Source organism: Xenopus tropicalis, chromosome 8 (genome assembly GCF_000004195.4).
Source record: "Xenopus tropicalis strain Nigerian chromosome 8, UCB_Xtro_10.0, whole genome shotgun sequence".
NCBI lineage: Eukaryota > Metazoa > Chordata > Amphibia > Anura > Pipidae > Xenopus > Xenopus tropicalis.
Genome location: NC_030684.2, coordinates 146,526,851 through 146,649,247, shown reverse-complemented (window position 1 = coordinate 146,649,247; position 122,397 = coordinate 146,526,851). Strand labels below are relative to the sequence as shown.

The window sequence follows — 122,397 nt, the reverse complement described above, 5'->3', positions numbered from 1 at the left end:
CCTCTGACACTGATCACGTTCCCTCTCCTTCCTACTGAATGATAAGTTCCCTCTCCTTCCCTACTGACACTGATAGTTCCCTCTCCTTCCCCTACTGACACTGATAGTTCCCTCTCCTTCCCATACTGACACTGATAGTTCCCTCTCCTTCCCCTACTGACACTGATAGTTCCCTCCCCTTCATACTGACACTGATAGTTCCTCTCCTTCCCCTACTGACACTGATAGTTCCCTCTCCTTGCCCCTACTGACACTGATAGTTCCCTCTCCTTCCCCTACTGACACTGATAGTTCCCTCTCCTTCCCTACTGACACTGATAGTTCCCTCTCCTTCCCCTCTGACACTGATAGTTCCCTCTCCTTCTACTGACACTGATAGTTCCCTCTCCTTCCCTACTGACACTGATAGTTCCCTCTCCTTCCCCTACTGACACTGATAGTTCCCTCTCCTTCCCCTACTGACACTGATAGTTCCCTCTCCTTCCCCTACTGACACTGATAGTTCCCTCTCCTTCCCTACTGACACTGATAGTTCCCTCTCCCCCTACCGACACTGATAGTTCCCTCTCCTTCCCCTACCGACACTGATAGTTCCTCCTCCTTCCCTACTGACACTGATAGTTCCCTCTCCTTCCCCTACTGACACTGATAGTTCCCTCTCCTTCCCTACTGACACTGATAGTTCCTCTTCACCTACTGACACTGATAGTTCCCTTATTCCCCTACTGACACTGATAGTTCCTCTCTTCCCCTACTGACACTGATAGTTCCCTCTCCTTCCCTACTGACACTGATAGTTCCCTCTCCTTCCCTACTGACACTGATAGTTCCCTCTCCTTCCCCTACCGACACTGATAGTTCCCTCTCCTTCCCTACTGACACTGATAGTTCCCTCTCCTTCCCCTACCGACACTGATAGTTCCCTCTCCTTCCCCTACTGACACTGATAGTTCCCTCTCCTTCCCCTACTGACACTGATAGTTCCCTCTCCTTCCCCTACTGACACTGATAGTTCCCTCTCCTTCCCTACTGACACTGATAGTTCCCTCTCCTTCCCTACTGACACTGATAGTTCCCTCTCCTTCCCTACTGACACTGATAGTTCCCTCTCCTTCCCCTACTGACACTGATAGTTCCCTCTCCTTCCCCTACTGACACTGATAGTTCCCTCTCCTTCCCACTACTGACACTGATAGTTCCCTCTCCTTCCCTACTGACACTGATAGTTCCCTCTCCTTCCCTACTGACACTGATAGTTCCCTCTCCTTCCCCTACCGACACTGATAGTTCCCTCTCCTTCCCCTAGCCGAACTTGATAGTTCCCTCTCCTTCCCCCTATCCCCGTAGCACTGATAGTTCCCTCTCCTCTCCTGACACTGATAGTTCCCTCTCCTTCCCTACTGACACTGATAGTTCCCTCTCCTCCTACGACACTGATAGTTCCCTCTCCTCCCTAACCGACACTGATAGTTCCCTCTCCTCCCCTAATCCTCCGACTGATAGTTCCCTCTCCTTCCCACTACTGACACTGATAGTTCCCTCTCTCTTCCCTACTGACACTGATAGTTCCCTCTCCTTCCCCTTAACTGACACTGATAGTTCCCTCTCCTTCCCCTACTGACACTGATAGTTCCTCTCCCTTCCCCTACTGACACTGATAGTTCCCTCTCCTTCCCTACTGACACTGATAGTTCCCTCTCCTTCCCCTACTGACACTGATAGTTCCCTCTCCTTCCCTACTGACACTGATAGTTCCCTCTCCTTCCCCTACTGACACTGATAGTTCCCTCTCCTTCCCTACTGACACTGATAGTTCCCTCTCCTTCCTACCCCGACACTGATAGTTCCCTCTCCTTCCCCTACTGACACTGATAGTTCCCTCTCCTTCCCTACTGACACTGATAGTTCCCTCTCCTTCCCTACTGACACTGATAGTTCCCTCTTCCTCTACCCCTACTGACACTGATAGTTCCCTCTCCTTCCCCTACTGACACTGATAGTTCCCTCTCCTTCCTACTGACACTGATAGTTCCCTCTCCTTCCCTATTGACACTGATAGTTCCCTCTCCTTCCCTACTGACACTGATAGTTCCCTCTCCTTCCCCTACCGACACTGATAGTTCCCTCTCCTCCCTACTGACACTGATAGTTCCCTCTCCTTCCCTACTGACACTGATAGTTCCCTCTCCTTCCCCTACTGACACTGATAGTTCCCTCTCCTTCCCTACCGACACTGATAGTTCCCTCTCCTTCCCTACTGAATAGTTCCCTCTCCTTCCCTACCGACACTGATAGTTCCCTCTCCTTGCCCTACCGACACTGATAGTTCCCTCTCCTTCCCCTACTGACACTGATAGTTCCCTCTCCTTCCCCTACTGACACTGATAGTTCCCTCTCCTTCCCCTACTGACACTGATAGTTCCCTCTCCTTCCCCTACTGACACTGATAGTTCCCTCTCCTTCCCCTGACTGACACTGATAGTTCCCTCTCTTCCCCTACTGACACTGATAGTTCCCTCTCCTCCCCCTACTGACACTGATAGTTCCCTCTCCTTCCCCCTTACTGACACTGATAGTTCCCTCTCCTTCCTCTACTGACACTGATAGTTCCCTCTCCTTCCCCTACTGACACTGATAGTTCCCTCTCCTTCCCTAACTGACACTGATAGTTCCCTCTCCTTCCCCTACTGACACTGATAGTTCCCTCTCCTTCCCCTACTGACACTGATAGTTCCCTCTCCTTCCCTACTGACACTGATAGTTCCCTCTCCTTCCCCTACTGACACTGATAGTTCCCTCTCCTTCCCCTACTGACACTGATAGTTCCCTCTCCTTCCCCTACTGACACTGATAGTTCCCTCTCCTTCCCCTACCCGCGACACTGATAGTTCCTCTCCTTCCCTACTGACACTGATAGTTCCCTCTCCTTCCCTACTGACACTGATAGTTCCCTCTCCTTGCCCCTACTGACACTGATAGTTCCCTCTCCTTCCCTACTGACACTGATAGTTCCCTCTCCTTCCCTACTGACACTGATAGTTCCCTCTCCTTCCTACTGACACTGATAGTTCCCTCTCCTTCCCTACTGACACTGATAGTTCCCTCTCCTTCCTACCGACACTGATAGTTCCCTCTCCTTCCCTACCGACACTGATAGTTCCCTCTCCTTCCCCTACGACACTGATAGTTCCCTCTCCTTCCCATACCGACACTGATAGTTCCCTCTCTTCCCCTACTGACACTGATAGTTCCCTCTCCTTCCCTACTGACACTGATAGTTCCCTCTCCTTCCCTACCGACACTGATAGTTCCCTCTCCTTCCCTACCGACACTGATAGTTCCCTCTCCTTCCCCTACCGACACTGATAGTTCCCTCTCCTTCCCTACTGACACTGATAGTTCCCTCTCCTTCCCTACCGACACTGATAGTTCCCTCTCCTTCCCCTACTGACACTGATAGTTCCCTCTCCTTCCCTACTGACACTGATAGTTCCCTCTCCTTCCCCTACTGACACTGATAGTTCCCTCTCCTTCCCCTACCGACACTGATAGTTCCCTCTCCTTCCCTACTGACACTGATAGTTCCCTCTCCTTCCCCTACTGACACTGATAGTTCCCTCTCTTCCCTACTGACACTGATAGTTCCCTCTCCTTCCCTACTGGAACTGATAGTTCCCTCTCCTTCCCCTACTGACACTGATAGTTCCTCTCCTTCCCCTACTGACACTGATAGTTCCCTCTCCTTCCCTACTGACACTGATAGTTCCCTCTCCTTCCCCTACTTGACACTGATAGTTCCCTCTCCTTCCCTACTGACACTGATAGTTCCCTCTCCTTCCCTAAACACTGATAGTTCCCTCTCCTCCCTCGACACTGATAGTTCCCTCTCCTTCCCTACTGACACTGATAGTTCCCTCTCCTTCCCTACTGACACTGATAGTTCCACTGCTACCGGACATGAATAGTTCCCTCTCCTTCCCTACCGACACTGATAGTGCTCTCCTTCTCTACCGACACTGATAGTTCCCTCTCCTTGCCCCTACCGACACTGATAGTTCCCTCTCCTTCCCGTGAGCCAGCGACACTGATAGTTCCCTCTCCTTCCCTACTGACACTGATAGTTCCCTCTCCTTGGTACCCCCTACTGACACTGATAGTTCCCTCTCCTTCCCCTACTGACACTGATAGTTCCCTCTCTTCCCCTACTGACACTGATAGTTCCCTCTCCTTCCCCTACTGACACTGATAGTTCCCTCTCCTTCCCCTACTGACACTGATAGTTCCCTCTCCTTCCCTACTGACACTGATAGTTCCCTCTCCTTCCCTACTGACACTGATAGTTCCCTCTCCTTCCCCTACTGACACTGATAGTTCCCTCTCCTTCTCCTATGAACACTGATAGTTCCCTCTCCATTCCCTACTGACACTGATAGTTCCCTCTCCTTCCCCTACTGACACTGATAGTTCCCTCTCCTTCCCTATTGACACTGATAGTTCCCTCTCATTCCCTACTGACACTGATAGTTCCCTCTCCTTCCCCTACCGACACTGATAGTTCCCTCTCCTTCCCTACTGACACTGATAGTTCCCTCTCCTTCCCTACTGACACTGATAGTTCCCTCTCCTTCCCTACTGACACTGATAGTTCCCTCTCCTTCCCCTACTGACACTGATAGTTCCCTCTCCTTCCACCCTACTGACACTGATAGTTCCTTCCCCTACTGACACTGATAGTTCCCTCTCCTTCCCTAACTGACACTGATAGTTCCCTCTCCTTCCCTACTGACACTGATAGTTCCCTCTCCTTCCCTAACTGACACTGATAGTTCCCTCTCCTTCCCGTACTGACACTGATAGTTCCCTCTCCTTCCCCTACTGACACTGATAGTCCCTCTCCTTCCCTACTGACACTGACTCACGCTAGTTCCCTCTCCTTCCCCACTGACACTGATAGTTCCCTCTCCTTCCCCCTACTGACACTGATAGTTCCCTCTCCTCCCCTACTGACACTGATAGTTCCCTCTCCTTCCCCTACTGACACTGATAGTTCCCTCTCCTTCCCCGTACTGACACTGATAGTTCCCTCTCCTTCCCCTACTGACACTGATAGTTCCCTCTCCTTCCCCTACTGACACTGATAGTTCCCTCTCCTTCCCCTACTGACACTGATAGTTCCCTCTCCTTCCCCTACTGACACTGATAGTTCCCTCTCCTTCCCTACTGACACTGATAGTTCCCTCTCCTTCCCCTACTGACACTGATAGTTCCCTCTCCTTCCCTACTGACACTGATAGTTCCCTCTCCTTCCCCTACTGACACTGATAGTTCCCTCTCCTTCCCTACTGACACTGATAGTTCCCTCTCCTTCCCTACTGACACTGATAGTTCCCTCTCCTTCCCCTACTGACACTGATAGTTCCCTCTCCTTTATCGACACTGATAGTTCCCTCTCCTTCCCTACTGACACTGATAGTTCCCTCTCCTTCCCTACTGACACTGATAGTTCCCTCTCCTTCCCTACTGACACTGATAGTTCCCTCTCCTTCCCCTACTGACACTGAAGTTCCCTCTCCTTCCCCTACTGACACTGATAGTTCCCTCTCCTTCCCTACTGACACTGATAGTTCCCTCTCCTTCCCTACCGACACTGATAGTTCCCTCTCCTTCCCTACCGACACTGATAGTTCCCTCTCCTTCCCCTACCGACACTGAGTTCCCTCTCCTATCCCTACTGACACTGATAGTTCCCTCTCCTTCCCTACTGACACTGATAGTTCCCTCTCCTTCCCTCTGACACTGATAGTTCCCTCTCCTTCCCCTACTGACACTGATAGTTCCCTCTCCTTCCCCTACTGACACTGATAGTTCCCTCTCCTTCCCCTACTGACACTGATAGTTCCCTCTCCTTCCCTACTGACACTGATAGTTCCCTCTCCTTCCCTACTGACACTGATAGTTCCCTCTCCTTCCTCCACCCGATACTGATAGTTCCCTCTCCTTCCCCTGAATTGACACTGATAGTTCCCTCTCCTTCCCTACTGACACTGATAGTTCCCTCCTCTTCCCCTACTGACACTGATAGTTCCTCCCTGTCCCCTACTGACACTGATAGTTCCCTCTCCTTCCCTACTGACACTGATAGTTCCCTCTCCTTCCCCTACTGACACTGATAGTTCCCTCTCCTTCCCCTACTGACACTGATAGTTCCCTCTCCTTTCCGTACCGAACCTCCAGCAAGAAACGTCCTGGAAACTATCGTTATATTCTACTATTTACTGACCCACTCGGTACTGACCCAGCTCCTTCCCATCAACTCACTGTACTGACACATTCTCTTTCCCTTATGGTACTGACCCAGCTCCTTCCTATCCACTCACTGTACTGACACATTCTCTTTCCCTTATGGTACTGACCCAGCTCCTTCCTATCCACTCACTGTACTGACACATTCTCTTTCCCTTATGGTACTGACCCAGCTCCTTCCTATCCACACTGTACTGACACATTCTCTTTCCCTTATGGTACTGGCCCAGCTCCTTCCTATCCACTCACTGTACTGACACATTGTCTCTTTCCCTTATGGTACTGACCCAGCTCCTTCCTATCCACTCACTGTACTGACACATTCTCTTTCCCTTATGGTACTGACCCAGCTCCTTCCCATCAACTCACTGTACTGACACATTCTCTTGCCCTTATGGTACTGACCCAGCTCCTTCCTATCCACTCACTGTACTGACACATTCTCTTGCCCTTATGGTACTGACCCAGCTCCTTCCTATCCACTCACTGTACTGACACATTCTCTTGCCCTTATGGTACTGACCCAGCTCCTTCCTATCCACTCACTGTACTGACACATAATCTTTCCCTTATGGTACTGACCCAGCTCCTTCCTATCCACTCACTGTACTGACACATAATCTTTCCCTTATGGTACTGACCCAGCTCCTTCCTATCCACTCACTGTACTGACACATTCTCTTTCCCTTATGGTACTGACCCAGCTCCTTCCTATCCACTCACTGTACTGACACATTCTCTTTCCCTTATGGTACTGACCCAGCTCCTTCCTATCAACTCACTGTACTGACACATTCTCTTTCCCTTATGGTACTGACCCAGCTCCTTCCTATCCACTCACTGTACTGACACATTCTCTTTCCCTTATGGTACTGACCCAGCTCCTTCCTATCCACTCACTGTACTGACACATTCTCTTTCCCTTATGGTACTGACCCAGCTCCTTCCTATCCACTCACTGTACTGACACATTCTCTTGCCCTTATGGTACTGACCCAGCTCCTTCCTATCCACTCACTGTACTGACACATTCTCTTGCCCTTATGGTACTGACCCAGCTCCTTCCCATCAACTCACTGTACTGACACATTCTCTTTCCCTTATGGTACTGACCCAGCTCCTTCCTATCCACTCACTGTACTGACACATTCTCTTTCCCTTATGGTACTGACCCAGCTCCTTCCTATCCACTCACTGTACTGACACTTTCTCTTTCCCTTATGGTATTGACCCAGCTCCTTCCTATCCACTCACTGTACTGACACATTCTCTTTCCCTTATGGTACTGACCCAGCTCCTTCCTATCCACTCACTGTACTGACACATTCTCTTTCCCACTCGGTACTGACCCAGCTCCTTCCTATCCACTCACTGTACTGACACATTCTCTTTCCCTTATGGTACTGACCCAGCTCCTTCCTATCCACTCACTGTACTGACACATTCTCTTTCCCACTCCGTACTGACCCAGCTCCTTCCTATCCACTCACTGTACTGACACATTCTCTTTCCCTTATGGTACTGACCCAGCTCCTTCCTATCCACTCACTGTACTGACACTTTCTCTTTCCCTTATGGTATTGACCCAGCTCCTTCCTATCTACTCACTGTACTGACACATTCTCTTTCCCTTATGGTACTGACCCAGCTTCTTCCTATCCACTCACTGTACTGACACATTCTCTTTCCCACTCGGTACTGACCCAGCTCCTTCATATCCACTCACTGTACTGACACATTCTCTTTCCCTTATGGTACTGACCCAGCTCCTTCCTATCCACTCACTGTACTGACACATTCTCTTTCCCTTATGGTATTGACCCAGCTCCTTCCTATCTACTCACTGTACTGACACATTCTCTTTCCCACTCGGTACTGACCCAGCTCCTTCATATCCACTCACTGTACTGACACATTCTCTTTCCCTTATGGTACTGACCCAGCTTCTTCCCATCAACTCACTGTACTGACACATTCTCTTTCCCTTATGGTACTGACCCAGCTCCTTCCCATCAACTCACTGTACTGACACATTCTCTTTCCCTTATGGTACTGACCCAGCTCCTTCCTATCCACTCACTGTACTGACACATTCTCTTTCCCACTCGGTACTGACCCAGCTCCTTCCTATCCACTCACTGTACTGACACATTCTCTTTCCCTTATGGTACTGACCCAGCTCCTTCCTATCCACTCACTGTACTGACACATTCTCTTTCCCTTATGGTACTGACCCAGCTCCTTCCTATCCACTCATTGTACTGACACTTTCTCTTGTTGGCAGCAGAGGGACCTGCCCAGCACCACCCAGGAAGTCCATATCCAATACGGAATACTGATCCACTTTTCACCAAACCGGTACCTTCACAGCTGAGATTGGCCGGTACCATCCCTTGTGGGCCTGACACAGGAGGTCCGAGTGCTGAAGGCAGAATTTTGAGTTCGGGGTGAGTGAGACTCGGGGAAAGGGTCCAAAGTGGGTATTTGTAGAACTTACTGTATGGTTCTGTACCTGTGGTACCTACTGTGGCTGATATTGTTCTGACTGGCGCCTCGTGATGTCACATTGTGCCGCATGTAAGTGATAAGGGGATCCGCACTGCCCCCCAGCCTCACCCAGTCGTGCCCCCCAGCCTCACCCAGTCGTGCCCCCCAGCCTCACCCAGTCGTGCACTCCACAGCCTCACCCAGTCGGCCCCCTCAGCCTCACCCAGTCGTGCCCAGCCCAGCCTCACCCAGTCGTGCCCCCCGCCTCACCCAGACGTCGTGCCCCCACAGCCTCACCCAGTCGTGCCCCCCAGCCTCACCCAGTCGTGCCCCCCAGCCTCACCCAGTCGTGCCCCCCAGCCTCACCCAGTCGTGCCCCCAGCCCTCACCCAGTCGTGCCCCCCAGCCTCACCCAGTCGTGCCCCCCAGCCTCACCACGTCGTGCCACCCAGCCTCACCCAGTCGTGCCCCCAGCCTCACCCAGTCGTGCCCCCAGCCTCACCCAGTCGTGCCCCCAGACCTCACCCAGTCCGTGCCCCCAGCCTCACCCAGTCGTGCCCCCAGCCTCACCCAGTCGTGCCCCCCAGCCTCACCCAGTCGTGCCCCGCCCAGCCTCACCCAGTCGTGCCCCCCAGCCTCACCCAGTCGTGCCCCCGCGAAGCCTCACCCAGTCGTGCCCCCCAGCCTCACCGGCAGTTCGTGCCAGCCTCACCATACAGATCGTGCCCCGCTCCAGCCATCGACCGCCATCGTGCACCCGGCCCACCCTCAACCAGTCGTCGCGCCCCACAGCCTCCACCTACGTCGTGCCCCCAGCCATCACGGGCGGCATGTCGTGCGCCGTGCCCAGACCGCTCACCGAACAGGTCTGTCACGGTAGGGCCCCCCTCACAGCCTCACCTTGTTTTCAGAAGATGCAGCGGCTAACAGATGGCCGATGCTAACCGCCTGGTGCTAAAGGGCAGATCAGGGTGCCAAGCTAGTTATGTAGAGGTAGGTGGCGCAGAGTGTGGCATGAGGCATAGAGAGCACGTGGGGCAGGCTTATAGTGGTGTCGTCGCAAACAGTGTGAGTCAGCGACATCCATAGCGATGCAGAGCGGTGTGGTAGAGGGTGCGTGTCAGGCTCGTACGCCCGCGACAGCCAGTCCTCAACCCAGTCGTGCCGCGTGCGCTGTGCGCTAGACCTACATCACCGGCGAGGGCGTCGTGCCCCGCCGCGTCAGTCGACCGCTTAGACCGATGTCCCCTCCGTCAGCCTCTCACGCCAGTCTCCTGCCACTCCTCAGCCTCTAAACCCAGTCGTGCCCTCCAGCTGCACCAAAGTCGTATGGCCCCCCAGCTCACCGCAGTCGTGCCCGCGGAGAGCAGCGCCACGTCCGTGCGCCCGGCCAGGACCGAGCCCTCCCTACACCAGTCGTGCCCCGCCCGGCTAGCCTCCAGGAAGAAACCGACAGCTTCAGATGAGAGCCCGGGCTGCGAGCAGCCTGCACCGCTAGATTGTGCCCCGGCCTCAGGCCTCACCGGTAGCATGATCGAGAGCTCGTCGCCCCCCAGCCTCACCGCCAGTCGTGCCGCTCCAGCCTCACCTACAGTGGATCGTGCCGGTCCAGCCACAGCGTTCGCAGTCGTGCCCCCCGCAGACCTCACCGGTTGAGGTCGCAGTCGTCGCCCATCACCTCACCGCAGTCGTGCCCCCCCAGCCTCACCCAGTCGTGCCCCCAGCCTCACCCAGTCGTGCCCCCCAGCCTCACCCAGTCGTGCCCCCCAGCCTCACCCAGTCGTGCCCCCCAGCCTCACCCAGTCGTGCCCCCAGCCTCACCCAGTCGTGCCCCCCAGCCTCACCAGTCGTCCCCCCAGCCTCACCCAGTCGTGCCCCCCAGCCTCACCCAGTCGTGCCCCCCAGCCTCACCCAGTCGTGCCCCCCAGCCTCACAATTTCCCATCTACCCCGCTTCCCTGTCACCTTCATCCGCTCACCCACTAATGTTCCTTTTTGCTTGGGCCCCAGGTGGGTCAGAGATGGCGCTGCATGTGACCTCAGAATGATTGGGCCGGACTGGGGCCCTGAGGGTAGGTAGTTCTGTACTGGGTGGGTCCAACTCCCGGCCGGAAAGCACAGCACGGGGACAACATACCGACGTCTCACTGAGTACTTACAGGTAGAGCTCTTCCTGTGATATTGGGTAATACACCCCCAACCACCTGTGCCCTCTAGCCTCACCTAATATCCTTATCATTTACAGTAGGGGGTACATTATCCCTTATAATACATGAGTGATACTCAGAGTTCCCTGTATAACTCAGCCTGCAGCCTTGTGCCTTTATATGGGGGGCACAGAACCCCTCAGTGACTGCTAATATCCTTATCATTTACAGTAGGGGGTACATATCCCTTATAATAACATGAGTGATACTCAGAGTTCCCTGTATAACTCAGCCTGCAGCCTTGTGCCTTTATATGGGGGGCACAGAACCCCTCAGTGACTGCTAATATCCTTATCATTTACAGTAGGGGGTACATTATCCCTTATAATACATGAGTGATACTCAGAGTTCCCTGTATAACTCAGCCTGCAGCCCTGTGCCTTTATATGGGCACAGAACCCCTCAGTGACTGCTAATATCCTTATCATTTACAGTAGGGGGTACATTATCCCGTATAACACATGAGTGATACTCTGCGGCAGTAGGAGACAGTGCTGCGGTTGCTACGGGCCTCGGGTAGTTAAGTGGAAAGAATGAGCTAATTGGGCCCCTGGGTCAGCGCTTTCCCAGCATGCAGCAGCAGCAGCAGGATGACATCAGCCCAGGGCTATTAACCCCGCAGAGGCAGGAGTCGGAGTGAATGTTTATTGGTTAGTGACAAATCCAATACAGAATAGCGTTACAGACAGAGCACAGCGCTTGCACAGGTTGCACACACTCTAGATTGAAAGGGCTCTCGTTACATATTATTGTCTGTTACTCATAGAAATTACCCCCCCCCCGGGGTGAGGAGAAAAGAAGGAATAGGCCCCTCCCCTTATGAACAGCAAGGCACTGCCAGATATAGTACATAGCCCCACCCACAAACAGGCAGATGGGAGAGCAAGGGGCGGAACCTCTAGCACTGGGGCAGTCAGTATACGGGGGACCATCTGTGGGTTGGTGGGGGCTCCTGTATGGAGGAATCCTACCATTCACTACTAACTGCCAACCCGGTTAGTGACTGTCATTGCACCAAACCCCAAGGCAACTGTGTGTAGAAGTGGCCCCGGGCGCAGTCGGAGTTAATCATGGCCCGATAAAGCTGCAGCCGGAATCTTCTTACTACCCTCCCCAGGGGGGGGGAATTATTCAGGGAACCCAAGCTCCGCCTCCCTCTCGGCCTCCCCATTCTACCTAATGGCCGGCACAGGAGAGGCAGGGAGGGGGCAGCACATTGGGGCATGTGGAGGGACAGGGGGTTGTTTGTTATGGGGTGAGCTACAATGCGCACAAATTGCCCACTTGAGGCACTCTTTGCTATGTTTTTGCAGGCATTAAAGAAGCAGGGGCAGAAAGGTGCCCCCCCCCCCCAACCTAATGAAGAGTGGGTGAAGCCGATACTTCTCATGCGATTAACTGTCATCTCTGGAAGTGCCAGTCTAACGAGTGTCTGTTATTCTTATTCACTTTATTTCCTGTTTTATATCTTACCGAGCCCTAGCCCCCCATCACTTGCATAGTAGCTTGAACCCATCGGGGGGACTCAGCCACCCCCCACTTACAAATGGTTTGGACCTTGCGCTGCCAGAGCCACATACCCCTGCCCCCGTATCAGCCAATTAGAAAGACTCACAGACATAAAGCATGGACTTTTTCTACTTTCTATCCACTGACGGAAACACCTACCCCATGATCCCCTCCATCTTGTTCTATGGCACCTACTACGGCTGGGGTCCCAATGCTACCCCCGACAATGAAGTGCTTTGTGGAAAAGGAGAAGGACTTGGTGAATGAATGAAAGAAAGAGAGGGAGACTGCTAAGGGAATGGGAGACTGCTAAGGGAATGGGAGACTGCTAAGGGAATGGGAGACTGCTAAGGGAATGGGAGACTGCTAAGGGAATGGGAGACGGCCAGGGGAATGGGAGACGGCCAGGGGAATGGGAGACGGCTAAGGGAATGGGAGACGGCTAAGGGAATGGGAGACTGCTAAGGGAATGGGAGACGGCCAGGGGAATGGGAGACGGCCAGGGGAATGGGAGACGGCCAGGGGAATGGGAGTGCTTGGCCATGCAGCACTGAAAGAATAACAGCAAGTACAGAGAGAATAAAGTTAAGTCATAAAGGGCTGAGAGAATAAAGGTAAGTCATAAAGGGCTGAGAGAATAAAGGTAAGTCATAAAGGGCTGAGAGAATAAAGGTAAGTCATAAAGGGCTGAGAGGATAAAGGTAAGTCATAAAGGGCTGAGAGAATAAAGGTAAGTCATAAAGGGCTGAGAGAATAAAGGTAAGTCATAAAGGGCTGAGTGAATAAAGGTAAGTCATAAAGGGCTGAGTGAATAAAGGTAAGTCATAAAGGGCTGAGAGAATAAAGGTAAGTCATAAAGGGCTGAGAGAATAAAGGTAAGTCATAAAGGGCTGAGAGAATAAAGGTAAGTCATAAAGGGCTGAGAGGATAAAACTATTCATGGACCAAGCATGAAAAACAAAATGGCACACATACAAACTCAATCACGGTGCATAAAGCACAGATACCAACTCGACAATGGTGCATGGAGCACACAGACAGAAGCTCGGCCATGGAGCACACAGACACAAGCTCGGCCATGGAGCACACAGACACAAGCTCGGCCATGGAGCACACAGACAGAAGCTCGGCCATGGAGCACACAGACACAAGCTCGGCCATGGAGCACACAGACAGAAGCTCGGCCATGGAGCACACAGACAGAAGCTCGGCCATGGAGCACACAGACACAAGCTCGGCCATGGAGCACACAGACACAAGCTCGGCCATGGAGCACACAGACACAAGCTCGGCCATGGAGCAGCACACAGACAGAAGCTCGGCCATGGAGCACACAGACACAGCTCGCCATGGAGCACACAGACAGAAGCTCGGCCATGGAGCACACAGTTGGCCATGGAGCACACAGACACAAGCTCGGCCATGGAGCACACAGACACAAGCTCGGCCATGGAGCACACAGACACAAGCTCGGCCATGGAGCACACAGACAGAAGCTCGGCCATGGAGCACACAGACACAAGCTCGGCCATGGAGCACACAGACACAAGCTCGGCCATGGAGCACACAGACACAAGCTCGGCCATGGAGCACACAGACAGAAGCTCGGCCATGGAGCACACAGACAGAAGCTCGGCCATGGAGCACACAGACACAAGCTCGGCCATGGAGCACACGACAGAAGCTCGGCCATGGAGCACACAGACAGAAGCTCGGCCATGGAGCACACAGACAGAAGCTCGGCCATGGAGCACACAGACACAAGCTCGGCCATGGAGACAACAGACACAAGCTCGGCCATGGAGCACACAGACAGAAGCTCGGCCATGGAGCACACAGACGCAAGCTCGGCCATGGAGCCACACAGACGCAAGCTCGGCCATGGAGCACACAGACGCAAGCTCGGCCATGGAGCACATGGCCATGGAGCACACAGACGCAAGCTCGGCCATGGAGCACACAGACAGAAGCTCGGCCATGGAGCACACAGACAGAAGCTCGGCCATGGAGCACACAGACAGAAGCTCGGCCATGGAGCACACAGACAGAAGCTCGGCCATGGAGCACACAGACAGAAGCTCGGCCATGGAGCACACAGACAGAAGCTCGGCCATGGAGCACACAGACAGAAGCTCGGCCATGGAGCACACAGACAGAAGCTCGGCCATGGAAGACACACAGCACACAGACAGAAGCTCGGCCATGGAGCACACAGACAGAAGCTCGGCCATGGAGCACACAGACACAAGCTCGGCCATGGAGCACACAGACAGAAGCTCGGCCATGGAGCACACAGACACAAGCTCGGCCATGGAGCACACAGACACAAGCTCGGCCATGGAGCACACAGACACAAGCTCGGCCATGGAGCACACAGACAGAAGCTCGGCCATGGAGCACACAGACACAAGCTCGGCCATGGAGCACACAGGTACAAGCAAGCTCACATAATGGTCGAAGACTGCAATGAAAACAAAGCTCAGCCACAGAGCACAAAGAGACCAATCGTGGCCAGGAGAGAACAAGGTTTGACCACATAGAGAAGAAAGTTCAGCTCCCAAAGCAACACCAAGTGGCAGAACAGAGAGAGAATGAAGGGGAGCGCTGGAGCCGCCAGTCAGAGAGCCCAGCGAGGTCTAAATGTTCATTATATCATAAAAGTGCAGATATTAGTAAGGAACTGATGGAACATGGTTAGTCATAGACCACAAAGAATCAAAGCGTGGCCACAAAGCCCAGAGACACCATTAGCCACGCAGCACAGAGCCACCGAAGCTTAGCCATACAGCACAGAGACACCATTAGCCACGCAGCACAGAGCCACCATTAGCCACGCAGCACAGAGCCACCATTAGCCACGCAGCACAGAGCCACCATTAGCCACGCAGCACAGAAGCCACCATTAGCCACGCAGCACAGAGCCACCATTAGCCACGCAGCACAGAGCCACCATTAGCCACGCAGCACAGAGCCACCATTAGCCACGCAGCACAGAGACACCATTACCCACGCAGCACAGAGACACCATTACCCACGCAGCACAGAGCCACCATTAGCCACACAGCACAGAGCCACCGAAGCTTAGCCATACAGCACAGAGACACCATTACCCACGCAGCACAGAGCCACCATTAGCCACGCAGCACAGAGACACCGAAGCTTAGCCATACAGCACAGAGACACCATTAGCCACGCAGCACAGAGCCACCGAAGCTTAGCCATACAGCACAGAGACACCATTACCCACGCAGCACAGAGCCACCATTACCCACGCAGCACAGAGCCACCATTAGCCACGCAGCACAGAGCCACCGAAGCTTAGCCATACAGCACAGAGACCATTACCCACGCAGCACAGAGCCACCATTAGCCACGCAGCACAGAGCCACCATTAGCCACGCAGCACAGAGACACCATTAGCCACGCAGCACAGAGACACCGAAGCTTAGCCATACGCACAGAAGACCCATTACCACGCAGCCAGAAGCCACCATTACCACTGCAGCACAAGAGACAACAATTAGGCCTACAGCAAGAGACACCCATTGACCACGCAAGCACAGAGACACATTACAACGCAGGCCAGGACATCCGAAGCTTAGCATACAGCCGAGACATGAAGACAGATGCATTACCCGCAGCACAGAGACACATTGACAGCAGAACAGAGCACCGGAAGCTTTAGCCATAAACGCCAGAGCACCATTTAGCCATGCAGCAGCAGGACACATTAGCCACATAATACAGGACACCATTAGCCATGCATGCAGAGAACATTGCATTAGCCACAATTATCAGAGACAGCATTTAGCCATGCGCCAGAGCACCATTATTCCCATGGCATAGCAAGAGACCATTAGCCACATAAATACAGAGACACCATTAGCACGCAGCACAGAGACACCCATTAGCCAGCAGCACAGAGACGCTTAGCCCGCAGCACAGAGACACATTAGCGATTGCGCACAGAGACACCGCAGCTAGTCCCATAAGACAGAGACACATTTACCACAAAGCCAGAAGACACCATTACCAATATACAGAGACATCCATTAGGCCAAAGCCAGAGGCCCATTAGCACATATACAGAGACAAACATTAGGACGCAGCAAAGAGACACATTAGCCAATTTAATACAGAGACACCATTAAGCACACAAGCCAGAGACACATTAGCCATAATACATGAGACCACGATTAGCCCAAAGCCCAGGACACGCATAGCCTACATAATACAGAGAAACGTTAGCCGAAGGCAGAAGAGACCATTAGCCACAGGCCAGAGACATTAGCCATAAGGCAAGAGACAATGTATTGCACCAAAAAAGTCAAAGAGGGGCACATTAGCACATAATAAGGACACATTGGGCAGCATCAGAGACAGTCATTAGCCTACAGCAAAGAGGACACCATTAGGCAAAAGCCCAGAACAGCATTAGCTCAGCACAGAGACACATTAGTATAAAGCCCCAGAGACCATTAGCACATAATAAGAGACACATTAGCACATTATACATGGGAGACACATTAGCACATTATAAGAGACAATTAAGCCAACATTATCAGAGACACAATTAAGCCACGCAGCAAAGAGACACATTAGCACGCAGCAAGAGACACATTAAAGCCATTAGAGAGACACATTAGCCAATAATAGAGGCACATTAGCCACACAGCAAGAGACACCATTAGCCGAGAACAGAGAACATAGCATATAAGGACACCGACATTAGCCACACAGCACAGAGACACCATTAGCCACGCAGCACAGAGACACCATTAGCCACATAATACAGAGACACATTAGCCACGCAGCACAGAGACACCATTAGCCACGCAGCACAGAGACACCATTAGCCACACAGCACAACACAGAATCAAGGTATAGAACATAACAGCTAGGAGGAAAGGCTGGCCCAGTTGGGATTGGTTACACTGGGGAAGGGGCAGTTAAGGGGGGGGTCACTATATATAAATATATAAGGGGGGGCAGTAATGAAAATAGAGAAAGTACAGGGAAGAGCGACTAAGCTGATAAAGGGAATGGGCTCAGTTATGGGGAAAGGCTGGCCCAGTTGGGATTGGTTTACAACTGGGGGGGGGGGGGGGGGGCGGCAGTTAAGGGGGGGGGTCACTATATATAAATATATAGGGGGGGCAAGTAATGAAATAGAGAAAGTACAGGGAAGAGCGACGCTAGCTGATAAAGGGAATGGGCTCAGTTATGGGGAAAGGCTGGCCCAGTTGGGATTGGTTACACTGGGGGGGGGGGGCAGTTAAGGGGGGGTCACTATATATAAATATATAAGGGGGGGCAGTAATGAAATAGAGAAAGTACAGGGAAGAGCGACTAAGCTGATAAAGGGAATGGGCTCAGTTATGGGAAAGGCTGGCCCAGTTGGGATTTGGTTACACTGGGGGGGGGGGGGGGGGGGGGGGGGCAGTTAAGGGGGGGGGGGTCACTATATATAAATATATAGGGGGGCAGTAATGAAATAGAGAAAGTACAGGGAAGAGCGACTAAGCTGATAAAGGGAATGGGCTCAGTTATGGGGAAAGGCTGGCCAGTTGGGATTGGTTACACTGGGGGGGGGGGGGGCAGTTAAGGGGGGGTCACTATATATAAATATATAAGGGGGGCAGTAATGAAATAGAGAAAGTACAGGGAAGAGCGACTAAGCTGATAAAGGGAATGGGCTCAGTTATGGGGGAAAGGCTGGCCCAGTTGGGATTGGTTACACTGGGGGGGGGGGGGGGCAGTTAAGGGGGGGTCACTATATATAAATATATAAGGGGGGGCAGTAATGAAATAGAGAAAGTACAGGAAGAGCGACTAAGCTGATAAAGGGAATGGGCTCAGTTATGGGGAAAGGCTGGCCCAGTTGGGATTGGTTACACTGGGGGGGGGGGAGCAGTTAAGGGGGGGCACTATATATAAATATATAAGGGGGGGCAGTAATGAAATAGAGAAAGTACAGGGAAGAGCGACTAAGCTGATAAAGGGATGGGCTCAGTTATGGGGAAAGGCTGGCCCAGTTGGGATTGGTTACACTGGGGGGGCAGTTAAGGGGGGTCACTATATATAAATATTAAGGGGGGGCAGTAATGAAATAGAGAAAGTACAGGGAAGAGCGACTAAGCTGATAAAGGGAATGGGCTCAGTTATGGGAAAGGCTGGCCCAGTTGGGATGGTTACACTGGGGGGGGCAGTTAAGGGGGGGCACTATATATAAATATATAAGGGGGGGCAGTAATGAAATAGAGAAAGTACAGGGAAGAGCGACTAAGCTGATAAAGGGAATGGGCTCAGTTATGGGGAAAGGCTGGCCCAGTGGGATTGGTTACACTGGGGGGGGGCAGTTAAGGGGGGGCACTATATATAAATATTATAAGGGGGGGCAGTAATGAAATAGAGAAAGTACAGGGAAGAGCGACTAAGCTGATAAAGGGAATGGGCTCAGTTATGGGGAAAGGCTGGCCCAGTTGGGATTGGTTACACTGGGGGGGGGCAGTTAAGGGGGGGGCACTATATATAAATATATAAGGGGGGGCAGTAATGAAATAGAGAAAGTACAGGGAAGAGCGACTAAGCTGATAAAGGGAATGGGCTCAGTTATGGGGAAAGGCTGGCCCAGTTGGGATTGGTTACACTGGGGAAGGGGCAGTTAAGGGGGGGGTCACTATATATATAGTCAGTAGGTACTTACCTCACAGGACCCAATAGATTTATAACCTAATTATGAGTTCAGAATGACTAATAAGCCTTAATATAATTATTGTAGGGAAATATTGTATTAAAAGCCCATTTGTGGGTCCCGACACAAAGGTAAGTATACAGTGCGTGAGTAAATGGTTTCTGGCACGCGATGCATTGCTGATGGGGGCGCAATATTCAGCATCGCTACAGGGGGGGCAAATAGTCTTCCCATGGCTGCAGGGTAAAGTTCAGTGCATAATAGTGTTGCTCAGGGCTACCTACAGCACAATGGCAGTGAATGAGGGGCCACACACAGTCGGGGGGGTCGTGCCTGTAGCCAGTTGAAAGATAGACATGGGGCTGTTAGACATTAGTAAAAGCCCCTCTAAGCTTGTATTCCCTGTAGACTCACAGTCTGACCATCTACAGGGGGCTGCTAAGGACTTCATGGGGGGTACAATATGGGGTTACAAGTATTGCTATGGGCTGACTGAAGGGAAAATGATCCGTTTCCAAGCTCCCCTTTGCTACAGAGAGATGCAGATCATGCCTGACGGCAAGGGCTATAATGTCTACGTGGGGCAACAGTAATGTCTGACCTGCCCAGTCTTTGGTCACCTTACTGGTCTCCACAGGTTACTGCCTCATACATATTGAATGAACTGGTCCGAGGCAGAACGGAGCACAAGCACATACAAGGCTGTGGAATATCCCGGGTTGATAAGTACCTACCCCGCCCTGTACATCAGTGAGAAGCTTCCGTATCGCCTCTCAGCGGCCCTAGGAACGCGCTGAGCTCTCTTCCAACCCACGCGGTAGCAAGGTGTGCCTGACATGCACAGGGCTAACAAGGAGTTTGGCCACAGGGTCAACATGGAGTTCTAGAAAGGGTTCAGAAATCCAAGTGTGTCGTAAACATGCAATCAAGTGAGTACAGTCCTGAATAGGAATACATACGTAGAGATTTCTTATGCTCTCGTTAGTAAATATTTAGGGTTAGAATGTTCTGCGTGTCGTTGTAAGAGCCAACTGCCTATAAAAAGTTTCATCTACCACTAATACGAGGTGAACACCATCTGCAATGGGCCGACCTCCAGTAGGTGCCCTGGTCACTGGTGGGGTTATACAAGGATACACAAAATGGATCTTTCCTGCCACTGCACGGCTTCAGCCCTTCTAGCCCCCTCCTGATACGTGTTCAACCTTACACCCAAACGGTCCCAACGGTTAGTACTCGCTCAGGCAGTGCCACTTGGCCACCGGCTTCCGTGGGTTCTCGCAGACCTCCCGCCAGTGTTCAACTCCGTTGGCGGTAACGCTGTGAGCGCCTAAAATGACCCGACCTATCACCTGATTCTTAACGGTGCGGTCAAAGTCGATGACGAGGAACTCGATGCTGATGTCTGGAAGAAGGTCGGTGGGAATGTCATAGATGAAGGACTCGTTAAAGACCGGATTCAGCGTACACTTCTTAACGTGAGTCTTCTTCTTGGCAATGCGCTTCCTGCTGTAGTACACGTTCACCTTGACGTATGGGTCTGTCAGGGAAGAAGAGAAACTCCCTAATTAAACTACTCAGGGTTTTCTACTGGGGCAATAATTACCCATGAGCAAGATAAAAACCATAAGAGCGGTCTCAATACGTCATTGGATGGAGTGTAATGCAATATATGCAGCAACTCATCAGTAAGGGGCGCTACTTAGTCATTTGTTGGGGGGACAGAAGATTTCACCATCATCAGAAGAAGGGGTTATGTATTCTAAGGCAGGGTAAAGAACTTTCTGCCACCATGGGGGAAATAAGTGGTTCATTCATGGGGTTCAAACAAACCTAGAACGTAATATAAAAGGCCTCAGGAACAAGGGATATTAAGAGGAACAAAACTGTACCCCTTTGTGGTACACAGAAGTGGGGCAGAATTAGTAGGTGCAAGGCAGCCCTGACCTGCACCCAACGATGCCCCTGCCCCTCATAAATACAGCACTGCCAAACGCTGCTAGTAATGTATTGTCAGGGGGGTGCAAACAATGTCCCCCACGTTCTGTGCTCGGAGCAAGCGTGCAAACATGGCGGTAATTTTGCACATTGCTCCCTGCCCTGCGCTTTGTCAATTACCCCTCATTTCTAGCCCAATTATCTGTGAAGCTTTAGTTGCCCATTAACTACATTTTTCAAATCACAAACTTGAATTTTCAAAATACAAATTTTCGAAAAAGGCAAATGAAAAACTTTGGCATCTAAACGCTGAGTGAGTTCATGAAGAAACGCGTCAATCCCCTGTAATTATATCACACAAACAGCCCATATATATAACAATGTTACATCCAAATAAACCATTTCCAAAAACTTCTACTCGTTTAGTCGTATTTTGGAAATTTGGAAAAAAACTCAAAACTCAAAAATACTTAAATTTGATTTTTGATAAATGTGCCTCCCCTTGGGGCAGAACCTGCACACAGATATATGTGTTTTATTCATGGGGGAGGCCAGAGAAATAGCTGCTACCTGAGAGGCCGGTGATGTCCATCCTGGGCAGGTGTTTGGCTTTCAGCACCACCACGGTCATTCTCTGCGCCACCGGATGGTAGGAGAGCGACACCTGCAGCTCCCCTCGACTCATGCATTTCTGTGGGGGGAGAAGAGATACCAGGAGCTACATTGATACTCTACTTATTATTATACTTTTATATAATCAGTCCCTGGCCCACAGGAGCTCAGAGAGTCGGGACATACGTGGTGCTGTACAACAGGAGTCGGGACATACGTGGTGCTGTACAACAGGAGTCGGGACATACGTGGTGCTGTACAACAGGAGTCGGGACATACGTGGTGCTGTACGACAGGAGTCGGGACATACGTGGTGCTGTACGACAGGAGTCGGGACATACGTGGTGCTGTACGACAGGAGTCGGGACATACGTGGTGCTGTACGACAGGAGTCGGGACATACGTGGTGCTGTACGACAGGAGTCGGGACATACGTGGTGCTGTACGACAGGGTCGGACAACGTGGTGCTGTACGAAGGAGTCGGGACATACGTGGTCTGTACGACAGGAGTCGGGAACATACGTGGTGCTGTACGACAGGAGTCGGGACATACGTGGTGCTGTACGACAGGTAGTCGGGACATACGTGGTGCCTGTACGACAGGAGTCGGACATTACGTGGTGCTGTACGACAGGAGTCGGGACATACGTGGTGCTGTACAACAGAGTCGGGACATACGTGGTGCTGTACAACAGGAGTCGGGACATACGTGGTGCTGTACAACAGGAGTCGGGACATACGTGGTGCTGTACAACAGGAGTCGGGACATACGTGGTGCTGGTACAACAGGAGTCGGGACATACGTGGTGCTGTACAACAGGAGTCGGGACATACGTGGTGCTGTACGACAGGAGTCGGGACATACGTGGTGCTGTACGACAGGAGTCGGGACATACGTGGTGCTGTACAACAGGAGTCGGGACATACGTGGTGCTGTACAACAGGAGTCGGGACATACGTGGTGCTGTACAACAGGAGTCGGGACATACGTGGTGCTGTACAACAGGAGTCGGGACATACGTGGTGCTGTACAACAAGAGTCGGGACATACGTGGTGCTGTACAACAGGAGTCGGGACATACGTGGTGCTGTACAACAGGAGTCGGGACATACGTGGTGCTGTAGAATGACAGCGACACAAAGTACACAGTCTGGCCAATCACATCTCATTGTTCTTACATTTCCCTCGAGCTTCACTCGGGGAGCTCATTATTGTCTCATCCCATAATTAGCTGCTTCTTGGTACTTACAGGCAGAAGTGGCGCTGAACAGGAGGAAAGGGTTTCCATAATGGAAATTATTTAGTTGGAAGGAAACAAAGGCCTGATGTCTGCCTGGAAAATATTCTGGCTGGAGCTACTGCTATCATGGAGTAAAGGGTGGGCCCTGCAGAACCTTATGGGGGGGCGAGGAGTGCCGTCGGTGCAATTGTGCCCAGTAATGTCTATGAGGATGCACTTTAGGATCACCTGGTGGTACATAAGTGGAATGGCCTCCAGCTAAAGGGATGTCTATGTGAGATGATGCACTTTAGGAGCACCTGGTGGTACATCAGTGGAATGGCCTCCAGCTAAAGGGATGTCTATGTGAGATGATGCACTTTAGGAGCACCTGGTGGTACATCAGTGGAATGGCCTCCAGCTAAAGGGATGTCTATGTGAGATGATGCACTTTAGGAGCACCTGGTGGTACATCAGTGGAATGGCCTCCAGCTAAAGGGATGTCTATGTGAGATGATGCACTTTAGGAGCACCTGGTGGTACATCAGTGGAATGGCCTCCAGCTAAAGGGATGTCTATGTGAGAGGATGCACTTTAGGAGCACCTGGTGGTACATCAGTGGAATGGCCTCCAGCTAAAGGGATGTCTATGTGAGAGGATGCACTTTAGGAGCACCTGGTGGTACATCAGTGGAATGGCCTCCAGCTAAAGGGATGTCTATGTGAGAGGATGCACTTTAGGAGCACCTGGTGGTACATCAGTGGAATGGCCTCCAGCTAAAGGGATGTCTATGTGAGAGGATGCACTTTAGGAGCACCTGGTGGTACATCAGTGGAATGGCCTCCAGCTAAAGGGATGTCTATGTGAGAGGATGCACTTTAGGAGCACCTGGTGGTACATCAGTGGAATGGCCTCCAGCTAAAGGGATGTGAGATGATGTAATTAGAAGGGGTTGGGCAATGGGGCACCCAATATACCATCAGTGCTATGAGAAGCCTTAGCGCCCCCATCAGGCTGAAGCTACGTCTGTGCATAACCTAAATAAGCAGAGCCCTGAGACCAACTGGTGTTACAATGTAAATGACACCATTTTGTCTCCTTAGGGAGGTACTACGGAACCTGACCCGAGCTCCACTGGCCTCTTGTACCCTTTATCCATAACAGCAGAGTTTTGGATTCTAAGCAGAATTAGTTGATTTAGAAAACACATATCATACATGGAAATGCTCTTGGACTCATCAGACTAGTAAAAGAGAAGAAAAGGTGAAATCACTGGGGGTGCCCTCCCCCCACTGATTATACCCACTTACCCGGGCCAGTGCGCCAGTTGGTAGAAAACTGCTCTGGCCCGGGGCACCACAGATCGGTCAGTGAAAAGCTGACATTTCATTTAAGTGCACATGTGCCAGCCTGGGGCCACTGAGAGATGGAGAAGCCAATCAACCGCTGTACCGCAGGCTGGTGCAGTTTACTGCTCACAGTAATACTCCCCTGGGGTATCAGGTAAGTGATTATTATCACGGGGGGGAGGGGAACATTTGGTACCAGCCCAGTGATCTCTTCCTTCCTCCTTCTAAATCTGTGCCTTCCTAGAATCAGATATTTCCTGCTATTTATATTTATTTATTTTTTGATATTTATATATATATATCACTTGGATCGGATATTTTCCTGATATTTATCTGTGTTTTACTGAGAAATACCAAATTCCAGAGAGGGAGAAACACCAGGAAATACCAAATTCCAGAGAGGGAGAAGCACCAGGAAATACCAAATTCCAGAGAGGGAGAAGCACCAGGACATACCCAATTCCCGAGAGGAGGAGAAACACCAGAACATGCCCAATTCCAGAGAGGAGGAGAAAAACCAGGAAACACCCAATTCAAGAGAGGGAGAAACACCAGGACATACCCAATTCCCGAGAGGAGGAGAAACACCAGAACATACCCAATTCCAGAGAGGAGGAGAAACACCAGAACATACCCAATTCCAGAGAGGAGGAGAAACACCAGAACATGCCCAATTCCAGAGAGGAGGAGAAAAACCAGGAAACACCCAATTCAAGAGAGGGAGAAACACCAGGACATACCCAATTCCAGAGAGGAGGAGAAACACCAGAACATGCCCAATTCCAGAGAAAAGGAGAAACACCAGAACATACCCAATTCCAGAGAGGAGGAGAAAAACCAGGAAACACCCAATTCAAGAGAGGGAGAAACACCAGGACATACCCAATTCCAGAGAGGGAGAAACACCAGGAAATACCCAATTCCAGAGAGGAGGAGAAAAACCAGGAAATGCCCAATTCCAGAAAGGGAGAAACACCAGAATATACCCAATTCCAGAGAGGAGAAGAAACACCAGGAAACACCCAATTCCAGAAAGGGAGAAACACCAGAATATACCCAATTCCAGAGAGGAGAAGAAACACCAGGAAACACCCAATTCCAGAGAGGAAGAAATACCAGGAAATACCAATTCTAGAGAGAAGAAACACCAGGATGTACCCAATTCCAGAGAGGGAGAAACACCAAAACGTACCCAATTCCAGGGAGGAGAAGAAATACCAGAACATACCCAATTCCAGACAGGAGGAGAAACACCAGGAAATACCCAATTCCAGAGAGGAGAAGAAACACCAGGAAACGCCCAATTCCAGAGAGGGAGAAATACCAAAACATACCCAATTCCAGAGAGGAGAAGAAACGCCAGGAAATACCCAATTCCAGAGAGGAGGAGAAACACCAGGATATACCCAATTCCAGAGATGGAGAAACACCAGGAAATAACCAATTCCAGAGATGCAGAAAAACCAGGAAATACCCAATTCCAGAGAGGAAGAAACACCAGAACATCCCCAATTCCATAGTGAGAAACACCCCAGGAAATACCCAATTCCAGAGAGGAGGAGAAACACCAGGACATACCCAGTTCCAAAGAGGAGGAGAAACACCAGAATATACCCAATTCCAGAGAGGGAGAAACACCAAAACGTACCCAATTCCAGGGAGGAGAAGAAATACCAGGACATACCCAATTCCAGACAGGAGGAGAAACACCAGGAAATACCCAATTCCAGAGAGGGAGAAACACCAGAAAATACCAAATTCCAGAGAGGAGAAGAAACACCAGGAAACACCCAATTCCAGAGAGGGAGAAATACCAAAACATACCCAATTCCAGAGAGGAGAAGAAACGCCAGGAAATACCCAATTCCAGAGAGGAGGAGAAACACCAGGATATACCCAATTCCAGAGATGGAGAAACACCAGGAAATACCCAATTCCAGAGATGGAGAAACACCAGGAAATAACCAATTCCAGAGAGGGAGAAACACCAGGAAATACCCAATTCCAGAGAGGAAAAAACACCAGAACATCCCCAATTCCAGAGTGAGAAACACCCCAGGAAATACCCAATTCCAGAGATGAGGAGAAACACCAGGACATACCCAATTCCAAAGAGGAGGAGAAACACCAGAATATACCCAATTCCAGAGAGGGAGAAACAACAGGAAATACCCAATTCCAGAGAGGGAGAAACACCAGGAAATACCAAATTCCAGAGAAGGAGAAACACCAGGAAATACCCAATTCCAGAGAAGGAGAAACACCAGGAAATACCCAATTCCAGAGAAGGAGAAACACCAGGAAATACCCAATTCCAGAGAGGGAGAAACACCAGGAAATACCCAATTCCAGAGAGGAGGAGAAACACCAGGAAATACCCAATTCCAGAGAGGAGAAGAAACACCAGGAAACACCCAATTCCAGAGAGGGAGAAATACCAAAACATACCCAATTCCAGAGAGGAGAAGAAACGCCAGGAAATACCCAATTCCAGAGAGGAGGAGAAACACCAGGATATACCCAATTCCAGAGATGGAGAAACACCAGGATATACCCAATTCCAGAGATGGAGAAACACCAGGAAATAACCAATTCCAGAGAGGGAGAAACACCAGGAAATACCCAATTCCAGAGAGGAAGAAACACCAGAACATCCCCAATTCCAGAGTGAGAAACACCCCAGGAAATACCCAATTCCAGAGAGGAGGAGAAACACCAGGACATACCCAATTCCAAAGAGGAGGAGAAACACCAGAATATACCCAATTCCAAAGAGGAGGAGAAACACCAGAATATACCCAATTCCAGAGAGGGAGAAACACCAGGAAATACCCAATTCCAGAGAGGGAGAAACACCAGGAAATACCCAATTCCAGAGAAGGAGAAGCACCAGGAAATACCCAATTCCAGAGAGGAAGAAACACCAGAACATCCCCAATTCCAGAGTGAGAAACACCCCAGGAAATACCCAATTCCAGAGAGGAGGAGAAACACCAGGACATACCCAATTCCAAAGAGGAGGAGAAACACCAGAATATACCCAATTCCAAAGAGGAGGAGAAACACCAGAATATACCCAATTCCAGAGAGGGAGAAACACCAGGAAATACCCAATTCCAGAGAGGGAGAAACACCAGGAAATACCCAATTCCAGAGAAGGAGAAACACCAGGAAATACCCAATTCCAGAGAGGGAGAAACACCAGGAAATACCCAATTCCAGAGAGGAGGAGAAACACCAGGAAATACCCAATTCCAGAGAAGAAAATACCCAATTCCAGAAAGGGAGAAACACCAGGAAATACCAATTCTAGAGAGAAGAAACACCAGGATGTACCCAATTCCAGAGAGGGAGAAACACCAAAACGTACCCAATTCCAGGGAGGAGAAGAAATACCAGAACATACCCAATTCCAGACAGGAGGAGAAACACCAGAAAATACCCAATTCCAGAGAGGAAGAAGCACCAGGAAATAACCAATTCCAGAGAGGGAGAAACACCAGGAAATACCCAATTCCAGAGAGGAAAAAACACCAGAACATCCCCAATTCCAGAGTGAGAAACACCCCAGGAAATACCCAATTCCAGAGATGAGGAGAAACACCAGGACATACCCAATTCCAAAGAGGAGGAGAAACACCAGAATATACCCAATTCCAGAGAGGGAGAAACAACAGGAAATACCCAATTCCAGAGAGGGAGAAACACCAGGAAATACCAAATTCCAGAGAAGGAGAAACACCAGGAAATACCCAATTCCAGAGAAGGAGAAACACCAGGAAATACCCAATTCCAGAGAAGGAGAAACACCAGGAAATACCCAATTCCAGAGAGGGAGAAACACCAGGAAATACCCAATTCCAGAGAGGAGGAGAAACACCAGGAAATACCCAATTCCAGAGAGGAGAAGAAACACCAGGAAACACCCAATTCCAGAGAGGGAGAAATACCAAAACATACCCAATTCCAGAGAGGAGAAGAAACGCCAGGAAATACCCAATTCCAGAGAGGAGGAGAAACACCAGGATATACCCAATTCCAGAGATGGAGAAACACCAGGATATACCCAATTCCAGAGATGGAGAAACACCAGGAAATAACCAATTCCAGAGAGGGAGAAACACCAGGAAATACCCAATTCCAGAGAGGAAGAAACACCAGAACATCCCCAATTCCAGAGTGAGAAACACCCCAGGAAATACCCAATTCCAGAGAGGAGGAGAAACACCAGGACATACCCAATTCCAAAGAGGAGGAGAAACACCAGAATATACCCCAATTCCAAAGAGGAGGAGAAACACCAGAATATACCCAATTCCAGAGAGGGAGAAACACCAGGAAATACCCAATTCCAGAGAGGGAGAAACACCAGGAAATACCCAATTCCAGAGAAGGAGAAGCACCAGGAAATACCCAATTCCAGAGAGGAAGAAACACCAGAACATCCCCAATTCCAGAGTGAGAAACACCCCAGGAAATACCCAATTCCAGAGAGGAGGAGAAACACCAGGACATACCCAATTCCAAAGAGGAGGAGAAACACCAGAATATACCCAATTCCAAAGAGGAGGAGAAACACCAGAATATACCCAATTCCAGAGAGGGAGAAACACCAGGAAATACCCAATTCCAGAGAGGGAGAAACACCAGGAAATACCCAATTCCAGAGAAGGAGAAACACCAGGAAATACCCAATTCCAGAGAGGGAGAAACACCAGGAAATACCCAATTCCAGAGAGGAGGAGAAACACCAGGAAATACCCAATTCCAGAGAAGAAAATACCCAATTCCAGAAAGGGAGAAACACCAGGAAATACCAATTCTAGAGAGAAGAAACACCAGGATGTACCCAATTCCAGAGAGGGAGAAACACCAAAACGTACCCAATTCCAGGGAGGAGAAGAAATACCAGAACATACCCAATTCCAGACAGGAGGAGAAACACCAGAAAATACCCAATTCCAGAGAGGAAGAAGCACCAGGAAATACCCAATTCCAGAGAGTGAGAGACACCAGAATATACCCAATTCCAGAGAGTGAGAAACACCAGGAAATACCCCATTCCAGAGAGGAGGAGAAACGCCAGGACATACCCAATTCCAGAGAGTGAGAAACACCAGGAAATACCCCATTCCAGAGAGGAGGAGAAACGCCAGGACATACCCAATTCCAGAGATGGAGAAACACCAGGAAATAACCAATTCCAGAGAGGGAGAAATACCAAAGCATACCTAATTCCGGAGAAGAAGAAACACCAGAACATACCCAATTCCAGAGATGGAGAAACACCAGGAAATAACCAATTCAAGAGAGGAGGAGAAACACCAGAATATACTCAATTCCAAAGAGGGGGAGAAACACCAGAATATACCCAATTCCAGAGAGGGAGAAACACCAGGAAATACCCAATTCCAAAAAGGAGGAGAAACACCAAGAAATACCCAATTCCAGAGAAGGAAATACCGAATTCCAGAGAGTAGAAACACCAGAAAATGTTTCTAGCTCTGGTCTGTTCCCCCTGGGTTGTTACTTGGTCCCTTGTCTGGTTCTATGTTGTAGCTTTAGTCTGCCCCCCCTGGGTTGGCACCTGGTCCCTTGTCTGATTCTATTTTGTAGCTCTGGTCTGTTCCCCCTGGGTTGTTACTTGGTCCCTTGTCTGGTTCTATGTTGTAGCTTTAGTCTGTCCCCCCTGGGTTGGTACCTGGTCCCTTGTCTGGTTCTATGTTGTAGCTTTAGTCTGTCCCCCCTGGGTTGGTACCTGGTCCCTTGTCTGATTCTATTTTGTAGCTCTGGTCTGTTCCCCCTGGGTTGGTACCTGGTCCCTTGTCTGATTCTATTTTGTAGCTCTGGTCTGTTCCCCCTGGGTTGGTACCTGGTCCCTTGTCTGATTCTATGTTGTAGCTCTAGTCTGTCCCCCCTGGGTTGGTACCTGGTCCCTTGTCTGATTCTATGTTGTAGCTCTGGTCTGTTCCCCCTGGGTTGGTACCTGGTCCCTTGTCTGGTTCTATGTTGTAGCTCTGGTCTGTTCCCCCTGGGTTGGTACCTGGTCCCTTGTCTGATTCTATGTTGTAGCTCTGGTCTGTTCCCCCTGGGTTGGTACCTGGTCCCTTGTCTGATTCTATGTTGTAGCTTTACTCTGTTCCCCCTGGGTTGGTACCTGGTCCCTTGTCTGATTCTATGTTGTAGCTCTGGTCTGTTCCCCCTGGGTTGGTACCTGGTCCCTTGTCTGATTCTATGTTGTAGCTCTGGTCTGTTCCCCCTGGGTTGGTACCTGGTCCCTTGTCTGATTCTATTTTGTAGCTCTGGTCTGTTCCCCCTGGGTTGGTACCTGGTCCCTTGTCTGATTCTATGTTGTAGCTCTAGTCTGTCCCCCCTGGGTTGGTACCTGGTCCCTTGTCTGATTCTATGTTGTAGCTCTGGTCTGTTCCCCCTGGGTTGGTACCTGGTCCCTTGTCTGATTCTATGTTGTAGCTTTACTCTGTACCCCCTGGGTTGGTACCCCTAGTTCCCAGTGTTTGTACCCATCTCCAACTCTTTTTCTTAACCATCTCATTGAGTACACAAGCCCACAATTCACAAGGCCCCAGTAAGTAGGTTCTAGAACAATCTATATTTCCCCAGTGAGTTTGGCTAGATGTAGAACCTACCTGAAAGTTCCTCTTGATGATATCTCTGGTAATTTGTACTTTGCCAGTGCTGGGGTCCACCCCTGCAAGAGGAACCAATACCTCCCCAATGACATCATCACGAGAAAAGCGATCAAAGCTCAGAACCAGAAAGTGAAGTACCAGGTCCTGGAGCTGACTGTATGGAATCCCATAAAAAGTGAAGGTCTCGTCGAACACTGGGTCGAGGGTCTTGCGAAGCACCCGGGTCTTGACGCGATGCTTCTTGTCTGGCAGTATGGTCATCTTGATGAATGGGTCGGAGCACTGAGAGTGCTCATCCATAACAGGGAGGCCATGAGCCTCTTGGATAGTGACCACCAAGGCTTTCTTGGGAAAGTTATAATCCACAGAGAGACTGAGGGTGCCAAGGGTGGTGTCGGCATCTGGAGATGATGGGGATGAAGATTTGCTGCCGCTAGAAGTCAGGCTCTGCCCTGGACTGAATTCATCACCATAACTGGAATGAACAGGCAGCTGGTCTGTGCAGGTTGCAGTGGCCAGCCCGTTAGGACCCTTCTCAGAACTCATCAAACCAAGCTCTCCATGGTTCCCCATAAGGGTATTGTGGGCAGGATCGCTCTCCGGAGGGGGCTTGTCTCGCCGGATGTTGACGGTTTTCTTTTTGTTGGTCAGTGACTCGGGATAGATACTGATACCCTTCAGCATATGTATGAACTTGTACGGAGGGTTCTTCAGTTTCTTTTGTGCCCGGTGATGGCAACAAGTCCAGATAAAAACCGTCACCGAGACGGAGATCACCAGAACAGCTGCTCCCACAAAGCCCGCTGCTACTGGAGACATATCTGTGAAACAGAGAGGGTATCAACAGAGAGAGAGATTGGCCAGCACATACACGAGCCTGGCATGGGGCGCCCAACCATTCAAATGCATCAATTTACAGGCTTCATTTATGGGGGATGTTGGGTAGGGGGTTCCTCACGGTGAGGGCAGTGAGGAGGTTGAGGAATTCCCTGCTGGGGGATGTTGGGTAGGGGGTTCCTCACCGTGAGGGCAGTGAGGGGGTTGGGGAATGCCCTGCCGGGGGATGTTGGGTAGGGGGTTCCTCACGGTGAGGGCAGTGAGGGGGTTGGGGAATGCCCTGCCGGGGGATGTTGGGTAGGGGGTTCCTCACGGTGAGGGCAGTGAGGGGGTTGGGGAATGCCCTGCCGGGGGATGTTGGGTAGGGGGTTCCTCACGGTGAGGGCAGTGAGGAGGTTGGGGAATTCCCTGCTGGGGGATGTTGGGTAGGGGGTTCCTCACAGTGAGGGCAGTGAGGAGGTTGAGGAATGCCCTGCCGGGGGATGTTGGGTAGGGGATTCCTCACGGTGAGGGCAGTGAGGAGGTTGAGGAATTCCCTGTTGGGGGATGTTGGGTAGGGGGTTCCTCACGGTGAGGGCAGTGAGGGGGTTGGGGAATGCCCTGCCGGGGGATGTTGGGTAGGGGGTTCCTCACGGTGAGGGCAGTGAGGAGGTTGAGGAATTCCCTGCTGGGGGATGTTGGGTAGGGGGTTCCTCACAGTGAGGGCAGTGAGGAGGTTGAGGAATGCCCTGCCGGGGGATGTTGGGTAGGGGGTTCCTCACGGTGAGGGCAGTGAGGGAGTTGAGGAATTCCCTGCTGGGGGATGTTGGATAGGGGGTTCCTCACGGTGAGAGCAGTGAGGGGGTTGGGGAATGCCCTGCCGGGGGATTTTGGGTAGGGGGTTCCTCACAGTGAGGGCAGTGAGGAGGTTGGGGAATGCCCTGCCGGGGGATTTTGGGTAGGGGGTTCCTCACAGTGAGGGCAGTGAGGGGGTTGGGGAATGCCCTGCCGGGGGATGTTGGGTAGGGGGTTCTTCACGGTGAGGGCAGTGAGGGGGTTGGGGAATGCCCTGCCGGGGGATGTTGGGTAGGGGGTTCCTCACGGTGAGGGGGTTGGGGAATGCCCTGCCGGGGGATGTTGGGTAGGGGGTTCCTCAAGGTGAGGGCAGTGAGGGGGTTGGGGAATGCCCTGCCGGGGGATGTTGGGTAGGGGGTTCTTCACGGTGAGAGCAGTGAGGTTGGGGAATGCCCTGCCGGGGGATGTTGGGTAGGGGGTTCCTCACGGTGAGGGCAGTGAGGGGGTTGGGGAATGCCCTGCTGGGGGATGTTGGGTAGGGGGTTCCTCACAGTGAGGGCAGTGAGGAGGTTGAGGAATTCCCTGCTGGGGGATGTTGGATAGGGGGTTCCTCACAGTGAGGGCAGTGAGGAGGTTGAGGAATTCCCTGCTGGGGGATGTTGGGTAGGGGGTTCCTCACAGTGAGGGCAGTGAGGAGGTTGAGGAATTCCCTGCTGGGGGATTTTGGGTAGGGGGTTCCTCACGGGGAGGGCAGTGAGGAGGTTGAGGAATTCCCTGCTGGGGGATGTTGGGTAGGGGGTTCCTCACAGTGAGGGCAGTGAGGAGGTTGGGGAATGCCCTGCCGGGGGATGTTGGGTAGGGGGTTCCTCACAGTGAGTGCAGTGAGGAGGTTGGGGAATGCCCTGCCGGGGGATGTTGGGTAGGGGGTTCCTCACGGTGAGGGCAGTGAGGGGGTTGGGGAATGCCCTGCCGGGGGATGTTGGGTAGGGGGTTCCTCACGGTGAGGGCAGTGAGGGGGTTGGGGAATGCCCTGCCGGGGGATGTTGGGTAGGGGGTTCCTCACGGTGAGGGCAGTGAGGGGGTTGGGGAATGCCCTGCCGGGGGATGTTGGGTAGGGGGTTCCTCACGGTGAGGGCAGTGAGGAGGTTGGGGAATGCCCTGCCGGGGGATGTTGGGTAGGGGGTTCTTCACAGTGAGGGCAGTGAGGGGGTTGGGGAATGCCCTGCCGGGGGATGATGGGTAGGGGGTTCCTCACAGTGAGGGCAGTGAGGGGGTTGGGGAATGCCCTGCCGGGGATGTTGGGTAGGGGGTTCCTCATGGTGAGGGCAGTGAGGGGGTTGGGGAATGCCCTGCCGGGGGATGTTGGGTAGGGGGTTCCTCACGGTGAGGGCAGTGAGGGGGTTGGGGAATGCCCTGCCGGGGGATGTTGGGTAGGGGGTTCCTCACGGTGAGGGCAGTGAGGGGGTTGGGGAATGCCCTGCCGGGGGATGTTGGGTAGGGGGTTCCTCACGGTGAGGGCAGTGAGGGGGTTGGGGAATGCCCTGCCGGGGGATGTTGGGTAGGGGGTTCCTCACAGTGAGTGCAGTGAGGAGGTTGGGGAATGCCCTGCCGGGGGATGTTGGGTAGGGGGTTCCTCACGGTGAGGGCAGTGAGGAGGTTGAGGAATTCCCTGCCGGGGGATGTTGGGTAGGGGGTTCCTCACGGTGAGGGGGTTGGGGAATGCCCTGCCGGGGGATGTTGGGTAGGGGGTTCCTCAAGGTGAGGGCAGTGAGGGGGTTGGGGAATGCCCTGCCGGGGGATGTTGGGTAGGGGGTTCCTCACGGTGAGGGCAGTGAGGGGGTTGGAGAATGCCCTGCCGGGGGATGTTGGGTAGGGGGTTCCTCACGGTGAGGGCAGTGAGGGGGTTGGGGAATGCCCTGCCGGGGGATGTTGGGTAGGGGGTTCCTCACGGTGAGGGCAGTGAGGGGGTTGGGGAATGCCCTGCCGGGGGGTGTTGGGTAGGGGGTTCCTCACGGTGAGGGCAGTGAGGGGGTTGGGGAATGCCCTGCCGGGGGATGTTGGGTAGGGGGTTCCTCACGGTGAGGGCAGTGAGGGGGTTGGGGAATGCCCTGCCGGGGGATGTTGGGTAGGGGGTTCCTCACAGTGAGGGCAGTGAGGGGGTTGGGGAATGCCCTGCCGGGGGGTGTTGGGTAGGGGGTTCCTCAAGGTGAGGGCAGTGAGGGGGTTGGGGAATGCCCTGCCGGGGGATGTTGGGTAGGGGGTTCCTCACGGTGAGGGCAGTGAGGGGGTTGGGGAATGCCCTGCCGGGGGGTGTTGGGTAGGGGGTTCCTCAAGGTGAGGGCAGTGAGGGGGTTGGGGAATGCCCTGCTGGGGGATGTTGGGTAGGGGGTTCTTCACGGTGAGAGCAGTGAGGTTGGGGAATGCCCTGCCGGGGGATGTTGGGTAGGGGATTCCTCACGGTGAGGGCAGTGAGGGGGTTGGGGAATGCCCTGCCGGGGGATGCTGGGTATGGGGTTCCTCACGGTGAGGGCAGTGAGGTTGGGGAATGCCCTGCTGGGGGATGCTGGGTATGGGGTGCCAGACTAGGCAAGGCTTTGGTACCAGACCAGAATACCAGGATAAACTTGGGTGCCATACTAGGCAAGACTTTGGTACTAGATCAGAATAAGCTTGGGTGCCACACCAGGTGAGGCTTGGGTGCCAGACCAGAATAAGCTTTGGAGCTAGACCAGGATAAGCTTGGGTGGCAGATTAGACAAGGCTTTGGTGCCAGACCAGAATAATCTTGGGTGCCAGACCAGGATAAACGTGAGTGCCAGACTAGTCAAGGCATTGGTACCAGACCAGAATAAGCTTGGGTGCCAGACCAGGAGAAGCTTGGGTGGCAGACCAGGAGAAGCTTGGGTGGCAGACCAGGAGAAGCTTGGGTATCAGACCAGAATAAGCTTGGGTGCCAGTCCAGATGAGGCTTTGGTACCAGATCAGGCGAGGCTTGGGTGCCAGACCAGGTGAGGCTTGGGTACCAGATAAGGTGAGGCTTGGATGCCAGACCAGGTGAGGCTTGGGTACCAGATAAGGTGAGGCTTGGATGCCAGACCAGGTGAGGCTTGGATGCCAGATCAGGTGAGGCTTGGGTACCAGTTCAGGTGAGGCTTGGGTACCAGACCAGGAGAGACTGGGGTGCTAGACTAGGCAAGGCTTTGGTGCCAGACCACGTGAGGCTTGGGTACCAGTTCAGGTGAGGCTTGGGTACCAGTTCAGGTGAGACTGGGGTGCTAGACTAGGCAAGGCTTTGGTGCCAGACCACGTGAGGCTTGGATGCTAGACTAGACGAGGCTTGGGTGCAAGACTGGGTGAGGCTTGGGTGCTAGACTAGGTGAGGCTTGGGTGCTAGACAAGGCAAGACTTGGGTGCTAGACTAAGTGATCCTTGGGTGCTAGACTAGGCAAGGCTTGGGTGCTATACAAGGTGAGGCTTGGGTGCCAGACCAGGAGAGACTTGGGTGCTAGGATAGGCAAGGCTTGGGTGCCAGAGCAGGAGGGACTTGGGTGCTAGACTAAGCAACGCTTGCGTGCTAGACTAGGTGAAACTTGGGTTCTAGACTAGACAAGGCTTGGGCATCTACCCGCTCAGTACATTGAGATGACATCACAGTGGGTGTGGCCTATATTGGCACGTGGCACTACCCACGGCACCCCTAGCTAACCCACCTCTTTTTCAACCCCAATTCACTGCATGTGCCGTATCGGTATCAATGCACTGACAGAAGCCGGGGGTGATGTGCCCCAACCCAGTTTCCCTCATTACCCATAATGCACTGACAGAAGCCGGGGGAGATGTGCCCCAACCCAGTTTCCCTCATTACCCATAATGCACTGACAGAAGCCGGGGGTGATGTGCCCCAACCCAGTTTCCCTCATTACCCATAATGCACTGACAGAAGCCGGGGGTGATGTGCCCCAACCCAGTTTCCCTCATTACCCATAATGCACTGACAGAAGCCGGGGGTGATGTGCCCCAACCCAGTTTCCCTCATTACCCATAATGCACTGACAGAAGCCGGGGGTGATGTGCCCCAACCCAGTTTCCCTCATTACCCATAATGCACTGACAGAAGCCGGGGGTGATGCCGCCCAACCCAGTTTCCCTCATTACCCATAATGCACTGACAGAAGCCGGGGGTGATGTGCCCCAACCCAGTTTCCCTCATTACCCATAATGCACTGACAGAAGCCGGGGGTGATGCCGCCCCAACCCAGTTTCCCTCATTACCCATAATGCACTGACAGAAGCCGGGGGTGATGTGCCCCAACCCAGTTTCCCTCATTACCCATAATGCACTGACAGAAGCCGGGGGTGATGTGCCCCAACCCAGTTTCCCTCATTACCCATAATGCACTGACAGAAGCCGGGGGTGATGTGCCCCAACCCAGTTTCCCTCATTACCCATAAATGCACTGACAGAAGCCGGGGGTGATGTGCCCCAACCCAGTGTCCCTCATTACCCATAATGCACTGACAGAAGCCGGGGGTGATGTGCCCCAACCCAGTGTCCCTCATTACCCATAATGCACTGACAGAAGCCGGGGGTGATGCGCCCCAACCAGTTTCCCTCATTACCCATAATGCACTGACAGAAGCCGGGGGTGATGTGCCCCAACCCAGTTTCCCTCATTACCCATAATGCACTGACAGAAGCCGGGGGTGATGTGCCCCAACCCAGTTTCCCTCATTACCCATAATGCACTGACAGAAGCCGGGGGTGATGTGCCCCAACCCAGTTTCCCTCATTACCCATAATGCACTGACAGAAGCCGGGGGTGATGTGCCCCAACCCAGTTTCCCTCATTACCCATAATGCACTGACAGAAGCCGGGGGTGATGCCGCGCCAACCCAGTTTCCCTCATTACCCATAATGCACTGACAGAAGCCGGGGGTGATGTGCCCCAACCCAGTTTCCCTCATTACCCATAATGCACTGACCGAAGCCGGGGGTGATGTGCCCCAACCCAGTTTCCCTCATTACCCATAATGCACTGACAGAAGCCGGGGGAGATGTGCCCCAACCCAGTTTCCCTCATTACCCATAATGCACTGACAGAAGCCGGGGGTGATGTGCCCCAACCCAGTTTCCCTCATTACCCATAATGCACTGACAGAAGCCGGGGGTGATGTGCCCCAACCCAGTTTCCCTCATTACCCATAATGCACTGACAGAAGCCGGGGTGATGCCGCCCAACCCAGTTTCCCTCATTACCCATAATGCACTGACAGAAGCCGGGGGTGATGCCGCCCCAACCCAGTTTCCCTCATTACCCATAATGCACTGACAGAAGCCGGGGGTGATGTGCCCCAACCCAGTTTCCCTCATTACCCATAATGCACTGACAGAAGCCGGGGGTGATGCCGCCCCAACCCAGTTTCCCTCATTACCCATAATGCACTGACAGAAGCCGGGGGAGATGTGCCCCAACCCAGTTTCCCTCATTACCCATAATGCACTGACAGAAGCCGGGGGTGATGTGCCCCTACCCAGTTTCCCTCATTACCCATAATGCACTGACAGAAGCCGGGGGAGATGTGCCCCAACCCAGTTTCCCTCATTACCCATAATGCACTGACAGAAGCCGGGGGTGATGTGCCCCAACCCGGTTTCCCTCATTACCCATAATGCACTGACAGAAGCCGGGGGTGATGTGCCCCAACCCAGTTTCCCTCATTACCCATAATGCACTGACAGAAGCCGGGGGGTGATGTGCCCCTACCCAGTTTCCCTCATTACCCATATGCACTGACAGAAGCCGGGGGTGATGTGCCCCTACCCAGTTCCCTCATTACCCATAATGCACTGACAGAAGCCGGGGGTGATGTGCCCCAACCCAGTTCCCCTCATTACCCATAATGCACTGACAGAAGCCGGGGGTGATGTGCCCCAACCCAGTTTCCCTCATTACCCATAATGCACTGACAGAAGCCGGGGGTGATGCCGCCCCAACCCAGTTTCCCTCATTACCCATAATGCACTGACAGAAGCCGGGGGTGATGCCGCCCCAACCCAGTTTCCCTCATTACCCATAATGCACTGACAGAAGCCGGGGGTGATGCCGCCCAACCCAGTTTCCCTCATTACCCATAATGCACTGACAGAAGCCGGGGGTGATGTGCCCCAACCCAGTTTCCCTCATTACCCATAATGCACTGACAGAAGCCGGGGGTGATGCCGCCCAACCCAGTTTCCCTCATTACCCATAATGCACTGACAGAAGCCGGGGGTGATGCCCCCCAACCCAGTTTCCCTCATTACCCATAATGCACTGACAGAAGCCGGGGGTGATGTGCCCCAACCCAGTTTCCCTCATTACCCATAATGCACTGACAGAAGCCGGGGGTGATGCCGCCCCAACCCAGTTTCCCTCATTACCCATAATGCACTTACCGAAGCTGGGGGTGATGTGCCCCAACCCAGTTTCCCTCATTACCCATAATGCACTGACAGAAGCCGGGGGTGATGCCGCCCCAACCCAGTTTCCCTCATTACCCATAATGCACTGACAGAAGCCGGGGGTGATGTGCCCCAACCCAGTTTCCCTCATTACCCATAATGCACTGACAGAAGCCGGGGGTGATGTGCCCCAACCCAGTTTCCCTCATTACCCATAATGCACTGACAGAAGCCGGGGGTGATGTGCCCCAACCCAGTGTCCCTCATTACCCATAATGCACTGACAGAAGCCGGGGGTGATGTGCCCCAACCCAGTTTCCCTCATTACCCATAATGCACTGACAGAAGCCGGGGGAGATGTGCCCCAACCCAGTTTCCCTCATTACCCATAATGCACTGACAGAAGCCGGGGGTGATGTGCCCCAACCCAGTTCCCCTCATTACCCATAATGCACTGACAGAAGCCGGGGGAGATGTGCCCCAACCCAGTTTCCCTCATTACCCATAATGCACTGACAGAAGCCGGGGGAGATGTGCCCCAACCCAGTTTCCCTCATTACCCATAATGCACTGACAGAAGCCGGGGGTGATGTGCCCCAACCCAGTTCCCCTCATTACCCATAATGCACTGACAGAAGCCGGGGGTGATGTGCCCCAACCCAGTTTCCCTCATTACCCATAATGCACTGACAGAAGCCGGGGGTGATGTGCCCCAACCCAGTTTCCCTCATTACCCATAATGCACTGACAGAAGCCGGGGGTGATGCCGCCCAACCCAGTTTCCCTCATTACCCATAATGCACTGACAGAAGCCGGGGGTGATGCCGCCCCAACCCAGTTTCCCTCATTACCCATAATGCACTGACAGAAGCCGGGGGTGATGTGCCCCAACCCAATTTCCCTCATTACCCATAATGCACTGACAGAAGCCGGGGGTGATGTGCCCCAACCCAGTTTCCCTCATTACCCATAATGCACTGACAGAAGCCGGGGGTGATGTGCCCCAACCCAGTTTCCCTCATTACCCATAATGCACTGACAGAAGCCGGGGGTGATGCCGCCCCAACCCAGTTTCCCTCATTACCCATAATGCACTGACAGAAGCCGGGGGTGATGTGCCCCAACCCAGTTTCCCTCATTACCCATAATGCACTGACAGAAGCCGGGGGTTGATGCGCCCCAACCCAGTTTCCCTCATTACCCATAATGCACTGACAGAAGCCGGGGGTGATGTGCCCCTACCCAGTTTCCCTCATTACCCATAATGCACTGACAGAAGCCGGGGGAGATGTGCCCCAACCCAGTTTCCCTCATTACCCATAATGCACTGACAGAAGCCGGGGGTGATGTGCCCCAACCCAGTTTCCCTCATTACCCATAATGCACTGACAGAAGCCGGGGGTGATGCCGCCCCAACCCAGTTTCCCTCATTACCCATAATGCACTGACAGAAGCCGGGGGTGATGCCGCCCCAACCCAGTTTCCCTCATTACCCATAATGCACTGACAGAAGCCGGGGGTGATGCCGCCCAACCCAGTTTCCCTCATTACCCATAATGCACTGACAGAAGCCGGGGGTGATGTGCCCCAACCCAGTTTCCCTCATTACCCATAATGCACTGACAGAAGCCGGGGGTGATGCCGCCCAACCCAGTTTCCCTCATTACCCATAATGCACTGACAGAAGCCGGGGGTGATGCCCCCCAACCCAGTTTCCCTCATTACCCATAATGCACTGACAGAAGCCGGGGGTGATGTGCCCCAACCCAGTTTCCCTCATTACCCATAATGCACTGACAGAAGCCGGGGGTGATGCCGCCCCAACCCAGTTTCCCTCATTACCCATAATGCACTTACCGAAGCTGGGGGGTGATGTGCCCCAACCCAGTTTCCCTCATTACCCATAATGCACTGACAGAAGCCGGGGGTGATGTGCCCCAACCCAGTGTCCCTCATTACCCATAATGCACTGACAGAAGCCGGGGGTGATGTGCCCCAACCCAGTTTCCCTCATTACCCATAATGCACTGACAGAAGCCGGGGGTGATGTGCCCCAACCCAGTTTCCCTCATTACCCATAATGCACTGACAGAAGCCGGGGGTGATGTGCCCCAACCCAGTTTCCCTCATTACCCATAATGCACTGACAGAAGCCGGGGGTGATGTGCCCCAACCCAGTTTCCCTCATTACCCATAATGCACTGACAGAAGCCGGGGGTGATGTGCCCCAACCCAGTTTCCCTCATTACCCATAATGCACTGACAGAAGCCGGGGGTGATGTGCCCCAACCCAGTTTCCCTCATTACCCATAATGCACTGACAGAAGCCGGGGGTGATGTGCCCCTACCCAGTTTCCCTCATTACCCATAATGCACTGACAGAAGCCGGGGGAGATGTGCCCCAACCCAGTTTCCCTCATTACCCATAATGCACTGACAGAAGCCGGGGGTGATGTGCCCCAACCCAGTTTCCCTCATTACCCATAATGCACTGACAGAAGCCGGGGGTGATGTGCCCCAACCCAGTTTCCCTCATTACCCATAATGCACTGACAGAAGCCGGGGGTGATGTGCCCCAACCCAGTTTCCCTCATTACCCATAATGCACTGACAGAAGCCGGGGGTGATGTGCCCCAACCCAGTGTCCCTCATTACCCATAATGCACTGACAGAAGCCGGGGGTGATGTGCCCCAACCCAGTTTCCCTCATTACCCATAATGCACTGACAGAAGCCGGGGGTGATGTGCCCCAACCCAGTTTCCCTCATTACCCATAATGCACTGACAGAAGCCGGGGGTGATGTGCCCCAACCCAGTTTCCCTCATTACCCATAATGCACTGACAGAAGCCGGGGGTGATGTGCCCCAACCCAGTTTCCCTCATTACCCATAATGCACTGACAGAAGCCGGGGGTGATGTGCCCCTACCCAGTTTCCCTCATTACCCATAATGCACTGACAGAAGCCGGGGGAGATGTGCCCCAACCCAGTTTCCCTCATTACCCATAATGCACTGACAGAAGCCGGGGGTGATGTGCCCCAACCCAGTTTCCCTCATTACCCATAATGCACTGACAGAAGCCGGGGTGATGCCGCCCCAACCCAGTTTCCCTCATTACCCATAATGCACTGACAGAAGCCGGGGGTGATGCCGCCCCAACCCAGTTTCCCTCATTACCCATAATGCACTGACAGAAGCCGGGGGTGATGCCGCCCAACCCAGTTTCCCTCATTACCCATAATGCACTGACAGAAGCCGGGGGTGATGTGCCCCAACCCAGTTTCCCTCATTACCCATAATGCACTGACAGAAGCCGGGGGTGATGCCGCCCAACCCAGTTTCCCTCATTACCCATAATGCACTGACAGAAGCCGGGGGTGATGCCCCCCCAACCCAGTTTCCCTCATTACCCATAATGCACTGACAGAAGCCGGGGGTGATGTGCCCCAACCCAGTTTCCCTCATTACCCCATAATGCACTGACAGAAGCCGGGGTGATGCCGCCCCAACCCAGTTTCCCTCATTACCCATAATGCACTTACCGAAGCTGGGGTGATGTGCCCCAACCCAGTTTCCCTCATTACCCATAATGCACTGACAGAAGCCGGGGGTGATGTGCCCCAACCCAGTGTCCCTCATTACCCATAATGCACTGACAGAAGCCGGGGGGTGATGTGCCCCAACCCAGTTTCCCTCATTACCCATAATGCACTGACAGAAGCCGGGGGTGATGTGCCCCAACCCAGTTTCCCTCATTACCCATAATGCACTGACAGAAGCCGCGGGGTGATGTGCCCCAACCCAGTTTCCCTCATTACCCATAATGCACTGACAGAAGCCGGGGTGATGTGCCCCAACCCAGTTCCCTCATTACCCATAATGCACTGACAGAAGCCGGGGGTGATGTGCCCCAACCCAGTTTCCCTCATTACCCATAATGCACTGACAGAAGCCGGGGTGATGGCCCACCAGTTTCCCTCATTACCCATAATGCACTGACAGAAGCCGGGGGGAGATGTGCCCCAACCCAGTTTCCCTCATTACCCATAATGCACTGACAGAAGCCGGGGGTGATGTGCCCCAACCCAGTTTCCCTCATTACCCATAATGCACTGACAGAAGCCGGGGGAGATGTGCCCCAACCCAGTTTCCCTCATTACCCATAATGCACTGACAGAAGCCGGGGGTGATGTGCCCCAACCCAGTTTCCCTCATTACCCATAATGCACTGACAGAAGCCGGGGGTGATGTGCCCCAACCCAGTTTCCCTCATTACCCATAATGCACTGACAGAAGCCGGGGGTGATGTGCCCCAACCCAGTTTCCCTCATTACCCATAATGCACTGACAGAAGCCGGGGGTGATGTGCCCCAACCCAGTTTCCCTCATTACCCATAATGCACTGACAGAAGCCGGGGGTTGATGTGCCCCTACCCAGTTTCCCTCATTACCCATAATGCACTGACAGAAGCCGGGGGAGATGTGCCCCAACCCAGTTTCCCTCATTACCCATAATGCACTGACAGAAAGCCGGGGTGATGTGCCCCAACCCAGTTTCCCTCATTACCCATAATGCACTGACAGAAGCCGGGGTGATGTGCCCCAACCCAGTTTCCCTCATTACCCATAATGCACTGACAGAAGCCGGGGGGTTGATGCCGCCCCAACCCAGTTTCCCTCATTACCCATAATGCACTGACAGAAGCCGGGGGTGATGCCGCCCAACCCAGTTTCCCTCATTACCCATAATGCACTGACAGAAGCCGGGGGTGATGTTGCCCCAACCCAGTTTCCCTCATTACCATAATGCACTGACAGAAGCCGGGGGTGATGCCGCCCAACCCAGTTTCCCTCATACCCATAATGCACTGACAGAAGCCGGGGGTGATGTGCCCCAACCCAGTTTCCCTCATTACCCATAATGCACTGACAGAAGCCGGGGTGATGCCGCCCCAACCCAGTTTCCTCATTACCCATAATGCACTGACAGAAGCCGGGGGTGATGCCGCCCCAACCCAGTTTCCCTCATACCCATAATGCACTGACAGAAGCCGGGGGTGATGTGCCCCAACCCAGTTTCCCTCATTACCCATAATGCACTGACAGAAGCCGGGGGTGATGCCGCCCCAACCCAGTTCCCTCATTACCCATAATGCACTTACCGAAGCTGGGGGTGATGTGCCCCAACCCAGTTTCCCTCATACCCATAATGCACTGACAGAAGCCGGGGGTGATGTTGCCCCAACCCAGTGTCCCTCATTACCCATAATGCACTGACAGAAGCCGGGGTGATGTGCCCCAACCCAGTTTCCCTCATTACCCATAATGCACTGACAGAAGCCGGCGGGTGATGTGCCCCAACCCAGTGTCCCTCATTACCCATAATGCACTGACAGAAAGGCCGGGGGTGATGTGCCCCAACCCAGTTTCCCTCATTACCCATAATGCACTGACAGAAGCCGGGGGTGATGTGCCCCAACCCAGTTTCCCTCATTACCCATAATGCACTGACAGAAGCCGGGGGTGATGTGCCCCAACCCAGTGTCCCTCATTACCCATAATGCACTGACAGAAGCCGGGGGTGATGTGCCCCAACCCAGTTTCCCTCATTACCCATAATGCACTGACAGAAGCCGGGGGTGATGTGCCCCAACCCAGTTTCCCTCATTACCCAAAATGCACTGACAGAAGCCGGGGGAGATGTGCCCCAACCCAGTTTCCCTCATTACCCATAATGCACTGACAGAAGCCGGGGGTGATGCCCCCCAACCCAGTTTCCCTCATTACCCATAATGCACTGACAGAAGCCGGGGGAGATGTGCCCCAACCCAGTTTCCCTCATTACCCATAATGCACTGACAGAAGCCGGGGGAGATGTGCCCCAACCCAGTTTCCCTCATTACCCATAATGCACTGACAGAAGCCGGGGGTGATGCCGCCCCAACCCAGTTTCCCTCATTACCCATAATGCACTGACAGAAGCCGGGGGTGATGCCGCCCCAACCCAGTTTCCCTCATTACCCCATAATGCACTTACCGAAGCTGGGGGTGATGTGCCCCAACCCAGTTTCCCTCATTACCCATAATGCACTGACAGAAGCCGGGGGAGATGTGCCCCAACCCAGTTTCCCTCATTACCATAATGCACTGACAGAAGCCGGGGGTGATGTGCCCCAACCCAGTTTCCCTCATTACCCATAATGCACTGACAGAAGCCGGGGGAGATGTGCCCCAACCCAGTTTCCCTCATTACCCATAATGCACTGACAGAAGCCGGGGGTGATGTGCCCCAACCCAGTTTCCCTCATTACCCCATAATGCACTGACAGAAGCCGGGGGTGATGCCGCCCAACCCAGTTTCCCTCATTACCCATAATGCACTGACAGAAGCCGGGGGTGATGCCGCCCAACCCAGTTTCCCTCATTACCCATAATGCACTGACAGAAGCCGGGGGTGATGCCGCCCAACCCAGTTTCCCTCATTACCCATAATGCACTGACAGAAGCCGGGGGTGATGCCCCCCAACCCAGTTTCCCTCATTACCCATAATGCACTGACAGAAGCCGGGGGTGATGTGCCCCAACCCAGTTTCCCTCATTACCCATAATGCACTGACAGAAGCCGGGGGTGATGCCGCCCCAACCCAGTTTCCCTCATTACCCATAATGCACTGACAGAAGCCGGGGGTGATGCCGCCCCAACCCAGTTTCCCTCATTACCCATAATGCACTTACCGAAGCTGGGGGTGATGTGCCCCAACCCAGTTTCCCTCATTACCCATAATGCACTGACAGAAGCCGGGGGTGATGTGCCCCAACCCAGTGTCCCTCATTACCCATAATGCACTGACAGAAGCCGGGGGTGATGTGCCCCAACCCAGTTTCCCTCATTACCCATAATGCACTGACAGAAGCCGGGGGTGATGCGCCCCAACCCAGTTTCCCTCATTACCCATAATGCACTGACAGAAGCCGGGGGTGATGCCGCCCCAACCCAGTTTCCCTCATTACCCATAATGGCACTGACAGAAGCCGGGGGAGATGTGCCCCAACCCAGTTTCCCTCATTACCCATAATGCACTGACAGAAGCCGGGGGTGATGTGCCCCAACCCAGTTTCCCTCATTACCCATAATGCACTGACAGAAGCCGGGGGTGATGTGCCCCAACCCAGTTTCCCTCATTACCCATAATGCACTGACAGAAGCCGGGGGTGATGCGCCCCAACCCAGTTTCCCTCATTACCCATAATGCACTGACAGAAGCCGGAGGTGATGTGCCCCAACCCAGTTTCCCTCATTACCCATAATGCACTGACAGAAGCCGGGGGTGATGTGCCCCCAACCCAGTTTCCCTCATTACCCATAATGCACTGACAGAAGCCGGGGTGATGTGCCCCAACCCAGTTTCCCTCATTACCCATAATGCACTGACAGAAGCCGGGGGTGATGCGCCCCAACCCAGTTTCCCTCATTACCCATAATGCACTGACAGAAGCCGGGGGTGATGTGCCCCAACCCAGTTTCCCTCATTACCCATAATGCACTGACAGAAGCCGGGGTGATGTGCCCCAACCCAGTTTCCCTCATTACCCATAATGCACTGACAGAAGCCGGGGGTGATGCCGCCCAACCCAGTTTCCCTCATTACCCATAATGCACTGACAGAAGCCGGGGGTGATGTGCCCCAACCCAGTTTCCCTCATTACCCATAATGCACTGACAGAAGCCGGGGGTGATGTGCCCCTACCCAGTTTCCCTCATTACCCATAATGCACTGACAGAAGCCGGGGGTGATGTGCCCCAACCCAGTTTCCCTCATTACCCATAATGCACTGACAGAAGCCGGGGGTGATGTGCCCCAACCCAGTTTCCCTCATTACCCATAATGCACTGACAGAAAGCCGGGGTGATGTGCCCCAACCCAGTTTCCCTCATTACCCATAATGCACTGACAGAAGCCGGGGGTGATGTGCCCCAACCCAGTTTCCCTCATTACCCATAATGCACTGACAGAAGCCGGGGGTGATGTGCCCCAACCCAGTTTTCCCCATTACCCATAATGCACTTACCGAAGCCGGGGGTGATGTGCCCCAACCCAGTGTCCCTCATTACCCATAATGCACTGACAGAAGCCGGGGGAGATGTGCCCCAACCCAGTTCCCCTCATTACCCATAATGCACTTACCGAAGCCGGGGGTGATGCTGCTGATCTCCGCCATGTTTCTCGCTTTCTCTCGGGCGAAGCTTCTGGTGCTGATGAGAGTCCAGGCCACTCCCACCTACTCCTGCTCATGGGGAGGGGCAAGAATGCTGGGTGGGGGAGAGTGATGCTCTTGGTCACATGACGCAGCCGCTGCAGAAAGAAAAGGAGGCCCCGCCTATTATCTTAGTACGCCAAACGTTCGTGGTGACGTAATGACGCTGACGTGCAGCTACAGACTGCGGCAGCCATGATGCTTGTGGGGAGTTGTTTGGCGCGCTGTTATTCTATGGTTGGGGAACGGGAACCTGGAGGCGGGACCGTCTGACTGGCTCCTCCGTACCCACCGGCGGCATGTCCCGGCCTGGTAACTACTACTACTGGGGATAGGGGGCGGGGCTCTGTGTGTGTCCCCTTACTCCCCCCCAGTCTCCCCTGACTGATCCCCCCTACCTACATATTATCCTGTGTCTCACCCCCAGTCTCCCCTGACTGACCCCCCTACCTACATATTATCCTGTGTCTCACCCCCAGTCTCCCCTGACTGACCCCCCTACCTACATATTATCCTGTGTCTCACCCCCAGTCTCCCCTGACTGACCCCCCTACCTACATATTATCCTGTGTCTCACCCCCAGTCTCTCCCCTGACTGACCCCCCTACCTACATATTATCCTGTGTCTCACCCCCAGTCTCCCCTGACTGACCCCCCTACCTACATATTATCCTGTGTCTCACCCCCAGTCTCTCCCCTGACTGACCCCCCTACCTACATATTATCCTGTGTCTCACCCCCAGTCTCCCCTGGACTTGACCCCCCCTACCTACATATTATTCTGTGTCTCACCCCCAGTCTCCCCCCTGACTGACCCCCCTACCTACATATTATCCTGGTCTCACCCCCAGTCTCCCCTGACTGACCCCCTACCTACATATTATCCTGTCTCACCCCCAGTCTCTCCCCTGACTGACCCCCCTACCTACATATTATCCTGTCTCACCCCCAGTCTCCCCTGACTGACCCCCCTACCTACATATTATCCTGTGTCTCACCCCCAGTCTCTCCTGGACTGACCCCCCTACCTACATATTATCCTGTGTCTCAACCCCCAGTCTCCCTGACTGACCCCCCTACCTACATATTATCCTGTGTCTCACCCCCAGTCCTCCCCTGACTGACCCCCCTACCTACATATTATCCTGTGTCTCACCCCCAGTCTCTCCTGACTGACCCCCCTACCTACATATTATCCTGTGTCTCACCCCCAGTCTCCCCTGACTGACCCCCCTACCTACATATTATCCTGTGTCTCACCCCCAGTCCTCCCCTGACTGACCCCCCTACCTACATATTATCCTGTGTCTCACCCCCAGTCTCCCCTGACTGACCCCCCTACCTACATATTATCCTGTGTCTCACCCCAGTCTCTCCTGACTGACCCTCCCGCCTACCTACAATATTATCCTGTGTCTCACCCCCAGTCTCCCTGACTGACCCCCCTACCTACATATTATCCCGTGTCTCACCCCCAGTCTCCCCTGACTGACCCCCCTACCTACATATTATCCTGTGTCTCACCCCCCAGTCTCTCCTGACTGACCCCCCTACCTACATATTATCCTGTGTCTCACCCCAGTCTCCCCTGACTGACCCCCCTACCTACATATTATCCTGTGTCTCACCCCCAGTCTCCCCTGACTGACCCCCCCTACCTACATATTATCCTGTGTCTCACCCCCCAGTCTCCCCCTGACTGACCCCCTACTACATATTATCCTGTGTCTCACCCCCAGTCTCCCTGACTGACCCCCCCTACCTACATATTATCCTGTGTCTCACCCCCAGTCTCCCCTGACTGACCCCCCTACCTACATATTATCCTGTGTCTCACCCCCAGTCTCTTCCCTGACTGACCCCCCTACCTACATATTTCTGTGTCTCACGCCCAGTCTCCCCTGACTGACCCCCCTACCTACATATTATCCTGTGTCTCACCCCCAGTCTCCCCCTGACTGACCCCCTACCTACATATTATCCTGTGTCTCACCCCCAGTCTCTCCCCTGACTGACCCCCCTACCTACATATTATCCTGTGTCTTCACCCCCAGTCTCCCCTGACTGACCCCCCTACCTACATATTATCCTGTGTCTCACCCCAGTCTTCCCCTGACTGACCCCCCTACCTACATATTATCCTGTGTCTCACCCCCAGTCTCCCCTGACTGACCCCGCCTACCTACATATTATCCTGTGTCTCACCCCCAGTCTCCCCCTGACTGACCCCCCTACCTACATATTATCCTGTGTCTCACCCCAGTCTCTCCTGACTGACCCCCTAACCTACATATTATCCTGTGTCTCACCCCCAGTCTCCCCCTGACTGACCCCCCCTACCTACCCATACATATTTCCTGTGGTCTCACCCCCAGTCTCCCCTGACTGTACCCCCCTATCCTACATATTATCCTGTGTCTCACCCCAGTCTCCCCCTGGACTGGACCCCCCTATCTACATATTATCCTGTTGTCTCACCCCAGTCTCTCCCTGCTGACCCCCCTACCCTACATGATATCCTGTGTCTCACCCCCAGTCTCTCCCTGACTGACCCCGCGTGGAGCCTATCTTATTATATCTGTGTCTCACCCCCAGTCTCTCCTGGACTGACCCCCTCCTACATATATCCTGTGTCTCACCCCCAGTCTCTCCCCTGACTGACCCCTACATACCTAACATATTATCCTGTGTCTCACCCCCAGTCTCCCCTGACTGACCCCCCTACCTACATATTATCCTGTGTCTCACCCCCAGTCTCTCCTGACTGACCCCCCCTACCTACATATATCCTGTGTCTCACCCCCCAGTCTCTCCCCTGACTGACCCCCCTACCTACATATTATCCTGTGTCTCACCCCCAGTCTCCCCTGACTGACCCCCCTACCTACATATTATCCTGTGTCTCACCCCCAGTCTCTCCCCTGACTGACCCCCCTACCTACATATTATCCTGTGTCTCACCCCCAGTCTCCCCTGACTGACCCCCCTACCTACATATTATCCTGTGTCTCACCCCAGTCTCCCCTGACTGACCCCCCTACCTACATATTATCCTGTGTCTCACCCCCAGTCTCTCCCCTGACTGACCCCCCTACCTACATATTATCCTGTGTCTCACCCCCAGTCTCCCCTGACTGACCCCCCTACCTACATATTATCCTGTGTCTCACCCCCAGTCTCCCCTGACTGACCCCCCTACCTACATATTATCCTGTGTCTCACCCCCAGTCTCTCCTGACTGACCCCCCTACCTACATATTATCCTGTGTCTCACCCCCAGTCTCCCCTGACTGACCCCCCTACCTACATATTATCCTGTGTCTCACCCCCAGTCTCCCCTGACTGACCCCCCTACCTACATATTATCCTGTGTCTCACCCCCAGTCTCCCCTGACTGACCCCCCTACCTACATATTATCCTGTGTCTCACCCCCAGTCTCCCCTGGACTGACCCCCCTACCTACATATTATCCTGTGTCTCACCCCCAGTCTCCCCTGACTGACCCCCCTACCTAACATATTATCCTGTGTCTCACCCCCAGTCTCTCCCCTGACTGACCCCCCTACCTACATATTATCCTGTGGTCTCACCCCCAGTCTCTCCCCTGACTGACCCCCCTACCTACATATTATCCTGTGTCTCACCCCCAGTCTCTCCCCTGACTGACCCCCCTACCTACATATTATCCTGTGTCTCACCCCCAGTCTCTCCCCTGACTGACCCCCTACCTACATATTATCCTGTGTCTCACCCCCAGTCTCTCCCCTGACTGACCCCCCCTACCTACATATTATCCTGTGTCTCACCCCCAGTCTCTCCCCTGACTGACCCCCCTACCTACATATTATCCTGTGTCTCACCCCCAGTCTCCCCTGACTGACCCCCCTACCTACATATTATCCTGTGTCTCACCCCCAGTCTCTCCTGACTGACCCCCCTACCTACATATTATCCTGTGTCTCACCCCCAGTCTCTCCCCTGACTGACCCCCCTACCCTACATATTATCCTGTGTCTCACCCCCAGTCTCCCCTGACTGACCCCCCTACCTACATATTATCCTGTGTCTCACCCCCAGTCTCTCCCCTGACTGACCCCCCTACCTACATATTATCCTGTGTCTCACCCCCAGTCTCCCCTGACTGACCCCCCTACCTACATATTATCCTGTGTCTCACCCCCAGTCTCCCCTGACTGACCCCCCTACCTACATATTATCCTGTGTCTCACCCCCAGTCTCTCCCCTGACTGACCCCCCTACCTACATATTATCCTGTGTCTCACCCCCAGTCTCCCCTGACTGACCCCCTACCTACATATTATCCTGTGTCTCACCCCCAGTCTCCCCTGACTGACCCCCCTACCTACATATTATCCTGTGTCTCACCCCCAGTCTCTCCTGACTGACCCCCCTACCTACATATTATCCTGTGTCTCACCCCCAGTCTCCCCTGACTGACCCCCCTACCTACATATTATCCTGTGTCTCACCCCCAGTCTCCCCTGACTGACCCCCTACCTACATATTATCCTGTGTCTCACCCCCAGTCTCCCCTGACTGACCCCCCTACCTACATATTATCCTGTGTCTCACCCCCAGTCTCCCCTGACTGACCCCCCTACCTACATATTATCCTGTGTCTCACCCCCAGTCTCCCCTGACTGACCCCCCTACCTACATATTATCCTGTGTCTCACCCCCAGTCTCTCCCCTGACTGACCCCCCTACCTACATATTATCCTGTGTCTCACCCCCAGTCTCTCCCCTGACTGACCCCCTACCTACATATTATCCTGTGTCTCACCCCCAGTCTCTCCCCTGACTGACCCCCCTACCTACATATTATCCTGTGTCTCACCCCCAGTCTCTCCCCTGACTGACCCCCCTACCTACATATTATCCTGTGTCTCACCCCCAGTCTCTCCCCTGACTGACCCCCCTACCTACATATTATCCTGTGTCTCACCCCCAGTCTCCCCCTGACTGACCCCCCTACCTACATATTATCCTGTCTCACCCCCAGTCTCCCCCTGACTGACCCCCCTACCTACATATTATCCTGTGTCTCACCCCCAGTCTCTCCCCTGACTGACCCCCCTACCTACATATTATCCTGTGTCTCACCCCCAGTCTCTCCCCTGACTGACCCCCCTACCTACATATTATCCTGTGTCTCACCCCCAGTCTCCCCTGACTGACCCCCCTACCTACATATTATCCTGTGTCTCACCCCCAGTCTCTCCCCTGACTGACCCCCCTACCTACATATTATCCTGTGTCTCACCCCCAGTCTCCCCCCTGACTGACCCCCCTACCTACATATTATCCTGTGTCTCACCCCCAGTCTCTCCCCTGACTGACCCCCCTACCTACATATTATCCTGTGTCTCACCCCAGTCTCTCCCCCTGACTGACCCCCCTACCTACATATTATCCTGTGTCTCACCCCCAGTCTCTCCCCCTGACTGACCCCCCTACCTACATATTATCCTGTGTCTCACCCCCAGTCTCTCCCCTGACTGACCCCCCTACCTACATATTATCCTGTGTCTCACCCCCAGTCTCTCCCCTGACTGACCCCCCTACCTACATATTATCCTGTGTCTCACCCCCAGTCTCTCCTGACTGACCCCCCTACCTACATATTATCCTGTGTCTCACCCCCAGTCTCTCCCCTGACTGACCCCCCTACCTACATATTATCCTGTGTCTCACCCCCAGTCTCTCCCCTGACTGACCCCCCTACCTACATATTATCCTGTGTCTCACCCCCAGTCTCCCCCCTGACTGACCCCCCTACCTACATATTATCCTGTGTCTCACCCCCAGTCTCTCCCCTGACTGACCCCCCTACCTACATATTATCCTGTGTCTCACCCCCAGTCTCCCCTGACTGACCCCCCTACCTACATATTATCCTGTGTCTCACCCCCAGTCTCTCCCCTGACTGACCCCCCTACCTACATATTATCCTGTGTCTCACCCCCAGTCTCTCCCCTGACTGACCCCCCTACCTACATATTATCCTGTGTCTCACCCCCAGTCTCTCCCCTGACTGACCCCCCTACCTACATATTATCCTGTGTCTCACCCCCAGTCTCCCCTGACTGACCCCCTACCTACATATTATCCTGTGTCTCACCCCCAGTCTCTCCTGACTGACCCCCCTACCTACATATTATCCTGTGTCTCACCCCCAGTCTCTCCCCTGACTGACCCCCCTACCTACATATTATCCTGTGTCTCACCCCCAGTCTCTCCCCTGACTGACCCCCCTACCTACATATTATCCTGTGTCTCACCCCCAGTCTCCCCTGACTGACCCCCCTACCTACATATTATCCTGTGTCTCACCCCCAGTCTCTCCCCTGACTGACCCCCTTACCTACATATTATCCTGTCTCACCCCCAGTCTCCCCTGACTGACCCCCCTACCTACATATTATCCTGTGTCTCACCCCCAGTCTCCCCTGACTGACCCCCCTACCTACATATTATCCTGTGTCTCACCCCCAGTCTCTCCTGACTGACCCCCCTACCTACATATTATCCTGTGTCTCACCCCCAGTCTCCCCTGACTGACCCCCTACCTACATATTATCCTGTGTCTCACCCCCAGTCTCCCCTGACTGACCCCCCTACCTACATATTATCCTGTGTCTCACCCCCAGTCTCTCCCCTGACTGACCCCCCTACCTACATATTATCCCGTGTCTCACCCCCAGTCTCCCCCTGACTGACCCCCCTACCTACATATTATCCTGTGTCTCACCCCCAGTCTCCCCTGACTGACCCCCCTACCTACATATTATCCTGTGTCTCACCCCCAGTCTCTCCCCTGACTGACCCCCCTACCTACATATTATCCTGTGTCTCACCCCCAGTCTCTCCCCTGACTGACCCCCCTACCTACATATTATCCTGTGTCTCACCCCCAGTCTCCCCTGACTGACCCCCCTACCTACATATTATCCTGTGTCTCACCCCCAGTCTCCCCTGACTGACCCCCCTACCTACATATTATCCTGTGTCTCACCCCCAGTCTCCCCTGACTGACCCCCCTACCTACATATTATCCTGTGTCTCACCCCCAGTCTCTCCCCTGACTGACCCCCCTACCTACATATTATCCTGTGTCTCACCCCCAGTCTCCCCTGACTGACCCCCCTACCTACATATTATCCTGTGTCTCACCCCCAGTCTCCCCTGACTGACCCCCCTACCTACATATTATCCTGTGTCTCACCCCCAGTCTCTCCCCTGACTGACCCCCCTACCTACATATTATCCTGTGTCTCACCCCCAGTCTCCCCTGACTGACCCCCCTACCTACATATTATCCTGTGTCTCACCCCCAGTCTCCCTGACTGACCCCCCTACCTACATATTATCCTGTGTCTCACCCCCAGTCTCCCCTGACTGACCCCCTACCTACATATTATCCTGTGTCTCACCCCCAGTCTCCCCTGACTGACCCCCTACCTACATATTATCCTGTGTCTCACCCCCAGTCTCCCCTGACTGACCCCCCTACCTACATATTATCCTGTGTCTCACCCCCAGTCTCCCCTGACTGACCCCCCCTACCTACATATTATCCTGTGTCTCACCCCCAGTCTCTCCTGACTGACCCCCCTACCTACATATTATCCTGTGTCTCACCCCCAGTCTCCCCTGACTGACCCCCCTACCTACATATTATCCTGTGTCTCACCCCCAGTCTCTCCCCTGACTGACCCCCCTACCTACATATTATCCTGTGTCTCACCCCCAGTCTCTCCCCTGACTGACCCCCTACCCACATATTATCCTGTGACTCACCCCCTTTCTCTTCCCTGACTTATACCCCCATATTTATATTGTCCCCTTGACTGACCCCCAACTCCCCCCCCCCCCCCCCGCAGTCAGTATAACCTCATTTGCTTTCTGCTTTATTGTAGAGAAATTCCGCCTCACGTCGGGGATTGGGGTGCAGCCCCCAGAGTCTCTAGTCAGACCCCAACGGGAACAGGACCCCAATGAAAGTGAGGATGACGTGGAGCTGTGTATCACTTTGGGTAGGTAGAGACCTGCCGGCTTTAGTGCTGCTGGGGAGCTTTAGGGCACAGAGCTGGGGAGCAAGCTTGGGGCACAGAGGTGGGGGGCAGGCTTGGGGCACAGAGGTGAGGGGCAGGCTTGGGGCACAGAGGAGGGGGGCAAAGAAGATGCTCTCTTATAGGTCAGGGTTCCCCTGTGCTGTACCACTGGGAACAGGGGAATGTTCCCAGTGGTACAGTGCTCAGGTTACTGCAGTGCTACAGAGAGGGGTTCTGAGAGGTACCACAATGGAGTATTTGTTGGGGGACATGCTGTGCTGGAGAGAGGGGTTCTGAGGGGTACCCCGGTGGAGTACATGTAGGGGGACATGCTTTGCTAGGGAAGGGGTCTCTGGCGAGAGGGCTTTTGAGGGGTACCCCAGTGGAGTACATGTTGGGGGGGACATTGCCTGTAGGGCAGGGCTGATGGGAGTTGTAGTTCAGACTGCATATCTCAGGGAGACAAGGCTGAATCTGATTGGTTAGAGATGCTAATTAGAGAGACTCTTGCTGACCATTGGTTGGCCGTTAAACAGACGATCAGGATTGCAAGGGGGAGGAGCACAGGAGGAAGAGGAAGCGTGGGAAGGAAGATGAGGAAGAGCAGAAGGAAGCGGTGTGTGATTTTGACGAGACATTGGACCAGGCGCTGGAGGATCGGGCCAAGCAGCACAACTTAACCGCCGTCAATGTGCGCAACATAATCCATGTGAGTGGCCCCTGGGAGCCCCTAAAGCAGCACCTTCCCACTCCCTTCACTGGGCTCTATGCGCGGAACTAGGGCCCAATGGGGTGCTGACATCTGGGCATAGCTTGGCCAATCTGCTCTGTAGTGCCAGAGTTTAATCATAGATCATATGGTTGAAAGGTGAACTTACCCTTTAACTCTTTATGGCTCCCTCTTTAACCTCCCAACCCCGCCATTACTAGCCCATTACTAGCCCCCCCCCCCCCCCTCCATTACTGGGCTGAAGCAGTTTTAATTACAGTGTGACGCCATGTTTCTGCAGGAAGTGATCACCAATGAGCACGTGGTGGCCATGATGAAAGCGGCTATAACTGAGACTGAGGACATGCCCATGTTTGTAAGTAGCCTTGTGTGCCCAGCCTGGGTACCTACCCCTTATATTAGGCCCCGCCTCCCCAGCCTGTGTTCCTTACCATGTTTTTCTTCTACAGGAGCCCAAAATGACCCGCTCCAAGCTGAAGGAGGTGGTAGAGAAAGGGGTGGTAAGTGTGTGATTGGGGGGCTCTTCTATACCAGTGTGTATTGGCTGGTTCTGATCAGGTGACTGTTTGCCCCCAGGTCATCCCTACGTGGAATTTGTCTCCCATCAAGAAAGTTTCGGAGGTCAAAGTGAGTATCTCAGTAATTTCCCCCCTTCGCGTCCTCCAGTGCCTGCCCTGCCCAGTCGGGGTGGGGGAATTTGCAGCTTGGAGGAGGGGGTTTGTTTCTTTTGTGCCAGTATTTATACAGATATCGGCCAGTTACTATAAGGGGGTGGAGCAACTCTATCTGCCCCCCATTATGTCCCGTAGAACTCATTGGTGGGGGGACATTGAGTGTATATGACTCCATGGGCCCACTGTTTCTCTCTGCAGGCCCCCCAGTTTGTGGACATTCCCCTGGAGGAGGACGACTCCTCGGATGAAGAGTATCGGCCTGAGGAGGGAGAGGAAGATGAAACTGCAGAAGAGGTGAGTGCAATTGCCCCTTTCTGCCTCCTTGCCCCGTCCTGGTACAAGGGCCGGGGTCTTCACTGCCACTTTATTACTTCAGAGCCTGCTGGAAAGCGACGTGGAGAGTACGGCTTCCTCACCTCGGGGCCACAAGCGCCCAAAGGTGTGCCACCTACCTGAGGCTGTAGGAATGGAGGAGGAGGATGAGAGTGTAGAAGGGCCGCAGGTAGGTGTGTTGCCTTTTTGCTGGGGCGGGTAGGGTTGGGGCAACCTCTGGGAGAATGTGGTCCCATTGTAGATGCTCATCCCTCTGTTGCTCTGACAGGAGCCCCCGGATACCCCTGGCTTTGCCAGGTATGTCAGTGCAGATGTGGTCCCCATGGGGCCGCCGCCACCCCCAAAGTCCAAGCCCACACAGGACAGCACGTTCATGGAGAAGCTACACGCTGTAGATGCAGAGTTGGCCTTCAGCCCTATGTGCATGGATTCCTACCAGGTGAGGGGGCTCAGCCGCTAGTGGCACCCAGTAGGGTGGGGCTGTTTGGGGACTGCAGATCTGCTAGTTGCACTCTCTTGGCTGCCCTGGCCTAATGCTCTCTTATTTCTCCCTGGCAGTCACTGGATGAGAGCCTCATTGCTTTCCGCACGCGCTCTAAGAGACCCTTGAAGGATGTTCCCATTGGTCAGCTAGAGGCCAAGCTGAAGGCCCCCGACATCACCCCCGATATGTACGAACAGAACACCGCCGATGATGATGAATGGAAGAAGTGGCTGCGCAGCCTGATGGAAGATGATATGGGGAATGAAGGTGAGTGGCACTGCTTCTCTTGTGGTACCTGCTGGGAGTGGCACTGCTCTCGTGGTGCCGCTACTGGGTGGTACCACTGGGCTTGTTGCTAGTGTGCCACGCTGTGTTCCTGCTGGAATTCTTAGCATTTCTCCAACCATGTGGCTGCCTGGCTATCTGCCATCCTGAGGGGCTGCCCCCTGGCACTCGGTACTCACCCCTGTTTATTTCAGATGAAGGTGATGATGAGGACGACCCAGAGTACAACATCCTGGAGGATCTGGATGAACCTGACACTGAAGATCTACGGAATGACCGGGCCGTTAGGATAACAAGTAAGTGTTTGTGGGGGTATGGAGGTGGGGCTTCACAAGGCCAGTGCGAATAAAAGGGTGCAGGGATAGTATAGTGGGGGGGGGCTTCACAGGGCCAGTGGGAATAAAATGGTGCAGGGATAGTATAGTGGGGGGGGGTTTCACAGGCTCAATGGGAATAAAGGGGGTGCTGGAGTGGGTTGGTAGGTGGGATTGGTGAGGGTGCATTTGCCTGTGAGTAATGGTGCCCATTGTGCCATTTGCCCCTCCTAGAGAAAGAAGTCAGTGAGCTAATGGAGGAGCTGTTTGAAACGGTGAGTCTCAGAGTTTATTTCTCTTTATTGAGTACTAAGTCCACACACAGCTGATAGGGCATTAGTAACTGCGCATGCTAGTGGTTGTTAGTCACTAAGTCCCGCCCACACACAGCTGATGGGGCATTAGTAAAGGCGCATGCTAGTGGTTGTGTCAGTCACTAAGTCCCGCCCACACAGCTGATAGGGCATTAGTAAAGGCGCATGCTAGTGGTTGTGTCAGTCACTAAGTCCCGCCCACACACAGCTGATAGGGCATTAGTAAAGGCGCATGCTAGTGGTTGTGTCTGTCACTAAGTTCCGCCCACACACAGCTGATAGGGCATTAGTAAAGGCGCATGCTAGTGGGTGTGTCGGTCACTAAGTCCCGCCCACACACAGCTGATAGGGCATTAGTAAAGGCGCATGCTAGTGGTTGTGTCAGTCACTAAGTCCCGCCCACACACAGCTGATAGGGCATTAGTAAAGGCGCATGCTAGTGGTTGTGTCGGTCACTAAGTCCCGCCCACACACAGCTGATAGGGCATTAGTAAAGGCGCATGCTAGTGGTTGTGTCAGTCACTAAGTCCCGCCCACACACAGCTGATAGGGCATTGGTAATTGTGCATGCAAGTTAGGTTGAAAGTAGACACGCCCATGTAGTCCCGCCCCCCGCGCAGGCCAGAGTGTGTTACTGGGGGTAGAAATGGATTTGCTGTGTTCAGTTTCAGGATGAGATGGGCTTCTCCCACGTGGAGGAGGAGGGGCCGGACGAGGACAGTAACCAGGAAGCGCTGCCCAATTTCAATACACCCCAAGCAATCAGGTAAGGGTGGGCGGGCCTCCTGCTATGCCGCTTACAGTGGCCAAATCAGAGCAGAGTGTTGTGTGTGAGTGGGCGTGGCCTGATTTTTGCCCATTACATTGCACAGAGCCTGGGTTGCACCTTCTGTAGAACCTCCTACACTTAGGGGCAGGGCAGCCAGAGAGAATGCTGTTCCTGTTTGGGAAGGGAGGCAGAGTAATGTCTGAGCCTAGGGATCCCCCCTTCCGCTGGAGATTCATTGGTTGGGGGATCCCCTGAGCGCTCCACAGTATCCCGTTGCACCCAGTAACCCCTGCACCTTAGGGATCCCCCCTTCAGCTGGAGATTTATTGGCTGGGGGATCCCTTGAGTGCTCCACAATATCCCGTTGCACCCAGTAACTCCTGCACCTTAGGGATCCCCCCTTCAGCTGGAGATTTATTGGCTGGGGGATCCCTTGAGTGCTCCACAATATCCCCTTTGCACCCAGTAACCCCTGCACCCTAGGGATCCCCCCTTCAGCTGGAGATTTATTGGCTGGGGGATCCCCTGAGTGCTCCACAATATCCCGTTGCACCCAGTAACTCCTGCACCTTAGGGATCCCCCCTTCAGCTGGAGATTTATTGGCTGGGGGATCCCCTGAGCCTTAATTATTACTTGTATATATTCCGTACAGATTTGAGGAGCCCCTTGCCAACCTACTGAATGAGCAGCACCGCACAGTAAAGGCACAGCTTGAGTCTCTGAGGTTGAGAAAATCCTTGATGAAGCCCCAGTGCCAGGGTGCAGATGAGTCCACACCCGCCCCTGAGGAACCCAAAGCCCCTCCCCCTGCCAAGGCTGCCCCAGTTATGTTCCTCGATGAGACACAGAGGCGGAGACTGCAGCAGCAGATGCAGCAGGTGAGTCAGTGTTAGCGTGGTTATGGGGGGCGGGGCAGGGTTGGTCACGTGTGAAACGCATTAACTCAGGTTTCAAGCCCGCCCCAGAGAAACTCAAAGCTCCTCCCCCTGCCAAGGCGGGGATTGCCTATTCAGCAAGTTAGTGTTGGGTGTATGAGGGGAATGGGCAGCAGTTGTGGGCGGGGCTGGTTGTGTGAAAGATGTACATATTCGGGGTACAAACCCGCCCCAGAGGGACCCAAAGCTCCTCCCCCTGCCAGGGCCGAGATTGCCTATTCAGTAGGTGAGTGTTGGGTGTATGAGGGGAATGGGGGCAGCTGTGGGCGGGGTGTGAAACTTGTATTTGCGCAGGGTACATACCTGCTGGCGCTTACACTGTTTCTAGAGCAGTGCCGAGTACCCAATCTAGCCCCAAGCCCACTGTAACCAATAAGCATCTGCTAATGGTGCCTCTAACCCTGACCCTTACATACGGGTCATCTCTCTGGGCCCTACACTTGGCTCCCACTATGTTCATGGGGTGTGGGAGCCCCGCTTTTGGGCAGAGTTCCCCACAGTGGTACTGCCCTGTCATTGCCCTCTGTAATAGCAGTTACCCCCTGCCTTTCACCCCTTCCTCCTGCATCCCCTGCCCCCCCCCCACGGTGCCCCTGCCCGCACACAGTACAGTACAATTAAGTTCTGTCTTTTCCATCCCTTATGTGCAGCATGTCCAGCTTCTGACCCAGATGCACCTTCTGACCTGCCAGAACCACCAGCTGAGCCAGCAAGCGGACCTGTCACGTATGTTTCTGGTAAGGAGGCTTTTGCCCCGTCTGTCAGGGTCCGATAAATCACTGGCATTTGGTTCCCCTCAGGCAGCGTCCAATAGAAAGGATACTTTGTATACATATCTAGGGGTAGCACAGGGGCCCAAAGGGTTAGTGGCATTTGGTTCCCCTCAGGCAGCAGCCAATAGAAAGGATACTTTGTATACATATCTAGGGGTAGCACAGGGGCCCAAAGGGTTAGTGGCATTCGGTTCCCCTCAGGCAGCAGCCAATAGAAAGGATACTTTGTATACATATCTAGGGGTAGCACAGGGGCCCAAAGGGTTAGTGGCATTCGGTTCCCCTCAGGCAGCAGCCAATAGAAAGGATACTTTGTATACATATCTAGGGGTAGGGCACAAGAATAAAGGATCCCCAGTATTTTCTCTAGTGGCCCCCCCATCACTGCAGCCAGTATGGTTTTGTCTTCATTCATTCAGAGCTGGAGGTTCCTGGCCCCTCCCCTTGGGGAATAGCTCCACTTTATCCCCCCCCCCCCCCCCCCCCCAATTCTTTTGGGAAACCCATGTGACGGATACCTGGGCACCAAGTATAACTGTACAAGGTTACAGAATGCCCCCCCCCCCCCATTTCCCCAGCAAGGAGAATAGTTCCTTAGTTCCTCCAATGAGCAGTCAACACACAACCCCAAGAAGTCTGCTTTTGACTGTAATTAATCATTGTTCTTTCCTGCCTTATGCTGTTTCTCCTCCACCGTTCTTTTCTGCTCTCTGGTTGGATAATGCCCCTTGTCATTTATTGGCCTTTCCTCACTCTACAGGTGGAACTTTCCAGTTTTGCCGAGAAGTCCACCATGCTCCGTCAGATGGCCAACCCTGAGTTCCAGAGTGCCTTCCAACCCTGGAACCTTAAGGAAGCTCTGCAGCTGCTCCATGACTTTCACCAGCAGCTCCCGGAAGAGGGGGCCCTGCCCAAGCCCCTCAAAAAGAATGGTATGTACCAGCTTGCTTCCTGTGCCAGGCTGGAGTTACATAGCCTGCCAGATACCTGGCGTGTTTGTGCCATCTCTTACTCTGCTTCCTGTTCCCTTTAGCCAGTGAGGCTGCCAGCTTACCCACGCACATGGCATGGATCATGGCTACCCGTCCTCTCTTTATGTACCCTGAGCTGCTGCCCATCTGTGCCCTGAAGGCTAAAGGACCTCGGGACAGGGTCTACTTCACTAAGGCTGAGGATAAGTAGGTTCCAGACCATTCTTTTATTTTGTTTATGGTGGGGCATGATTGGGATATCTTGTGTACTGGGGACACACGTTCTGCCCTCAGCAACCCCACTAGGAAGTAACTTTGCATTTCTTGAGCTGTGAGGTTTGTAAGTGGGCTATTGCCCATTGCTTCTATTCCCACTGGCAGTGATATATTGGGGGAGGCTGTAGGGTGGTCTTGCCATGGGGCCTTCTCTCTCCTTCCCACCCTGTTGTGGTCTTCTCTCTCCTTCCCATCCTTCTGACTACCCTGTTGGGCCCTTCTCTCTCCTTCCCATCCTTCTGACTACCCTGTTGGGCCCTTCTCTCTCTCCTTCCCATCCTTCTGACTACCCTGTTGGGCCCTTCTCTCTCCCCATCCTTCTGACTACCCTGTTGGGCCCTTCTCTCTCCTTCCCATCCTTCTGACTACCCTGTTGGGCCCTTCTCTCTCCTTCCCATCCTTCTGACTACCCTGTTGGGCCCTTCTCTCTCCTTCCCATCCTTCTGACTACCCTGTTGGGCCCTTCTCTCTCTCCTTCCCATCCTTCTGACTACCCTGTTGGGCCCTTCTCTCTCTCCTTCCCATCCTTCTGACTACCCTGTTGGGCCCTTCTCTCTCCTTCCCATCCTTCTGACTACCCTGTTGGGCCCTTCTCTCTCCTTCCCATCCTTCTGACTACCCTGTTGGGCCCTTCTCTCTCCTTCCCATCCTTCTGACCCCCCTGTTGGGCCCTTCTCTCCCCTTCCCATCCTTCTGACTACCCTGTTGGGCCCTTCTCTCCCCTTCCCATCCTTCTGACCACCCTGCTGGTGTCTTCTTTCTCCTTCCCATCCTTCTGACCACCCTGCTGGTGTCTTCTTTCTCCTTCCCATCATTCTGACACTCCTTCTGGGGTCTTTGCTCTCCTTCCCACCCTGTTGGGCCCTTCTCTCCCCTTCCCATCCTTCTGACCACCCTGCTGGTGTCTTCTTTCTCCTTCCCATCATTCTGACACTCCTTCTGGGGTCTTTGCTCTCCTTCCCACCCTGTTGGGCCCTTCTCTCCCCTTCCCATCCTTCTGACCACCCTGCTGGTGTCTTCTTTCTCCTTCCCATCATTCTGACACTCCTTCTGGGGTCTTTGCTCTCCTTCCCACCCTGTTGGGCCCTTCTCTCCCCTTCCCATCCTTCTGACCACCCTGCTGGTGTCTTCTTTCTCCTTCCCATCATTCTGACACTCCTTCTGGGGTCTTTGCTCTCCTTCCCACCCTGTTGGGCCCTTCTCTCTCCTTCCCATCCTTCTAACCACCCTGTTGGGCCCTTCTCTCTCTCCTTCCCATCCTTCTGACTACCCTGTTGGGCCCTTCTCTCTTCCCATCCTTCTGACCCCCCCTGTTGGGCCCTTCTCTCTCCTTCCCATCCTTCTGACCCCCCTGCTGGTGTCTTCTTTCTCCTTCCCATCCTTCTGACACTCCTTCTGGGGTCTTTGCTCTCCTTCCCACCATGTTGGGGTCTTCTCTCTCCTTCCCATCCTTCTGACCCACCCTGTTGGGGTCTCTGTTTGTCCTGTAGTTTGTTGGCCTTGGGTCTGAAGCATTTTGAGGGGACGGACTATTACAAACCCCTCATCAGCAAGTACCTGGTAACGGGCAAGTCTGCCCAGCAGCTGACGGTGCGCATAAAGAACCTGACCATGAAGAAGACTCCAGAGAATATCATTAAGGTGAGTAAGTGGCTCTTTGCAGGGCAGTTTTTGGGTGCATTGTGGGCGGAGGGTTGCCAGCGACCAATCCCAGGCTGAATATGCTGCCCCTTATCATTCCCTTTGGTCTGCCCCTCCTCATACCCATTGACATTTTCTCTCTGCCAGTTTTACAAGAGGACAAAGCTGCTCCCAGTAATGTTGAAGTTCTGTGATGATGCCCAGTCCCCGGGAGCCAAAGCCCCAGTGGAGAGGGAGAAACACCGGTTGCCATTTTGGCTCAAGGTAATTGTCCTGCATGATTGACAGGTTGGTCAGTGCCCATTGGCAGGAGTCACTCTTGTGATTGGTCCAACAAGCAGCCGTTCTATGCCCATGCTGTGGGGCATAGGGTTCCGGGGTCCCAGGTTGGTTATCATTTCATACCTGTTATTCTCTCCGGACAGGCCAACCTGAGCAGCATTGAGGAAGAGTTTGGCAAGTACAAAAAGGGGGCGCAGACGTACCCTTTAACCCCGCCTCCAGGCCTGCAGCTTAACATGAAGCCCCTCCCTCAGCGCTTTCTCCACCGGTCCTGGCGCCAGAAGAGGTCATCCATTCTTAAGCCCCTCCTTATCCGGCCCACCAGCAACATCGGTACCAACTGCCCGTTTCCTAAAACTGTTGCCAAAATGCCCAGCCCTGACCCCTTCCCTATTGGACTGTATGCCAGGGTGTCCAGTCTGGTTCAGCCGCAGCCAGCCGTGCAGGGGCTTGTGGGAATACATCCTGCTGACGTGCCCGCTGGGGGTAAATCCCAGGAAGTGCGTGCCACCTTGCCCTTTGCTGCCAGGCCCTCCCGCCTACACCCTCCGCCCGTGGCCCCCGTTCCTATCGCTCCAGCCAAAGTGCTGCAGCCTGCAATGTTGAACCAAAGAGCTCGTAGGCTATTGGGTGGCATGACCAGGAGGAGAACTGCAGTCCGAAACCCCGCCATTAAAGCTGCCCCCCTAGTTCATTCTGCCCCTGTTATTTTTGCAGTGCCTAGTGCCACTTTAAAGCTGGTGAGTCTTGGATCTCCATGTGGTGTGATCCAGCCAATCAGCAGCCGGGGAGGAGTCCCAGTCACCACACTACTGCTCAACCCCCCTCCGGTCCCTGTAAGCCAGACCCTTGTCCCCTCTGCCCTCAGCCAGACCCCCCGCGCTGAGCCAGAAAGACTTGTCGGGGGCGACACGACAGAGGGGCAAGTGCAAAGTGAAGGGGGCACCACCTTTAAAGAAGAGGATGAGTGGGACTGCGTCTCCATTACTATCAAGGTGAAGGAGGAAGGGGGCCTTGTCCCTGGGGGGCACACAGACTGTGGGGGAGAAGGTACCTCAGCAGCAAGTCATATTAAAAAAGAGAGAGTGTCCCCCTTCAGGCCAGGGGAAAAGCCCCCTCAAAAGGAAAACTGCCCTTTTTATCTTACAGAAGTTCCCCTGGAACCTGGTTCTGAATATGACCCCCCAGAATGTGAGCAGCGAGGGGGGGCGCAGACTTGTGAAAGTGGCTCCGGGCTGTGTGAGCAGCAGGGTGGGCAGGGGCCCCGGGAGTTGGGGGATGAGGGGCAAGCTGTAGGGCACGCATCTGGAACCCAGGAGCCTTCAGGGTCCTCTGCAGGTCAGAGACACAGGGACCACACTCTGGGTAAGGAAGGCAAAACCAAAGAGAACCATGGGAACAGATCCAGCCCCTCCCCTGCTGGGCTTGGGGCGGAGCCTGATGAGAAGGAAGAGACTGAAGATGTAGCTATGGAGGAAGAGGACGGGGGCAACGAGACCCAGAATCCTGATGCCGCCGAGTCTCCAAAAAACACTTCCTCATCCACCGACGGTGACGTGGACATAAGCAGTCCGGCGGGGACGCCCCTCGACTCCTCCAGCCCCTCGGGTCGCCCCGAGAGTGCCAACGACAAAGATGGCCCTGAAGAGGAAGAGGAGGAAGACTTTGATGATCTCACACAGGATGAGGATGAAGAAGAAATCTCCTCAGCGTCGGAGGAGTCTGTTCTGTCTGTGCCAGAGCTCCAGGTATGGGCATTACGGGCAGTCTCTCTCTGGTACCCCCATTCTCTCTACTGGGGGGCACGGGGATAAAGCTGTGGGTACTGGGGGGGTATGGGGATAGAGCTGTGGGTACTCGGGGGGTATTGGGTATACTGTGGGTACTGGAGGGGTATTGGGTATACTGTGGGTGCATGGGGATAGAGCTGTGGGTACTGGGGGACAGGGGTATAGAGCTGGGGGGCAGGGGCTACAGGGAATGTTGGCAGTAGGGTGACAGTATATATAAGGGTTGCTGGGTGCCAGGGTGGGGTTGGTACCTCAGGGAAGATGGCACGTGTATGACTGGTACTCTCGGGTGGCAGACAGTATATAAGGGTTGGGGGCAGGGTGCCAGGGTGGGATTGGCACGTGTATGACTGGTACTCTCGGGTGGCAGTAGGGTGGCAGATGGTATATAAGGGTTGGGGGAAAGGTGCCAGGGTGGGATTGGCACATGTATGACTGGTACTCTCGGGTGGCAGACAGTATATAAGCGTTGGGGGCAGGGTGGGGTTGGCACGTGTATGACTGGTACTCTCGGGTGGCAGACTGTATGTAAGGGTTGGGGGCTGGGTGCCAGGGTGGGGTTGGCACGTGTATGACTGGTACTCTCGGGTGGCAGGAGACCATGGAGAAGCTGACGTGGTTGGCATCGGAGCGGCGCCTCAGTCAGGAGGGAGACTCGGAGGAGAACTCCCAGGAGGAAAACTCTGAGCAGGAGGAGGAAGAGGAGGAGGAGGGCGATGAAGGCATTGAACCATCCTCACAGAAAGAGGAAGAAATGACGGATGAAGTGGCCGAAGGGGGTACCGAGAGTGCCCAGAGTCACCTGTGCCCCACTTTGCCCATGCCTGTGGAGACCAGGGCAGTTCCTGCAGGTGAGTTTGGTGCCAAGGCACCTACTGGGGCAAAATGAGAGGGGCCCATGGACAAGAGTGGGCTGCCCAAGATATGGGTTGGGTGGCAATGGTCTTCCAGTTGGTCCAATTAGAATATGCATACTGTGCGGTGTGCCCACCTCCCGGGGCCAAGTGCCAGGCCTGTGCCATCCATCATAGTCTATGGATTGTGGGGGCCAATCCTTTCTCTTTCTTATCAGGTGAAAGGCGCAGGGGCAGCAGCAGGGGCCCCGGATCTCACCGGGTCCGAAGCAGAAGGGGGCGGGCCCGAACCAGCAAAGATGCCTCCAAACTGCTGCTTCTCTATGATGAGAACATCCTGGCTAAGGATCCCCTCAGGGAGCAGAAGGACATGGCGTTTGCCCAGTGCTACCTTACCCGGGTAAGTGTTGCCTGTGCTCAGGGGAGGGGCTTAGATTCAGCTAACAGCTCTCTGCTCAGGGGAAGGGCTTAGATTTAATTAATGGCTCTCTGCTCAGGGGAGGGGCAAAGATTCAACTATCCACTCTCTGCTCAGGAGAGGGGCTTAGATTCAACTTACGGCTCTCTGCTCAGGGGAGGGGCTTAGATTCACCTAACAGCTCTTTGCTTAGGGGAGGGGCTTAGATTCATGCCACATTACACTCACTGATCTGCTGGGGGGTGGGTAAGGGTTCCATGTGGGGGTGCCAGCGGTTGGGCTGATGGGTATTGGGCACTGTGCAGGTACGGGAGGCGCTGCAGTACGCGCCGGGGCGCTACGAGGAGTTCCTGCAGCTCATTTACCAGTTCGAGAGCAGCCGGCGAGAGCGCACCGCCGTGGATCTGTACGAGAGGCTCCGCGGGCTCCTTCGGGATTGGCCACAGCTCCTCAGGGATTTTGCTGCCTTCCTGCTCCCCGAGGAAGCCCTGGAGTGCGGATTGGTGAGTGGGGAACCCCCCGCCCCTTGGCCAACAAACTCATGTGCAATGTGAATATAGGGGGGTCAGGGAACCCCAATAGCGCATAGTAGGGCAGGTCCAACAGGGAGAAGCTCTATTGGATTCTGGGAAATCTGAGACCCCCATACCTCAGCACAGGGGTTGGTTAGAATTGGTTGTGTGCAATTTGGGGCAGAACAGCGGGCACTGCCAGGCCAATGGGTGGGGCGATAGTAGGGTGCAGTGTTACGGGATGGAATAACCAGCACAAGCCTAGAATCCTATCCAGTGCAGTACTACTAGATTGTAAGCTCACATGCCCAGGGCCCTCTGATGTCACGCTCTTTGTGTTCCCACAATGCTTTGGGTGTTGGAAACAATGCTCCTATGAATTGCCCCTACCCCGGGGTCAGCCCTAGAGGTACCAGCCCCCTGTGCACTGCTGGCTCTGACCCCCATCTCTTCCCTTAGTTTGAGGAGCAGCAGGCATTCGACAAGAGCCGCAAGTTTCTCCGCCAATTGGAAATCTGCTTCATGGAAAACCCCGCCCAGCATCAGAAGATCATCAAACTGCTCCAGAGTTGTGCTGAGTGCCCCCTACAGGAGATAACCAAGGTACCCGTACTGCCCCCCACAGGAGATAACCAAAGTACCCAGACTGCCCCTGTACTGCCCCCTACAGGAGATAGACAAGGTGCCCAGACTGCCCCCTACAGGAGATAGCCCTGGGTGAGCTGCCAGTGGGTGCCTGGCACTGCTCATACCCCCCCCCCGTGCCAGTGTTGCCCCATCCTGACTGCCGTTTCTCTGCAGCTCAAGGCACAGATGTGGCAGTTGCTGAGGGGCCACAATCACCTCCAGGATGAATTCTCCATGTTCTTTGACCAGCTGAGGCCGCCGGCGAGTCGCCTCGGGGAGTTTGAAGTCATGACTTGGACAGAGGACAAAGAGTACAAGGTTGGCAGTGGGCGGGGCCTCAGGGGTAAATATGGCTGATGGTGAGGGGTGGGCACAGGGGTAAGTGGAGGCAGATGCCTGACCGTGCCCCCTCGCCCATAGTTTGATGGCTATGAAGAGGTGACTCTGCCAGATGTGGAAGAGGAAGAAGAGTCGGGCAAGGTGGCAGCACCCCGCACTAAGAGAAAGAAGGACCAAGACAAAGTGAGTGAGGGTTCCGCGGGGGCGGGGCTTAGCCCATGCCAGGCTTACTAACTGGGGCTTGTGTGTATGTGTGTGTGGCTAGGAGGGCGAGTGGCAGGAGTGCTCCTGTTTGTGCCACGAGGGCGCCACTGAGCCGCGCCTGAAGAGGAGTAAGAGGAGGATTTGCACCCAGTGCAGCACTAAGGTCAGGGCCACGGGGCTACTAAACTGCCCTAAGGGCAACTGTTGTTATATAGAGGCGGCCCTATGAACCTCCTCATTGTGTTTCCCCCATTCAGGTGTGTGACAGCCGCGCCCAACGGGCCAGAGACCCCCCTGAGGTAATGGCAGGAGGGCTGCCCCGCTCACTTCGGCAGGGTCCAACCATGAAGGAAGTGGGTAAGTGTAACCATGGAAACATGCTGCCCAGCTGGAGCTCCGTCACTAACTGCTCCTGTCTCTCAGCTCCAGGGGAGGGCGCTCTCCCACCCAGGGACACACAGGACAGACTGTCTGCGGAGCTGCCTGTAGGGCAGAGGGGCAGCAGCGACACCAGCGGGTCAAATAGCAACATGGCGGGGGCCCAGAGAGCTCGCGGATCCACTCACAGCCGAGCTCCATCGGTGCCAGGCAGTACTTCTCTTGGCAAACCCAGACCCGGTACCAGAGACTCTCCCCGCACCCCTGCTCCCCCCCATCCCAGGAGCAGCCGCAGGCCTCTGTGCATGAAGGACCCCGACCAGCCGCCCAATAAACTGCTGCCGAGTAGCACTGCACCCCCCCGGGAGCTAAACCCTCCTGTACCCAGTGTGAGTGAGCAGAGCCTAGCCTCCATTATCCTCTGCTCCACCCCAAGCGCTGGTCCTGGTACCGACCCACTCGATCCAAACAGCAAGGAAAGTCCCGACCCCGACGAACAGACCTCCACCGTGTGCGCCAAGAACATCACAGTCAGCTCCAGCGGCGAGAAGGTCATTCTCTGGACCAGGTACCGTGTGTGGCTCCATCTGTATCTCCATCCCAGCCATATAGCGGCGCTCTCACGGCTCCATCTGTATAGCGAGGTGTTAGCTTGGCCCATTCATATAGCGGCGCTCTCACGGCTCCATCTGTATAGCGAGGTGTTAGCTTGGCCCATTCATATAGCGGCGCTCTCACGGCTCCATCTGTATAGCGAGGTGTTAGCTTGGCCCATTCATATAGCGGCGCTCTCACGGCTCCATCTGTATAGCGAGGTGTTAGCTTGGCCCATTCATATAGCGGCGCTCTCACGGCTCCATCTGTATAGCGAGGTGTTAGCTTGGCCCATTCATATAGCGGCGCTCTCACTGCTCCATCTGTATAGCGAGGTGTTAGCTTGGCCCATTCATATAGCGGCGCTCTCACGGCTCCATCTGTATAGCGAGGTGTTAGCTTGGCCCATTCATATAGCGGCGCTCTCACGGCTCCATCTGTATATACAGAGAGATCCCATAAAACTATGGCACATAGGGATTCCCCTGTACTAAGCACAATTCAGCAGGAACAGCCCCCTAAGTTTGCTCATAGCCTGTACAGAGAGATACCATAAAACTATGGCACATAGGGATTCCCCTGTACTAAGCACAATTCAGCAGGAACAGCCCCCTAAGTTTGCCCATAGCCTGTACAGAGAGATACCATAAAACTATGGCACATAGGGATTCCCCTGTACTAAGCACAATTCAGCAGGAACAGCCCCCTAGCTTTGCCCATAGCCTGGGGCCCCAGACTGATGCCCGTTTGTTCCGTGGGCAGGGAGGCCGACCGAGTGATCCTCACTATGTGCCAGGAGCGGGGGGCCCAGCCGGACACATTTGCCGATATCTCCCAGAGTCTGGGGAACAAGAGTGCGGATGAGGTGAGATTCCAAAGCCCTGGAGGGGGTGGGGTTTGGGTTCAGCCAATCAGTAAGGGGAAAGTAACGGGGTGCATTTCCTGTAGGTGTCCCGGCGCTTCCAGGACTTGGTGTCGCTGTTCCAGACGGCCTGCGTTACCAGCTCCGATGAAGAGGAGGAAGCAGGAAGTACCGCGGAATTGCTGTCGGACCAGGAAGTGGAGGACTAGCAGCGCTTGCCTTTATTTTGAAAGGAAGGACTTTGGGGTTCAGCCCCCTGTGGCCGCAGGATCGGACTTGTGTGGGGGGGCAGGTTAGTGTGTGTGTGTGTCTGGGGGGGTAGGTACCGGGGTGTTGTGTACAGAGGCCCATACCTTGCATTAAATGCATTCTGCCCTACAGGAATACTTCCCCTTTACCAATCACACACAGCGAGTCATGCTGCTTTCATGGGGGCATTTATTTCCTGCAGGGGGCAAAAGACCGGCTCTGCTGCCCAGCAGTGTGGGGCAAGTTTAGTCACTGTCCCCCTCGGGGGTGTAACAGTGCGCCAGGCGTTGTAGCTCCTCCAGGGTCTCCTCCAATTGCCCCTCTTCTACCCCCGCTGTCAGGAAGCTGGGCCAGCGCCGCACATCCACCCCCCGCACTTCCTTGTGTAGGGCCTGCAGCGTGGGCCCCAGGGCCCGCCCCGTCTGTAGGGCGGCCAATGCCGGAATGGAATCCACCGCTGGGGGGAGAGGGACACAAGGGGTTACAGGTTAGAAGCCTATCTGCCCCACTGTGGTGGCTACTAAGCAATGTGTTGCTATGGTTACCTGAGGGCTCGCTGAGTGGCGTCTCCGCTGTAAAGCCGCTTCTGGTCACATAGGGAGAGAAGAATTGTGGGAAGGTTGGAGGCAGGGTACAAGGGGCAGGTAGGGTACTGGCCAAGCTGTAGGGCAGAGGCAAATAGATTAGGGTCCGCCCCCTTACTGATTGGCTATAGCCTAATATGCCCCTCCCTCTCACCTGACTGCCCCCGGAGCCACGGTCTGCAGGTAACACTGGAGGGTGTCGCTAGCACTGCTGCACGTATGGAGCACCGACGGGGGTCTCGTCCCCGGGGGGAGGGGGCTGGGGTAGGAAACACAAGCATAGCCAATCAGAGCAACCCCTCGTTATCTCTGGGCCCCTAGGATTCATGCATAGGGCCCCCCTACCTGATCTGCAGGGCCTGACTGGCTCCCCTCAGAACCACTGACTGGGAGAAGCTTCCGCTCTCCCCCCCTCTGTGTGGCCCCCCACAGCCAGACAGACAGGTCCAAGGCGGGACCCCCATATACGGCTGGAAGGCGTCGGCGAGGGAGGAGCTTCCCAGCGGGAATGGGAGTGAGGAGGCCGCCATCATAACCTGAAATAGAAGCCAACACTCACCCTCTGAGTGATACTCGCCCTCATTGGCCCGGTACAAGCCCCGCCCACGCTTACCTTCCTGCCGGAGAAGCTGAGGGCGTCGGCCAGTTGCACCATGGGTAGGCGGGAAGGGGCCGTTCTGTAGGGCGCACTCAGGGTGTCCAAGGTGAGTGCCAGCACGGCGCTACTGTGGTACTGTGACTCCGCCTGCAGGGGGAGGGGCTAACAGTTATGTGGAACATATAGGGGGCCTGGGGCCAAACCATGGGGCAGATTGTATTTACTTACATCATAGAGCAGGTGGGGAAGGGCCACAGGGGGGCCAGGTCTCCGCCCCAGACAGGAACTGAGCGTTAGCGGACAGAAGAGAGAGCTGTGATTGGACAGATGGACAATTCCCATGATGCAGTTCAGCAGTTGGTACATGTCCCTGTGCAGATCCTGAGAGGGGGAAACATTGAGGTTACCGTGACTCTTACCCCTGGCCAAACACAGACCAATCGTGAGGTGGGGCAGATTGGAATAATTACCCCCTTATACTCACTCTGTCTGTGGGTGGCACAGGGTATGTACCAAAGCTAAAGATGCCCCGCCCAGGATACTCATCGTGCAGAAGTTCAGCCATCTTGGCTCCGCCTCCAGAGAAGCCATTGTGCAGATCACAGACAAGGTGGAAACCCTGAGAGGGGAGGGCAGAGAGCTGAGTATGTCTGGCCTCCCCCCATAACCATCCATTGGCCTCTTCCTGCCTCCCCCCATACCCATCCATTGGCCTCTTCCTTCTTCCCCCCCCCCATACCCATCCATTGGCCTCTTTCTTCTTCCCCCCCCATTGGCCTCTTCCTTCTTCCCCCCCCATACCCATCCATTGGCCTCTTCCTTCTTCCCCCCATACCCATCCATTGGCCTCTTCCTGCCTCCCCCCATACCCATCCATTGGCCTCTTCCTGCCTCCCCCCATACTCACCCTATGGCCTCTTCCTGCCTCCCCCCATACTCACCCTATGGCCTCTTCCTGCCTCCCCCCATACCCATCCATTGGCCTCTTCCTGCCTCCCCCATACCCATCCATTGGCCTCTTCCTGCCTCCCCCCATACCCATCCTATGGCCTCTTCCTGCCTCCCCCCATACCCATCCATTGGCCTCTTCCTGACTCCCCCCATACTCACCCTATGGCCTCTTCCTGACTCCCCCCATACTCACCCTATGGCCTCTTCCTGCCTCCCCCCATACCCATCCATTGGCCTCTTCCTGCCTCCCCCCATACCCACCCTATGGCCTCTTCTGCCTCCCCCCCATACCCATCCTATGGCCTCTTCCTGCCTCCCCCCATACCCACCCATTGGCCTCTTCCTGCCTCCCCCCATAACCATCCATTGGCCTCTTCCTGCCTCCCCCCATACCCATCCATTGGCCTCTTCCTTCTTCCCCCCCCATACCCATCCATTGGCCTCTTCCTTCTTCCCCCCCCATACCCATCCATTGGCCTCTTCCTTCTTCCCCCCCCCCCCATACCCATCCATTGGCCTTTCTTCTTCCCCCCCATACCCACCCATTGGCCTCTTCCTTCTTCCCCCCCCATACCCACCCATTGGCCTCTTCCTTCTTCCCCCCCCATACCCATCCATTGGCCTCTTCCTTCTTCCCCCATACCCATCCATTGGCCTCTTCCTTTCTTCCCCCATACCCATCCATTGGCCTCTTCCTGCCTCCCCCCATACCCATCCATTGGCCTCTTCCTGCCTCCCCCCATACCCATCCATTGGCCTCTTCCTGCCTCCCCCCATACTCACCCTATGGCCTCTTCCTGCCTCCCCCCATACCCATCCATTGGCCTCTTCCTGCCCTCCCCCCATACCCACCCTATGGCCTCTTCCTGCCTCCCCCCATACCCATCCTATGGCCTCTTCCTTCTTCCCCCCCCATACCCATCCATTGGCCTCTCCTTCTTCCCCCCCCATACCCATCCATTGGCCTCTTCCTGCCTCCCCCATACCCACCCTATGGCCTCTTCCTGCCTCCCCCATACCCATCCATTGGTCTCTTCCCAACTCCTGCCCCCCATACCCATCCTATGGCCTCTTCCCAACTCCTGCCCCCCCATACCCACCCATTGCCCCTCCCTGCCCCCCGTCTCTCACCTGCAGATAATCACACTCCTCAGTGAAGAAGTGCAGTCGGTCCTCCAGCTCCTCCCCATACGCTGCCTCCTGTAACAGCGCCTCCCCCTGGCCGTAAGCCTCCAGCCCCTCCGTGCCACTGCTGGGGGGAACAGAGAATCAGGCCTCACTGCATCTCCTCCAATCACAGACTGCCCCACCCCCAGCTGCCCAGGCCACGCCCCACATACCCACCGTGGCTGTAACGACTCACTACACATAACGACTTGGGGTGCAGATTTGTTTGAAGGAAGTCGGACCAGACGCTCACGCTGCGCTCAGAGAGGAATCTTTTCCCAGGGGCCCCCAATACGGGGCCCCCACCGACCGGCCCTGAGACACAACAGGATCCTTCTGAATTCATGGCCAACACCCCACTGATTCTACCTACGGGCTCCTGTCCCGCCCCCAACCCCCCCCCCCCCCCCCGAGTGGGCCCCAGGGGCAACCCCAACCTGCACATCCACAGGATCTCCCCCCCCCCCCTGAAGAGGCCCCAGGGGCAACCCCAACCTGCACATCCACAGGATTCCCCCCCCTCCAAGTGGGCCCTAGGGGCAACCCCAACCCGCACACCCACAGGATTCCCCCCCTCCAAGTGGGCCCTAGAGGCAACCCCAACCCTCACACCCACAGGATCTCCCCCCCCCCCCCCCCTCTGAAGAGGCCCCAGGGGCAAACCCCAACCTGCACATCCACAGGATTCCCCCCCCCCTCCGAGTGGGCCCTAGGGGCAACCCCAACCCTCACACCCACAGGATTCCCCCCCTCCGAGTGGGCCCTAGGGGCAACCCAACCCTCACACCCACAGGATTCCCCCCCTCCGAGTGGGCCCTAGGGGCAACCCCAACCCTCACACCCACAGGATTCCCCCCCTCCGAGTGGGCCCTAGGGGCAACCCCAACCCTCACACCCACAGGATTCCCCCCCTCCGAGTGGGCCCTAGAGGCAACCCCAACCCTCAACACCCACAGGATTCCCCCCCTCCGAGTGGGCCCTAGGGGCAACCCCAACCCTCACACCCACAGGATTCCCCCCCTCCGAGTGGGCCCTAGGGGCAACCCCAACCCGCACACCCACAGGATCTCCCCCCCCCCCCCCCCTCTGAGCAGGCCCCAGGGGCAACCCCAACCCGCACACCCACAGAATTCCCCCCCCTGACTAAATGCACTGCCTTAGGGCCACACATGCCCAGTGGTACTTACCTGTCCCATCAGCCCCCAGTACATCTCCTGCTGTCGGCTCCTCCCCCTGGTAACAGAGGCAACGGCTGTAATTTAGCACTTTGTGCCTGCACCCCGATTCCCCATAAGACAGGGGTGGGGGGGTTCCAGGTATAAATGAGGGGGACTCACCTTTTCCCTCCTAAGCTCCGCCTGCAAGGGGCTCGTTTCCTGGGGCTCCTCCCGGTGAGTTGATAGATTTCCGGTCCTGAAAAGGGAACCAGTTACTGGATTGGTTACTGTGGGAGAAGGCGGAGCTCTATACATGAAGGCCCCGCCCCCACATCATAGGGATCACAGGAGATCAGAGCACAGACGGTGGGAGCTGATAACGAGAACTATTGGTAGAAGGTAACCCAGCTCCTCCTCCTCCAGGGGGGGGTATGTTCCCTCCCCCCAGTGCCAGGTACCAGCTCCTCCCCCAGGGGGGGGTATCTTCCCTCCCCCCCCCCAGTGCCAGCTCCTCCCCCAGGGGGGGGTATCTTCCCTCCCCCCCCCCAGTGCCAGCTCCTCCCCCAGGGGGGGGTATCTTCCCTCCTCCCCCAGGGGGGGTATCTTCCCTCCCCCCCAGTGCCAGCTCCTCCCCCCAGTGCTAGCTCCTGCCCCGGGGGTATCTTCCCTTCCCCTAGTCCTTAGAGACTCCCGACCGCTCAATAGCCACCTGTGGGGGTAAGATGAGAGGTAGGTACTCACCAGGCGGGGGTGGCGCAGGTGGTGTCTCTGTCCTCGTACAGGAAACCTTCTTCCCGCAATGAGCTGAGACCCCCTAGGGACAGAGGAACAAACTGAATCCCCACACTGAGTGTAGAGCCCGCCCCCGAATAGCCCCTCCCACGCAGAGCCAACCCAAGCGACACCTTCCCACCTTTTAGATCCACGGCGATGAGACGTGGGGTGTAAGTCTGCCGCCCCCTCAGGGTCACCCCCTGTCTGTAGGTCACGTCACTGCAAATCTCTGACTCCTGCTGTCTCTTATGTGACTGTCGAGAGATTTCCGCATCCTGTGGGGGGAGGGGCACATCAGCCTAAATGTTACACCCCCATCCTCTGCCCCCTATAGCCCCCCCATCCTGTACCGACCTGCCCCCCTATAGCCCCCCATCCTCTACCCACCTACAGGTTCCACCAATGGGCCCCCAGGCAGTTAGAGAAGGGCCCCAGCCCCTCCCACTATTCAGTACCTGCAGGTTCCACCAATGGGCCCCCAGGCAGTTAGAGAAGGGCCCCAGCTGCCCCTCCCACTATTCAGTACCTGCAGGTTCCACCAATGGGCCCCCAGGCAGTTAGAGAAGGGCCCCAGCCCCTCCCACTATTCAGTACCTCCTGCAGGTTCCACCAATGGGCCCCCAGGCAGTTAGAGAAGGGCCCCAGCCCCTCCCACTATTCAGTACCTGCAGGTTCCACCAATGGGCCCCCAGGCAGTTAGAGAAGGGCCCCAGCCCCTCCCACTATTCAGTACCTCCTGCAGGTTCCACCAATGGGCCCCCAGGCAGTTAGAGAAGGGCCCCAGCCCCTCCCACTATTCAGTACCTGCAGGTTCCACCAATGGGCCCCCAGGCAGTTAGAGAAGGGCCCCAGCCCCTCCCACTATTCAGTACCTGCAGGTTCCACCAATGGGCCCCCAGGCAGTTAGAGAAGGGCCCCAGCCCCTCCCACTATTCAGTACCTGCAGGTTCCACCAATGGGCCCCCAGGCAGTTAGAGAAGGGCCCCAGCCCCTCCCACTATTCAGTACCTCCTGCAGGTTCCACCAATGGGCCCCCAGGCAGTTAGAGAAGGGCCCCAGCCCCTCCCACTATTCAGTACCTGCAGGTTCCACCAATGGGCCCCCAGGCAGTTAGAGAAGGGCCCCAGCCCCTCCCACTATTCAGTACCTGCAGGTTCCACCAATGGGCCCCCAGGCAGTTAGAGAAGGGCCCCAGCCCCTCCCACTATTCAGTACCTCCTGCAGGTTCCACCAATGGGCCCCCAGGCAGTTAGAGAAGGGCCCCAGCCCCCCCTCCCACTATTCAGTACCTGCAGGTTCCACCAATGGGCCCCCAGGCAGTTAGAGAAGGGCCCCAGCCCCTCCCACTATTCAGTACCTGCAGGTTCCACCAATGGGCCCCCAGGCAGTTAGAGAAGGGCCCCAGCCCCTCCCACTATTCAGTACCTGCAGGTTCCACCAATGGGCCCCCAGGCAGTTAGAGAAGGGCCCCAGCCCCTCCCACTATTCAGTACCTGCAGGTTCCACCAATGGGCCCCCAGGCAGTTAGAGAAGGGCCCCAGCCCCCCCTCCCCACTATTCAGTACCTGCAGGTTCCACCAATGGGCCCCCAGGCAGTTAGAGAAGGGCCCCAGCCCCTCCCACTATTCAGTACCTGCAGGTTCCACCAATGGGCCCCCAGGCAGTTAGAGAAGGGCCCCAGCTGCACAGTCACAATCTCCCCACACGGCGCGGCCATTACTGTTCCGGATTTCGCCGGCCACTCGCCTCAAATTGCCCGGCCCGCCCCTATAACCATAGCGACCGGCTCCGCCAACACTGATTGGCCCACTCCCAGACACGTTCTAAATTCCAGCCATCGCATTGGCCACAGTGTGTTCCCTTTCCTGATTGGCTTGATTAGTGACGTAACAAATTAAGCTTTTCCGTCTCCGTGCAAAGTCGCCATTTTGCGTGTGGGAAACGGTTTTGTTTGCGCAGTTACTGAGCCCTGCGGGGGTGTGTGTCCCCCCCAATCCGCCGAGGGGCGCCCGTGTATGTGGGGGGTCCCATAGCTCATACATAAGGGGGTGAGCAGCAAACAACATGGCGCCCATGCTCTTTCCTTGCACCTCTGAGGCCTATAGAATGCAGCAAAGCTACATCAGTTACCCATAGCAACCAACTGCCATTTGCCCATAGCAACCACTTAATACATTTATATGTGTCAATGTGGCAAAAGTGGGTCCCAATAGGAATTAGTAGGAAATAACTGAAATTCCTTCCCCGCCCCCCAGAATGTTCCCCGCCCCCCCCCACAGAATGTTCCCCGCCCCCCCAGAATGTTCCCCCCCCCCAGAATGTTCCCCGCCCCCCCCCCCACAGAATGTTCCCCGCCCCCAGAATGTTCCCCGCCCCCCCAGAATGTTCCCCCCCCAGAATGTTCCCCCCCCAGAATGTTCCCCCCCAGAATGTTCCCCCCCCAGAATGTTCCCCGCCCCCCAGAATGTTCCCCGCCCCCCCAGAATGTTCCCCGCCCCCCCAGAATGTTCCCCGCCCCCCAGAATGTTCCCCGCCCCCCAGAATGTTCCCCGCCCCCCCAGAATGTTCCCCGCCCCCCCAGAATGTTCCCCCCCCCCAGAATGTTCCCCCCCCAGAATGTTCCCCGCCCCCCAGAATGTTCCCCGCCCCCCCAGAATGTTCCCCGCCCCCCAGAATGTTCCCCGCCCCCCAGAATGTTCCCCGTCCCCCCAGACCCACAGGGGAACATGTGACCCGCTCTGTGCCCACAGGTTCCTGTAGCTTATAGCGCCCCGTGTGGCACTCGGAATGGTCATGGGGCCCAGTTACTGAGCAAATAATTCCCTGCTTTCAGCTAACCTATTGTTTCTCCTACTCCCATGTAACTGGAGGAGTCCCAAGCCGGACTTGGATTTCTTACTATTGAGTGCTATTCTGATACCTACTGGGAGCTGCTATCTTGCTCCCTTCCCATTGTTCTGCTGATCGGCTGCTGGGGGGGGGGGGGATATCACTCCAACTTGCAGCGCAGCAGTAAAGTGTGCCTGAGTCTGAGCTTTCAGCCAGCGCTACACATTAGAACTGCTTTCAGCTAACCTATTGTTTCTCCTACTCCCATGTAACTGGAGGAGTCCCAAGCCGGACTTGGATTTCTTACTATTGAGTGCTATTCTGATACCTACTGGGAGCTGCTATCTTGCTCCCTTCCCATTGTTCTGCTGATCGGCTGCTGGGGGTGAGGGGGGGGGGGGGGGATATCACTCCAACTTGCAGCGCAGCAGTAAAGTGTGCCTGAGTCTGAGCTTTCAGCCAGCGCTACACATTAGAACTGCTTTCAGCTAACCTGTTGTTTCTCCTACTCCCATGTAACTGGAGGAGTCCCAAGCCGGACTTGGATTTCTTACTATTGAGTGCTATTCTGATACCTACTGGGAGCTGCTATCTTGCTCCCTTCCCATTGTTCTGCTGATCGGCTGCTGGGGGTGAGGGGGGGGGGATATCACTCCAACTTGCAGCGCAGCAGTAAAGTGTGCCTGAGTCTGAGCTTTCAGCCAGCGCTACACATTAGAACTGCTTTCAGCTAACCTATTGTTTCTCCTACTCCCATGTAACTGGAGGAGTCCCAAGCCGGACTTGGATTTCTTACTATTGAGTGCTATTCTGATACCAAGCACTCCGGCACGGTCTGATATAAATGGCCTTTATTTCTTCCCATTAAAAACAAAAAGCGCCTGATGCGTTTGGTGCGTTAGCGCACTTACTCATAGGCAGCCAATGACAAACATGAAATGAATAGCGGGAGTGGCCTGACGAAGAAAGCAAAAGCCACTCCCATCCCAGTTAATTGGATAAAAAGCAAACGTGACAAAATTCGCCGCTACAGATTCCTTCTAACCGCCCCATTCGCACTTACAGCTCATAAAGAGTTAATTCAGCAAATTTGATAACAAAAGTGATTCCTTTTTATACCGTACGAAATCCCATTGTAAAGACATCATTGCTAATAAATAAATATAGATAAGTTGTTATTACAAACAAAACAATGTATATTGTACATATAAACACCTGACTGAATGGGAAGGATTATCAGAACCAGACAGAACCAGTGATGGGACAGATTGGGTTGAACCCAGCGGGCATGGCGCTATCGCTTGTATGTGTCGCACATTCCCGCGCCCCACACACATATATGTTCCTTTTCTTTCTAACCGCGTCTTCCTTACTGGTTGCCATGGCCACAGGGTAGGAGAAAGGGCGTTCCCCAACGTAGGGGCTCTACGCGGCGCCGCCCTACAGCCACCCTGTAGAACTACGGCCACATCAGGGTCAGGGTACAGCACTGGGATGAGCCCAATAACAATGTGGCTGATTCTATAGAACTGGGAATTCTTTCTACCTGTCCCATTCCCATTCAAATCATCATTCTTATTCTTCTTCTTTGCCCCCCATTTTCTAAACGCTCCTCCCCCTACAGGTTTAGGGGTACAACCCCCAGACTCCCCACACTTCTTCGCCCTATAGGGGAGCAGGGTGCCTGTGTGTATCTAAACACTCCTCCCCCTACAGGTTTAGGGGTACAACACCCAGACGCCCCACACTTCTTCGCCCTATAGGGGAGCAGGGTGCCTGTGTGTATCTAAGCGATCTCCCCCTACAGGTTTAGGGGTACAGCACCCAGACTCCCCACACTTCCTCGCCCTATAGGGGAGCAGGGTGCCTGTGTGTATCTAAACACTCCTCCCCCTACAGGTTTAGGGGTACAACCCCCAGACTCCCCACACTTCCTCGCCCTATAGCGGAGCAGGGTGCCTGTGTGTATCTAAACGCTCCTCCCCCTACAGGTTTAGGGGTACAACACCCAGACGCCCCACACTTCTTCGCCCTATAGCGGAGCAGGGTGCCTGTGTGTATCTAAACGCTCCTCCCCCTACAGGTTTAGGGGTACAACACCCAGACTCCCCACACTTCCTCGCCCTATAGCGGAGCAGGGTGCCTGTGTGTATCTAAACGCTCCTCCCCCTACAGGTTTAGGGGTACAGCACCCAGACTCCCCACACTTCCTCGCCCTATAGCGGAGCAGGGTGCCTGTGTGTATCTAAACGCTCCTCCCCCTACAGGTTTAGGGGTACAACACCCAGACGCCCCACACTTCTTCGCCCTATAGGGGAGCAGGGTGCCTGTGTGTATCTAAACACTCCTCCCCCTACAGGTTTAGGGGTACAACACCCAGACGCCCCACACTTCTTCGCCCTATAGGGGAGCAGGGTGCCTGTGTGTATCTAAACACTCCTCCCCCTACAGGTTTAGGGGTACAACACCCAGACGCCCCACACATCTTCACCCTATAGGGGAGCAGGGTGCCTGTGTGTATCTAAGGGATCCCCCCCCCCCCGGCTTTTTGTGGCTCCGAACCCCCCAGTTTCCCCACTGACTGTGACAGGGAAGATTCTCAAACTGCGGCCCCCCTTACAGCTGTGAGGCCACACCCCCAAACTTGAATCACACAGTCATGGGCTCAGCCTGAATGAAAATATGATGATTGTTGGATGCCGAAAAGTGGGCGGAGCTGTGAACAGCCAATCAGATTTTACCTATTGATTTGGCGGATATCCAGCCTGCTGCCAGTCTCCCAGTACTAACACCAGGGTCCCCAAACTTTTTACAGTTGGTCACTAGGGGACTGCCATTTTAGTTTTGAAAAGTGGGCGGAGCCACCAACAGCCAATCAGATTTCACCTATTGATTTTTATTGGTTTGTTGCCAGGGTTCCCAAACTTTGCATAGTCAGACACTGGGTGACTACGCATTTAAGGTTTTTTGTATTTTTGTAAGTGGGTGGAGCCACCAACAGCCAATCAGATTTTACCCATTGACTCTAAATGGAGAAATTCAAACAGCTGCCAGTCTCACAGTACTAACAGCGGGTTCCCCAAACTTTTTACAGTTGGTCACTAGGGGACTGCCATTTTAGTTTTGAAAAGTGGGCGGAGCCACCAACAGCCAATCAGATTTCACCTATTGAATTTTATTGGTTTGATGCCAGAGTTCGCAAACTTTGCATAGTCAGTCACTGCGTGACTTTGTACTCAAGGTTAGAAAAAGTGGGCGGGGCCGCCATAAGCCAATCACATTTCTTTCATTGTTTTCAGTGGGAAAATTTTCTCACATGTTTAATGTCAGGATCCCCAAACTTTGCACAGTTTGTCACTAAGTGACTATATTCCAAGTTTAGAAAAGTGGGTGGGGCCAACAACAACCAATCAGACTGCTGCTGCCATTCTTTAAATATTAATACTAAGGTCTCCAAACTTTGCAGAGCTAGTCACCTGGTAACTGCAGTTCAGAGTTAGAAAAAGTGGGTGGAGCCAACAACAGCCAATCAGATTTTACCTATTGATTTTCAATGGGGAAATTCAACCTGCTGCCAGTATTAACACCAGGGTCACTAGGGGACTGCATTTTTAGGTTTTAAAAAGTGGGTGGAGCCACCAACAGCCAATCAGACTTCACCTATTGAATTTTTTTTTGTTTATATTCAAAATGTTGCTTTGCTCACACTATTTATGTCAGGGTTCCCAAACAAGTGGGAGGAGCCACCAACAGCCAATAACATTTCCACCCATTACATTTCATTGGTTTATATTTAAACTGTTGCCATTATATAAATATTAATTCCAGGGTTGTTAAAGTTTCCAGAGTTAGTCACTGGGTATTTGCCGTTTCAAGTTAGAAAAAAAGTGGGCGGAGCCACCAACAGCCAATAACATTTCACCTAGTTACTATGGTAATGGTACAATGGGGAAGTGTAAAATGCTGTCAGTTTGGTCACTGGGGGACTGCAGTTCAAAAATAGGAAAAGTGGGTTGGGCCACTAACAGCCAATCAGATTTCATCCATTGAATTTTATTGGTTTAAATATAAAATGCTGCCGTTCTCACACTATTTATGCCCCAGGGTGCCCACATTTTGTCACTGGGTGACTTCAACTCAAGGTTAGAAAAAGTGGGCGGAGCCACCAACCACCAATCACAATTCACCTATTGACTTTTATTGGTTTAAATTTTAATTGCTGCCGTTCTGTAACTATTAATCCCGGGGCCCCCAAACTGTGCAGCGTTAGTCACTGGGTAACTGCAGTTCCAGGTTAGAAAAAGGGGGTGGAGCCACCAACCGCCAATCAGATGTCGTTGACTTTCAGTGGGGAAATTTAAGTTGCTGCCAGTCGGACACTATTAAAACCAGGGTCCCCAAACTTTGTACAGCGGTTTTTACTGTATAACTGGGGTCCAAGGTCAGAGAAAGTGGGCGGAGCCCATTCAGTGATGTCATGTTTTCCAACCCAACATGAAGTTTGTTCTCAAACTCCCCTTTCTAGTTCTTATTCTTCTTCTTTGCCCCCCATTTTCTAAACGCTACTCCCCCTACAGGTTTAGGGGTACAACACCCAGACTCCCCACACATCTTCGCCCTATAGCGGAGCAAGTTGCTTGTGCTTTTCTAAGCAATCCCCCCCCCCCGTCTTTTTGTGGCTCCGAACCCCCCAGTTTCCCCACTGACTGTGATAGGGAAGATTCTCAAACTGCGGCCCCCCTTACAGCTGTGAGGCCACGCCCCCAAACTTGAATCACACAGTCATTGGCTCAGCCTGAATGATGATATGATGATTGTTGGATGCCCGAATGTGGGCGGAGCTGTGAACAGCCAATCAGATTTTACCTATTGATTTGGCGGATATCCAGCCTGCTGCCAGTCTCACAGTATTAACCCCGGGGGCCCCAAACTTTGCAGGGTTAGGCACCAGGTAACTACGGTTCAAGGTAAGAAAAAGTGGGCGGAGCCGACAGCCAATCCGATTATAACTATTGATTTTCAATGGGGAAATTCAACCTGCTGCCAGTATTAACACCAGGGTCACTAGGGGACTGCATTTTTAGGTTTTAAAAGTGGGTGGAGCCACCAACAGCCAATCAGACTTCACCTATTGAATTTTTTTTTGTTTAAATGTAAAATTCTGCCTTTCTAACACTATTTATGTCAGGGTTCCCAAACTTTGCACAGTCAGTGACTGGCCGACTACATATTCAGGGTTACAACAAGTGGGAGGAGCCACCAACAGCCAATCCATTTCCACCCATTACATTTCATTGGTTTATATTTAAACTGTTGCCATTATATAAATATTAATTCCAGGGTTGTTAAAGTTTCCAGAGTTAGTCACTGGGTATTTGCCGTTTTCAAGTTAGAAAAAAAGTGGGCGGAGCCAATAAACAGCCATAACATTTCACCTAGTTACTATGGTAATGGTACAATGGGGAAGTGTAAAATGCTGTCAGTCTCACAATTTTTATACCCGAGTCCCCAAAATTTGCAAAGTTGGTCACTGGGGGACTGCAGTTCAAAAATAGGAAAAGTGGGTTGGGCCACTAACAACCAATCAGATTTCATCCATTGAATTTTATTGGTTTAAATATAAAATGCTGCCATTCTCACACTATTTATGCCAGGGTGCCCACATTTTGTCACTGGGTGACTTCAACTCAAGGCTAGAAAATGAGGGAGGAGCCACCGACCGCCAATCACTGTTGTCACTCGTTGACTTTCAGTGGGGAAATTTAAGTTGCTGCCAGTCAGACACTATTAAAACCAGGGTCCCCAAACTTTGTACAGTGGTTTTTACTGTATAACTGGGGTCCCAGGTCAGAGAAAGTGGGCGGAGCCCATTCAGTGATGTCATGTTTTTCAACCCAACATGAAGTTTGTTCTCAAACTCCCCTTTCTAGTTCCTGTTGTTCTCCTTATTTCTTTTAGTTCGATCTTTATTATCGGAATTTCTAGATCTTTACCTTCAACCTTTAGTTGATCAGCTGGTTTCATTTCTACGTGACACTAAACATATTTCCGGTGTTAGATGGTGCAAAGTGGGAGAGCACTTTTGCCTGGGCCACTATAGATGTGGTATGTCTCTATTCCTGTATCCCCCATGATAAGGGTTTACGGGCCATTTCATTCCATCTGGAGAGATACAGTACCGTTGATGACGCCACTAAGAGTTTTATTTTAGAAGTGATAGAATTTTTGCTTACACATCATTTTTTTTAAATTTGATGACACGTTTTACCTCCAGAAATGTGGGACCTCAATGGGGGTGAAATTTGCGCCCACTTATGCCAACCTCTACACGGGTTTATGGAGGCACTTTTGAGTATGCGCACAAAATCATGTTTTATAAGAGATATGTCGGTGACCCCTTGTTTATTTGGCAGGGGTCAGAAGGAGAATTTATTCACTTTGTGAAAGAGTTAAATACTAATGATTTAAATTTGAAGTTCACCAGTGATTTTCACAACTACACTATTTCTTTTTTGCACTTGTGTTTGACCATTAAAAACCTACAGATTGAATCTTCTGTATATTGAAAATGCCCTGTTGAGGGCAGATTCCTGTCACCCAGGCAGGGGCGATTCTGGACATATCGCCGCCTGAGGCGGCTCCTGGATGCCGCCCCCCCCGCTCCCCAGCGCTTACCTTCTGAGCGCAGGAGCGGGTCCGGGGGCTGTGAGATCGCTAGTGCAGAGAGTGCAATTGCGTTTCGCCATTGGTGGATTGTTTCGAGAAACAGATGAAAAAATTTGCCGCAGAAAAATTTGCCGCACGTCAAAAAATTGTCGCGGGCGTCAAAAAAGAATAGTCACGGGCATCGAAATAATAGTCACGGGCGTCGAAATAATAGCCACAGGCGACGAAACAATAGCGGCGCGACGAAACAATAGCCGCGCGACAAAACAATAGCCGCGCGACAAAACAATAGCCGCAGGCGATGAAACAATAGCTGCGCAACAAAACAATAGCCGCGGGCGATGAAACAATAGCTGCGCAACAAAACAATAGCCGTGGGCGATGAAACAATAGCTGCACAACAAAACAATAGCCGCGGGCGATGAAACAATAGCTGCGCAACAAAACAATAGCCGTGGGCGATGAAACAATAGCTGCGCAACAAAACAATAGCCGCGGGCGATGAAACAATAGCCACGCAACGAAACAATAGCCGCGGGAACTAAACAATAGCCGCGCAACAAAACAATAGCCGCGGGCGATGAAACAATAGCTGCGCAACAAAACAATAGCCGCGGGCGATGAAACAATAGCCGCGGGCGATGAAACAATAGCCACGCAACGAAACAATAGCCGCGGGCGATGAAACAATAGCCACGCAACAAAACAATAGCCGCGGGCAACTAAACAATAGCCGCGCAACAAAACAATAGCCGCGGGCGATGAAACAATAGCCGCGGGCGATGAAACAATAGCCACGCAACAAAACAATAGCCGCGGGCAACTAAACAATAGCCGCGCAACAAAACAATAGCCGCGGGCGATGAAACAATAGCCGCGCGACGAAACAATAGTCGCAGGCGACAAAAATAATAGCCGCGCGACAAAACAATAGCCGCAGGCGACAAAAATAATAGCCGCGCGACAAAACAATAGCTGCGCGACAAAACAATAGCCGCAGGCGACAAATTTGTTGCACAACATTTTCGCCGTTTTGCGGATCTTTTGAAAGATTCGCGAATTTTTCGGCGAAGCGAAACGGAACAGATTCACTCATCACTACTTAGGAACACTAAGAAACAGAGCGTTTTGAATGGAAAGAATAAAGATCGAACTAAAAGAAATAAGGAGAACAACAGGAATAAGAATGATGATTTTTTTTTTTTTTTTTGTAAACTTTGTTTTTATTGTTTTTTTACATGTTTCGTTGGTACATTTATTTCACATGTTACATGTATATCATTTTGTTTATTATAGAGAAAAATGAAAAGGTTAGGGGAGATGGGAAGAGGGGGGAAAGGGGAGGGTATAAGGGTCAAAAAACATTTTAACATTTTGCGCTCTAGGTCTCTAAGCTTATCGTCCCTTACCAGCATTTCAATTTCACCTTCACTTATTTTTAACTTTTATCCGTTTTATTTAGAGGGGGTCCTACCCATTGCAGTGTGTTCGAGAGAGATTGTCCTTATTTAGTATCCAGGTGTCCCATATCTTTAGGTATAGGTCAGTTTCGTTGTCCAATTGATATTTGAGAGCTTCGTTGGCGTGTATATATTCTATTTTGTCCAGGACTTTTTCTATGGATAGTAGATTTGATTTCCATTGGGTTGCGATGTGGATTCTAGTTGCCATGCATATATGTTGTGTTAAGCGTTGTGCAGAGTTATTGAGGCCTTGTAGTTTGTGTCCTAGGAGCATTGTCTTAGGGCATGGTTGGATGTCCGTATGGAACATTTTAGAAAGGATAGTGGCTACTTTTGTCCAGAGTTCTTGCACTGTTGGGCAGGTCCACCATATATGCCACATAGTGCCTCGTGTGGTGCAGTTCCTGAAGCAAAGTGGTGACGATGTGGGGTAAATTCGGGAAAGTCATTCGGGGACATAGTATGTCCTATGGAATAGTTTGAGTGAGGTTTCCATTATGGTTACGTTGTAGCTACCTTTGAATATATTTTGGTAGTTTTTAAGCCATGTTTCTTGGGGTATTTCTGTTTTTAGGTCTTGTTCCCAGTCTAGCATATGTTGCAGTTTATTTTTTGTATGTATATGATTTAGGTGGTGGTATAGTAGAGATAGCGTTTTCCGGCCCATTGGTGAGGCCTCGCAGATGGTTTCCATTGCTGTTTTATGCATGTTTGTTTTTCCCCATAGTTGTTGTATAAAATGGGTTATTTGTAGTGCATGGAAGTGTTCAGTTGGGGGTACCTTGAATTTTTGCATTATTTGGGTTAGTTGTAAAGGTTTGGATCTGTCTGTGAGTTGGTAAGCAAAGGATATTCCTTGCTCCGTCCACCATTTGAGTCCTTATTGTATCCTGGGGTGAAGAGGTTGTTTCTCCATATTGGTGTCAGCCTTGAGGGCTTTGATGCTAGTTCATATTTGTATTTAAGTGTGTTCCATAGTTGCAGCATTTGGCGAGTTATTGGTGATATGTCTTTGGGCATTTTAAGATCTTGAGTCGGATTCCAGATTAGGCTCGTTAGAGAAGTTGGTTGTATTAGGGCAGATTCAATTTCGACCCAGAGTGGGGCTAGTGTTTCTCCATGTAGTGGGGCAATTTGGGCACATCTTGCTGCCCTGTAATATTGTTGTAGATTTGGGACTCCGAGTCCTCCTTTTGATTTATGTAGGCACATTGTTCTTTTATTAATCCTTGGTCTTTTATTGTTCCAAATAAACATCATAACAGTTCTCTGGAAGCTTTGCAGGTCTCTCTGTGAGATTGCTATGGGTAGGACCCTAAAATAGTACAGCAGTTTTGGTAAAGTCATCATTTTAATACAGTTAACCCTCCCCATCCAAGAAATTTGTTTCTTATTCCAGCCCTGCATTTCCTGTGTTAAACTTCTATACAGTTGGGGGTAGTTGTGTGTGTACATAGTGTCTAGGGTGGGGGTTAAACTTATGCCTAGGTATGGTAGGTACTTCTCCCTAATCTGGAACTCAAAGTTGAGTTTAATAAGTTTTACCGTGTTTTTGGGGATATTACATGGCATAAATTCGCTTTTGTCTTGATTCAGTTTAAGCCCTGACACTTGGGAGAAGTCCTGAATCAGTTTCAGTAAATGAGGGAGAGTAGTGAGTGGGTTTGTGATGGTAAGCAATAGGTCGTCTGCAAACAAGGAGATTTTATGTTCTGTCCCCGCAATTTTTACACCTTTAATGTCTTGGTGTTGCCTGATCGCTATAGCTAGGGGTTCCATTGCCAGGGCGAAGAGTGCTGGGGACAGTGGGCATCCCTGTCTTGTGCCTTTTTGTATTTTTATGTTTTGTTGTGTGGATGCAGGGAGTTTTAATGTGGCTGTGGGTGTGGAATAGTATGTTTGTAGGATATTTGTGAAAGAGCCTTTCATTCCTATTGATTGTAGGACAGTTTCTAGGTAATCCCAATCCCAAGTCGAAGGCCTTTTCTATATCTAATGTCAGAATTCCCATTTGTGTGCCTGTTTTTTTGGTTTGGTGAATGATATTTAGTATTTTCCTAATATTGTCTCCTGCTTGTCTAAAGGGTATAAATCCTACCTGGTCTTTGTGTATGAGTTTGGGGAGTAGTGCTGCTAGTCTCTTGGAGAGGATTGAGGTTAGTATCTTGAGGTCCAAGTTCAGGAGCGAAATGGGGCGGTAGTGTTTGGGATGTAAAGGGTCTTTGTTTGGCTTTGGTATTAGTGTGATGTGTGCTGCTAGTAGTTCTGGGGCTATTTTTTTGCCTTGGGCAATATAATCGTATAGGGTTTTCAATTGTGGTGTTAGGATTTCTGAGAATTTTTTGTAGTAGCCAGCCGATAGACCATCCGGTCCTGGAGCCTTCCCTAGTTTAAGGTTTTTGATTGCATCGCCTATGTCCTCTAGTGTAATGCTTTCGTTTAATCTTTCCACTTCTGCTATTGTAAGGGTTGGGGTTGGATGCTGTGCGAGGAATCTATGTGTAGCGTTTCTGTTAGGGTTATGGGGTTGGGCGTATAGTTTTCTGTAGTATTCAAGAAATGTGTCTCGTATTTTCTCTGGGTTGGAGGTGATATCTCCTTGAGGGGTCTTAATTCGTGGTATTTGATTAATCTGGGTTTTGTCCTTTAGTAGTTTTGCTAAAAATCTGTCTGGTTTGTTGCAGTATTTATAGTATTTAAAGTCTGTCCATCTGATTGCTTTGTCTACCTTGTGCTTTTGCAGTGTATTCAGTTCTTGTTTGATCACCTTGATTCGTTTGGTTATTTGATGGGAATATTTTGTTTGGTTTTGTTTTTTTAGTATTTGTAGGGATTTTTCTAGCTTATTATGTGTTTCTCGTTCTTTTTTTTGTTTTATTGCTGCTTGTTGGATGAAGTATCCTCTTATAGTTGCCTTATGGGCAGCCCAGATGATATCTGGTGTTACTTCTGGGGTATTATTTTCTTTAAAGTAATTAGTCAGGGTGGTTTTTGAGTCTATGACTAATTGAGGGTCGCTAAGGAGGCTTTCGTTGAGTCGCCACCGTGTGTGTTTTATTGGGGTATCTAGTACCACTAAAAGTGTGGCAACGAGGTCGTGGTCAGACCATGGGCATGGCTTTATGTATGATTCTTTTAGATTAGGTGTTGCTAGTGTATTTAGTAGAATTGTGTCTATTCTAGAGTATTGTTTGTGTGGGGCAGAGTAGTATGTGTATTCCCTTGTCTTATGCTGGCCATACACGTGGCGATCTCACGATGTTTCGTACGACCGTCGGTCGCACGAAACATCGTCAGATCCGCCACACACCATTCAGGGCTGAATCGGCAGGTAAGGAGGTACAAACAATAGGATTTCTACCTCCTTCTGCCGATTCAGCTCTGAAGGGAGAATTTTGGTCAGGCGCCTTCTATGGCGCCCGATCAAAATTTTCTAACTTGGCCGATCGGCGAGCCGACCGATTTCAGCAGCTTCCTGTGATATCGGTCGGCTCGCTGACATGCCATACACGCACCGATTATCGTACGAAACGAGGTTTCGTACGATAATATCGGTGCGTGTATGGCCACCTTAAGGGTGTAGCTCTCTCCATGTATCTACAAAATGGGTTGTGTTGAGTATGTCCTGGGTTGCCCTTGTGGCCTTATTATCTTTAGTTGAGTGTGTTGAGTTGGATTTGTCCATTACTGGGTTAAACGGGAAATTAAAGTGGGTAAGTTTCCTGGCTAGCCGGTTAAAGAAGGCCTTAGGTTTGTCATTTGGTGCACAGGTAGCAGTTATCCGTATGGTTCTTCCGTATAGGGTGCCCATAATAGAGATATATTGTCCTTCCTTATCTAGTTCTGTTTCAGTAATTACTAACGGTAGGTTATTGTGTATTAATATAGCAACTCCCCTATGTTTTTTCTGGGGGGCAGATGCTAGAAAGTGTCTAGAGTATTGTCTGTGGAGGAATTGTGGATGCGAGGTCTTAGTGAAGTGGGTTTCTTGAATGCAGATAACATCCGGGGGCAGACGTTCATACCATTGGAAGGCTTGTCTACGTTTTCTAGGGGAGTTCAGTCCCCTAGCGTTGTGGGTTATTACTTTTTTTTTTTTTTTTTTTTTTAATGTCAAGGGTTACTGCCAACCAACCAAAAAAGGGTCAAGGGCTCAGTTTAATTGTTCTTTTTAATACTTTTTTTTTTTTTTTTTAATTTGAAAGTTTTTATTGATTTTTCTTTTTAACAGAAGAAGAAAGACGGTAAAACAGTCTGCATATTTGTTATACATTCCAAACACTTGTTTTTCTTGTTATTCAATAAACTTTACAAAATTGGTAACAAAATGGCTTAGTGCATTTTTCTTTATTTTCACGGATATTTCCGTTTTCCTTCTATCAGGCTATGATTGATTATGTGATTGTTGGAATAAGATGAAGTAAAGGAAGAAAGAAGAGGGGTAGTAGGTAGGGGTTAGTGGGGAAAGGGGAGAGAGGAGACAGGGTGGGGGAGGAATTGAAGAATACCGGTTCTCAATTTGTTTCTATGTGGTGCTTTCTGCCTGTTGACTCTCCAGATATTGGTTCCATGGATACCACTCCAACTCCCCTTCGTAGCTTCTGTCTAGGAGTCTGTTCCTGATCGATTCCATGGCTTTGATCCAGTTTATTTTTGTTATCAGTGTTGTTGTGCCAGGTATGTTAGGTTGTTTCCAGTTAGCTGCTAGGAGTGATCTTGCTGCTGTGAGGATATGTGTGGTTAGTTTGCATGTTTGTTTGGGTTGTATATTTCTTGGTTTTATTCCTAGTAGGAATAGTTGTGGAGTTGGTTCTACTGTGATGTGAAGGACCTCGGAGAGTAGGGTGGCCACTGTATTCCAGAATTCTTGGGCTATTTTACATGTCCACCATGTGTGCATGAATGATCCTTGTTCTCCGCAGCCCCTGAAGCAAGTTGCTAGTTCTGGGTTGTTTGAGAGTTTGCTGATGCGGGTTGGGGTGTAGTACCATCTAAAGATAATTTTATATGCTCTTTCACTTGAGGTTGCGCATATTGAGGTTTTATTAGCTGCGGTCCATATGTATGACCAGGTTTGTTCTGATATTGTGGTGCCTAGGTCTTCTTCCCATTTGGCCATATATTTTTGTTGTAGAGGTGTTGTGTCTTTTGCTAACTGGTAATATAGCAGTGAAATTAAGTGCTCTGGTTGGGATCGTCTATGGCAAATGTTTTCTAGATGTGTTAGTGGATTGTTAGTTTGTGCTTTAGTTTTTGCTTCAATGAAGTGCTTTATCTGTAGGTATTGAAATAGTTGGGTGTTTGGGATTTCGTATTTGTCTGTGCATTCTTGAAATGAGATGATTTTTTGCTCTGGTGCGAGGGCTTTTATGGTAGTCAAGTTTGCTGCTATCCATGTTTTAAAGTTTGTGGGTGTACAGCCTGGTGTGAAGTCTTTGTTGTTGAAAATGGTTTTGAGTTTGGAGTCAGTTGTGGTCAGTTTGTATTTATGTGCCGTTACGTCCCATAGGTCTAGCGCTTGCCTGGAAGTTGGTAGTAAGTCCTTTGGGGTTATTCTTAGTGGTTTGGGTATCCAAAATAAGTGGGCTAGTTTCATTGGTGTTGTGGCTTGGTCTTCTATTGTTTTCCATGGCTCTTTTGTAGGTTTATGTGTGAGGATCATTGCTTCTAGTCTGCTTGCTAGGTAATATCGGTAGATATGTGGGACTCCCAGGCCGCCTAATGTTTTGGGTTTGGTCATAATTGTTGCTTTAATTCTGGGTTTTTTGCCTCCCCATATGAAATTTGTTATGGATTTTTGTAGAGTGGTTGCTGTATGTTCCGGGAATTGTATTGGTAATGTCCTGAATAGGTATAGTATTCTTGGGAGTAAGGTCATTTTCACTGCTGCTATCCTGCCGAACCATGAGAGGTGGTATGTGTGCCATATGGTTAGATCTTTTTTTAGTTTATCTAGTAGTTTGGGGTAATTGGCATTGTAGAGTGTTTGGTAGGAAGAGGTTAGATTGATTCCTAAGTATGTTATTGTTTCTTTTTCCCATTTATAATCGAAATTTAGTTGCAAGAGTTTTAATTCAGAGCTGGGCATTTGTAGAGGGAGGGCGTGAGATTTGGAAGGGTTTATTTTGTACCCTGTGGTGTTTTGGAATTTTTCCAGGGTTGTTAGTAAATTTGGTAATGTGGTTTGGGGGGAGGTTAATGTGAGCAGGATGTCATCGGCGAATAGACTTATTTTGTGTTCTATGGGGCCGACTTGGAATCCTTTTATGTTAGGGTTTTGCCTGATTGCGTAGGCCAGAGGTTCTAGGGAGAGTGCGAATATTAATGGGGACATGGGACACTCTTGTCTTGTGCCTCCTTGAATCTCTATTCGGTCTGAGTGGGTTCCCATTATGGTTACTTGTGCTGTGGGTGTCGTGTATAGTTGTTTCAGTCCTGTTATGTATGGTTTAGGTAATCTCAGTTTTTCTAGTACCGCGAACATGTATTTCCAGTTTAGCCTATCGAAAGCTTTTTGTGCGTCCAGTGATAGGAGAAGTGAGGTAGAGTTCATTTTGGGGGCTAGTGAGAGTAGGTTGATTGCTTTGCGGACGTTGTCTGCTGCCTGTCGGCCGGGAACAAAGCCTACTTGATCGTAGTGGATGAGTAGTGGGAGCACTTTGTTTAGCCTGGTGGCCATGAGTTTTGCGAACAACTTGAGGTCCGCGTTAATCAATGATATGGGCCTGTAGCTGTCACAGTTATGGGGGTCTTTGCCTGGTTTTAGTATCATAATGATAGTTGCTGTTTGCATATGTGGGGTGGGGGGTGAACCATCTAAGAAAGATTGGAATAGGTCTTTTAGGTGGGGGATTAAGTGGTCTGCGAATTTCTTGTAGTATTTTGCTGTGTAGCCATCTGGCCCTGGGGCTTTGCCTGACTTAGCTTCTTTTATTATCTGTTCAATTTCCTCTGTGTCTACTGGGGAGGCGAGCATTTCCTTTTGTTCTAGTGTTAAGGTCGGTGGGTTCCATTTGGTTAGGAAGTCTGAGGTGGGCGCTGAGTGGGCTTCAGGGGCCTTGTCGTCTTTGTATAGGTCTGTATAGAAGTTTTTGAATGCCTGGAGTATCTGTTTTGTGTCTCTAGTGATCGTTCCTGAGGGGTTTCGTATAGCATGTATGGTTTGTGACGTGCTGAGGGCTTTAAGTTTGCGGGCCAGCATTGTATGTGGTTTATTTGCGTATTCATAGTATTGGGCTTTTGTTTTGCGCATGGTGTATGCTGCTTTATCTGATAGCGCTTGTATCAGCTCGGATCTTGTGTTTTGGATTTCCCTGGAGCTCTGTGATGTTGGGTTTTTTTTGTGTGTTGTAGCTAATTTGTGTAATCGGTTTGATAGCTCTTGGATTTTTCCCTCTCTGATTTTTTTCAATCTAGAGGCGTGTTTGAGCAATATTCCTCTGATTACCGCTTTGTGGGCGTCCCAGCGTGTTGCCAGGGAGGTGTCGGTTTTTTTATTTGTTTCGAAGTATTCCTTAATGGAGTTAGTTACCTCTGTGCGTGTGTCGTTATCTAGTAGTAGTGATTCGTTCAGTCTCCATTGCCCTTGTCCTCTGGTTGTGTCCCATTTTTCCATAATTATTTCTACCATTGCGTGGTCAGACCAGGTTATGTCGTGGATTTTGGCTATTTGGACGTGTTCTAGCTGTGTGGGTTTAGTGAAAATGAAGTCTATTCTAGAGTATGAAGAGTGTGCACTAGAAAAGAAGGTGTAATCTCTGTCTAGTGGGTGTTTTTCTCTCCAGGTGTCTACTAGGGCTGCGGATGTTAAGTGTTTAGTGAGGTATTTAGAGTCACGATTGTATTCTGATTGAGTGTGGCTGTCTAGGATCTCTCTGGACCTGTCTAGGTTGTTATTTATTGTTGTGTTGAAGTCGCCTCCTATGATAACTCTACCCTCCGAGGTCTCCGAGAGTTTCGTGAAAAATGTTTGGAAAAATGTTCTTTTGGAGGTGTTAGGGGCGTATACTGTTGCTAGTGTTGTTAGTTGGTTTTGTAGGAGGCCAGTTAGTATTATGTATCTGCCCTCTTGATCGATGTGTTTCTGGCGTAGCTGAAATTTGGTATTTTTAGCTATCAGTATGGCTACTCCTTTGGTTTTGGTTGGGGAGTTCGCTAGGTACGTTTGTGGATAGTGCTTGGAGATGTATTTGGGATATGAGGCTTTGCTGAAGTGTGTTTCTTGTAATAGTAGAACATCTATGTGTTGTTTAGCGTAATCTGTGAAGGCTAATGTTCGTTTTTGTGGTGAGTTTAAACCTTTGACGTTGTGAGTACATACCTTTAAGTTGAAGCTGGGGGGTTTGGAGTGGGTCCATGGATCCAGCATTTTTCTGGAGGTTGAGTGCTACAGGCGATTGGAGGTCAACAGAATCTGTAAGAAGAGTGAGAGTTTGACCGGCGTGAGAAAAGGGTTATAGTAAAGTAGTTAGGTAAGTTTTGATTAAGTTAGCGATAGTGTTTGCTAGTTGAAGAAAAGAATGAACCTATTGGTTCCAGGCCCCTCAAGAGGGGGGGCCAGAAATTGTTTCCGAGGGGGGTGTGTGTCACCGCGCCACACTAGGAAAGTTATAGACTGGGGGGTCGTGATATGGAGCTTAAGTTAGTGGCTTATCCGCTCCCCCGCCAGTGTTAATTATTTTGATTTGCCCTCGGTCAAGGTTTTGTATTTGGGTTACCTTCATTGCCCCTCCCTTTTTTTTTTTTTTTTTCCCCCCCTATTTTCTCCCTCCCCTTTCTTTTTCCCCCCTTCCCCCCTCCCCCCCCCTTTGTTCTCTCCGTCCCCTACACCTCCCAAGCCCTGCCCTCCCCCCCTCAACATAGATTATACTTAGTTCAACTGTAATACTTCGACCATAGGTTAACTTGGTAACTGTTCGTTGGGTTAATAGCTTTGTAGTCCTTTAGTTCAGGTACTTTCTCTCTCGTTATTTTGAGTCGGTAGTTGGTCGTTTGGTGTCGGATTCAAAAGTTTTTGTTGGTTTTTCTCATGGGTTAACTTAGTAACTGATCGTTGAGTTAGTAGCTTTGTAGTCCTTTAGTTCAGGTGCTTTCTCTCTCGCTGTTTTGGGTCGGTGGTTGGTCGTTTGATGTTTGGTTGACTGGTGCACTTTCTGGAGAGGTAGCGGGTTCGTCTTGCAGATAAGTCATTGCGTCCTCTATGTCACTCGGGTATTTGACTGTAAAGGTGAGACCATTTTGTTGGTATATAAGTTTGAACGGGAAGCCCCATCTGTACTGTATGTTCTTTTGTCGTAGGACGTCTGTTAGTGGCTTCAGGTCTCTTCTCTTTTGTAAGGTGGATGGGGCTAAGTCTGCATATAGTTTCGGGGTGACTCCATCTAGTTCCGGTTGCTGTGTCCTGGATGCCTTTAGAATAGCTTCTTTAATGTGGTAGTAGTGAAATCTCACTATTACGTCTCTGGGGGGTAAGTTTGGTTTGGGCCGGGCTCTGAACGCCCTGTGAGCTCTGTCTAGTAGTAGTAGCCGTTCCTCTGCTTCCGGTAGTATGGCTTTGAAGTATTTGGGGAGGAAGGAGTCTAGGTGTGCTGTCTCAGGTATATCTCGGAGTCGTAGATTGTTTCTTCTGGTGCGGTTCTCTAAGTCTTCGTGGGCTTCTTGTAGCTCCCTCAGTTGTACTTGTAAGTCTTGGATTTGTATTTCCATGTTAGATGTTGTTTCCTGATTGGAGTCCTGGTTTTGTTCTAGGTGTTGGACTCTTTGGTCCATTGCTGTGATTTCTGATTTTACCTCAGAGAGGGAGTGTCTTATTTCGCTTTGTATTTCGTCTTTAAAGCTTAGTAATAGTGTTTTTAGTTCTTGTATGTCTTTCCTTGTGCATGGGGCGTCTGGTTCTTGTTCCATGGGGGTTGGGGTTTGTTTAGCTGCTTTGCTGGTTGCGGTTCTTGTTTTAAAGAAGTCTGTTGTTCCTTCTGCTGTGGTGTTTGTGTGTTTCTGTCGTCCTCCAGTCATTTTGTTGGGTCCGTTTAGAGTTCTTAGGGGGATGGTTGTTGTGGTGGATATTGTCTTGGGGTTTGAGAGCCGGGTGCCTCCCTGTTGGGGTTTCTGTTGAGGATTTGCGTTGCCCCGGTGTCCCGGTGTTTATGGTGTTTTTTGATGTTTGGGTTGTTAGTTTTGTGCCGTTTATGCCCGCTAGTCTGTGGGGGGCCGACTTCCAGAGATGCCTGGTGCTCGGGTGTTATCGACTTCCAATGCTACCTGGTGCTCGGGCTTTGCCGACTTCCAGTGTAGCTTGCTATGCAGTGTTGGTTGTCTTTTCCCCTCTTAAGCTTTTGCTGGCTAGGTTTTGGTAGATGCGGTTTTGTTCTTGTGTTTTGCGGGCTGTCTTGTGTTTTTGGAGGTGGCGTCTGGGCGTTATGACTTGCTTCCCCTTTTCGGGTGTGAGTATTGGATCAAGAGTGGGAGTCTTTGGTTGTGCACTGGGGTGAGCGTTTTTTTTTTTTTTTTTTCCCCTTTTCTCCCTTTTTTTTTTCCCCTTCTCCTTCGCTCTTTCTTTCCTCTTAGTTTTAGTTTTCGGGGGTGGCAGAGTAGAGTGTGAGTTGTCTCCTTCTGGTACAGCTTTTTGGCTGTGTGCGTAGGGTTGGTTTGTGCTGTGTCTTTGGTTCTGGGGCCTGCGTTTGCTGCGTGTCGCTCCCTAGGGTCTGTTCAGGGCTGGGCTCGGGCCCCGCTGCTTCTACCCTGCACAGGGTTATTTTATAGGGTGAAGGCCTTACCGTGTGTCGGTGCCCCCTTTGTTAGCCGTTGTCAGTGCCACTTTCTGCGTGTGTAGGTGTCGGCTGTCCTTAACTGCGCAGGTAGGCTGTGCGTATGATGCTTAGGGCTCTGGTGGGGCGCGTGGGCTAGAGGCGCTTGTGGTGTTAGGCGCCGCTTCTGCTGCCCTGCGCAGGATTGGTTTGTAAGGTAATGGCCTTACCGTATGCCTTTGCCCCCTTTGGTAGTCGTTGCGGGTATCTCTTCCCGCGTGTGTGGGCGTCCGCCGTAGCTGCCCTCAGGCGCGTAAGTAGGCTGTGCGCGTGGTGTGTAGGCCTCCGGAAAGGCTCGTGGGGTAGAGGCGCTGGGGGGCTTGTTATCTCTTGCCGGTTTGCTCCCCCTGTTCGGCGGGTTCGGGTTTCCCTCTTTTGTGGGTTGATTGTGACCGAGTCGGGCGCTTTTGTAGGCTTTAGGCGGGTTTGAGCGGAGGAGCTGTGTACTTAGGCGTCCATCTTAGACAGCGTTCAGGCCACGCCCCCTGGGTTATTACTTTTAATGCCATTGCTTTTTATTTGTTATGCTGTATGATCGTCTGCAGCCGGGTGGGCATGGTGTACCTTGAGTTTTACAATAACAGGGTCCGTATCTGCATTCCTCACAGTGGGAGTGCGGATAGGGAGAGACATGCATACATTTGACATTAGTGTACCATACAGTCTTACTTGACCTAGAGCGCTTTATAGACTTTTGAACTTTAACTAAAATAAGCATAACATTGGAACTAAACAAGCAAAAAAATAGTTGCAGATTTGTCAACATACTATGTTTTGCAGTAGAAAATCCCTCTGGAGGGATAAATGACCTGACCAGGTGGCGACTGATATTAAGTTGTCGCCGCGGGGTTAGGTGGTGTGGGCAGCATCTGTTCCAGGTCCGAAGTAACGGTTAGGATGTCCAGTGCTATGTCCAGCATTATTGGGTGAGTGGTAAGTTTGACAATTATCCGTTGGCGTCCGGGTCCTCGTGTGGGTTGTAAGCTCTTGGCCTCTGAGGTTTGGGTGAGGAAGTGGATCGATCGGAGGAGCTGGGAGACCGCGGGGATCTAGCCGCTTGCCATTCACTGTGTGGTCTCGGGCTGTTGGTAGTTGATCGCACTGGTGATGGTGTGGTGAGGCCTTCTTTGCTTAGAGCCAGAAGAGCTGTGTCCGCTGTTTTAAAGGTGTAGTACCTGTTATTTATGATACAGTGGAGCGCAAAGGGGAAGCCCCACCTGTATTTGATCTTTCCTTTTTGCAGAATTTGGGTAACCTCCTTCATTTGTCTCCTTTTTTGGAGTGTGGTGGGAGCGAGGTCAGCGAATATATCTGCAGGTAGTTGATTAGTGTCCTTTCTGGTGATTTGGCGAGCGGCTTGTAAGACCGCATCCCTGGTTGCTTCATATTGGAATGTAAGTACAATGTCCCTTGGTGAATCTTTATTGCGAGGTCGTGCAAGCGCTCTGTGTATTCGGACCATTTGTAGTTGCTCCGGTGGCAGAGTTGGGAGCAATTTTGAGGCGGGTTGCAAAGTTTTCCAAGTCTCAGGTACTCCTCTTAGGCGGAGGTTGGCCCTTCGGGACCTATTTTCAAGGTCCTCCAATTTTTCCTCCATTATGTATATTTTTTCCCTGTATGTTTCAAGGGTATCATGGTCAGCCTGCATGGCCGTCACTATCTCCTCGGTGCGGAGTTCTAAGGCGTTGGTTCGCGTGCCCAGTTCCTGTATTTGCTTTGTGTCACTGCAGCGGCTAGCTCTGTCCGGAACATTTTTTGTATAGATTGCAGCAGTTCTGGTACGTCAATTGGTGCTACTGTTTGCTCGGCCTGCGAGAGTGTCTCTTCGTGTTCCTGTGTAGCGGGTAAAGATGGCGGAGTGTCTGGGCTCCGTTGTTGAAAAAACTTGTGTGCGCTTTGGGCCGTTAGCTTTTTTTTCGGTCCCGGGGGTGCCATTCTGGCGTAGGTAGGTTAGGAAGGTCGGGTTGCTCGTTGCTGGCTTAGTTATAGCTGTTTTATGCTACTTTTACCGGACCTGGATACGGAGCTCACATCAGGTGCGTCTTTCCCTGATGGCGCCGTGCATGCGCCCCAAGAATGATGATTTGAATGGGAATGGGACAGGTAGAAAGAATTCCCAGCGCTAGTTCCCAGCTTTACTAACCAGTTCTATAGAATCAGCCACATTGTTATTGGGCTCATCCCAGTGCTGTACCCTGACCCTGATGTGGCCGTAGTTCTACAGGGTGGCTGTAGGGCGGCGCCGCGTAGAGCCCCTACGTTGGGGAACGCCCTTTCTCCTACCTTGTGGCCATGGCAACCAGTAAGGAAGACGCGGTTAGAAAGAAAAGGAACATATATGTGTGTGGGGCGCGGGAATGTGCGACACATACAAGCGATAGCGCCATGCCCGCTGGGTTCAACCCAATCTGTCCCATCACTGGTTCTGTCTGGTTCTGATAATCCTTCCCATTCAGTCAGGTGTTTATATGTACAATATACATTGTTTTGTTTGTAATAACAACTTATCTATATTTATTTATTAGCAATGATGTCTTTACAATGGGATTTCGTACGGTATAAAAAGGAATCAGTTACTTTACAAAATCACTTTTGTTATCAAATTTGCTGAATTAACTCTTTATGAGCTGTAAGTGCGAATGGGGCGGTTAGAAGGAATCTGTAGCGGCGAATTTTGTCACGTTTGCTTTTTATCCAATTAACTGGGATGGGAGTGGCTTTTGCTTTCTTCGTCAGGCCACTCCCGCTATTCATTTCATGTTTGTCATTGGCTGCCTATGAGTAAGTGCGCTAACGCACCAAACGCATCAGGCGCTTTTTGTTTTTAATGGGAAGAAATAAAGGCCATTTATATCAGACCGTGCCGGAGTGCTTGGTGCCCTATTTCTACTTTGGGGATATTTTCCCTTCAGCTGTGGGTTCGGGGCTCTGAGCACCCCGACTGCACACGGATTTCCCTGCACTTAATAACACTCAATAGGAGATTAGAATTCTTGGATCTCGAGCAACAGGCTCGGGGTATTTACACATTTATTCCACCATTTACTTTGAATATAGGACGGTTGATTGTTCAAATATTTATTTAATTTACTTCAATTCCCTGTACATATTTTTATTCACTCACACTCCATTTGATCTTTATTAATGTATTAGTTTTCAGCTAACCTATTGTTTCTCCTACTCCCATGTAACTGGAGGAGTCCCAAGCCGGACTTGGATTTCTTACTATTGAGTGCTATTCTGATACCTACTGGGAGCTGCTATCTTGCTCCCTTCCCATTGTTCTGCTGATTGGCTGCTGGGGGGGGGATATCACTCCAACTTGCAGCGCAGCAGTAAAGTGTGCCTGAGTCTGAGCTTTCAGCCAGCGCTACACATTAGAACTGCTTTCAGCTAACCTATTGTTTCTCCTACTCCCATGTAACTGGAGGAGTCCCAAGCCGGACTTGGATTTCTTACTATTGAGTGCTATTCTGATACCTACTGGGAGCTGCTATCTTGCTCCCTTCCCATTGTTCTGCTGATCGGCTGCTGGGGGGGGGATATCACTCCAACTTGCAGCGCAGCAGTAAAGTGTGCCTGAGTCTGAGCTTTCAGCCAGCGCTACACATTAGAACTGCTTTCAGCTAACCTATTGTTTCTCCTACTCCCATGTAACTGGAGGAGTCCCAAGCCGGACTTGGATTTCTTACTATTGAGTGCTATTCTGATACCTACTGGGAGCTGCTATCTTGCTCCCTTCCCATTGTTCTGCTGATCGGCTGCTGGGGGTGAGGGGGGGGGGATATCACTCCAACTTGCAGCGCAGCAGTAAAGTGTGCCTGAGTCTGAGCTTTCAGCCAGCGCTACACATTAGAACTGCTTTCAGCTAACCTATTGTTTCTCCTACTCCCATGTAACTGGAGGAGTCCCAAGCCGGACTTGGATCCCTAGCCCACACCAATGAGTGGAGAGTCCCACATACCCAGACACATTCACCCATTCCCCAGTGGAGCAGAGAGCTGACACTCTTATACCCAGGCTATAATACAGGCCTGATGGTTCATGGGCAGCAGATGATTCTGGTTGGGGGAGGGACAAGAATTTTAGGCCACACCCTATTAAACTGCCCCTCATTTTACCATCTTGAGGCAGCTCTATCCCCACTAACAGGTCTCTGGGCAGAACCACAGGTACCTACACCCCGACCCACTGCCCGGTGTTTGGGTCACAGTTCGGGCTCACAGGTCCCACTGTGAAGGACAGTATACAGGAGGGACCCATGATCATGTCTGTAAAATGTCTCATTTATGTCTGTGTAGTGTTCCATTTCCTCGCTCAGGTAGGTTGCACAGGTATCAGTGTTCCATTTCCTCGCTCAGGTAGGTTGCACAGGTATCAGTGTTCCATATCCTCGCTCAGGTAGGTTGCACAGGTATCAGTGTTCCATATCCTCGCTCAGGTAGGTTGCACAGGTATCAGTGTTCCATTTCCTCGCTCAGGTAGGTTGCACAGGTATCAGTGTTCCATTTCCTCGCTCAGGTAGGTTGCACAGGTATCAGTGTTCCATATCCTCGCTCAGGTAGGTTGCACAGGTATCAGTGTTCCATATCCTCGCTCAGGTAGGTTGCACAGGTATCAGTGTTCCATATCCTCGCTCAGGTAGGTTGCACAGGTATCAGTGTTCCATATCCTCGCTCAGGTAGGTTGCACAGGTATCAGTGTTCCATTTCCTCGCTCAGGTAGGTTGCACAGGTATCAGTGTTCCATATCCTCGCTCAGGTAGGTTGCACAGGTATCAGTGTTCCATATCCTCGCTCAGGTAGGTTGCACAGGTATCAGTGTTCCATATCCTCGCTCAGGTAGGTTGCACAGGTATCAGTGTTCCATATCCTCGCTCAGGTAGGTTGCACAGGTATCAGTGTTCCATTTCCTCGCTCAGGTAGGTTGCACAGGTATCAGTGTTCCATATCCTCGCTCAGGTAGGTTGCACAGGTATCAGTGTTCCATATCCTCGCTCAGGTAGGTTGCACAGGTATCAGTGTTCCATATCCTCGCTCAGGTAGGTTGCACAGGTATCAGTGTTCCATATCCTCGCTCAGGTAGGTTGCACAGGTATCAGTGTTCCATATCCTCGCTCAGGTAGGTTGCACAGGTATCAGTGTTCCATTTCCTCGCTCAGGTAGGTTGCGCTAAGCGACTACAGAAGAGATGGAAGCCGCGCTAAGCGAATACAGGAGAGACGGACGCCGCGCTAAGCGACTACAGGAGAGATGGAAGCCGCGCTAAGCGAATACAGGAGAGATGGAAGCCGCGCTAGCGACTACAGGAGAGATGGAAGCCGCGCTAAGCGAATACAGGACAGATGGAAGCCGCGCTAGTGACTACAGGAGAGATGGAAGCCGCGCTAGCGACTACAGGAGAGATGGAAGCCGCGCTAAGCGAATACAGGAGAGATGGAAGCCGCGCTAAGCGAATACAGGAGAGATGGAAGCCGCGCTAGTGACTACAGGAGAGATGGAAGCCGCGCTAGTGACTACAGGAGAGATGGAAGCCGCGCTAGTGACTACAGGAGAGATGGAAGCCGCGCTAGTGACTACAGGAGAGATGGAAGCCGCGCTAAGCGAATACAGGAGAGATGGAAGCCGCGCTAGTGACTACAGGAGAGATGGAAGCCGCGCTAGTGACTACAGGAGAGATGGAAGCCGCGCTAAGCGACTACAGGAGAGATGGAAGCCGCGCTAAGCGAATACAGGAGAGATGGAAGCCGCGCTAAGCGACTACAGGAGAGATGGAAGCCGCGCTAAGCGAATACAGGACAGATGGAAGCCGCGCTAGTGACTACAGGAGAGATGGAAGCCACGCTAAGCGAATACAGGAGAGATGGAAGCCGCGCTAGCGACTACAGGAGAGATGGAAGCCGCGCTAAGCGAATACAGGAGAGATGGAAGCCGCGCTAAGCGAATACAGGAGAGATGGAAGCCGCGCTAGTGACTACAGGAGAGATGGAAGCCGCGCTAGTGACTACAGGAGAGATGGAAGCCGCGCTAGTGACTACAGGAGAGATGGAAGCCGCGCTAGTGACTACAGGAGAGATGGAAGCCGCGCTAAGCGAATACAGGAGAGATGGAAGCCGCGCTAGTGACTACAGGAGAGATGGAAGCCGCGCTAGTGACTACAGGAGAGATGGAAGCCGCGCTAGTGACTACAGGAGAGATGGAAGCCGCGCTAAGCGAATACGCTGATTCTACGCTAGCACGTTGCTGTTTCCCAGACAATATATGGAGCACAAGGCAGTTCTGGGATAATATGGTAACACTGATATAATGGCTGATATGTTTAACCCATGTTGTTCAGACACTTTCCTTCCCCTAACTGTGTGTGGTGATTGGTCGCAGTGCTCTCGTGATGCTGTGTGCGCTGCAGGCTGCATTTGTTGCATGTATTGCGAGCTGCGGAGACTTCTCTGTTACTGCTGTAACTTTATACACTTGATATAAAATATTTTACAACAGTTTTTGGTTCAGAATCTTTTTTTTTCTAGATTTTCCTCCTTTAATATTGGGTGCGTCTTATATTCCGGAGCGTCTCATATTCCGGAGCGTCTCATATTCCGGAGCGTCTTATATTCCGGAGCGTCTCATATTCCGGAGCGTCTCATATTCCGGAGCGTCTCATAGGGCGAAAATAGGGTACCTCTCCGGGTGCCAATCAGCGCTGCTTGGGACTCAGGGAAGGCCAAACTGCAATAGACCAATAGGGGGGGCTATATTTCTCCCCTTCTGCAGATGTTGCCTCATATCTACCCCCCCTTCTTTCCTGTACCCTGAGAAGTGAGAGAGGGGTGGCACCGGGCAGGTAGGTTGTCCTGCTACGGAACAGACCCTTACCCATATATCTCATTTGCAGGGGAATAGATACCCTTCTGACATATTAGTGCCCTGCTAGAAACACACACGTGTGCGAGACTTGTACAAAACATGCTTTATAGGCTCCTTGTCAGTAGGGGGCTCCGTTCCTGCCCCAGTCGGGGGCTATTATACATAGGGAAGTACGTGAGGGGCAGAACCGCCCGTGCCTGGGTCAGGCCCATACAATCTCATTAATAGTCCCACTATGGCTTCACTGGGCAACCCCCACAGTCACTGCCCCACAATGGGGTAATTCCGATAAGCCCCGCCCAGTGGGAGGGGTCAGAGGAAGGCGCAGATCTTATCCAGCTGCTTTGGGTTGGAATCACTCAGGAACCGCAACTCGGCCTTCCCTTCCGGCGTATGGGCTGAAACAGGCAGGTCACATGGTAAGCAACAAGCACTCTGATTGGCTCATTGTCTGACAGTCACATGAACAGCAAGCCAACACTCTGGTTGGCTCATTCACAGTCACATGAACAGCAAGCCAGCACTCTGATTGGCTCATTCACAGTCACATGAACAGCAAGCCAGCACTCTGATTGGCTCATTCACAGTCACATGAACAGCAAGCCAGCACTTTGATTGGCTCATTCACAGTCACATGAACAGCAAGCCAGCACTCTGATTGGCTCATTCACACAGTCACATGAACAGCAAGCCAGCACTCTGATTGGCTCATTGTCTGACAGTCACATGGTAAGCAACAAGCACTCTGATTGGCTCATTCACACAGTCACATGAACAGCAAGCCAGCACACTGATTGGCTCATTCACAGTCACATGGTAAGCAACAAGCACTCTAATTGGCTCATTAACACAGTCACATGAACAGCAAGCCAGCACTCTGATTGGCTCATTCACAGTCACATGAACAGCAAGCCAGCACTCTGATTGGCTCATTCACACAGTCACATGAACAGCAAGCCAGCACTCTGATTGGCTCATTAACACAGTCACATGAACAGCAAGCCAGCACACTGATTGGCTCATTCACACAGTCACATGAACTTGCCCAAGGGCAGGAAGGGATTAGCCAATCCCGGGCCATGTACCTTTGTGGTGCTGCAGCCACTTGCGCTCCAGGTAGTACTGATAGCAGCTCTCAAACTCCTTCTCATTGTAATTGGGCACCTGGATGGGCACAAACGGGTCCAGGGCATCGAACCCCTCCTGTGGGGAGAAAGGCGATTGGCTGAGAGGCAGCAGGGAGTCACAGGGTCCCCCCGGGGGCACAGCAGGGGCAGATCATTACCTTTCCCAGCAGATGATGGGGCAGATAGGCGCAGGCAGGGGTGTACAGGGATCCAGCCTGGGTCACAGTCAGGACTATAGCGCCCCCTGTCTGAGAGACACAGAGCGGTAACAGCAGAACTTACCCTCCTACCCCGGCCCCCAAGGGCCACACCCCTTCCCTCCTACCCCGGCCCCCGAGGGCCACACCCCTTCCCTCCTACCCCGGCCCCCAAGGGCCACACCCATTCCCTCCTACCCCCAGCCCCCAAGGGCCACACCCATTCCCTCCTACCCCAGCCCCCAAGGGCCACACCCATTCCCTTCTACCCCCAGCCCCCAAGGGCCACACCCATTCCCTTCTACCCCCAGCCCCCAAGGGCCACACCCATTCCCTCCTACCCCAGCCCCCAAGGGCCACACCCATTCCCTTCTACCCCCAGCCCCCAAGGGCCACACCCCTTCCCTCCTACCCCGGCCCCCAAGGGCCACACCCCTTCCCTCCTACCCCGGCCCCAAGGGCCACACCCATTCCCTCCTACCCCCAGCCCCCAAGGGCCACACCCATTCCCTCCTACCCCAGCCCCCAAGGGCCACACCCATTCCCTTCTACCCCCAGCCCCCAAGGGCCACACCCATTCCCTTCTACCCCCAGCCCCCAAGGGCAACACCCATTCCCTCCTACCCCAGCCCCCAAGGGCCACACCCATTCCCTCCTACCCCCAGCCCCCAAGGGCCACACCCATTCCCTCCTACCCCAGCCCCCAAGGGCCACACCCATTCCCTCAGCCTTACCCAGTCATTCTGCACCATCTTCCTCAGATTGTGCACCAGGGTCAGCTCCTCCGGAGGCACCTACAGTACAGGCAGGGGCAGATAAGCATAATACCCCCTAGTGGTGATACTGGGGCAATACATTCCCTAACAGTAACACTGCCCTATGCACAGACCTACCTACCCGATGCCGCCCCTCTCTAACAGATACCCCTAGAATACAGGCAGGGGCAGATAAGCATAATACCCCCCTAGTGGTGATACTGGGGCACATCAATATAACGAACATTTGCCCCATCACACACCAAACTGCACAGAGATAGGAACACCAGAGTAGGGCCCCAGGGCCCCCTGTAAGTCCAACATCAATATAACAATGTCGCCCTCATGGTCCGTTACTATCGGTTCTGTTGGGTCCCTCTGAGCTTTGTTTCCCCTTTATTCTATCGTTTCCTTACCAAACTCTTGTCCTCCTTCCTGAGAGTGCTCCTGCCCCACAGAGCGTTAACTCCATCGACTGAGACCAACATCTGATATGCTCCTCCCCCCGACTGTCTCTTTAACTCCTTCAGAACCACGCCCACTGCGTCACTGGCACTCTTCACCCTCGTCAGTCCCTAGGGAACAAGTGCTGAGCCATTAGTAACAAAGCCCCTCCCCCTCATAGCCCAAGCCCCTCCCAGAATCCTCCTCTCCCACCCCCTATATAACCCACCCCTCCCCTCTCCCAGAATCCTCCTCTCCTGCCTTCCATATAACCCGCCCCTCCCCTCTCCCAGAATCCTCCTCTCCCACCCTCTATATAACCTGCCCCTCCCCTCTCCCAGAATCCTCCTCTCCTGCCTTCCATACAACCCGCCCCTCCCCTCTCCCAGAATCCTCCTCTCCTGCCTTCCATACAACCCGCCCCTCCCCTCTCCCAGAATCCTCCTCTCCTGCCTTCCATATAACCCACCCCTCCCCTCTCCAGAATCCTCCTCTCCCGCCCTCTATAAACCCGCCCCTCCCGCTTCTGCAGCCAGAATCCTCCTCTCCTGCCTTCCATATAACCCACCCCTCCCCTCTCCCAGAATCCTCCTCTCCACCCTCTATATAACCTGCCCCTCCCCTCTCCCAGAATCCTCCCTTGGCCATATAACCCGCCCGCTCCCGCGTCCAGAATCCTCCTCTCGCCACCCTCTATATAACCCGCCCCTCCCCTTTCCCAGAATCCTCCACTTCATATAACCCGCCCCTCCCCTCTTCCCAGAATCCTCCTCTCCTGCCTTCCATATAACCCGCCCCTCCCCTCTCCCAGAATCCTCCCTTCCATATAACCCGCCCCTCCCTCTCCAGAATCCTCCTCTCCCACCCTCTATATAACCCGCCCCTCCCTTCCCAGAATCCTCCCTTCCATATAACCCACCCCTCCCCTCTCCCAGAATCCTCCTCTCCTGCCTTCCATATAACCCACCCCTCCCCTCTCCCAGAATCCTCCTCTCCCACGCGCCTCTATATAACCCACCCCTCCCCTCTCCCAGAATCCTCCTCTCCCACCCTCTATATAACCCACCCCTCCCCTCTCCCAGAATCCTCCTCTCCCACCCTCTATATAACCCACCCCTCCCTCTCCCAGAATCCTCCTCTCCCACCCTCTATATACCTGCCCCTCCCCTCTCCCAGAATCCTCCTCTCCTGCCTTCCATATAACCCACCCTCCCCTCTCCCAGAATCCTCCTCTCCCACCCTCTATATAGTTAACCCGCCCCTCCCCTCTCCCAGAATCCTCCTCTCCCACCCTCTATATTAACGGGCGACCCCTCCCCTCTCCCAGAATCCTCCTCTCCCAACCCTCTATATAACCCGCCCCTCCGCCTCTCCCAGAATCCTCCTCTCCTGCCTTCCATATAGACGCGCGCCCCGTCCCCCGTGCCGAGGGAGAATCCTCCTCTCCTCCCTTCCATATAACCCGCCCCTCCCCTCTCCCAGAATCCTGCCTCTCCTCCCTTCCATATTAACCTGCCCTCCCCTCTCCCAGAATCCTCCTCTCCTCCCTTCCATATAACCCACCCCTCCCCCTCCCAGAATCCTCCTCTCCCACCCTCTATATAACCTGCCCCTCACCCTCTCCCAGAATCCTCCTCTCCCACCCTCTATATAACCCACCCCTCCCTCTCCGCAGAATCCTCCTCTCCCACCCTCTATATAACCTGCGGCGTGCGGCCCTCTCTCCAGAATCCTCCTCTCCTGCTTCCATATAACCCACCCCTCCCCTCTCCAGAATCCTCCTCTCCTCCGCTTCCATATAACCCACCCCTCTCCAGAATCCTCCTCTCCTCCCTTCCATATAACCCGCCCCTCCACCTCTCCCAGAATCCTCCTCTCCTGCTTCCATATAACCCGCCCCTCCCTCTCCCCAGAATCCTCCTCTCCCACCCTCTATATAACCCACCCCTCCCCTCTCCCAGAATCCTCCTCTCCCCACCCTCTATATAACCCACCCCTCCCCTCTCCCAGAATCCTCCTCTCCCACCCTCTATATAACCCAGCCCTCCCCTCTCCCAGAATCCTCCTCTCCCACGCCTCTATATAACCCGCCCCTCCCCTCTCCCAGAATCCTCCTCTCCTGCCTTCCATATAACCCGCCCCTCCCCTCTCCAAGAATCCTCCTCTCCTCTTCCATATAACCCGCCCCTCCCCCTCCCAGAATCCTCCTCTCCTCCCTTCCATATAACCTGCCCCTCCCCTCTCCCAGAATCCTCCTCTCCTCCCTTCCATATAACCCACCCCTCCCCTCTCCCAGAATCCTCCTCGTCGTCCCACCCCTGCTGATGATATAACCTGCCCCTCCCCTATCCCAGAAGTCCTCTCCTCCTCGGCCTGTCCATATAACCCGCCCCTCCCCTCTCCAGAATCCTCCTCTCCTCCCTTCCATATAACCAGCGCGCCGCTCTCCTCTCCCAGAATCCTCCTCTCCTCCCTTCCATATAACCCGCCCCTCCCTCCAGAATCCTCCTCTCCTCCCTTCCATATAACCCGCCCCTTACGCCCTCTCCCAGAATCCTCCTCTCCTCCCTTCCATATAACCCGCCCCTCCCCTCTCCCAGAATCCTCCTCTCCTGCCTTCCATATAACCCGCCCCTCCCCTCTCCAAGAATCCTCCTCCCTTCCATATAACCCGCCCTCCCCTCTCCCAGAATCCTCCTCTCCTGACTTCCATATAACCCGCCCCTCCCCTCTCCAAGAATCCTCCTCCCTTCCATATAACCCGCCCCTCCCCTCTCCCAGAATCCTCCTCTCCCACCCTCTATATAACCTGCCCCTCCCTATCCAGAATCCTCCTCTCCTCCCTTCCATATAACCCGCCCCTCCCCTCTCCCAGAATCCTCCTCCCTTCCATATAACCCGCCCCTCCCCTCTCCCAGAATCCTCCTCTCCTGCCTTCCATATAACCCGCCCCTCCCCTCTCCAAGAATCCTCCTCCCTTCCATATAACCCGCCCCTCCCCTCTCCAGAATCCTCCTCTCCCACCCTCTATATAACCTGCCCCTCCCCTGACCCAGAATCCTCCTCTCCTCCCTTCCATATAACCCGCCCTCCCTCTCCCAGAATCCTCCTCGCTTCCATATAACCCACCCCTCCCCTCTCCCAGAATCCTCCTCTCCTCCCTTCCATATAACCCACCCCTCCCCTCTCCCAGAATCCTCCTCTCCTCCCTTCCATATAACCCGCCCCTCCCCTCTCCCAGAATCCTCCTCTCCTCCCTTCCATATAACCCGCCCCTCCCCTCTCCCAGAATCCTCCTCTCCTGCCTTCCATATAACCCGCCCCTCCCCTCTCCCAGAATCCTCCTCTCCTCCCTTCCATATAGCCCACCCCTCGGATACGATGATATTAACCCTTCCTACCTGATCCACTACCTCCCCCAGGGGTCTGCCCTCGTCTGTGGCTTCCCGCTTGCTCCACACGTATCGCTGGTTGGTACGGATCTAGGAAAAACAGTGAGGGGTAAGTGCACCACATGCAGTTGGTCACATACAACACTAGGCAAGGAGCTGCCATGTTAGTATGTGCCACCTCACTGCTCTGTCGATACAGGCCCCACCCACCTGCTTGAGGAAGTGCTCATTGGTGGCTTTAAAGTTCTTCAGCCAATTGGAGGCTTCCAAGGGTTGGTCGAACCTGTTGCTATGGAAGGAGGAGGGCATGAGCTCCTTACAGTTCTTCACCAGGACGTGAGCTGCAATGACAAGGGAATCAGATGGGGGGGCTGCAGAGTTAGGGCCACACTGGGCTCCTAGTTGGGCACTTACCATCGGGCACCTGTAGGAGCAGCCAGCCTTGGGTGTGACAGTAATGCACAATGTGGCACAGGGTCAGACTCTTGCCCGTTCCTCTCTTGCCATCTGAGGTGCCATTGGTTAAGCAAACACCCTAGAGGATCCCAAGTGACCCCGCCCCCGCGGAGGAAGACCATAGAGATTGCTGGGTATGTAGCACGCACATACGTGTATATAGCACGGCGTAAGGATACACACATACATATATATATATGTATATAGCAGGGCGTAAGGATACAGAGGACGTAGCGCACAGCCGGCTGGGTCGGGTCAGAGTTCCTCAGGTACCGGAGCAGTTCTATGGCGGGCCGGCGCACCATCACGCACGTCTCATTGAAGGTCTTGCTCTGCAGGGGGCACAGGAACATTATGCAACATTGCCCCTAATGGTAACAGGCAGAAGTGCAAGAATAGGCCCGTGGGCTGACACTCACCTGCTGCTGGAAGCGCCAGGGAAGGCCCTGGGGGAATGTGGCCCTCACGTCCTGTGCCGACAGCGAGTAGAATTGCCCCTCGTGTTGCTCCGTGTGCGCCCCCTGTGGGTAACACGCTGTTACTATGTGCACTATGTAACCCTCTCCCAGAATCCTCCTCTCCCACACGTTACTATGTAACCCTCTCCCAGAATCCTCCTCTCCCACACGTTACTATGTAACCCTCTCCCAGAATCCTCCTCTCCCACACGTTACTATGTAACCCTCTCCCAGAATCCTCCTCTCCCACACGTTACTATGTAACCCTCTCCCAGAATCCTCCTCTCCCACACGTTACTATGTAACCCTCTCCCAGAATCCTCCTCTCCCACACGTTACTATGTGCGCCCTGAGCTGTCACTGCCCAACATGGCCAACATGGCGGCTTGGCCTCCTTATTATGTGGGGGGCCCTGGGGCTGTGGGGGCCACAGGAAACTCCCAGTAGTCTCTATGAGCTGAAGGAGTCTGGGGGTTCTAGCACAGTAGCAGGGCATTTATAGAACACAATTCTGCCCCGGGCCCCACGTGACTTAGGGCCACTGACATTTCCAAACCTAGAGAACTGGTTAATGATAGGGCGGCACTAGGTTACTGTGATGCAGGCAGCAGTGAAGCACAGTGATTGGCCCGTTCCCAGACAGCAAACATACCGTCTCCTTGGCAACAGCATCCACGACTCAGGCTACAGATCACGTGACTGCTTCAGTCACCATGGAAACAGAGGTGCTGAAGCCAAATGGGTACCAATCTCTGGCGTAAGCCAAGTGTGAGCTAGGGGGCGCTGTGAGTACGTCTCTGGCTGGGCTAGTAGCATCAATTCCATCACTGGGGGATTCTCAGTAGGGACCCCCACATGCCCCCCCCAGGGTATCTTCATGCAACAAGTGGGGCACTGGCTCACTTTCCCCCAGTGATGGCAAATGGTACAGCCCGCAGAGACCCCCGGCCCTACGTACTGCAGCTGCGAGACCCCCGGCCCTACGTACTGCAGCTGCGAGACCCCCGGCCCTACGTACTGCAGCTGCGAGACCCCCGGCCCTACGTACTGCAGCTGCGAGACCCCCGGCCCTACGTACTGCAGCTCCGAGACCCCCGGCCCTACGTACTGCAGCTGCGAGACCCCGGCCCTACGTACTGCAGCTGCGAGACCCCCGGCCTACGTACTGCAGCTGCGAGACCCCCGGCCCTACGTACTGCAGCTGCGAGACCCCCGGCCCTACGTACTGCAGCTGCGAGACCCCGGCCCTACGTACTGCAGCTGCGAGACCCACGGCCCTACGTACTGCAGCTGCGAGAACCCCGGCCCTACGTACTGCAGCTGCGAGACCCCCGGCCCTACGTACTGCAGCTGCCGCAGAGACCCCCGGCCCTACGTACTGCAGCTGCGAGACCCCGGCTCCTACGTACTGCAGCTGCGAGACCCCCGAGCCCTACGTACTGCAGCTGCGAGACCCCCGGCCCTACGTACTGCAGCTGCGAGGACCCCCGGCCCTACGTACTGCAGCTCCGAGACCCCGGCCCTACGTACTGCAGCTGCGAGACCCCGGCCCTACGTACTGCAGCTGCGAGACCCGGCCCTACGTACTGCAGCTGCGAGACCCCCGCCCTACGTACTGCAGCTGCGAGACCCCCGGCCCTACGTACTGCAGCTGCGAGACCCCCGGCCCTACGTACTGCAGCTGCGAGACCCCCGGCCCTACGTACTGCAGCTGCGAGACCCCCGGCCCTACGTACTGCAGCTGCGAGACCCCCGGCCCTACGTACTGCAGCTGCGAGACCCCCGCGCCTAACGTACTGCAGCTGCGAGACCCCCGGCCCACGTACTGCAGCTGCGAGACCCCCGGCCCTACGTACTGCAGCTGCGAGACCCCGGCCCTACGTACTGCAGCTGCGAGACCCCCGGCCCTACGTACTGCAGCTGCGAGACCCCCGGCCCTACGTACTGCAGCTGCGAGACCCCCGGCCCTACGTACTGCAGCTGCGAGCCCCCGGCCCTACGTACTGCAGCTGCGAGACCCCGGCCCTACGTACTGCAGCTGCGAGACCCCCGGCCCTACGTACTGCAGCTGCCGAGACCCGGCCCTACGTACTGCAGCTGCGAGAACCCCGCCCTACGTACTGGCAGCTGCGAGACCCCCGCCCTACGTACTGCAGCTGCGAGCACCCCCGGCCCTACGTACTGCAGCTGCGAGACCCCCGGCCCTACGTACTGCAGCTGCGAGACCCCCGGCCCTACGTACTGCAGCTGCGAGACCCCCGGCCCTACGTACTGCAGCTGCGAGACCCCCGGCCCTACGTACTGCAGCTGCGAGACCCCGGCCCTACGTACTGCAGCTGCGAGGACCCCCGCCCTACGTACTGCAGCTGCGAGACCCCCGGCCCTACGTACTGCAGCTGCGAGACCCCCGGCCCTACGTAATGCAGCTGTGAACCCCCGGCCCAACGTACTGCAGCTGCGAGACCCCCGGCCCTACGTACTGCAGCTGCTAATGAACAATGAAATCCAGGTTAGGGACAGGAACCTACCGGGTCGGTCTCGCTGGTACGGAACACTTCCCTGGGGGCGTCCTGGGAAGGAGAGAGAGCGCTGCTCCAAAGCCTGCTGGGAAATACATGGGCTCCAACCAGCTGGAAGGCAGCAAAATCTGGCGTTAGAGGGAGGGGCATCAGGGGAGGGGTTACTAACAATAAGGGGTTTGGGGAGGGGTTACTAGAGGGAGGGGCTGCTGGGGAGGGGTTACTAAGAGGAGGAGCTGGGGAGGGTTACTAAGAGGAGGAGCTGCTGGGGAGGGGTTACTAAGAGGAGGGCCTGGGGAGGGGTTACTAAGAGGAGGGGCTGCGTGGGAGGGGTTACTAAGAGGAGGGGCTGCTGGCGGAGGGGTAACTAAAGGAGGAGCTGCTGGGGAGGGGTTACTAAGAGGAGGGGCTGCTGGGGGAGGGTAACTAAGAGGAGGGCTTGCTGAGGAGGGGTTACTAAGAGGAGGGGCTGCTGAGGAGGGGTTACTAAGAGAGGGAGCTAGGGAGGGGTTACTAAGAGGAGGGGCTGCTGGGGGAGGGTTACTAAGAGGAGGGGCTGCTGGGGAGAGGTTACTAAGAGGAGGAGCTGCTGGGAGGGTTCACTAAGAGGAGGAGCTGGGAGGGGTTACTAAGAGGAGGAGCTGCTGGGAGGGGTTACTAAGAGGAGGAGCTGGGGAGGGGTTACTAAGAGGAGGAGCTGCTGGGGTGGGGTTACTAAGAGGAGGGGCTGCTGGGGAGGGGTTACTAAGAGGAGGGGCTGCTGAGGAGGGGTTACTAAGAGGAGGAGCTGCTGGGGAGGGAGTTACTAAGAGGAGGAGCTGCTGGGGAGTGGTTACTAAGAGGAGGAGCTGCTGGGGAGGGGTTACTAAGAGGAGGAGCTGCTGGGGAGTGGTTACTAAGAGGAGGGGCTGCTGGGGAGGGGTTACTAAGAGGAGGGGCTGCCTTGGGAGGGGTTACTAAGAGAAGGGCCTGGGAGGGGTTACTAAGAGGAGGGGCTGCTGGGGAGGGGTTACTAAGAGGAGGGGATGCTGGGGAGGAGTAACTAAGAGGAGGAGCTGCTGGGGAGGGATTACTAAGAGGAGGGGCTGCTGGGGAGGGGTTACTAAGAGGAGGGCCTGGGGAGGGGTTACTAAGAGGAGGGGCTGCTGGGGAGGGGTTACTAAGAGGAGGAGCTGGGGAGGGGTTACTAAGAGGAGGGGCTGCTGGGGAGGGGTTACATAAGGAGAGGGGCTGCTGGGAGGTTACTAAGAGGAGGGCCTGGGGAGGGGTTACTAAGAGGAGGAGCTGCTGGGGAGGGGTTACTAAGAGGAGGGCCTGGGGAGGGGTTACTAAGAGGAGGAGCTGCTGGGGGGCGTTACTAAGAGGAGGCCTGGGGAGGGGTTACTAAGAGGAGGAGCTGCTAGGGAGGGGTTACTAAGAGGAGGGGCTGCTGGCGGAGGGGTTACTAAGAGGAGGGGCTGCTGGGGAGGGGTTACTAAGAGGAGGGGCTGCTGGGGAGGGGTTACTAAGAGGAGGAGCTGGGGAGGGGTTACTAAGAGGAGGGGCTGCTGGGGAGGGGTTACTAAGAGGAGGGGCTGCTGGGGAGAGGTTACTAAGAGGAGGGGCTGCTGGGGAGGGGTTACTAAGAGGAGGGGCTGCTGGGGAAAGGTTACTAAGAGGAGGAGCTGCTGGGGAGGGGTTACTAAGAGGAGGGGCTGGGGAGGGGTTACTAAGAGGAGGAGCTGCTGGGGAGGGGTTACTAAGAGGAGGAGCTGCTGGGGAGTGGTTACTAAGAGGAGGAGCTGCTGGGGAGTGGTTACTAAGAGGAGGAGCTGCTGGGGAGGGGTTACTAAGAGGAGGGGCCGGGAGGGGGTACTAAGAGGAGGAGCTGCTGGGGAGGGGTTACTAAGAGGAAGGGGCTGCTGGGGGAGGGGTTACTAAGAGGAGGGGCTGCTGGGGAGGGGTTACTAAGAGGAGGGCCTGGGGAGGGGTTACTAAGAGGAGGAGCTGCTGGGGAGAGTTACTAAGAGGAGGGCCTGGGGAGGCGGTTACTAAGAGGAGGAGCTGCTGGGGAGGGGTTACTAAGAGGGGAGCTTGCTGGGGAGGGGTTACTAAGAGGAGGGCCTGGGGAGGGGTTATTAAGAGGAGGGGCTGCTGGGGAGAGGTTACTAAGAGGAGGGCCTGGGGAGGGGTTACTAAGCAGGAGGGGCTGCTGGGGAGGAGTAACTAAGAGGAGGAGCTGCTGGGGAGGGGTTACTAAGAGGAGGGGCTGCTGGGGAGGAGTAACTAAGAGGAGGAGCTGCTGGGGAGGGGTTACTAAGAGGAGGGGCTGCTGGGGAGGGGTTACTAAGAGGAGGGCCTGGGGAGGGGGTACTAAGAGGAGGGGCTGCTGGGGGAGGGGTTACTAAGAGGAGAAGCTGGGGGGGTTACTAAGAGGAGGAGCTGCATGGGGAGGGTTACTAAGAGGAGGAGCTGGGGAGGGTTCACTAAGAGGAGGGGCTGGCTCATGGGAGGGGTTACTAAGAGGAGGAGCTCGGGGAGGGGTTACTAAGAGGAGGGGCTGGCTTGGGAAAGGTTACTAAGAGGAGGAGCTGCCTGGGGAGGGGTTACTAAGAGGAGGGCCTGGGGAGGGGTTACTAAGAGGAGGGGCTGCTGGGGGAGGGTTACTAAGAGGAGGAGCTGGGGAATGGGGTTTACTAAGAGGACGGGGTTGCTGGGGAGGGGTTACTAAGAGGAGGGGATGCTGGGCGAGAGTAACTAAGAGGAGGAGCTGCTGGGGAGAGGTTACTAAGAGGAGGGGCTGCTGGGGAGGGGTTACTAAGAGGAGGGGCTGCTGGGGAGGGGTTATTAAGAGGAGGAGCTGGGGAGGGTTACTAAGAGGAGTGGGCTGCTGGGGAGGGGTTACTAAGAGGAGGAGCTGCTGGAGAGGGGTTACTAGAGGAGGGGCTGGGGAGGGGTTACTAAGAGGAGGGGCTGGGGAGGGGTTACTAAGAGGAGGGGCTGGGGAGGGGTTACTAAGAGGAGGGGCTGGGAGGGGTTACTAAGAGGAGGGGCTGCTGGGGAGGGGTTACTAAGAGGAGGGCTGGGGAGGGGTTACTAAGAGGAGGGGCTGGGAGGGGTGTTACAGAAGGACCTGGGGAGGGGTATACTAAGAGGAGGGGATGCTGGGGAGCGCAGCATAACTTAAGAGAGGAAGCTGCTGGGGAAGGGTTTACTAAAGAGGAGGGCCTGGGAGGGAGTTACTAAGAGGAGGGGCTGCTGGGGAGGGGTTACTAGAGAGAGGCGGACTGACTCGGGGAGGCGCAGTTAACTACAGAGGAGGGGCTGGGAGGGGTTCACAAGAGGAGAGCTGCTGGGGAGGGAGTTTACTAAGAGGAGGGGCTGCGGGGAAGAGGTTCAACTAAGAGGGGGGAAGCTGAGGGAGGGGTTTACTAAGCAGGAGGAGCTTGTGGGGAGTGGTTACTAAGAGGAGGAGCTGCAGCGGGAGGCGTTACCTGAAGAGCAGGGGGCTGCTGGGAGGGCGTTACTAAGAGGACGGGCTGCTGGAGGGAGGCGGTTACTAGCAGGAGGGGCTGCTGGCGGAAGGAGGTTACTAAGAGAGGTGGTGGGGAGGGTTACTAACGAGGAGGAGCTGCTGCGGGAGTGAGTTTTACTAAGCAGGAGGAGCTGAACTGAGGGAGGTGGTTACTAACAGAGGAGGGGCTTGACTGGGGGAGGGGTTACTAAGAGGAGGGCTTGCACTGGGGAGACGGGTTACTAAGAGGGGGCTGGGCAGGGCCTGTTTACTAAAGAGGAGAGCTGCTGGGGTTGTTACCTAAAGAGGGAGCTAGCTGGGGAGGGAGGTTTACTAAGAGGAGGGCTGCTGGGGAGGGGTTTACTTAAGAGGAGGGCTGCGGGGAGGGTTACTAGAGGCAGGGCGCTGCGCTGGGAGGGATTACTAAGAGGAGGGCTTGCTGGAGGGGTTACTAAGAGCGAGGAGCTGCTGGGGAGGGTACTAAGAGGAGGGGCTGCTTTGGAGAGAGGCTTACTAAGAGGCAGGGGGCTGGGTAGGGGGTTACTAAGCAGGAGGAGCTGCTGGAGGGATGGGATACTAAGAGGAGGGGTCTGCTGGGGAGGGGTTACTAAGGGAGGAGCCTGCTGGTGAGGTTACTAAGAGGTAAGGGGCCTGCGGAGGAGGTATACTCAGAGGAGGGCGCTGCTGGGAGGGGTTACTAAGAGGAGGAGCTCTGCTGGGAGGGACGTTACATAAGAGAGGGCCTGGGGGAGGGGTTACTAAGCGAGGAGGCTGCTGGGGAGGGTTACTAAGAGGAGGGGCTGCTGCGTAGAGGGGGTTACTAAGAGGTAGGGCCTGAGGGAGGGGGTTCACTAAGAGGAGGGCTGACTGGGAGGGGTTTACTAAGGAGGAGGCTGCTGGGGAGGGAGTATACTAAGAGGACGGGGCTGCTGGGGAGATGGTTTACTAAGAGGAGGGGCTGGGGGTGGGATTACTAACGAGAGGATGGCTGCTGGGGTCAGGGTTACTAAGAGGCAGGGGCTCTGCTGTGGGAGGGGTTACTAAGAGGAGGAGCTGCTGGGGAGGGGTTACTAAGAGGAGGAGCTGCTGGGGAGGGGTTACTAAGAGGAGGGCTGGGGAGGGTTACTAAGAGAGGAAGCTGCTGGAGGACGGTGTGTTCAACAAGGAAGGAGGGGCTGCTGCGGGAAGGGCAGTTAAACTTTTTTAAAGAGAAGGAGCTGGGACGGCAGGTTACAAGAGGAGGTGTGAGCTGCTTGTGGAGGGTAACTAAGAGAGGAGCTGCTGGGGAGGGGTTACTAAGAGGAGGGGGTGGCTGGGAGAGGGGGTTATCTAAGAGGAGCGGCAGCTGCTGAGGGGAGAGCGTTAACTAAATGAGGCAGGAGCTGCTGGGGAGCGGTTACCCAAGAGGATACAGGAGGGGCCTGGGAGGGAGTTACTAAGAGGAGGAGCTGCTGGGGAGGCGTTACTAAAAGGAAGGGCCTTGCGGGAGGGTTTACTAAGAGGAGGAGTAGCTGCGGGAGGGAGTTTACTATAAGGGAGGACGCTGCTTGGGAGAGGGAGTTACTAAAGAGGAGGGAACCTGGGGAGGGGTTACTAAGAGGAGGGGATGCTGGGGAGGAGTAACTAAGAGGAGGAGCTGCTGGGACGGGGTTTTACTAAGAGGAGGGGCTGCTGGGGAGGGGCTGACTAAGAGCGGAGCGACGTACTGGGGAGAGGCGTTACTAAGAGGAGGGGCTGCTGGGGAGGGGTTACTAAGAGGAGGAACTGCTGGGGAGGGGTTACTAAGAGGAGGGCTGCTGGGGGAGGGTTACTAAAAGAGCGAGGCGGCTGACTGGGGAGAGGATACTAAAGAGGGGGCTGGGAGGTTACTAAAGGCAGGGTGCTGAGGAGGGACAGTTACTAAGAGGAGGGCTGGGATAGGTTATCTAAGGGAGGCAGCTGCTGGGATGGTAACTAAGAGGAGGAGCTGCTGACGGAGAGGGGTTACTAACGAGGAGGAGCTGCTGCGGAGTGAGTTACTAAGAGAAGGAGCTGCTGGAGGGTATTACTAAGAGCGAAGGAGTCTGCTCGGGGAGTCGGTTTCACTAAGAGGGAGGAAGCTCGCTGGGGAGGGGTTACTAAGAAGAGGGGATGCTGGAAGGGCTAACTAAGCAGGAGAGCTGCTGGAGGGGCTTAATAAGAGGAGGGCCTGCGGAGGGTTACTAGAGGAGGAGGCTGAGGGGAGGGGTTACTAAAGAGGAGGACGGGGACGGGGTTACTAAGAGGAGGGCTGCATGGGATGTGGGGTTACTAAGAGGGAGGGGCATGCTGGGCAGAGGTTACTCAAGCAGAGGGGGGCTGGGAGGGGTACTAAGAGCGAGGAGCTGCACTGGGGAGTCGGTTACTAAGAGCGAGGAGCTGCTGGGGAGGGGTACTAAGAGAAGAGGGGCTGCTGGGAGGGGTATACTAAGAGGAGGGTGCTGGGGAGGGGTTACTAAGACGGACGGGGCATCTGGGGAGGGTTACTAAGGAGGGGCCTGCTGGGGAGGTTACTAAGAGGAGGGGCTTGCTGGAGGGAGTTACTAGAGAGGAGGGGCTGCTGGGGAGAGGTTACTAACAGGGGGGCGCTGGGGAGGGCGTTACTAAGAGCGAGGAAGCTGCTGGGGAGGCAGGTAACTAAGAGGAGGCGCTGCGCTGGGGAGGTTACTAAGAGGAGGGGGCTGCTGGGGAGGGTTACTAAGGAGGGGCTGTGGGGGGGGTTACTAAAGGAGGGGCTGCCTGGGGCGGGGGTTACATAAGAGGAGGGGCTGCTGGGGGGGGTTTACTAAGAGGAGGGGCTGCTGGGGGCGGGGTTTACTAAGAGAGAGGGGCTGCTGGGAGGGGGTTACTAGAGGAGGGGCTTGCTGGGGGGGGTTTTTAACAACTTAAAAAAAGAGGGGGGGGAGGGGTGCTGGCTGGGGGTACTAAGAGGAGGAGTGCGCTGAGGGAGAGGTTACTAAGAGGGGGGGCTGGGGAGGTTACTAAGAGGAGGAGCTGCTGTCGGGAGTGGTTAACTAAAGAGAGAGGAGCATCGCTTGGGGCAGAGTTACTAAGAGGAGGGGTTCGCTGGGGAGGGCTATCTAAGAGGATGGGGCTGGGGAGAGGTTTACTAAGAGAAGGAGGAGCAGGGAGCGGGTTACTAAGAGGAGAGCTGCTCGGGAGGTTACTAAGGAGGAGGCGCGCGCTGGAGGAGAGGTTACTAAGCAGGAGGGATCTTGGGGAGGGTTCACTAGGAGGAGGGGCTGGGGAGGCGAGATACTAGGAGGAGGAGGCTCGGGAGGAGTTACTAAGAGGTAGGGTGGGGGAGGGGATTACTAAGAGGAGGAGCGGCGGAGGATTACTAAGAGGAGGGGCTGGGGAGGAGGGTTATAAGAGGAGGGCTGGAGAGGGGTACTGAGGAGGGGCTGGGAGACGTTACTAAGAGGAGGGGCCGGTGGGAGGGTTTACTCAGGAGAGAGGGCTGGGGAGGGGTTATAGGAGCGAGGGACTGCGGCAGGCGTTACTATGAGAGGAGCGGGGGAGGAGTTACTAAGGAGAGGAGGGCTGGGGGGGGTTACTAGGTGGAGGGGCGGCTGGGGGAGGGAGTTACTAGGAGGAGGGGGCTGGGGATGGGTTTACATAAAGAGAGGGCTGCTGGGAATCAGGGTTACTAAAGAGGAGGGGCTATGCTGGAGGACGGGGTTACTAACGAGGAGGGCTTGCTCGGGCAGAGGGTTACTAGAGGAGGGGCTGGCTGGGGGAGGGTTACTAAGAGCGAGGAGCTGCTGGGAGGAGTTACTAAGAGGGAGGGCGCTTACTTAAAGAGGGGCTGCTGGGAGGGTTACTAGAGAGGGCTGCTGAGGAGCAGGATTACCTAAGAGAAGGGGCTGCGAGGGGCAGGCGGTTACTAAGCAGGAGGGCTGCTGCGGCGAGGAGTTTACTAAGAGGACGGGGCTGCCTGGGGAGGGTTACTAAGAGGAGGGCTGGCTGGGAGCGGTTACTAAGAGGCAGGCTGCTGGGGAGGTTACTTAACGAAGGGGCTGCTGGGGAGAGTTACTAAGAGGGGGGGCTTGGGGAGGGGTTACTAAGAGAGACGATGCTGGGGACGGGCTTCACTAGAGAGGAGGCTGTGGGGAGGCGGTTACTTAAGAGGAGGGCTAGCTGGGGAGGTTACTAAGGAGAGGGCGCTGCGGAGGAGATTACTAAAAGGACGGGGCTGCTGGGAGGGGTTATAAAGAGGAGGGCTGCTGGGAGGGTTACTAAGAGGAGGGGCTGGCGGAGGGAGTTACTAAAGAGAGAGTCTGCTTCACGCTGGGGGGTTCACTAAAGGAGGGGCTGCTGCGGGAGGGGTACTAAAGGAGGGCTGGGGAGGGGTTACATAAGAGGGAAGGAGCAGAGGGAGGAGTTTACTAAGAGGAGGAAGCAGGGGAGGGAGTTACTAAGAGGGAGGAGCTGTGGGGAGGCAGTTACTAGATGCAGAGGGCTGCTGGGAGAGGGGCTACTAGAGGGAAAGGGGATGGGAGGGGCTTACTGATGAGGAGGAGAGCAGGGGAGGGTTTACTAAGAGGAGGGGCTGCTGGGGATGGGTTACTTAAGAGGAAGGGCTGGCTGGGCAGGGGGTTACTAAGAGGAGGGGCTGCTGCGGGAGGAGGTTACTAAGAGGAGGGTTGCGGGAGGGGTTCACTAGGCAGGAGGGGCTGGGAGGGGTTACTAGGAGGAGGGTTGGAGATTACTAAAGAGGAG

The 122,397-nt window shown here is 53.4% G+C and overlaps 4 protein-coding genes across 13 annotated transcripts; 1 reads left to right on the top strand and 3 right to left on the bottom strand.

Annotated features, from left to right (window-relative positions):
• Positions 1-19,277: 19,277 nt before the first annotated feature.
• Positions 19,278-47,332, bottom strand: syt11 (synaptotagmin 11). 2 transcript variants are annotated; one of them, XM_031891441.1, is made up of 4 exons: positions 47,211-47,332; positions 30,967-31,790; positions 21,708-21,828; positions 19,278-20,739 (listed from the first exon to the last, which is right to left on the bottom strand). In XM_031891441.1, exons 1-4 carry the CDS (start codon positions 47,242-47,244, stop codon positions 20,429-20,431), a joined length of 1,290 nt encoding a protein of 429 aa, XP_031747301.1. In that variant the 5' UTR covers positions 47,245-47,332; the 3' UTR covers positions 19,278-20,428. The 2 variants fall into 2 exon arrangements, with proteins under 2 accessions (XP_031747301.1, XP_031747300.1); XM_031891440.1 differs by having other exon boundaries at positions 21,705-21,828; positions 47,211-47,331.
• A 79-nt stretch (positions 47,333-47,411) lies between these two features.
• gon4l (gon-4-like) lies at positions 47,412-71,122 on the top strand. 7 transcript variants are annotated; one of them, XM_031891432.1, is made up of 31 exons: positions 47,412-47,592; positions 55,222-55,338; positions 55,893-56,065; positions 56,367-56,441; positions 56,536-56,586; positions 56,663-56,713; positions 56,959-57,054; positions 57,137-57,262; positions 57,362-57,532; positions 57,652-57,844; positions 58,057-58,158; positions 58,411-58,451; positions 59,156-59,256; positions 59,913-60,138; positions 60,846-60,932; positions 61,729-61,900; positions 62,002-62,146; positions 63,706-63,856; positions 64,004-64,120; positions 64,282-65,886; positions 66,524-66,779; positions 67,001-67,182; positions 67,506-67,703; positions 68,172-68,315; positions 68,514-68,657; positions 68,760-68,861; positions 68,944-69,045; positions 69,140-69,239; positions 69,312-69,828; positions 70,617-70,719; positions 70,803-71,122. In XM_031891432.1, exons 1-31 carry the CDS (start codon positions 47,580-47,582, stop codon positions 70,923-70,925), a joined length of 5,784 nt encoding a protein of 1,927 aa, XP_031747292.1. In that variant the 5' UTR covers positions 47,412-47,579; the 3' UTR covers positions 70,926-71,122. The 7 variants fall into 7 exon arrangements, with proteins under 7 accessions (XP_031747292.1, XP_031747291.1, XP_031747294.1 ...); XM_031891431.1 differs by having other exon boundaries at positions 69,306-69,828; XM_031891434.1 differs by lacking the exon at positions 68,944-69,045 and having other exon boundaries at positions 69,306-69,828.
• A 14-nt stretch (positions 71,123-71,136) lies between these two features.
• On the bottom strand, positions 71,137-77,951 carry msto1 (misato 1, mitochondrial distribution and morphology regulator). Of its 3 annotated transcripts, none has more exons than XM_031891437.1 (14): positions 77,830-77,950; positions 76,336-76,471; positions 76,164-76,236; positions 75,603-75,678; positions 75,453-75,498; positions 74,439-74,580; positions 74,230-74,350; positions 72,632-72,766; positions 72,376-72,528; positions 72,163-72,294; positions 71,895-72,085; positions 71,704-71,808; positions 71,511-71,626; positions 71,137-71,422 (listed from the first exon to the last, which is right to left on the bottom strand). In XM_031891437.1, exons 1-14 carry the CDS (start codon positions 77,911-77,913, stop codon positions 71,211-71,213), a joined length of 1,722 nt encoding a protein of 573 aa, XP_031747297.1. In that variant the 5' UTR covers positions 77,914-77,950; the 3' UTR covers positions 71,137-71,210. The 3 variants fall into 3 exon arrangements, with proteins under 3 accessions (XP_031747297.1, XP_031747299.1, XP_031747298.1); XM_031891438.1 differs by having other exon boundaries at positions 71,144-71,422; positions 74,230-74,347; XM_031891439.1 differs by lacking the exon at positions 71,704-71,808 and having other exon boundaries at positions 77,830-77,951.
• A 26,953-nt stretch (positions 77,952-104,904) lies between these two features.
• Positions 104,905-114,275, bottom strand: dap3 (death associated protein 3; the record flags this gene model as incomplete). The annotated part of the gene is given in 11 exon segments (NM_001016002.2): positions 104,905-105,214; positions 105,902-106,019; positions 106,102-106,191; positions 106,875-106,934; positions 107,312-107,470; positions 110,741-110,821; positions 110,942-111,072; positions 111,146-111,238; positions 111,411-111,519; positions 111,607-111,708; positions 114,174-114,275. Coding segments are annotated over 11 exon segments (1,131 nt in total), but the record flags the coding sequence as incomplete, so codon positions are not given.
• Between the last annotated feature and the right edge of the window lie 8,122 nt (positions 114,276-122,397).

Bases quoted from the DNA above. Each gene is read 5' to 3' on its own strand.
- syt11 (XM_031891440.1), bottom strand. From the start codon at position 47,244: ATGGCGGAGATCAGCAGCATCACCCCCGGCTTCG. The intron at 31,791-47,210 runs GTAAGTGCATTA...TCTGTTTCACAG, and splicing joins CAGCATCACCCCCGGCTTCG to ATATGTCTCCAGTAGCAGCG. The intron at 20,740-21,704 runs GCAGCTATTTCT...CTTCCCTGACAG, and splicing joins CATCACCGGCCTCTCAGGTA to ACCCATACGTCAAGGTGAAC.
- gon4l (XM_031891430.1), top strand. The intron at 55,339-55,892 runs GTAGGTAGAGAC...GCCGTTAAACAG, and splicing joins GGAGCTGTGTATCACTTTGG to ACGATCAGGATTGCAAGGGG. The intron at 56,066-56,366 runs GTGAGTGGCCCC...ATGTTTCTGCAG, and splicing joins ATGTGCGCAACATAATCCAT to GAAGTGATCACCAATGAGCA.
- msto1 (XM_031891437.1), bottom strand. From the start codon at position 77,913: ATGGCCGCGCCGTGTGGGGAGATTGTGACTGTGCAGCTGGGGCCCTTC. The intron at 75,679-76,163 runs GTGAGTACCTAC...TTCCCTTTTCAG, and splicing joins ACCTGCGCCACCCCCGCCTG to GACCGGAAATCTATCAACTC. The intron at 74,351-74,438 runs GTATGTGGGGCG...TGTTCCCCCCAG, and splicing joins AGTCGTTACAGCCACGGTGG to CAGTGGCACGGAGGGGCTGG.